Source organism: Impatiens glandulifera, chromosome 1 (genome assembly GCF_907164915.1).
Source record: "Impatiens glandulifera chromosome 1, dImpGla2.1, whole genome shotgun sequence".
NCBI lineage: Eukaryota > Viridiplantae > Streptophyta > Magnoliopsida > Ericales > Balsaminaceae > Impatiens > Impatiens glandulifera.
This window is the reverse complement of record NC_061862.1, coordinates 148,590,352-148,715,125: the sequence shown is the minus strand read 5'-3', so window position 1 is coordinate 148,715,125 and position 124,774 is coordinate 148,590,352. Positions and strand designations below refer to the sequence as shown.

General features: G+C 31.3%; 10 protein-coding genes, 1 long non-coding RNA gene and 1 other non-coding gene across 13 annotated transcripts; 8 read left to right on the top strand and 4 right to left on the bottom strand.

Moving 5' to 3' along the window:
* The first annotated feature begins 12,096 nt into the window (after positions 1 to 12,096).
* LOC124914574 lies at positions 12,097 to 14,081 on the top strand. Of its 2 annotated transcripts, none has more exons than XM_047455166.1 (5): positions 12,097 to 12,462; positions 12,540 to 12,824; positions 12,912 to 13,242; positions 13,318 to 13,437; positions 13,512 to 14,081. In XM_047455166.1, the coding sequence occupies exons 1-5, from the start codon at positions 12,181 to 12,183 to the stop codon at positions 13,628 to 13,630; spliced, it is 1,137 nt and encodes a 378-aa protein (XP_047311122.1). In that variant the 5' UTR covers positions 12,097 to 12,180; the 3' UTR covers positions 13,631 to 14,081. The 2 variants fall into 2 exon arrangements, with proteins under 2 accessions (XP_047311122.1, XP_047311113.1); XM_047455157.1 differs by having other exon boundaries at positions 12,903 to 13,242.
* Positions 14,082 to 17,601: 3,520 nt separating this feature from the next.
* LOC124920093 lies at positions 17,602 to 20,693 on the top strand. Its single transcript, XM_047460496.1, has 3 exons — positions 17,602 to 17,858; positions 17,993 to 20,263; positions 20,339 to 20,693. Exons 2-3 carry the CDS (start codon positions 18,014 to 18,016, stop codon positions 20,603 to 20,605), a joined length of 2,517 nt encoding a protein of 838 aa, XP_047316452.1. The 5' UTR covers positions 17,602 to 17,858; positions 17,993 to 18,013; the 3' UTR covers positions 20,606 to 20,693.
* A 36,662-nt stretch (positions 20,694 to 57,355) lies between these two features.
* Positions 57,356 to 60,290, top strand: LOC124914567. The gene is made up of 3 exons (XR_007096819.1): positions 57,356 to 57,794; positions 57,895 to 58,168; positions 59,809 to 60,290. It is a non-coding gene; the product is annotated as an uncharacterized LOC124914567 (long non-coding RNA).
* Positions 60,291 to 66,435: 6,145 nt separating this feature from the next.
* On the top strand, positions 66,436 to 68,788 carry LOC124920091 (serine/threonine-protein kinase BSK5-like). Its single transcript, XM_047460495.1, has 8 exons — positions 66,436 to 66,714; positions 66,785 to 67,005; positions 67,068 to 67,203; positions 67,282 to 67,415; positions 67,483 to 67,674; positions 67,745 to 68,107; positions 68,184 to 68,297; positions 68,379 to 68,788. Exons 1-8 carry the CDS (start codon positions 66,633 to 66,635, stop codon positions 68,619 to 68,621), a joined length of 1,485 nt encoding a protein of 494 aa, XP_047316451.1. The 5' UTR covers positions 66,436 to 66,632; the 3' UTR covers positions 68,622 to 68,788.
* A 153-nt stretch (positions 68,789 to 68,941) lies between these two features.
* LOC124920090 lies at positions 68,942 to 70,411 on the bottom strand. The gene is made up of 2 exons (XM_047460494.1): positions 69,434 to 70,411; positions 68,942 to 69,311 (listed from the first exon to the last, which is right to left on the bottom strand). Exons 1-2 carry the CDS (start codon positions 69,862 to 69,864, stop codon positions 69,044 to 69,046), a joined length of 699 nt encoding a protein of 232 aa, XP_047316450.1. The 5' UTR covers positions 69,865 to 70,411; the 3' UTR covers positions 68,942 to 69,043.
* A 1,105-nt stretch (positions 70,412 to 71,516) lies between these two features.
* Positions 71,517 to 73,028, bottom strand: LOC124920089 (transcription factor MYB1). Its single transcript, XM_047460493.1, has 2 exons — positions 72,630 to 73,028; positions 71,517 to 72,492 (listed from the first exon to the last, which is right to left on the bottom strand). Exons 1-2 carry the CDS (start codon positions 72,970 to 72,972, stop codon positions 71,720 to 71,722), a joined length of 1,116 nt encoding a protein of 371 aa, XP_047316449.1. The 5' UTR covers positions 72,973 to 73,028; the 3' UTR covers positions 71,517 to 71,719.
* Positions 73,029 to 85,476: 12,448 nt separating this feature from the next.
* Positions 85,477 to 88,108, top strand: LOC124914558 (laccase-7-like). Its single transcript, XM_047455139.1, has 4 exons — positions 85,477 to 85,578; positions 86,046 to 86,197; positions 86,281 to 86,654; positions 86,938 to 88,108. Exons 1-4 carry the CDS (start codon positions 85,477 to 85,479, stop codon positions 88,032 to 88,034), a joined length of 1,725 nt encoding a protein of 574 aa, XP_047311095.1. The 3' UTR covers positions 88,035 to 88,108.
* A 1,056-nt stretch (positions 88,109 to 89,164) lies between these two features.
* On the top strand, positions 89,165 to 91,440 carry LOC124920088. The gene is made up of 4 exons (XM_047460492.1): positions 89,165 to 89,584; positions 89,979 to 90,157; positions 90,227 to 90,599; positions 90,677 to 91,440. The coding sequence occupies exons 1-4, from the start codon at positions 89,198 to 89,200 to the stop codon at positions 90,770 to 90,772; spliced, it is 1,035 nt and encodes a 344-aa protein (XP_047316448.1). The 5' UTR covers positions 89,165 to 89,197; the 3' UTR covers positions 90,773 to 91,440.
* A 2,296-nt stretch (positions 91,441 to 93,736) lies between these two features.
* Positions 93,737 to 93,808, bottom strand: TRNAD-GUC. Its single transcript has one exon. It is a non-coding gene; the product is annotated as a tRNA-Asp (tRNA).
* Positions 93,809 to 95,903: 2,095 nt separating this feature from the next.
* Positions 95,904 to 97,422, top strand: LOC124920087 (L-type lectin-domain containing receptor kinase IV.3-like). The gene has a single exon (XM_047460491.1). It carries the CDS (start codon positions 96,194 to 96,196, stop codon positions 97,223 to 97,225), a length of 1,032 nt encoding a protein of 343 aa, XP_047316447.1. The 5' UTR covers positions 95,904 to 96,193; the 3' UTR covers positions 97,226 to 97,422.
* A 1,413-nt stretch (positions 97,423 to 98,835) lies between these two features.
* Positions 98,836 to 100,931, bottom strand: LOC124914548 (probable anion transporter 3, chloroplastic). The gene is made up of 7 exons (XM_047455127.1): positions 100,490 to 100,931; positions 99,814 to 100,395; positions 99,697 to 99,741; positions 99,475 to 99,621; positions 99,252 to 99,389; positions 99,135 to 99,168; positions 98,836 to 99,059 (listed from the first exon to the last, which is right to left on the bottom strand). The coding sequence occupies exons 1-7, from the start codon at positions 100,916 to 100,918 to the stop codon at positions 98,890 to 98,892; spliced, it is 1,545 nt and encodes a 514-aa protein (XP_047311083.1). The 5' UTR covers positions 100,919 to 100,931; the 3' UTR covers positions 98,836 to 98,889.
* Positions 100,932 to 113,953: 13,022 nt separating this feature from the next.
* Positions 113,954 to 115,049, top strand: LOC124914537 (protein OCTOPUS-like). Its single transcript, XM_047455116.1, has one exon. The coding sequence runs from the start codon at positions 114,051 to 114,053 to the stop codon at positions 114,939 to 114,941; it is 891 nt and encodes a 296-aa protein (XP_047311072.1). The 5' UTR covers positions 113,954 to 114,050; the 3' UTR covers positions 114,942 to 115,049.
* Positions 115,050 to 124,774: the final 9,725 nt, after the last annotated feature.

Below are 124,774 nucleotides of genomic sequence, written 5' to 3'. Positions count from 1 at the left end.
CTAGAATGGAGATTTTTTAATCGAATAACGACCGTAACGGATGTCGGCTCAATCCGAAGGAAATTATGCGGAAGCTTTACAGAATTATTATGAAGCTATGCGACTAGAAATTGATCCCTACGATCGAAGTTATATACTCTATAACATAGGCCTTATCCACACAAGAAACGGAAAACAAACAAAAACTTTAGAATGTTACTTTTGTGCATTAGAGCGAATTTTTTTATCGACTCCTTAATTTACCCTACTATAAACCCACCAACAACCATGGTAAAGGGGGAATATTTTGAACTAAAAAATTAAACTTTAATCAATCTGTACGGAAAATTAATCAGAAAGAAAGAACACAAGGATTTTATACTAGGTTCGGCTTCAGATTGATGCCTACGTCCTAGTCTGAGAGAATGACTCTCGAGTTTTAATACACTATAATGAGATAAATCAGATTACAGACTTCTTCAGTTTTAAAGATCTCTTCAAGAAACCTTTTAACTCTCTCACTTTTTACCACACTTTATAACAAACACTCTCAAACTATTTATATAACTTGATTAACAAAAGTAATGACATATCTGTAATAATACTAACCATTATAGAACCTGACCAAAAAAAAATAGATTTAAGACACTTCATTACACAATCAATCAAACAAGATTGTGAAACACAAGTGGATTCTCATCCAGTCCCTTTGTCTTTGTCCAAAATTTTAATCTTTTGTTTTACAAAATTGTCATATATTATAAATAAAAAGTTATGATTTAAGGTGTCATTCTAGTCTTCTAAATTCAAAACAAAAATTGTACTATGCTACTACATTCATTTATTTTTCTTGATTATCATAATTATAAAATTTATTTATTTTCATTTAAAATAGTGATTTATTTAAAATATTATTGATGCATACCAATACTTTTGCACTTTCCATTTGTATATTCTATTGGGTGCACTCCATTTAAATGAAAGAAATGTAGAAAGTGTAATAAAAATGTGATATCATACCATTCATTCTTAAAAAAACAGTTGGGTTGTGGTTGAGATATCAGTTAGCTATGCACAATAACAACCTTTGTAACTTCAATTGTAAGGATTTGAGACCATTAATTCATTAGACCCTTTTTTGTGAGTGTGTTTAATCACTTGTGGTGGTTGTTCCAATAGAAACAAACAAAATAAAATGTTAGGTCCATCCTAACAACTATATATGGAGTTTGTTTTGATTCTTATAATGTAAGTTTGAAGAAAGAGACTCTTTATATATAATATTGTTTTGCTCTTAACACTCAAATTATATTCTAACTAATTAACCACCTAAATTTCATAAGTGAAAGGCAAGCAAATGTAGATGAAAACCCTTTTTAAATAACTAAAATAATTCATTATTCATTATAAATCAAGTTATGACACCAACTATCATAAGTTAATAAAAAAAACAAATAAATAAACAAAAAGTGAAAAATTAAAACATTTTCAAGATAGCTAGTTATTTTGTATGAGAGAGACAAAATCAAGGTAAATTACAATTCCCTTTCAATTTTTTATTTTCAAAATTAACACTCTAGTGTCCATCCTATTTAACCTGATTAATAATATCATAGTTAATCTTCTTTAAATTTTGTTCACTTATTTGAATAATTTTTTTCATCATTTTTTAAGCCACAAAACTCAACCTAATATTTGTAATTTAAGAAGAATTGGTAGAAGAATAATTTTGTTGCCATAAAAAAGGAGTAACTAGATTTTATGATGTTTTGGATAATGTTTTCTCTTTTCAAATGAGACCAAGCATAGGAAAAATAAAGTCACCACTAATGAGTCCAAATCATAAGATATAGGTGCATTATTTGATTTCAAAAGCTAGCCCAATACTTAGAATTCTGAAAATCTAGCCCACTAGAATTATATACATTTTTAAAAGAAAAACTGACATTCCAATTTTCAAGTTAATGGTAGAAGAAATAGGAGCAGAGTCTTAGGTTTTGAGCCCATTCAATCTGAATTCTGGTATGAGCCCACTAAGATATTGATGCTTATAACTATGATGATTAATTTTTTCCTACACTGGATTCAAATAACTTTATTATCACTTCTAATTCTAAGATCAACTTTTGGCTCTGTTTTCAAATAACATCATTATTTTTATCATAGACATAATCTATAAAAAACGAAATGGAATCTTACTCTCAACTGAAAATAAGCAAATAATTGCATACTTAGTTGTTAAGACTACAACCTTCAATTTCATGACACAAACTCTATCTATATATATAATTCTGCTACATATTTCATTTCATGAGCTGGTTCATATATACACGCCAAACCTCTATATATAATTCTTTACTCATTTCATTTCATGAGACCAAATTAATCATTTTCAAATCGTTCATAAAACCATTCATCATCTGCCAAAGGATCGTTCTCTCAACACGTTTTTCATTCAACCACCCACCGATTCGGCTGAAAAAAAAATACAAAAAAAAATTCAATGGAAAAGATGTTCAAGGTACACGTGGATGTCACAATATATATATAATGATTGCATTAATTTGTTACTATAAATTTCAAGGCAATCAAACAGTTAATTAGAAACTCATAATGGAAGTTTAGAACAAACAGAAATATATTATACAATAAATTGCCAATGTGACTGTGAAATTAAGGATGAACAAACAACATATAATGAATTAATTAAAATTTCATGAACAAAGTCAATTATATTCTTTTTTAATATTATTAATATTTGTCTGAAAAATATGGATGCATGTATGTAGACTAAATATGATCTATATAGTACTAGTATATAATTTATTAAAGTTGGCAAAACTCAACAAACCAAATTAATAAAATTTCTTATATATTTTGTTTGAAGTGCAGCAGTCTACTTTAAGCCTTTACTTTTTTTTTTACATCATATCCTTCTACTACAAAAAACTTCATTATATTTCTATGATCAACTTTTAGTTTTTGGGAGAACAGTTTTCTTAGAGTTGTCTAAAGGATTTAGTTTATTTAAATAATTCGGTTTTCAAATGATTAGTGATGATTTTAAGATTGTTATATTTTGATAAAAAGACTTAAAAATATTAATATAGAGGAATGATAGAGAGCGCGACTTGAGACAACGACTGAGAGCGCGATGGTCTACGTGGCCAGACATGTGGAATTAATAAATAAATAAAAATATAATAATAATTAAAACACGATTGTAGAATATTCTCTCTCCTCTTATTAATTAATTTCTCTCTCCTCTTGTTAAATAATTTTTTTCTCTATCTCTACAAATTAAATTATCTCATTTATCCATATTTTCACGATTATTATTTTACTCATTTATTTGATATTTATTATCTCTCATTTAATTTAACGGTTAAAATAACTCAATAATTTAAAACAAACCCTCATATTAAATATTTTAATAATATGTTTAAATAAATTCTAAACCTTAAATCTTAAACCCTAAATTCTAAACTCTAAATTCTAAACCCCAAACTCTAAATTCTAAACCCTAAATCCTAAATACCAAACTCTAAATACTAAACCTTAAATCCTAATTAATATTAGTGATAATTAATATTAGTGATTAGTTGAATTATGAATTTATCTCTTTTATTTTTATGACTTTTCAATTCATTTATTTATCAAATATTTTTTATTTATTTTTTATTGCCTCTTTTTTCTTTTTTTTATTATTTTATAAGATAAAAATTATTTAATAAGAAGAGAGAAAAAATAATTAATAATAGAAGAGAGAAAATAATTAATAATAGGAGAGAGAATATTCTACCTGTCAACCCACGTAGGCATCGCTCTCCCAGTCGCTGTCTCAAGTCGCGCTCTCTATCATTTTTCATTAATATATAATAATAAAATAAAAAATAATTATTTAAAATAAAGAGTATTTTAATATTATGAATAATAAATTGAATATAATGTCACGGAAGAGACGAAAAGTTTAAAGGATATTTTTGGGTTTAAATTTTAAATTAACTAAAATAAAAATGGTTCAAATTTTGACTCTAATTTTGTGGAAATGTTTGCTTTCTCTCCATTCAGATTTTTAGTAAATTACTTTTAAAATAATTTAGGTTGAAAATTTAAGAATTAATGTTGAGATGAAAGAGGAAGAGAGGTTTGGGTTTTGAGCCCAATCAATCTGGATTTTAATATGGCTAATAATAACATCTCATATCCATCTAATTCAGTAATTGGATGATGAAGGGTTATTTGAATTTTTTATTGAGCTGAAAAGCATATTTTGCAATGAAAGATATATAAATAAATAAATAAAGTTGTTTAGGTTTTTATTTGTTCAATTATTATATTATTCTTTTGGTATTTAATATTTATAAAATAAAATAAGAATATTTTGAATGATGTGATTGAATGGTTAAAAATTAATAAATGTGATTAAAACTTTTTTTATAAAAAAAAACAATATACTTTTCCTTTGATAAAAAAAAACACAATATTATCTTTCCATGATCAATTATTCACTATTGGGACCAAAATTTGTTTTTAGAGTTGTGTTGGTTTTAATTTTTAAATTAACTATAAAAAATGGTCAAAGTTTGACTATAACTTTGGAAAAATGTTTGGTTTCTGTCAGTTCAGATTTTTTAATAAGAATTATGGCGGTCATTGCTTTAAAAATAATTTGAGCAAACAATATTTTGAATTAATGTTGAATAGTTATTTAACCTAACATGAGTTTGATTTTCAATAAACAAAAAAATCATCAATATGTAAACTAACTATAATAATAAAGTTATTTTACACACTTGGCATAAAAGTTGGCTACTTATATGATAGTTTCTATAATCAAGAAACAATTATAGGATTGTAAAATCTTTTATTGTATATTTATTTTTTATAAGTAATGGATAAAAATGGAGTCTAATAAGAAAATCAAGTGCATAATTGAAGAAAGCAAAACAAAAGATGTAGGGTGAAATTGAATATAACATACAATTTAGGGATAAAATTAAAATTAAATAAAAGTTTAGTGACCTAATGGAAAAAGGTGAACATTTCCTCTCTTTAGTTCCAACGGTTATGTTCTAACTTTTAAGTTTTTTTTTTATTTGAAAATCTTATTCTACAAGTTGAAAATTCATAAAATAAAGATTTTTTTAGTTTTAGCTCAAAAATAAGGAAAGGAAATTAAAATAAAATAAATGTTTTTTTTAAATAACTCACTTTACTTGAAAAAATAATAATAAAATAAAATAAAATAAGTTGAGTGAGAAAATAGAAAATAAATAAAAGTATTGTTAAATATTAAGAGTGTTTCGATGCAATCATCTGAAAGTCGAACAATACTAATTTTAACTCGAATTTACCACAACAACAACTTTCTACAATCTGACTGGTCTATATCAATATTTTGAATTTCTCTTATATACTTATTAAGTATTTATCTGTTTTTATTCTTATTCTTATAATTAACGTTCCAGTAAATATTCTATGACAGTGAACTCTAAATTGTTAGAGAAAATTTTAGTATAAATCAATACAAGTAGATGTGTTTGTAAGTATAACCTAAATGTCATGTGGTTTTTAATCCTTATTTGATTTTTCTAACTAAAATGAATGTGTTTTTGTGTATTTAAATTTATTACTTATTATTTGGTTGATTTTATTAATTATATCATTGTTACACACAAACACACACAAATTGTAATTGTTATTAGATATTTTTGTAATGAAATTTTTCATAATCAAATTTTGTTGAGAAAAATATAAATGAAACGAATAAATCAATATTCACCTATTTTTTAGAATTAAAGAAATAAATAATTAATTAAATTAATAAATAAATAAATAAATAAGGGTTATATCACAATTTTTTATTATTTTCAGGGTCTTTCTAATTCCATCCCAATTCTTTTAAATTTTCTTATATATACATAATACACTCTTCCTAATAATAAGGATTTTGGTCGAGCACAAGCTTTTATAATCCTTTACCAAGCTAAAAACTACAATTTTATGATTCCAATATTGGTTCAAAATAAATACATCGTCACCCAATTTAACTTAAATTATTCTTAATAAAAATAAATAAATAAAATATATCATTTTTAAATATTTATTAAAGCTGCAATAATTCAATTATTTATACAAAAGAATTATACTGCACTTTAAAATAACATCTCAACATATATAATTTTATTTAATTATATAGAAATTTTAAAGCTCATTTAATTTGGGTTAGAGATTTGTTTGGGATTTTATATATCTTTTTTAAAATTATTTTTTTGGGTCACATTATTATAATTCTAATAATCAAATTACTCATGAATCAACTAAAATATTAAAATACCCCTGTTTTATATATTTTTATTAAATTTATTTTTAAATATAAATAAATATTTTAGTAATTAGATTTATCGATTCTTATTTAAAACTTCTTAACTTAAAATAAAAATCATGTTTCTAGAATATATTTTTAGCTTTCTACGTTAAAAATAATAATAAAATTTAATAACTTAATTTTTTTTATAAGTTTATAGTTTATGATATAAAATAAAAATCCCAAAATTCCATTGAATAACCAAGTTCAAACAAATTCTTAGGCCTTCGTTTGATTTGATGAAAGAATTTTTGGATAAAACTCAGTTTTTATCCCAAAACTCAAACATCTTATCAACCATCAAATTAAATAATTTTATTATTTAAATTCCAAAACTACCTTCAAATTTATCCTCTCTCTGAACTATCATTTTCTCACCTATATCATATCCTCTAAAATTAAAGAACAAATTAATCTTCAAATTTTAAAAACCAATTTTTTTCTACTTTTTATCGAACAAGATTTTTTTTTTTATAAAACCCAAATAAAATCTAAAAAAAAACCTTCCTCAGACTAGATATCTATAATGAAGGACTCTGAATTCCGTCTAATCATATCAACTAGAATTAACATTGACATTTTTAAATAATTCCAAAAATAAATTACAGGGAGGTACTTTAAGTAGTAACATTGTCGTTGAAGCGCCAGAGCTCGTTTGATTGGAAATTTTAGGTAAAAAACGGCTTTTATATAATATATATATATATATAAAAACTGGTTTGAATATGTTTTTCTAGATAACTTTTTTTTTTTCATTTATTTCTTCTTATTATTATCCAAATACTCTTTTTAATCAAATTTAAAGAGTTAAAATATGAATATTTTGATATTTTAATTTATGAACAATGAGATTTGATAATTTAAAGCATACGAAATGTAATATAATTTTATTTATTTTGTTGTAAATCCAAAAAATCCCAAGATGAACAAGGTATTGTGTTTTATTAATTTAGAATTTTTATTGGTTTTTTTTAAAATAATATTGATTGATATAAGAAAGTAAGTTATTTGAATTTTTAATTAATTAAATTATTATATATTTTTTGTATTTAAAATTTATAATATAATATATATACATATGGTAAAAATAAATAAGAAGTGATATATTAATATTTTTGTTTAAAAAAACCCAATATCAAACAATATCAATTTCTTTTTAAATATTGATTGATACAAAAAGTTATTTACATTATATTAAGATAAATTACTAAAAAAAAATTTAAATTCATTTTTTTTTCTCTTCTTAAAGCTAGCTTAATCACGGCAGTCATCACTCATTCTTAACTAATTATTCATTTTTAGTGAAGGTGCACCTTATCTTAACAAATTAAGCATGATAATAGAGAAAAAAAAAATCTCAAATAGATAAAATGATTAATGATGTTATGAGACAATTGAAGTAACAAAATAAACTCATTCCTCAAGTTATTTAGTCTACAAGATAAGACGTCTGAGTTTAAAATTTTATTTAATCAAAATAAATAAGAATATTTTAATTCATAAATTAAATAATTTGATAGTATTGTATTTTTAAAATCAATATCAAACTAAACTCTAAGTCATTTAACCTAATGGAATCATCCGCGGTTAATATGCATAATAATAACTAAAGTTAAAGTGATTAATGATGTTTTGTAACCATTGAAGTTACAAAAACAACACACATATCTCAACTTATACGATTATATAATATGTTATGAGCTAGAGTTATTTCGTGTACGAGGTGAGACGTTATTTAAGTTATTTTTGTGAGTTTAAAATTTTAATTTAATTAATATAAATAAAAGTATTTTAGTTATAGATAAATAATTTAATACTTATAATTATAGTAACATTATTTTAAAAATAATATCAAACTAAACTCAGTCATTTCACCTAATGAAATCATGGGCATGTCATATTCACTTTATGATCAAATGACCATGATATATATAGACCAAAAAATGTTTTTGGGAAAATATAGACAAAATTTATCTAAATAGATAAAGTGATTAATGATGTTGTTGACAATTAATTGAAGTTAAAAAACAACCCACATATCTCATCTTATACTATTATATAATCTTTAATGATCTAGAGTTAGTTGGTCTACAAGGTAAAACATCATTAAAGTTATTTTGTGAGCTTAAAATTTTGATTTAATCAAAATAAATAAGAGTATTCTAGTTAAAAAAAATTAAATAATTTATACTTATAATTTTACACAAGTTGAATAAAGGTTATTAGCAACATATATCCGCCACAGCGTTTCTGAACCGTCGCTGATAAAAAAAATATCAGCCCCGTCGTTGATAATCGTTCTAAAAATGTGGCGAGAAAACTAGAAGCCTCTCTTTTGTAGAGACGACGTTTATAAAAAAAATCGTCGCTGATAATAATTATCAGAGACGGCGCTACTTTGCAGTCGATCTTCCACATATAATGAAATCAACCTCTGCTCCATTATTTTTCTTGTTTTGTTGCTTACTTCAATCCACCAGTTACCTGGAAATTGGCTTTGGTGAGTTTAATCTTGGAGAAGTAATGTTAGCAGTTATAAACAAAAAAAAAAAAAAAAAAAAAAAGAATTCCCCAAATGGAGTGATTAATGATGTCATTGTCTGTGCAACAATTGAAGTGACAAAATTAATATACATATCTCATCGTTTATAATTATATAATTTATTATGAGCTGGAAAAATCCATAGCTGAAATGATGGAATATCAAAGATCCATTTAGAAGATCATTATTTGACATAAACATAAGAAAATGAGTAAAGTGAAGTCAAATTATATAAAGATGTTAAGGGAACAAACAATCAAACATACACATCACTTTGCCAAGGCAACCAAGCAATTATTTTGTATCAAAATAAAATTGTAGTTTCTAAATAAGTACTAAAAGATAATTAAAACATCCTCAATGAATTAATGTGTATATTAATTAATTAATTTGTTGTGACATCTAATTATTATTTCCATCTGGATTTCCACTCTTGTTTTAACATGTTTGGAAAAAGTGTAACATATAAATTATAAATGGAATTATTTGTAATTAATGATGAATTTTGATCATGCATGGGTCTAATCCCTTTTCCCTAGTCATATATACAATATGTCATTCATTAACTCAACAAGATTCCTTTTTTAAAAAGATTAGTTATTCAAAATATATATTTTTTTAAATTACAAAATGATTATAAATAAATAGAATATATTGGATCTTGAGTTGTAGAGTAGAGTAAGAGATGTTTCAATGGTGTTGTAAAAGGAAGCATACCACGTGTACTAGAGTGTTGCGGTTGAGGATCTTAATCCTTGTAATTAGGCTTTTAATTAACTAATTAAGATTAATTAATTATATTTAAGTACTTTTAACCCGACCAAATTCAATCCATATCCTATTTTCTCTCTGTTTGTTTTGTTTGTGTCATACATAGGTGGAAAATAACACCCATCACTGCCTTTTCGGTGGAAAGGATATTCATATTTCAAAAAATAATATTAATATATTCATCAAAACATAATATTATAATTTACTTTACGGAAATACCAAGTAAAGTCACTCACAAGGATTTCTAGCAAATGTAAGTGATCATAAAAAAGGATGACATGGGCCCATTTCGATTTACTTTTAGAAATCATATATATATATATATATATTTTTTATTCAAGTTTATTATCATCGTTATCTTTTAAAATAAAATAAGATTGTATAAGTGATTTTACTTAAATTAAATGTGGGAAGATCAATTTTTGACCAAGTACACCTTGATGTGAAATGTTTTGAGATTTTAAATTTCATTAATCCCATTATATATATTTTTAATCATTAAATTATTTAGTTTATTAATTAAATTATTAAAATACTATTATTTTATTTTTATAAAATTTAAATAATAAATATAAAAATGATGTATTAAATTTGCAATAGAGTCGAAAAGTCTTTAGGTATCGATAATCAAATATAAATATGATAATGATTGGTCTAGTTGGTTCAACAAAATGTTTAATTATCCATCGGAGTGTAACATTTGAAAGAGAATTTATTCTATGTGAAAAAGTTTTTGTGAGCAGTCTAGATTTATTGTAAGGATGATATTTCAATTAGATTTTAGGATGACATTTTGTGTAGTATCAAAAATCTAGCTACGACGTAACATGAGTTTGTTTCATTGTTATAGGTAGAAATGTCACAATTAAGGACATGTTTGATCATCGATCTAGTGGTTTCGCTAACCGAATTATATATAGAAAGAGATTAAACCCAATTATTTTTTGGTGGATTGTCTAGTTGAAAAAAAATCGTCGAATTATGATTATGATGCTTTATTAGATTGGTTCAAAGTGTAAATGAGTTAATTATTCTTCTAGGGAATTTACGAGTTCTCGAGAATTTACAAGTTCGATAATTTATTAAATATCATTTTTTTTCTTATTTAATCTATTTAAAAAATAAATAAATATAAAACTAATCTTATTTAAAAAGAATCATAATTATTTTTTTATAAAATATACCATAAAAATTATAAAATAATAATATTATTAAATTTTAACTAATTTATATATATACATTTGATCACTTCTCAATATCCTACTCTAAAATGTTTAGAATAATAATGAATACAACAAAAATACACAAATAATGTTCTTTTTGTATTTGATATGCAAAAAAAACTTTTGAATCTTAATATAAAATTGCTGTTTTTATTATTATTTTATCTAATTATTTTATAATCAAAATTTAAATTATTTTTGAAACCCTTTATAAATGGTGGAAAAGAGACATTGTTTAATTTTCCATTTTTGAATATTCATTTACAATGAAAAGTAACATTAATAATATATATATTTTTTATCATAAATAATGGAAACCAACTTTATAGAGTGATTGTGGCGTGCTTGGTTATAATTTTTTCTCTCTTTCTCACATGTTAGCAACTCAAGCACTCACAACCCACGTCCCTCCCATTTTCCAATCATGCCTCCCTCTATCATCCATATTTATTTATTTATTTATTTTAACTTTATCAATCACAATTACTAAATTTATTAATTAATTAAACATCGTACCAACTTCTTAGTTATATTTCCTTAATTAGATTAATCTAAACCCTTAAATAAAAACTAGTCAAACATTTAAAATTTTATTCCCAACCCTAGGCATCATATCAATATTTCTTATTTTGTTTATATGGGTTATTCCATATTACTAGTAAATAATTTATTTCAATTATAATAACTTGAAATAGAATGAAACCCATAAATGATAGAATGTTTATTTGATTATTTTAAGAATAAAATGAATAGTCATTGTCTTGTAAGTGCCACGTAGAGACAAATGTCCGGCGCCGGCGAACACTACCAACGGCGGCGCCACCACTTTTCTCGGCCAATCACCACCCACTCTCTTCTCTTGTAACCCTACTACATCATAAGTGCCTAAAGATAGACTGACCCCACACGAGATATACACGGTTCACTTTTACCAATCCCCACTCTCACCCTTTTCAAATTTTTTTCACCACTTTCATTTTTCATTTTTTAAATATAAAATATAAAACCCATTTGTTTTTGTTAGTTTATAGTATATAATTTTGTATTTTTTTTAAGGAAATATAGATACTAAATAGAATCTGGTTGGAGCGTTGGTTCCACGTTCTTGGAATGGAGAGTAGAGAAACAAATAAGCATTACTTTATTTTTCTCTCTCTACTGATAAATAAACTTCCCTCTTCCCTAAACAGCACATTCATCCATAACACAGAATCATCTTTCCTTCTTCTTCTTCTTCTTCTTCTTTTCTTCATCTGATAACCTAATTCTTCTTCTTCTTCTTGTTCTTCATAATCATGTCGAAAGTGACAGATAACGGTGAGTTTTGGCTTCCAAATGATTTCCTCAACGATGAAGACATACGCATGACTGGTTCCAAGCTTAAAAGAGACATCTATGGTTCAACTCAGCATTTTCCGACTGCTTTTGACTCTTTTAGGAACTCCCCTTTTGAATCTCTTTTCAGTTCAACAGAAACAGAGAGTGATGAGGAAGAGTCACTTGAATGGTTGAATCGAAAAATCTCTTCATCTTCTCTACAAGATGATTTGTGGGCTTTTCGCCATGAGAATATTAAGGTTTGGTTCTCTTCAGTTTACTACTTCTTTATCTTGTTCTTTATCTTTATCTTAGTTTTACTTTTTCTATTCTGCAGAAGAGGGATTGCATGGAGAAACTATCTCGAAGTGGGTTTTCCGGTATACCCAAGTGTGCTGCTCCGGTGGCGCCGCCGCCGTTAGTTGACCGGAGTGATGCGGCATGGGATATTCTTTATGAAGCGGCTAAGGATCTTGCTAGAATGCGTTTACTTGAAGAAGCTCATGGGTTATATGAAAACAGGGGATTAAGGAATCACGGCCATGGATTTAATACTTTAAAGAGGCAGAACTCTGATTTCGGGGCGGGATTTAATGAGTACAAGCAACTTCAACTTGCTCAGGTACAAATATAAACATAAACCCTAATCTTCTATTAACATAAATCATCAATTTCTCCTTACCCTTTTATTATACACTAGTTTATGCAGATGCAACAACATCAACAAATGATGAAGCAACAGCAACAACAACAGCATCAGCAACAGGAAAATGGTATTTGGGGAAGAAATGATAAAACCGGTGGTGTATACCCAAATAATCATCAAACCCGACAAGTTATTCAGAACAGAATGCCTATTCCCGACAGAAACAACCCTGTTTTGCATCAGATTAAACCAAACCAACCTCTGCCACAATCTGGTTCAGGAATGAGGGCAGTCTTCCTTGGCGGCAACACCGGTCCAAAACGTGAATGCGCCGGCACAGGAGTTTTCCTCCCACGTCAGGCAGGTAGTCCAGCTGATACCCGAAAGAAACCTGGTAAGAAATCATCCATTGTTTTCCAGATCCCTTTTCTTTGTTTAAGAAGTATTAGTAATCTTTGGTAATTTGTAGGTTGTTCCACTGTTTTACTTCCTGATAGAGTTGTTCAGGCTTTGAATCTGAATCTTGAAGCCATGGAAATGAAAACCCATAACCAATCTCGCCCAAACATGTCCATTCCTGCTCATTATGGTATGTGTATGAAATTTTCTTTAGTTAATTGTGGATGGATAGAGATAGAATTGATATTGGTGCTTAATTGTTAGGGGGTTATCGTGGAGATGTTCTTGTTAATCAGAAAGGAAGCAGCAGCAGCAGCAACAGTGTTACAGGGAAGACAACTGTTAATCAGGAAATCAGTCTTCCACAAGAGTGGATCTACTGAAGAAGATGAAGAAGAATAGTTAACCCCCCTTTTTTGCATGGGTTTGGTTGATATAATAAATACTAGTACTAATGGGGTGGATTTTGATTTTTGTAAGCATGGGGAGGAACTTTGTTAATGATTTAGTGATAATACTGAAAAACCCTAGAATAGTTAGTGGCGGATAAGTGAAAGAAAGAAATACTCTATCTACAGTCTATAAACAGGTTGAAGATGATGATGATGATGATTGATGAAAAATGAAGAACAGTTTTTGGTGGGTTTTTAGATATTTTAGATATATGATCCCTGAATCTCTATAATTGTTATAATAAGGGCTTTTGTTGTTTGTTTTAAATTGATTTGTTTTTATGCTAATGTTATTATGATTGTATTTCTTTATAATGTATTTTTTTGTGAATGTAATAAATCACTGCCAAAGATAATAATAACTAATTTAAAATTTCTACTTTATCCAAGAAATTGTGGTTGTGTGATATTAACAAAAGATCATTACTTGAGCCGCACCAAACCTACCCTTTTATTTATTTTTCAAAAAATTCAACTTTAGACCACAAAATTCAAAATGGGTTAAAGTTAAAAAGAAGAATTTGGGGTTTTAAATTCTCAAAGATAATTGGATTTCATTCTTTTTCTTCTATTTTATAAGATGGTTTGTTATTATATGAGTAAAGGGACGTGGTTTCCATTTTCTTGGAGATTGTTGAGTTGACCTGATTTTGTGGGGGAGCTTTTTAATGTAGGTAATTATTTAATATTTAATGGAATACTATATGATTATTGAATGATTTTTATTATTATGTTAATATAATGTGAAATGAGAAGAGAGGAAATGGAACAAACAAAGCAGTTGTTATTGTTGTGATGGTCAAAGTTGATGTTCAAATTTCCAATTGGCATATTATATTATAGTTTCGACCAAACAAACAAACCTTTGTGGTTTGGTCTCTGATCATTTATCTACTCTGGTCTGTCTGGTATGAAATGGTGGATAATGCCAGAGCCAGATTTTGTCTTGACATGATGAAAACAAGAAAAATTGTTCTAAAGCTTAAAGCTGTTATTTTTATTCTCTTTTTTGTCTTTGCTTTTTCTTTTCACTACTTAATATAGACCAACCCGCAATTAGACAAAGATTATGTACATCTCTTTGTCTATCTATGTATGTTAATGTCTGTCTACAATTTTGAAAACCTTTGACATTTTTTTAAAATGAGAAGAGAAGAGAAGAGAATGAACTAAACAAGACAATCCAAACTTTCCGTTGACACTCAGAATGTTTGTGTACAAAACTCCTTATATTCATGGGCACTAGCTCTTGCCCTGTTAATGATTTCTTAGTTTCTTTTATGGATTTTAAGGTAGGTGGGAGGTAACATGTTATTTTTTTTATCAATTAAAATTAGGCCCATTTGTTTCCCCATGGCTCACTGCACTATTATTTTTTTTTTTACATTGAAACATGAAGTAAACATAGGGGTTGACAACTATGTTAGGTTCGAATTGACATGTAACGAGTTTAGTTCAACTATACTAACTTGAACTTGACTTATAATATTTATTTGTAATTGACCCAAATCGGATCCGATTCATACACTCAACTCGAACACAACCAACCCGATTTAACCCAAGGTTCAAATTCACATTTGTTTACAGAAAATATCATAAACATAATAATAAAGCTAAATCACAAATTCGTTTAAAAAATTTTATAAAAGAAAATGAATGAATATGAAAAGATGAACACAAAATTCTACAAAGGAAAATTATAAACAGATTGACGGGTTTATTTTGTATTATTTCAGGTTAACCCGATATTGACATGTTTATTGTTAAAATTAAATCGATCGACTTAATTTTAACCAAAACAAAAAAGTAAATTACCCTGACTTAAATTTTTGTGTTCTGTTCCGATCATGTCTCCTATCAGGTTGCGTGAACTAAGTAAATACACAATCAAAGGAAAAAAAAAGAAGATAATAATTCAAATAAAATTAAAATATAACTCAAACTTGAAATAGAATTTTGATGACTGAATTATATAGTTTCTTATTTTTTATTTTATTTTGAATGTTAACACGGCCTAGCAATAGTCAAAGCTACATTATCGACTTATGCTACATTGAACCATATTTGTGATAATACTATAATGCACTTTTTATTATTATTTGTATGCAATTGTTTAAAGTCCATTTCTTAAGAAACAGTTATTGTTTTTTTTTTATATATATATAACATGGTACTAATTAAAAATGAACGCAAATTTGTCCCCCTAGCTTTATAGGGGAAATATTAATATAGACAGTTCATAATCCACTTACATATAATAAAAAATAATTCACTTGTAAATTTGTAATGGAAAATTGAACCCAATGACTTGGGATATGAATTCTTCACTATTACCATTACATTCAAATTATTCTCGGACATATATAACAAACAAACCTGCAATATTTTAAACTCTTAACTCCCTTAATTAACAAATAAACTTGCACCATTAAAGATATAAACACATTTTAGTCATTCCTTTGATAAAAATATCTTAAACACCCTAAATCTTGACTTGTTTGATGTTGACCTAATTGTTTGTTCTTGGTCTCTTTTTTCTATAAAAAAAAACATTTTGAAAGGGATATATAACATTACTTATTAGTTAAATTAGTAAATAAATGTTTTTTTGAATCTAAGTCATTTAAAAACTCAACTAATAATTTAAATGATAATAATCATTTTTAAGAGATCAAAAGTTATGTTAAAATTTTTCTATAAACGTTTTATTTAAAATGTGAATTTTTTAAATTATATTTTTGTTTAAGGCCTTATTCAAATTTTAAACTAAAATAATTTTATTTTTGTGTTCGATTTGAATTATTTAAATAATTTTTAAATAACTCCCAATTTTTTAATATATCTTTTAATTAATCAAATTAATCAAATTATTAATTAAAACTTTATTTATTTGTTTTAAAAAAATCATTAAATTTTAAATAATTTTCACTCAATAATTATAATAATCCAATTTAAACAAAATTATTTAAATAATCTAGTTTCAAATAGAACAACCCATGTTTTATTTTCAAATTATTAAATATTAAAAATAATTTACCTTCACATCAGATTATTTCAAATAATTTGAAAAAAAAAAGTACAGTTTTGACTTTGAATTATTAAAAAAATATAATAAAGTAACATTGAGAAATGAGAAATAAGACAAATGAATAAAAGTTGAAAACCCTTTGACTTTTGAGCCGTTGATACTATACAAATCAAGTAAGCCCAAATAGAGTAAGTCCAAATTGAAAAAAAGCCTAAAATAAAATTAATATTAATAATAGAAAATCCAATCATTTGACAACAGTAATTGCCATTTATATTTGGCCGGATGGGGCCCCACTTCTAAGCCCATTAACTCACCTAGACCGCCCAACCGTTTCCCTCCTTCACTTTTTAACCGCCCAATAAAAAACCCGTCTTTTTCGGTTTTTTTAGTTCGATTTTTTTATTACCATCCCGTCTCATTCCGTTTCGGAGAATACCCGGGATATCATTTATATCTATTCTCAAAAATAAATAAATTTTTTATATAATTTATTATATAAATGATTTTTTTAATATAATATATATTATAAAAAATATAATGAATAAATAAATATGTCGGTAATTATATACAGGTCATGATCGAAGTGAAATCGGGATAGTTAGGGGGCGGAGACACAAATACCATCCCCTCACTCAATTATCTGTCAAATCATAAAAATCCGTCCAGAGGGACAATTCGGTTTGTTTATTGTGGGACGGTTTCAAATTGTCAACTTTAACGAGGACGACAACAACGGTAACTGCATTTATATGGGCCGTATGGGTCACTTGTAAGCCCATTAAGTCACGTAGACCGGCCAACCGTTTCCCTCCTTCACATTTTAACCGCCCGATCAAAACCGAACCGCCCTTTCTCTCTCCTCTCTCTTGCTGGTGAAAACAGTAGATATGGCGATTTCATACTCTTTCTCTCTCTGTAATATACTTTGTATGTATATGTTTATCTGCATTTATTAGTTTATTCAGGTTGTGAATTTCGAGAATAAAGCGTTTCTCTTTCAATCGGATTCTCTCTGTCTTTCTCTGCAATTCTTTTCTTTGCTTTCCGTATAAGTTTAGTTAAAAGCTGCGCTGCAATGTATACAATCATTCTCATTCATCGTCATCCACCAAATTCGCCTCAAATCTGGTACGTGTAATGTTCATATCTAATTTTGATTAATTAACGTTAGATCTGATGTTTCTGTCTGTCTTATGTTTTAGTTTGTAATTATTAGAGCTTGAAATTTTAGTTCAATTTATGACATTGTAATCTTTTTACAGAGAGATTGCTGAGTATAGATTATGTCGAGTTTGAAATCCAAAAGGAGTTCAAGGCCACCAAGGCCTCAATTGAAGGAGAAGATTGTTATGTCTCAAACTAGTACAAGAGGAGATATTGATGATAAAAAGCCGCAAGTTCAGCTTCGTGGATTGATGAATAATCAAGAGCATCTCATCTTCCTACGTAAGAACTGCAATAGTTATGAGAAGTCATTAATTGAGACAAATGGAAATAAAGATGATGATGTTCTTGTAAAACATATGATGAATTTGCCTGACTACTTACAGCGTGTGGATGAAGGAGAATATGTTCAGGGAAAGGCTTTGAATTATGGGGTTCTTGATTGGCATCGTTTAGAGAAATGGAAGGGGAATAATAGGGTTAATCCAGCAAGAAGTAATGTCAATTCTTCTGCATCTGGAAGTGGGTCTGCTCGTTTGGGTACAGTTCAGAGAAAGCAAGTTCATTTGGTTAAGGAGAAAAGCCTCTATCAAGATGTCAAAGATTGTTCAGTATCAGTGAAGAGACCTCATTTCAAGGATAAGTCTAGGAGCAGAAGTTATTCTTCAGTAAAGGTTGGGATGGGCAGGGAAAATTTATCAGGTCAGAAATCTTCTGTAAACAAAACTTTAGCTTTTGAATTCAGTGGAAATGTGTTATCTAATACTACCACAGAAGAAGTTATTGGTGATCAGAGTGTTGTTTTAGAAGATAGAGTTGAATGTTCATCTCAAAATAACTGCCCACACACTTTGCAGCATTCACGAGCAAAGTCACTATGTGAAGGTGAATTGGAGGCTAGGAAATCAGTCGATTTCCCTGATTTAGTTCCATTTGAAGAAGACATTTATATGAAAAAGCATCCTAAACTACAAAATTCTTCACTTCCTCATACAACTCTTGCTTTACAAAGGCTGTCTCTAGATTGCGAGGTTTCTTCTGATGCTAATGTAATCAGCAATCAAGGAATCACAAATATTGAATCCAGAAGATCCAATTATGTCTCACACAGCGATCGTTTTATCAATGGTCTAAGCCAGTTGAAGAGAAGTCTCAGCTTTAATCAAGAATCCTATTCTTCTAAACAGAAGTCTGGTAAACTGACATATGAAGCTGATCCTGATGTATCTTCTTTGGGACCTCATTCTCAGATTCCACACTCTTGCCCACTTCTTGCAGGAGCAGAGGCCATGATGGATTCCAATTTGAGGTCATATAATTCAACAGATATTTGGAATATGAAACTTTCAAAACTGTCAAGTCAATCTGATCGATTTGATCTGGTAAGTACAGAACTTTCATTTTCGAAAGGTGGGAACCACCTGCCACCTGATCGTAGCTTTAGCTTTCGCCTTAGAAAGCGTCTTAGTAGAAGTTTTAGTTCAAGAGAGAGTTTCGATATTACACAGTATACTCCAATGAAGTGTGGCCCTGTTAACTCTGAAAAGTCTGATTCCTTGAATAAAAATGGCACTGCACCTGCCTCTAGAGTAAAGGTGAGCCCTCTAAGAAGGTTGTTAGACCCAATATGCAAGCGCAAAGTTGCAAAGCCAGACGAAGAAACAACTACGAACCAGGCAGCAGCAGCAGCATCATCATCAGCAGCCACATCTTTCCAAGCTGTTCTGGAAGTAGTTACATCAAGAAATGGATTCCCCTTGTTTAAACTTTTAGTTAACAATGACAATAATATTATCATTGCTATGAAAGCATCAAATCTACCTCAGAATGAAGATGCTCCCAGTTCCAGTTGTATTTATACACTCTATGCTGGCCAAGAACTAAAGAAGAACGGAAAATGGATGAATCAATGCGATAAAGGAAAGGGATGTGGTTTTGGTTATAACGCTGTAGGCCACTTGAAGCTCTACCTCCCTTATTCTCCTAGACGAATACAGTTAGGGGTGGGCCAATTTACAGTAAGAGAATCGGTTTTATATAGTATTGAAAATGGTGATGCAGGGAAAGAAACTCCAAAGCTAATAGCGGGTAGGGAGCTTGCAGCCATCATTGTGAAGGAAGAATTGAAAGGATTCATGGATTGTAATAATAGTAAGACAACAGTACTTCTGCCAGAAAAGGTTCATAGTTTGCCTAATAAAGGAGGAGAGCTTTCTCCTCTGATTGATAGATGGAGACATGGAGGATCCTGCGACTGTGGTGGCTGGGATGTCGGCTGCCAACTACAAATTCTCACAAATGAGGATCATCAGAATTCTGGATCATCAACTGATTGTTTCATAACCGATCATCTTCATCTCTTCCATCAGGTACGTGTGTAGTATACTACTTTTACTCATTCAACACTTAAATTCACTATTCAACATTTATTGGTTGTGATTCAGGGAGAAGAAGTTAAGGAGTTGGAGGAAAAGAAACCGATGTTCAGCCTGGCAAAATACAAGGAAGGGACATACATGGTTGAATTCAGCGGTTCAATGTCTTCATTGCAGGCATGCTCCATTTGTATTGCAGCAGTTGCTAATCAAATACCCTTTTGTGACGACGATTCAATATCGTCGCTCAATAATAGTGGACATATCTTCAAAGGCGACGAGGAGCCCATAAAGTATGTTTCATTTCCACCTGCATCCCCTGTTGAAAGAGTATAATAGCTAATAAATTGTGCATAATAAATATGGAAAGCCATTTTTCTGCTGCATTTTGTCATCTATCTGTCAGTGAAGCAGGTAAGTTAGTTATATAAACAATATAATAATTTTTATAAATAATATCCTTATAAAGTTATGATTATCACAAATACAAAGACATCCTTACATTAATATATATATTTTTATTAATTTAAAAAATCTCCAACTTAGAGAAATAAAAACAAATTCGATAGGAACCTGTTGAATAAACAGTGCAGATACATCGTACTTAATAATTGATGAATTTTGTAGGATATGGACTGGTGATAACTGATAAGGAACCATAGTTTTCTGAAGGTCATGAATCAATAGTTGATTTCTGTTGACTCTTCGTCTCTTTTCATGCATCACATGGCTTCTATTCCCACTGTCTCCTCCTTACTCGAAAACCATCTTTGGCAGATGGAACAATCTGGGGACTTATTTGCTTACTCGAAAACCACATGTTAGCTCTTCCGCCATTATTTACTAGTAAGTAGTCTGGCTATCATATATTCTGAAGTTGATCCAAATGATATCCGAACTGCAAAACCATACAATAACCAACAATTTATCAGCAAAACACCACCCACATATTCAATTTTCACTAACCATATCTTTCCAACATAGGTATTATTTCCTTGAGATTTTTCATCAGCAGCACTAAGCGATATAATATACTCAGTGTGAGCACATTGCCTACATCTTCGAGCAGCAGCCAAGAGAAATTTCCCCTTTTCTGTACAAAATGCACAAGCATCTTAGCTAACCGTCTTTAAAATCTACCAGTCCACTGATGACAAAATCTCTTGCAGGATGAAACCGTTTTACATGTGAAGTCCCACCCTTCCATTTCAAGCATAGTATTAGGCCTCTCTCTAATGCCGAAAATGATTTATTTGAAATTATGGATGACTGATTGCGGAGGAGGGACCATTTTGTTTTTGTAGATCTCAATTTCAGCAGCAACAGTTTCATTAGATATCTTACAAATAGAATCCTTTCAAGCAAATTTAATCAGATTTCACAGCAGCCAACATATATATATATATATAACTTCATTGGCCTAGCTATTTCTACCTTCATTCTAAGCTATGGGAATACTTATTAACAAATGATGTGTGAAGTTACTGAATCTAGAAGGTAAAACTACCACTACATCAACACACCTCAAACATAGGTAAGAAATTGTCCCAGTCAATCAACGAAGGCAAAGTTTTTAATGACATTGGAAGTAACAACTTTCCATTGAGCGTCCCAAAACAGACAATTTGGTATTGTATCCCATTTACCAATACAAATCCAAATCCTTGTAATAATAAGAAAATGAATTAACAATCTACAGACTGTGTGTACTCATAAGTGATTCCCATAAATTTTCCTTTCCAGTCAACATATATCTAGCCATTTTTTAAAGTTTTTATCAAATAATGAAAAGAAGAGTTTGTTCGTATCTTTGGACTTTGATATATTCATGAGAATTTTTCTAGCTCATGACAATATTAATGAACCTCGTGCAATAGTGAAGGACACTCATAAAGACTATGAGAAGATGTTTTTAACTCTCATTGGCCATGATGATGCTTAATGATATAATATAATGCCCCATCTTATTATTACAATAAAGTTGTGGAATTATTTTGTATTTTTTTTAATATTAAATTTTGTATTATCATAGGAATTTTAATAATATAAAGTTAAGTGGTTCATTAAACAACTAAATTATCTGTAAAAGAAGCAATTTTTTTTAATTGTTCAGAAGTTTTTGACATTAATATTTTATAATACAAAATCTGTTTTCACTAGTTTTTCTATCTATTCATTGTCTTTATTTTATTTGAAATAATCTTTTATATGAAAGGAGCAAAACCTGCACATTTAAACAACTATATCAAATAACATACAATACAGTTTTTTTTCTAAAATAAATAAATTCATTTTAAGCAAATATAATTAGATGTAATCAATTCAGACCGATCTGGCTCAATTATTGTACCAATACAATCCGAACCGAAAACATCAGATACATCGGTTATATGGTTGAATACATGACTTTAATATAAAAAACCGATTAATTAGAATTGAATATCGAGTCTATTCAAATAACCGAAACACGAGTACTTGAAATATATTAATTAATATTACAATTAATTAATAAATATAAAATATATTTACATTTTTGTTTATTGAGAAAAATTGTTTAAAATTATTGTTTTTGTTTAATAATTTTTTTTGTTTAAAATTTGTTTTTTACTTGATTTAAAATTAGTTTAAAACATATTCAATATAAGTTATTATTTGATATTGAGAGTTTATATATAAACAATAATTAAAGAGACATAATATCTTATAAATCCAATTAATCCGATATATAATCTTAATGAAGTATAATCGACGTAATAAAACTGAATTTAAATTTATCCAAAAATCAATCTAATTCGATTCGTGATTACTCCTAAAATAATAACAATTTATACTAACTTTGTAACTACACACCTAAGTGTACAATTCATGTCAATAACAATAAAAGATAAGATTTCTAGTTAATGGAGTATTTATGTAAAATCAAACTTATAGCTTTTATAAGCCAAACAAATAAGATTTGAAATTTGGTTAAAGCCTTAAAGGGTCTGCAACTTAATACGGTTTCTATTTTGAGAGTAGAAGGAGTTGATACTCTTTTAAACATCCTTAATTTGTATCATACATGATCAATTATGGAACCATTAGACCTTTAACGGCTAATTATTGATCAGAAAGTGTCATCATTTTGTCCATATTACTATATTCATATGAAAATGGTGGGTAAACAAATTATTTTCTCATAGTCCTATATATCATTTATTTGATCTTCTATTATTTAGGTATTAATGGGGGTTATTTTAAAAGCATTTTAATGTATATGTATATTGAATCCAACTCTGCATAGTTTAGTGTGAATACTTTAATTTATTAGGTTAGTTTAAATGAAAAAATCTTACTTAAAATGATTAAGAGGGAGTCGTGACTGTGGAGGGTTACGATAGTTATCTCGAAAATAAAGTCGAGTTATAATTTTTTTTGTCAATAAGTTTTACTTTGTAGATCAAAATTTCATTAAAATTTCTTTAACTAAAGGAATTATAATTACAGGGATTGTGTTAACTACTCCTTAAATTAAACATGAGTTACATTTTATTAACTCACTCAAATAATAAAAGGTCTTATCTAAAAAATCAATCAAATTAAAAAATAATACTTTTATCCTTTTTTTCACAATAAAATATTAATGAACTGATACATTTTTTTTTGATCGAATTTAATTAGAAAGGTTAACCATTCACATTATCCTTATAAATCAAATTCAATTTACATTAAGTGAGTTAAGCGAGTTGGTTCTAATTTGAACAGTAAATTATTGAGTTAGGTTAATGATTTAACCTTTCTTAAATAAATATGATAAAATAATATATATATATATATATATATATATATATATATATATATATATATATATATATATATATATATAAAAAATTGATTGATATTTTATTGTGAAAAAAGAATAAAAATATATTTTTTCTAGATTAATTTGATTTATCTTTTTTTTTCTATACAATTTATTTCTTATTTCATCATTATTTTGATGTGTTTTATAATGGATATCTTATTTGCATATTAAATTATCAATATGCTTAATTATCATTATTGATGAAAAAGTATCCATGTGGACACACCATCATAGATTTTATTGTTACCTAATGTTAAAATTATTTATTAAAAAATTATTTATTATATCTTATTTGTTTTTAAATATTAAAATATTTTTATTTATTTTTTAAAATTTAAATAAAATATATAATAACAATTTAACCCGTTACAAATTTATTATTTTATTAATATAATTGTTTTTACAAAAATCTCAAAAACCCATATCATTAGAAAATTTTCAGTTTGCACACAGATAAAAATATAAACAAAATAAATTTAATAAAAAAATTATAATAATTTTAAAATATATATTAAATGTTTAAAATTTTAAGAAAATTTTGAATTATTAATTTTATTTATGTAGATTTATTATTAAAATAAAATTTTAAAAATGTGTCAATATCTTTTATAATTAACTAAACTCTTTTTTCACTGTCAAAGTAAATAATGTTAGAAGTAACGAAGTGGGAAATAACGAAGGAACTCGTGATCCTTTAGCAGATATAGCAAAAACTTCTTACTTTGCCTTAAGCAAAGGTTTCTCTAGCTTCACCAAAAAACCTTGGACATGTCAAAAAAATTCAATACAACAAGGTTTTTGTTTTGTAAATAAGTTGTTACATGCAGACAATTTATACACACTAATATACAAACACTCATTTATATTACTCTCAAAATTAAATTAACAAAGTTGATGAGGGTCAAGTTGACCAGATATACATGCTTCACTTTTACCCTTATGTAAATTTAATTAATTTTCTCTGATGACCTAATTATTCTTCTTAGTTTTGAATTCTTGTTGATCGATCTTTATCTTAATTTTGTTTCTCATTATTCTATTTTCTGCAGCCCGATGGGATTTCCTTATTCATTTAAAAAAAAACCTTAAATGTAGTGAAAATATTTAAGAGTATTTAAGAATATTGTTGGGTATATGAACCCAGAGCAAGTCACATATTGTTGGGTTTATGTACATTTGTAGTGAAAATAAATTAAATAATTAAAAAAAGAAAAAATTACAATTTTTTTGACACAAGTAAATGTTTTATCATAATTTTTTCTTTCATTAGATTTTTTGTTATTATTTAAATAATTTATAAAAATACTCATTATTTTTTCATCAATTTTATGCTTAATCAAATTATACAATTTATTAATTAAAATATTAAAGTATTTTTTAAAAGTAAATTAATATAACATAGTTTTTAAAAATATATAATGATCTAATTGTGTTCCACTTATTAAAATAATTCTACACCACTCTAACTTATTAATTTTAAATGTAAACCATATTAATAAGACTAAATTCAAATCAAATAATCACATTTATCTTTAAATTATTATATTTGAGGTGAAGGACATGCAATGATTAATGTTAATTTTTTTTATTGTAAATATATGTTGTCAAATAATCAGACTCACCATTTTAATCCAATTTATTTTATGTGATATAAATTATGAAGAGATGACATTTTAAAATTTATATAACCCATTTAAATGATTAGTTATTATAATATAAAATAATTTATAATCTGAGTTAAAATTAAGTTTAGTGAAAAAATTAGTATATTTTGACTAATTACTTATTAAATATAATTATATAAGAAACTACGTATCAATATAATTAGATAAAGCTACTTGTAAAAGTTTTTTTATAAGATAATAAATTAAGATTAAAAAAAGTTAAATTCACTTTATTAAAAAAAAAATGGTTTGATGATAGATTTAGAATTTCTTTTATATGGAATTTTATTCTCAACCTTAGTTTTTTTATTAATCAAATTATTATATTTATTAAATAAAATATTAAATTATTCTTTATTAAATATTTTTATAATTTTATTATTAAATCATATTTAAGAGTATTTAGATAATATATATTTAAAAAATCTATTTTTTTTTTTAAATTAGTTCTTCATCCTAGAAAACCCCAAATCAAAACGTGCTCTTAAAGTTTTTTTTGTCAAAGCAATTTGACTTGATATGTTTTTTTTATCAAAGCAATTAAATGTCGATTTTTTTTTTTAAATTAACTTACATGGATTTAGGATTTTAAAGAATGTTTCTATCTCAACATTATTTCATCACTTTGCCCATTCTCTTTTTGAGTCTCTAGCTCTTTCAACCCAGTGATCGATCGATATGAGATCAATATGGAAAAAAGGTTGATACATTTTTTCAATTAACTTGTCTTGTGTTTATTTCATTTATTTTTCATTTACAAATACTCATATCTAAACTGGAGATTTGCTTAAACTTTAAGCGATACATCAAGAAAGTTACTAAAGAAAAAGAAGTGAAAGTTGCTGCAATGGATCCACATCCACCACTTCCAACTCATCCTGAAGTTTCTAAAAAAAAAGATGTGAAAGTTGTTGTAATTGATCCACACCCACCACTTCCAACTCCTCTTGGAGTTCTTAAAGAAAAAGAAGTGAAATAAGCTACAATGGAACCACATCCACCACTTCCTCCTAGAGTTCTTAAAAAAAGTGAAAGCTACTGCAATGGATCCACATCCAACTCCTCCTACAGTTCCTAAGAAATAAGAAAAAGCAGCATGGGATCCACAACGTCCAATTCCTAAGCTGACTGAAGAAGAGATTCAAAAGCCAGTGGAAAATTTTCATCACTCTACCTATTCTCTATCTAAGTCTTTAGCTCCTTCAATCTATTGATCGTTCGATATGAGATCAGTATGGAGAAAGGTAGGTTAATACATTCTTTTCATTAACCTTTCTTGTGTTTATTTCATTTATTTTTCATTTACAGATACTTACATCTAAATTGGAGTTTCGCTTAAACTTTAAGCGATACATCAAGAGAGTTCCTGAAGAAGAAGTAAAAGTTGCTGCAATGGATCCACTTTCAACTTCTTCCGGAGTTTCTAAAAAAGAAGAAGTTAAAGCTGATGTAATGGATCCAATCCACCACATCCAAGTCCTCCAGGAGTTTCTAAAAAAGAAGAAGTGAAAGTTGCTGCAATGGATCCACATCCACCACTTCTAACTCCTCCTAGAGTTCATACAGAAGAAGAAGTGAAACCAGCTACAACGGATCCACATCCACCACTTCCTCCTAGAGTTCTTAAAAAAAGAGTGAAATCTGTTGCAATGGATCCACATCCAACTTCTTCTATAGTTATTAAAAAAGAAGAAAAAGCATCAATTGGTTCCACGACGTCCAATTCCTAAGATGACTGAAGAAGATATTCAAAAGGCAGTGGAAAATTTTCAACACTCTACCCATTCTCTCTCTAAGTCTCTAGCTCCTTTAATCCAGTGGTTGTTCGATATGAGATCAATATGGAGAAAGGTAGGTTAATACATTCTTTCCATTAACCTTTCTTGGGTTAATTTCATTTATTTTTCATTTATAGATACTTACATCTAAACTGGAGTTTTGCTTAAACTTTAAACGATACATCAAAAGAGTTCCTAAAAAAGAAGAAGTGAAATATGCTGCAATGGATCCACATCCAACACTTCCAACTCCTCCCGGAGTTTCTAAAAAAGAAGAAGTGAAAGTTGCTCCAATGGATTCACATCCACCACTTTAAACTCCTCCTAGAGTTTCTAAAAAAGAAGAAATGAAAGTTGCTGTAATGGATCCACATCCACCACTTTCAACTCCTCCTAAAATTCCTACAGAAGAAGAATTGAAATCAGCTACAATGGATCCACATCCACCATTTCCTCCTAGAGTTCTTAAAAGAAGAAGAAGTGAAAGCTGCTGCAATAGATCCACATCCAACTCCTCCTACAGTTCCTAAAAAAAAGAAAAAGCAGTATTGGATCCATGACGTCCAATTCCTAAACTGACTAAACAAAAGATTCAAAAGGCAGCGGAAAAATTTCATCATTGTGCCCATTCTCTCTCTCAGTCTCTAGCTCCTTCAACCCAGTGATCGTTCGATATGAGATCAGTATGGAGAAATGTAAGTTAATACATTCTTTCCATTAACCTTTCTTGCGTTTATTTCATTTACAGATTATTACATCTAAACTGGAGTTTCACTTAAACTTTAAGCGATATATCAAGAGAATTTCTGAAGAAGAAAAAGTGAAAGTTGCTGAAATGGATTCACATTCACATCCACCACTTCCAACTCCTCTCAGAATTTCTAAAAAAAAGAAGTGAAAGCTGCTGCAATGGATTCACATCCACCACTTCTAACTCCTCTCACAATTTCTAAAAAGAAGAAGTGAAAGTTGCTGCAATGTATCCACATACACCATTTACAACTCCTCCTAGAGTTTCTGAAAAAGAAGAAGTAAAAGTTGCTACAATGGATCCACATCCACCACTTCCAACTCCTCATGGAATTCCTAAATAAGAAGAAGTGAAATCAGTTGCAATGGATCCACATCCACTACTTCCTCCTAGAGTTCTTAAAAAAAAGTGAAAGTTGCTACAATGGATTCACATCCAACTCCTCCTACAGTTCCTAAAAAAGAAGAAAAAGTAGGATTGGATCCACGACGTCAAATTTCTAAGATGAATGAAGAAGAGATTCAAAAGGCAGTGGAAAAATTTCATCACTCTGCCCATTCTCTCTCCGAGTCTCTAGCTTCTTCAACCCAGTGATCGTTCGATATGAGATTAGTATGGAGAAAGGTATGTTAATACATTCTTTCCATTAACCTTTCCTGTATTTATTTTTCATTTACAAATACTTACATTTAAACTGGAGTTTCGCTTAAACTTTAAGTGATACATCAGGAGAGTTCCTAAAGAAAAAGAGGTGAAAGCTGCTACAATGGATCCACATCCACCACTTTTAATTCCTTCCGGAGTTTCTAAAAAATAAGAAGTGAAAGTTGCTACAATGGATCCACATCCACCCTTCCAACTCCTCTTGGAGTTCCTACAGAATAAGAAGTGAAAGTTTCCGCAATAGATCCACATCTACCATTTCCTCCTAGAGTTCTTAAAAAAAAGTGTGAAAGCTGTTGCAATGGATCCACATCCAACTCCTCCTACAGTTCCTAAAAAAGAAGAAAAGGCGGCCTTGGATACACGACGTTCAATTCCTAAGCTGAATGAAGAAGAGATTCAAAATAAATGGAAAATTTTCATCACTCTGCCCATTCTCTCACTGAGTCTCTAGCTCTTTCAACATAGTGATCGTTCGATATGAGATCAGTATGGAGAAAGATAGGTTAATAAATTCTTCCATTAATCTTTCTTTTATTTATTTCAATTATTTTTCATTTACAGATACTTACATCTAAAATGGAGTTTCGCTTAAATTTTAAGCGATACATCAAAAGAGTTTTTAAAGAAGAAGAAGTGAAAGTTGCTGCAATGGATCCACATCCAACACTTTCAACTTCTTCTGAAGTTTCTAAAAAAGAGGAAGTGAAATCTTCTGCAATGGATCCACATCCACCACTTCCATTCCTCCTAGAGTTCCTACAGAAGAAGAAGTGAAATCAGCTGCAATGGATCCACATCCACCACTTCCTCCTAGAGTTCTTAAAAAAAAGAGTGAAAGTTGCTGCAATGGATCCACATCCAACTCCTCCTAAAGTTCCTAAAAAGAAGAAAATCAGCATTAGATCCACGACGTCCAATTCCTAAGTTGACTGAAGAAGAGATTTAAAAGGCAGTGGAAAATTTTCAACACTATGCCCATTCTCTCTTTAAGTCTGTAGCTCCTTCAACCCAATTATCGTTCGATATGAGATCAGTATTGAGAAATGTAGGTTAATACATTCTTTCCATTAACCTTTCTTGTGTTTATTTCATTTATTTTTCTTTTACAGATACTTACATCTAAACTTGAGTTTCGCTTAAACTTTAAGCGATACATCAAGAGAGTTCCTAAAAATGAAGTGAAAGTTGCTGCAATGGATCCACATTCACCACTTCCAACTTCTCCCAAAGTTTCTAAAAAAAGAAGTGAAAGTTGTTGCAAATTGATACACATACACCACTTTCAACTCCTCCCGGAGTTTCTAAAAAAGAAGAAGTGAAAGTTGCTGCAATGTATCCACATCCACCAGTTCCAACTCCTCCTAGAGTTGTTACAGAAGAAGAAGTGAAATCAGCTGCAATTGATCCACATCCACCACAAGTGAAAGTTGTTGCAATGGATCCACATTCAACTTCTCCTACAATTCCTATAAAAGAAGAAAAAGCAGCATTGGATCCACGACGTCCAATTTCTAAACTAACTAAAGAAGAGATTCAAAAGGCAGAGGAAAAATTTCATCACTCTGCCCATTCTCTCACTAAGTCTCTCGCTCCTTCAACCCAATGATCGTTCGATATGAGATCGGTATGGAGAAAAGTAGGTTAATACATTTTTTCCATTAATTTTTCTTGTGTTTATTTCATTTATTTTACATTTACAAATACATCCATCTAAACTAGAGTTTTTCTTAAACATTAAGCGATACATCAAGAGAGTTAATAAAGAAGAAGAAGTGAAAGTTGTTGCAATGGATCCACATCCACCACTTCCAACTCCTTCCGGAGTTTCTAAGAAAGAAGAAGTGAGAGCTGCTGTTATGGTTTCACATCCACCACTTCCAACTCCTCCTGGAGTTTCTAATAAAGAAGAAGTGAAAGGTGTTGCAATGGATCCATATACACCACTTCTAATTCCTCCCAGAGTTTCTAAAGAAGAAGAAGTGAAAGTTGTTGTAATGGATCCACATCCACCACTTCCAACTCCTCTTGGAGTTCCCACAGAAGAAGAAGTGAATTAGATGCAATGGTTCCACATCCACCACTTCTTCCTAGAGTTTTTAAAAAAAGAAAGAAAGTGAAAGCTGGTGCAATGGATCCATATCCAACTCCTCCCATAGTTCCTAAAAAAGAAGAAAAAATAGCATTGGATCCACGACGTCCAATTCCTAAAAGGAAGAGGAAAAGTTTCATCACTCTGTCCATTCTCTATTTGAGTCTCTAGCTCCTTCAACTCAATGATCGTTCGATATGAGATCAGTATAGAGAAAGGTAGGTTAATACATTTTTTCCACTAACCTTTCTTGTATTTATTTCATTTATTTTATTTTATAGATACTTACATCTAAACTGGTGTTTCACTTAAACTTTAAGCGATACATGAAGAGAGTTCATGAAGAAGAAGAAGTGAAAGCTGCTGTAATGGATCCACATCCACCACTTCCAACTCCTCCCAGAGTTTCTAAAAAAGAAGAAGTGAAAGCTGCTACAATGGTTCCACATCCACCACTTCCAACTCCTCCCAGAGTTTCTAAAAAAGAAGAAGTGAAAGTTGATGCAATGGATCCACATCCACCACTTCTAACTCCTCTTAGAGTTTCTAAAAAAGAAGAAGTGAAAGTTACTACAATGGATCCACATCCACCACTTCCAACTCCTCCTGGAGTTCCTATAGAAGAAGAAGTGAAATCAGCTTCAATGGATCCACATCCACTACTTCCTCCTAGAGTTCTTAAAAAAAGTGAAAGTTGTTGTAATGTTTTTTTTTAGAACGTTAAAATGGGACAAAGGATTAAGTATGTAGCCCGCAAACACACTTAATCATTTAACCAGGCGCAGAACTTGCCGCCTGACGGGCTCGAACCCAGGAACTTAGGGTTGGTATCCACCTCTTTTTGCCACTAGGCTAGAAGAGGGGATAAGTTGTTGTAATGTTAAACGTGCCTAAAACGTGAAAACTATGTTAAACTTGTCAAAAACGTGTTAAAAATGTCAAAAACGTGTTAAACGTGACAAAAACGTGAAAAACGTGTTAAACTTGTCAAAAACATGTTAAATATATTAAACTTGTCAAAATGTGTTAAACGTGATAAAAACGTGTTAAACGTGTGAAAAACGTGTTAAAATGTCAAAAACGTGTTAAACATGTCAAAAATTTGTTAAACGTGTCAAAAACGTGTTAAACGTGCCAAAAACGTGAAAATGAGTTAAACGTGTGAAAAATGTGTTGTTAGTGTGAAAACGTGTTAAACATGTCAAAAACGTGTTAAACGTGTTAAAAACGTGTTAAAAATGTCAAAAACATGTTCGACTTTAAGTTATAAGATGATTAGTTTATATTGGATTAATAATAGAGATTTAAATTAAATTTATATAATTTGGTTAATTTGGGTAACCCTGACCCAACCCATATTCAACACAACCCATACTAACCCAATCCAAATTAATATTTTGGGTTTAGGTTAGGGTTAAGTTTGGTAAACCTAAATTATGCTCACCCCTAATTACAATAACTATATTAATGACACTTCCCAACTACCATATTAATTATATAATGATGGATAAGTTGAGTGTGGTTATAGTGATAGGTTGAGTGTGGTTATGGTAATAGATGAAGTGTGGACAAGACATTTTGCTTTAGTGTGGTTTTGGTTAAGTCTTGTTTGGTTGTTCCTCCATTCTTCTCTTTTTTGAAATGTGTAATGACTTTGATGAGCCTCTACTTCTCTTGATCGAGCTCTCACACAAATTGGCCACGACATGTTGATTTAGTTTTGATGTTTTTCTCTTCTTTTTTTGAAAAATTTAGTTTTAGTGTTATTGTTAATTTGTTACTACTATGGAGTTAAATAAAACTGAGATTTCATTCAAACTGAGGATTTAAATTTTGGACACTATTGAGATTCTCATTTCCTACTAATAATATTGGATTTAAATTATTAAAATTCGAATTTATAATTTTGGAGAATAGTTTTAACTCTTATTCATTAATATTTATTTTAGTGGAGCCAATCCCAAAAGAAAACAGTTCAAAATAGTTTTGAATTTTCTTATTATTTATTAGTTATTGTTATTTATTTATTCTTTCACTTTTGAACCTTTTTATATTAAGTCATATAGTTATTTATTAATAATTTTTATTATAAATTGTCACATTGTTTTAACAAGAAAAATGTTGCAAAAATTTCATAATGATGTTAACATTGATAATTGCAAAAGATAAAAGAATAATTAGACCATTAAGAAAATGATGATCATTTAATATTTAATTGTTTAATTTGACTCAATCTCTTATAGTTGCCTTATATATATATATTTTTTCAAAATTGACCAACAATTCAGTAAGAATTTTATTAGACCTTTGTTTTCTTAATATTTTGTCTATATTTAAAAAAAAAATTTATTCAAAATTAATTTTTCAATTAATCACTTCTTAACAATCACATTACTCATTTCATTAACCAAAATACTAAAATATCCTATATTTTAAATTATTATTTTTTATTTTATTCATATATCAATATCCTGTAAATATTTTTACCAAAAATAATTATAATCTCCTCAAAATCATCACCCATCATTATTTTTTTCCCTTTATAGATTTTTTTAAAAACTCAATCCAAACAAGACCTGAGTTACTTGAATTGATTTTAACTTAACTATTTTAATTAACTAAATAAATATATTTAAAACTTATATAAAATTTCATAAGATAATATTACAACCCTTTATTTCTGATTTATTCCCACAACTAAATTTCGCTGCTGATAAAAAAAATAAAAATAAATCTAGATGGGTCCTACTAGGAATTAAATAAACAAGACATAATAATGAAAACAACCGCAAGCATAAACCAGCTTTAAAATAGAATCAATTTCTCTTTAAATTTTATTAATTACATGACAATTTAAGAAGATATAACATATTTTATTTACACATTACAAATTTAACATTACCTAGGAAGATATTATCACTAAGAATGTAGTAAATGCAATTTTTTAAAAATAAAATTTGCACAAAAGAAACGGTTATATTCCATCACAATTTAAGGTGTTTAGTTATTTTTTTATACCATAAATAAGACTATTATGATATAAAAAGCAAAAGATAAAGTACAGTTATATTGGAAATCCGATTAAATCAAATGACTAATGATTTTTTAAACTATCAAATTGAATCAACTATTCATATTATTGATTTAATAGGTTTAGTCAAACCCTAAGTTGTTTGACTAACTAAAATTAAAAAAATATACATAATTTGACTATTAGTCTATAACTAACTATTGGGGAGAAAATTTGAGAGAGAAAATTTTAGAAAGTATAACATATTATAATCTGATTGGTCGAAAAAATTAAAAAAATTATTTCTCTTTCGTCCTGTATTATTTTTCGAACCAGTGATATATTAAAACATCGTTCTTTCCATTATTTCTTCCAAATTTACTGACATATCACTCCTCATAAGTTTTATCCTAATATTATAATTTTTTTGTTTTTTTTGTCTTTTATATGATAAATTCCAACTCACACACGTATCACAAGACCAAGTCATTGTCAATTAATCAGTGTGCTGTCTTTCAACATTGTCCTGTTATCTATTATTTTATTAATAATAAATTCTAGTTTAGTTACTTCAATTATTTTTATTTTAATTTAGTTACACATTTTAGTTATAGTTATAATTTCTTTAACTAAATAGTTATCTTAAAAAGTTAGTTATAAACTTATAATTTCTTTTATTATTTGAAAATGTCAACCGAAACAACAATAAAATAAGATATGATTGTTTACATTATATACTTTCTATATAATTTATTAATTAATACCTGATGATAAATATATTTGACATTATTTAATTTATTAAAATATTATTATTTTATATTTTGCAGAGTTAGTCTAACCGTGAAAAAGAAGGAGTAAAAAAGATGATGACGAAGTTAATAATGCTATGAATTATTTAATAATATTATTTAATCCAAATTAATATTTTATATTTTTTTAAACTTATATTCAACAATATTTTATAAAAGGGCCAATATAAAGTCTTTTTATTTAAAAAATAATAAATTGTATTCATATGCTAAATAAATTTATATTATTATTTAATAATTATTTGTTATGAACAAATAAAATCTATAAACCATCATTTTAATCTATTAAAAAACTGAAATTAACTATTTGATTTTTTTCATATAAAAATAAAATAAAAATGGATGAAAAAGGTGAAATGTGAAAAAAACAATAAAGTTTGAAAGGAGAAAGGGGAATAGTGAAAAGTTATTTTGCAACACAACACGCCATGTAGTCAGAGAAAAGAGAGACATAATTGTTTGATTGATGATGGTAAAGAATATAAATAATAATAATAATAATTAGGATGATTAATTTATCCTAAATTCGTATATAAATATATATATATATATATATATATATATATATAATTTGTTAAGAATATTAAATTTTAATTAATTAATTTTGAGTAATTTAGGCTTAGGGTGACTTTGTAATTGGAAGCGGTTAAGTGGGGGAAGTCTAATAGCTCGTTTGATAAAAAAAAAATCATGATTTTAATTTTGAGATCTTATCTATTTTTTAAAATTTATGTATATATTAATTTTTTAACTATAAAATCACTATTTTTCAATTAAAATACTCATATTTTATTTATATTTCAAATACACAGTTATTTTATAATTAAATTAATTAAAAATCAAAATAACTTATTTTTTTATACCAAAATATCTCAAATAATCAAAATTAAACCATCTCTAAGTCTGAATCAATTATTTATTTTGTATATATAGAACCAAATAACAATAATTTATTTATCTTTCATTTATAGCAATGAATAAGATTATAATATTTGGTTGAGTGTGAACTGTACATTTCATTTATGAATAATGATTGGTGATAATTTTGAAGAAATGATTAATTATTTTTTGATAAAAAAACTTAAAGTGTATTGATATATATGAATAAAATAAAAATAAAATAATTTAAAATAAATGATATTTTAGTATTTTAGTTAATGAAATTAATGATATGATTGTTAAGAAATAATTAATTAAAAAATTAATTTTATTTGAATTTTTTTTAAAACCTAAGGAAAACAAGGCCTAAGAAAGATAATAATAAAACAAAAACTAACCATAAAAAAAATGAGTATAGCAAATATCACGTATGGTCTAAATTCATTATTTATTTAATTATAATGTGAAATTTATAATATAAATTACCATATAACTTATAGGTCTTGTTTCGATTAGGGTTTTAAAAAATTAATTGATAATGACTTGGAAAAAGAGAAAAATGATTATTGATAATGATTGGTGATAATTTTGAGGAAATAATAATGTTTTTTTTGGTAAAAAAAGACTTAAAGGGTATTGATATATATAAATAAAATAAATAATTATAATTTAAAATAGACTGTATTTTAGTATTTTGGTTAATGACTTAATTGATTTGAAAGATGAGAGAGGGAGTGAAGTGATAATTGATTTGATTAGATTATTTTGAAAACCAAATACGAACAAGGCCATATTTTTGATATACTTTTATCCATATGATATTAATACTAAAAATTATATATATTATGATTACCAAAACCATGTCCAGCATCCCTAGGCAGGCGTCTTAAAAATTTCAAAGCGACGTCGTCCTGGTTTGACCTGAAGAATCTACAGCTATATATTATTGTATATCTTGTAGCACTGAAATCGCATCCTCACCACACACTCACTAACCGTTCTCGATCTCCTCTCTTGATCTCCGGCGATGGCGAAGGAATCAGATTTTTTCTCTACCTCAAAGAAGCGAATAATCTTGCAGCCAAAATTGTTTTGGAAAATCAGAAAAATGTTAATTCTATATCATACAGTTTGTAACATTCTTGTCTTCAAAATAACTTGAAAAAAAGACAAAAATGTTACAAACGTTATGATATTCATCGGATTGAAACTTGTTCCCAAAGCAATTTTGGTTGCAGCATTTTTAACTTCTTTTAAGGTGGAGAAAAAATTTGTATGTGAAGTATCCTGACGCTCAAATGACTTTTATACAAATGTTGTCCATCTGTAATCAAAATATTTAAATAAATCACATTATTGTTAAAAGAATGAGAGCAAATAGCTGAATCTGAAATAAGAATTGCTGACAAAACTGCATTGGTAAGAAAAACAATGATGAATGAAGAAATATATTGAAGAATGACATGTTTACTACTAGATTAAGAAATACATGTTTTTACATTCAACAGTCAACACAATGCTCCCAAGCAACAAATATTTTTCATAAACTTTTACACCCAACAGTGAGCATTAAACAGTTTGAATAAATTATGCATATCCCAATCACAAGTAGACTACAGAAATTGAATGGCGGTTCATGGATTCGGAAGCTGAGGGTTCTTCTTCCCTTGGACCGTCCGATCGATTCCGAGTGAACCGAAAACAAGGTTGCTGCTGCAGCTGCTGGGTACTTACAGAAATTAGATTTCGATTTATATTATTGTTTCTAGAGATTTTCAACATTAGATTAGATGTTACAGAAATTGGATAGGATTCTTCTATTGGTTGTACCAACCTTGATGTGTTGAGAACTCTAAAGCTTTATGGTTTTTCAAACATTTTGCCTCATCACAGATCTGATCACTTTTCTTTGGGGATTGTTGAATGATTGAATCCCTTGTGTTATTTCTACTTAAATCTAGCAACTGAAATGAATTTCATGACTTTGTTGTTTGATACTTGATGTCTTTTTCTTATACTATTTCTCTTGCTGTTTGTTTACTCATGATTTTCCTTTTCCTTCATAAGCATATAACATTCTCAGTTTTTTTGAAAGGGATGATCTTATCATGTTACTGCTGAAAAGAAAAACCGAATCCTCATCCTTTCTTGAAAGTAATCAGACAGTTTTTAGACCATGTTTGTTGCAGGTTTTAGTATATTATTAGCCATGGTTCACTATTTTATAAAATAGTTTTATACACCATTTAATAAGTATTTATATGTGTAAGGTAATTACTAATTAGTTGTAAAAACAGAAAATAAAAGATGAAGATTAAAATGATAATTTATCTCATCTTTAATAAAAGTTAACAAGGTAAGGTAAAAATTATTTTATCCCATTAAATAATAGTTCATAAAAATATTATCTTTGGTTGGTGTTCAATTTTAAATAAAATGGGAAGAATTTCAATTTTATTGTGACGAACAGTTTTTGTAGCGGTAAAACATATCACAATGGTAGTAATAGAAGAAGAACAATTATGGTGTATTTGATGAGGGAGAATTGGAATTGAAATTGCATTGGAATTTTAATTTCAATTCCATGAGAATTAGAATTGAATTATAATTTAATTTCTATGTTTTGAAAAATTATAGAATTATAATTCAATTCTAATTCATATGTTTGGGAAAATGATAAAATTGTAGTTCAATTCAAATTTGTATGTTTGTAAAATAAAATATCGGTTCAAAATGTTAACTTCTTAAATATGTTTTCACATTTTTGACATGTTTAACATATGAAACACATTTTTTACACGTTTAACACATTTAAACACGTTTTTGACATGTTTAATACATTTTTACACTTAAAACACATTTTCACATGTTTAACATGTTTTTCACGTTTTTTTTGTATGTTTAACACGTTTTTGACATTTTTAATACATTTAACATGTTTTTCACATGTTTTGACAAGTTTAACAAGTTTTTCACGTTTTTGGCACGTTTTTGACATGTTTAACACATTTAACATGTTTTCCATGTTTTTGGCATGTTAAACACGTTTTGGCATGTTTAACACATTTTTCACACGTTTTACACATTTTGACATGTTTTTCACACGTTTTCACGCTGTGGCACGTTAATACGTTTTTCACACGTTTTTTTACGTTTAACACGTTTTAGCACATTTAGCACATTTTTCACGTTTTTCACGTTTTGGCGCGTTTAACACGTTTAACACGTTTTTCTCGTTTTGGCACATTTAACATGTTTTTATGTTTTGGCACGTTTCACACGTTTTGGCACGTTTCACACGTTTTGGCACGTTCAACACGTTTTTGACACATTTAACACGTTTTTGCCATTTTTAATACGATTAACATGTTTTTCACACGTTTTTCACGGTTTTGGCACGTTTAATACGTTTTTGACATGTTTAACACGTTTGACACGTTTAACACGTTTTTGGCACATTTTACACATTTTTGGCACGTTTAACACATTTTTAACATGTTTAACACGTTTTCGTACGTTTAACATATTTTGACAACTTTAACACATTTTTAGCACGTTTAACACGTTCTACACGTTTTTGACATGTTTAACACATTTTGGCATATTTAACATGTTTTAAACATGTCACAAGTGTGTTAAATGGGCCAAAACGTATTAAACATATCAAAATGTGGTAAATGTGCCAAAATTTATCAATTGTGTTAAACGTGCTAAAAATGTGTTAAACATACCAAAACGTATTAAACGTGCCAAAACGTGTTAAACGTGTCAAAAATATGTTTAACGTGCCAAAAACATGATAAACATGTTTAATGTGTTAAAAACGTGTTAAAACGTGTTAAATGTGTCAAAAATGTGAAAACGTGTTAAATATATCAAAAATGTGTCAAACGTGTCAAATAAGTGAAAAACTTGTTGAACATGCCAAATATGTGAAAACTTGTTAAACGTGTCAAAACGTGAAAACGTGTCAAAAATGTGGTAAACGTGTCAAAAACGTAAAAAAAACGTATTAAACGTGTCAAAAATATGTTAAACGTGCCATAAACATGATAAACGTGTTTAATGTGTTAAGAACGTGTTTAATGTGTCAAAAACGTGAAAACGTGTCAAAAACGTGTCAAATATGTAAAAAACTTGTTAAATGTGCCAAAATGTGCCAAAATGTGAAAAACGTGTTAAACGTGTCAAAAACGTGAAAATCGTGTTAAACGTGTCAAAATCGAGTTTAAAACGTGTTTTTTTTAAAAGTGTTAAAAACGTGTTAAACGTGTTAAGGACGTGAAAAACGTGTTAAATGTGTCAAAAACATGTTAAACGTGCCAAAAACGTGTTAAACGTGCCAAAAACGTGTTAAACATGCCAAAAACGTGTTAAACGTGTCAAAAACATGAAAACGTGTTAAACGTGTGAAAAAACGTGTTAAACGTGTTTAATGTGTGAAAAACGTGTTAAACATGTCATAAACGTGAAAAACGTGTTAATTTAGAATTACAATTCCGACCTAAAAAGATTATAATTGAGAACTATCAAATTACACTATATTGAATTCCATTGAAATTCTAATTTCAATTTCAATTCCAATTCTTAATATTAAAGTGTTTAACAAATATAAAAATTAGAATTGGACCTTCCAAATACAATTCCAATTTCAATGTCAATTCTAAGGTTACCAAACACATCTTTAAATTGAAAGGGCGATGATATAACAACCCATGCTGAATTCTTCGGAGGACTAAACAAAGATGAGGGTATTGAGGAAGGGGTGGCAGCTGTGATATGCTCAAAGAAAAAAAAGACTTACTTATCCAATTGAAAATAATAATTAGGTGTCACAATTAATTAATTAATTAATTATTGAGGATTCGTGTTTTAATTATCTTATACTTATTTAGAAACTACAATTTTATTTTGTTGTTCTTAATTTACATCTTTATATAATTTAATTTCACTTTACTCATTTAAGGAAGGGTTTGTTCCTATCTTTGACTTTGATATATTCATAAGGATTTTTCTAGCTCATGACCTCGTGCATTACTGAAGGACACTCATGAAGACTATGAGAAGAGATGCTTTTAACTCTCATTGGCCATGATATAAAGTTGTGGAATTATTTTGTATTTTTTTAATATTAAATTTTGTATTATAATAGGAATTTTAATAATATAAAGTTAAGTTATTCATTAAACTACTAAATTATCTGTAAAAGAAGCAATTTTTTTAATTGTTCATAAGTTTTTGACATTAATATTTTATAATACAAAATATGTTTTCACTTGTTTTTCTATCTATTCATTATCTTTATTTTATTTAAAATAATATTTTATATGAAATAAGCCAAACATGCACATTTAAACAACTATATCAAAAAACATACAATACATTTTTTTAAATAAATAAATTGATTTTAAACAAATATAATTAGGTGTAATCAATTCAGACCGATTTGGCTCAATCATCGTACTAATACAATTCGAACAGAAAATATCAGATACATCGGGTTATATAGTTGAATACTTGACTTTAATATAAAAATTCGATTAATTAGAATTGGACATCGAGTCTATTCAAATAACCGAAACACTAGTACTCGAAATATATTAATTAATATTACAATTAACTAATAAATATGATATATATATACCAAATTAATTTTACATTTTTGTTTAATGAGAAAAATTGTTTAAAATTATTGTTTTTTTTTTAATAATTTTTTTGTTTAAAATTTGTTTTTTTTACTTGATTCAAAATTAGTTTAAAATATGTTCAATATAAATTATTATTAGATATTGAAAGTTTATATATAAACGATAATTAAAGTGACATAATATCTTATAAATCCAATTAATTAGATATATAATCTTAATGAAGTATAATCGACTGAATTTAAATTTATCCAAAAAATCAATCTAACCCGATTCGTGATGAATGGGGTTATTTTAAAAGCATTTTAATGTATATTGAACCCAACTCTGCATAGTTTAAGTGTGAATACCTTAATTTATTGTTGGTGTTCCTTGCCATTGCGGGCGGGTTTTAAATTCCGGGTAAACGGGTCAGGGTTTTCTTTTATGAAAACGGGTTAGAGTATAAATACTTTTTTTTGGGTATTTTTCTCATAACAAAGCAAATAGAGAGAGAGTGAATTACAGACCTAGGGTTTTCTGGTTTCCTTCTTCTTTTTCTTGTTCTTTGGCTGATTCAGAGTGAGAGATTGGGGGAACTTTTGATTGTGGAGTAGTCCAATCATTTCTAGTGTAATCACTTCTTTCATTTGAGAGCAGGGCATGTAAGTTTCTACTATTGATATTTGTTTGATTTAGTGAAACTTATCCCTCCCGTGGACGTATGTCGATTTTGACCGAACCACGTATATTGTGTTGTCGTTTATTGCTTTGTGCTATTTCAGTTCTTGGTAATTTGTTTATCGTCATAGACGATTTGGAATCTAATTTGCTACAGGTTTTGATTTCTAAGAAGATCCATAGTTTTGCTGTTGCAAAACCCAACAGTGGTATTAGAGTAGTATTAATTGGTTATCTGTTTTAACATTAGAGTAGGGCATAGTACTCTGCTGGTTATTTGGAGAAATTCATAGAAGAGATCAACTGGTTTCTTTGCTGGTGTTTTTGTCAGTTGTTAAGGCAGTAATAATGGGGAAATCTAGACCTGATATGGTGAGTCTGAATGGTACAAACTACAGGCAATGGAAACTGATGATTAGTGATCTGTTAGTTTCAGATGATTTGAATGAAGCAATTGAAAATGAGGGTGTTAGACCTGAGACTACAAAAGAGGCTGATTGGAAAAAGATAGATAGAAAGGCCTACAACTTTATTCGTTCCTGGGTTGGTGTAAATGTTGTGCACCATGTTGAGAATGAGACTACAGCGTATGGTGTGTGGAGCAAACTTGAAGTTCTCTATGATGGGAGGTCAGCAAGGAATAAAGCAGCACTGGTACGAAGGCTGGTGAATCTGAAGTACATTGATAATAAATCAATTGCTGAGCACTTGAATGAATTTCAAAATATTTTTAATCAGTTGAGTAGTATGAAGATAAACTTTGATGATGAGGTGCAAGCACTTTTAGTCCTTGGATCTTTGCCTGCAAGTTGGGAGACACGTATTATCACTCTCAGCAACTCAGCACCAAATGGTAAAGTCAACATGGCATTTGTCACCAGTTCCTTACTTGATGAGGAGAATCGAAAGGGGGATAAACCCTCTAAGTCTGATATGTTGGTGGCTGATAGAGGAAGATCAAAAGATAATAGAAGTGGTTCGAGTAGGGGAAAGTCTAGAAGGAAGTCTAGAGCTCCAAAGAAGGATGGTGCTTGCCATTACTGTGGCAAAATGGGTCACTGGAAAAATGAGTGCTGAAAATTTAAAAATGATAAAGCGAAGGGTACAGTGAAGCCCAGAGAAAAGAAAGAACAAAGTGCAGATACATCTGCTTATGCTTCAGATGGTGAACTGACATATGCTTCTAACTGTCAAGACTCATGTCTTAGCACATCTTCAAATGAAACAGCATGGATTGTTGACACAGGTGCCTCATTCCATATAACTCCACACAAAGGTTACTTCCAGTCCTACAAAGCTGGTGATTATGGTGAGGTTCGCATGTGTAACAGTGGTGTGTCCAAGATAGTTGGTCTGGGTGATGTTAGAATTGAGACAAACATGGGCTGCTTCCTGACATTGAGAGATGTAAGACATGTTCCTGATTTGAGAATGAATTTGATTTCAGTAGGTAAGCTCGATGATGGAGGCTACCATAATGTTTTCAGTGGTGGAGTATGGAAGCTAAGCAAGGGTTCATTGGTTATTGCACGAGGTAAGAAATGTTGTTCCTTATACAAGACAAATTTTAAAATTGTCTATGATGCGGCATATTCTGTTTTAATGGAGTCATCCTCTGAGTTGTGGCACAAGAGATTAGGTCACATTAGTGAAAAGGGGCTGAATGTTTTGATCAAGAGGAATGAGTTGCTGAATCTCAAGGATGCTCATCTTGAAAATTGTGAGCATTGCTTGAAGGGTAAGCAGAACAGAGTCTCCTTCAGTAAGTCAAAAGTTGAACTGAAAAAGAATGTCCTTGAATTGGTCCATACAGATGTTTGTGGTCCTATGAAGATTAAATCCATAGGCGGTGCTTCCTATTTTGTAACCTTCATAGACGATGCATCTAGGAATGTTTGGGATTATGCTATAAAGTCCAAGGATGAGGTTGCAGCAAGGTTTGAGGTCTTTCACAAGCTGGTTGAAAGAGAGATAGGAAGAAAACTAATGAGGGTGCGGTCAGATAATGGGGGAGAGTACATAGGCTCATTTGATGATTATTGCAAAGAGTAGGGTATTCGACATGAACAGACTGTGCCCAAGACTCCACAACAAAATGGTGTGGCAGAGAGGATGAACAGAACAATGTTGGAACGGATGAGGAGTATGCTCTCTCATGCCAGGTTGGATAAGCATTTCTGGGCTGAAGCCATGAGCACTGCAGTGTATGTGATCAACCGTTCTCACTCCAAGCCATTGAATAATAAGTGTGCAGAAAACGTCTGGTCAGGTAAAGATGTTAATTATGACTATTTACGTGTTTTTGGTTGCAGAGCTTTTGTGCATGTTCCAAAAGATGAAAGGTCTAAGCTAGATGCAAAAACCAGACAATGCATATTTTTGGGGTATGGTGATGAAAAGTGGGGATACAGGTGTTATGACCCAGTTGATAAGAAGGTTTTGAGAAGCCGGGATGTGGTATTCCTTGAAGATCAGACTATTGAGAATTTTGAAGATGGTGAAAAGCTTGATGCATACATACGTGACCTTTCTGGTCTTGAGTTGTCTCATGATGTTGAGGAGACAAGGCCACATGTAGCTTCAGACTCAGATAGTGATGATGATGTTCCTTAGGGTCAAGCTGTAGGCCATGGAAATGATACTAATACTGAAACTGATCTTGGTGATAATGTTGAGGTTGATTTTGAAGTTCAACAAGAAGATGGAAATCAACAGAATCAACAAACAGAGGTACTTCGGAGGTCTACTAGGGAGAAAAGAACAAGTTCTAAGTATCCTGCTACAGAGTATGTTCTTCTAACTGATTGTGGGGAGCCTATATGCTATAAGGAGGCTATTGAGGATGCTCATAAGAAAGAATGGTTAGCTGCCATGGATGAAGAGATGAAGTCATTGCTGAAAAATGACACATATGATCTAGTTGAAAGACCAGAGAACATAAAAGTATTACAAAATAAATGGGTGTACAAGATCAAGCAAGAAGGTGATGATAGCAAGACAAGATACAAGGTTAGGCTAGTTGTCAAAGGTTTTGGCCAGAAGCATGGAATTGATTATGATGAGATTTTCTCACCGGTAGTGAAGATGACTTCTATCCGGGTGGTGTTAAGTCTAGCTGCTTGTATGGATCTTGAGGTTGAACAACTTGATATCAAGACTGCATTTCTCCATGGTGATTTGGATGAAGATGTTTATATGGAGCAACCTGAAGGTTATAATAAGAAAGGTGAGGAAAGCAAGGTGTGCAAACTTGTCAAAAGTCTGTACGGTTTGAAGCAAGCACCAAGGCAGTGGTATCTTAAGTTTGAGTTGTTCATGACCATCCATGGGTACATGAAGACGTCTACAGATCACTGTGTCTTTGTGCAAAAGTTTGCTTCTAATGATTTTATTATACTTCTCCTATATGTTGATCACATGCTGATTGTTGGGAGAGACAATCTCAAGATTGCCAAGTTGAAAAAGGATTTGGCTAAGTCTTTTGAGATGAAAGACTTGGGTCAAGCAAGACAAATTCTTGGAATGCAGGTCATTCGTGATCGGGTGAAGAAAAGGCTATGGTTATCTCAAGAGAGATATATTGAGAAGATTCTAAAATGATTCTGTATGGACAAGGCAAAGCCAGTTGCTTGTCCATTGGCTACACACTTGAAAATAAACAAGACAATGTCTCCCAAGGATGAAGAGGAAAGACAAGAAATATGCAGTGTTCCATATGCTTCAGCAATAGGCAGTCTGATGTATGCAATGGTCTGTACAAGACCGGATATAGCTCATGTGGTTGGAGTACTTAGTCGTTTTCTTTTAAATCCTGGTAAGACACACTGGGAAGCGGTTAAGTGGCTAATGAGATATCTTCGAGGGACCTCCAAATACGTTTTGTGTTATGGTACTATGTTAGAAAAATTAAGTAAGTTAATTTTAAACCGACCAACGATTACAAGTTTTGAATATTTATTCTAAATAATCAAAAAGGGAGAAATTGTTAGAAAAATTAAGTAAGTTAATTTTAAACCGGCCAACAATTACAAGTTTTGAATATTTATTCTAAATAATCAAAAAGGGAGAAATTGTTAGAAAATAAACCGTTAAGTCATATCAAGTATATTAATTGGTTTATATATAACAAGAATGTGCTGTAGCATAGTGGTAAACACTCATGCCTGTTACACAGGTGACCATGGATCAAATCTCACCGACTTCAAATATTATTTAAAGTTTTGCTATTTCAGGGAAGCTGAGCAAAATCCGAAATTTACTTATAGGCAAGATTCGACAATGTATACCGACTCAGTCAACCGGATCGGTCAAGAAGCTCGGTCAACCAGTTCGGTCAAGAAGTTCAAAATCCGGACAGGTTCAACCTGTGTGCAGAAATCCGGACAGGTTCAACCTATGTGCAGAAAACCGGACAGGTTCAACCTATGTGCAGAAATCCGGACAGGTTCAACCTATGTGCAGAAATCCGGACAGGTTCAACCTATGTGCAGAAATCCGGACAGGTTCAACCTATGTGCAGAAAACCGGACAGGTTCAACCTATGTGCAGAAAACCGGACAGGTTCAACCTATGTGCAGAAATCCGGACAGGTTCAAGTTCAGGACCGGTTGAGTTGTAAACCGAAAGAACGGTCAAGAAATCTAACCGGTCATAATATCAAACCGGCCAGAAGAAGCAAATGAACAAACCTGAAGTTATCAGGTTGAATATCAAACCGGCCAGAAGAAGCAAATGAACAAACCTGAATTTATTAGGTTGAATATCAAACCGTCTAGAAGAAGCAAATGAACAAACCTGAAGTTATCAGGAACGGTCAAGAATCTGACCGGTCAAGAATCCAACCGGTCAAGTAATCAAACCGATTAGAAGAAGAAGCAAAGGATGTATCCAAAACCAGAAGTTATTCGTTTAACCTGAAGCCATGAACAACCGGTAGACATCCTAAACCGAAATACAATATCCAACCGGAAAACCGATGAGAAGATTACTAAGAGAAAAAAGTCAAGAATATCAAACTAAGTACAACTTACAAATCGGTGCAAACAGATACTTTGGGTATCTGCAGAAGATAACATCAAAGGATCATACTGTGACATTAGCATATCCATACAAGTCTGATGATACTCTACAGGCTGCAGAAGATTGCCTGAAGAGATCTTTCCACTCTGGGATAAGTCAGAGGCGAAACCTTCCAGGTGCAGGCAACTGTCCAACCGACAGTTGCTATATTAAGTAAAAGATAGATAAGTCAGAGGCGCAACCTTCCAGGTGCAGGCAACTGTCCAACCGACAGTTGCTATATTAAGTAAAAGATAGATAAGTCAGAGGCGCAACCTTCCAGGAACCGGTCAAGAGATAAACCGGTCAAATCACTCAACCGGTCAAGCAATCCAACCGAACAAAAACCTGACCGAACAAGAAGAAAAGATCGGTCAAATCAGAAGGCCAAAATCATAAGACATTCGGTCAATCAGAAGCTATGGAAAAACCGAAAGTCATCCGGTTAACATAAACAAATGACCAATACAAATAAATATTTCGGGTATCTGTTGAGAATGATACCAAAGGAACAGGCTGAACATTGCCATATTCATACAAGTCTGAGGACAGTCTGCAGGCTGCAAAAAACCGTCCTACAAGATCCTTCCACTTCAGGATAAATCAGAAATGCAATCTTCCAAGTACAGACAACTGCCCAACCGATAGTTGCCATATTGAGTAAAAGACAAACCTAGCCGGTTTGACCTACATACTGAAGACTAGACCGCCAGGTCTGAGTCACTGAACCTCTGCTCAACCAATCAGATTCAAGGAAATGAAATGTGACCGTTGGCATATTTCACCTATAAAAGAAGGAGCTGAAGAGGAGTAAATGCGGGACACATTGAACAATTCATTTACAAGTGATAAGATTGTGTTCTATCTCTAGAAAGCTAAAAGCGCTAAGTTGAGGTGTAATTCTACAATTTCGGTTAAAATTGTAAGAGTATTATCGAGCAGGAAATAAGTCTCGATCGGATTGTTTGTATTCCTTAGTGAATATCCTTCTCGCGGTTTCGAGAGGAAAGGGTGACGTAGGAGTTTTATCTCCGAATATCCATAAAATCCTGTCTTGTCATTTACTTTCCACCTGCTTTACTTTATAACCGATTTGCACTAACCTACTAATACCGCTCCAACCGACTCAATATTACCTAAACCGAATCACTAAGCTACAAAACCGACCCAGCAATTTCCAAACCTGTCATGTTCAAAACCGGTTCTGCCTATCTTGTGAGTGTGCTGCTTCAACCTGAAACAAACCACTTTCGCGCTTGAACCTGGTTCAAGGGTTTGTGACAGTTTGTGTAGTATTGAAACCCCGGTGTTAATCTCTAACCGGATTAATCACCACCCTTTGAGTGAGACGCGTTAACCGGCCAACCCCGGTCCTCCAGCCGCGACCTAGATCCTAACAATTAGTGAGACGCGCTAACCGGTCCAACCCCGGTCCTCCAGCCGCGACCTAGATCCTAACATACTGGAAAGTCACATGTTGAAGGGTTTTCTGATTCAGATATGAGTGGTGATATTGACACAATGAGATCAACTTCAGGGTATTTGTTTACTTTTGGAGGAGGAGTTGTATCATGGTAGTCTCGTCTACAGAAATGTGTTGCTTTGTCTACTATAGAAGTTGAATATATTGTCATTACTGAATGTTGTAAAGAAATGAGATGGATGAAAGAATTGTTGAAAGAAATTGGTATTGCACAAGACAGGTTTGTGGTGTTTAGTGACTCACAGAGTGCTATACATGTGAGCAAGAATCCAAGTTTCCATTCACGTTCAAAACACATCCAAAGAAGGTACCATTGTATCCGTGAAGTGCTCGAGAAGAAGGAGTTATACTTGGAGAAAGTGCACACAGATGAGAACGGGTCAGATATGATGACAAAGGGCTTGCCAAGAGGAAAGCATGAGATATGTTGTGCCGAAGCCGGAATGGTTCTGGCAGAAGCGTCGCGATGATGAATGTTTATAGCAACATTCTCCCATGGCTCGGAAGGGGGAGAATTGTTGGTGTTCCTTGCCATTGCGGGCGGGTTTTAAATTCCGGGTAAACGGGTGGGTTTTCTTTTATGAAAACGGGTTAGAGTATAAATACTTTTTTGGGGGTATTTTTCTCATAACAGAGCAAATAGAGAGAGAGTGAATTACAGATCTAGGGTTTTCTGGTTTCCTTCTTCTTCTTGTTCTTTGGCTGATCCAGAGTGAGAGATTGGGGGAGCTTTTGATTGTGGAGTAGTCCAATCATTTCTAGTGTAATCACTTCTTTCATTTGAGAGCAGGGCATGTAAGTTTCTACTATTGACATTTGTTTGATTTAGTGAAACTTATCCCTCCCGTGGACGTAGGTCGATTTTGACCGAACCACGTATATTGTGTTGTCGTTTATTGCTTTGTGCTATTTCAGTTCTTGGTAACCTGTTTATCGTCATAGACGATTTGGAATCTGATTTACTACAGGTTTTGATTTCTAAGAAGATCCATAGTTTTGCTGTTGCAAAACCCAACATTTATTAGGTTAGTTTAAATGATAAAATCTTACTTAAAAAATTATAAATGATTAGGAGGGAATTGTGATGGAGGGTTACGATAGTTATCTCGAAAATAAACCTGAGTTATAATTTTTTTTTTTCCAATAAGTTTTACTTTGTAGATTAAAATTTCATTAAAATTTCTTTAAATAAGGGAATTATAATTATAGGGATTGTTCTAGCTACTCCTTAAATTAAACATGAGTTACATATTTTATTATCTCACTCAAATAATAAAAGGTCTTATTAAAAAATTAATCAAATTAAAAAATAATACTTATATCATTCTTTTCACAATAAAATATTAATTAACCGATACATATTTTTTTTGATCGAATTTATTTAGAAAGGTTAACCATTAACATAATTCTTATAAATCAAATTCAATTTACATTAATTGAGTTAAGCGAGTTGGTTTTAATTTGAATATGAGATTATTGAGTTAGGTTAATGGTTAACTTTTCTTAAATAAATGTGATAAAATAATATATATAAAAGATTGATTGATATTTTATTGTGAAAAAAATAAAAATATATTTTTTAGATTAATTTGATTTATCTTTTTTCTTCTATGTAATTTATTTCTTAGTTGTTAAATTATTTTTTAATTATTAAGATTAATTGTATTAAGAACAATGGTTAGGTTTTTTGTATTAAAAATTCGTTTGGTACTAATTTGTAAAAACAAAAAATCTGTGTTATTTTCACACAGACAAACAAGATCCAAGGAAAGAAAAAAACTGCCTATTTTTATACTCAGTTTTTACAGAGGACATTGCTTGCATGTTGTGAGTTTTCTTTATATATATATATATATATATATATATATATATATATATATATATATTTTTAGGCACTTGATGACAGTGTATACGTATCAAATACAAGTACAAAGAATTTGGTTTTTCCTATTAATTGTTATTTTTATGAATATGTGTGAATTGGTAAATATTATAAAACATTTAAATAAGACCTCACTAATGTAGCAGTGTTAAGAAAGAAAAATGAACGAAGTAATAAGACATGCAAAACACTAAGTTTGTTTCTCATTATTCTTTTTTTTTTTCAGTCAAGTGGGATTTGACTATTCATTTAAAAAAAGCTTAAATATACTTAAATAATATTTAAGAGTATTTAGATAATATAAGAAATATATGACGAGTGAGTAAGGGATTGAGAAAGTATCAGAGGAATATTGTCACATATTGTTTGGTTTATGTACATTTTATTTTGTAGTGAAAATAATTTAAAAAAAAGGAAAAAATTACAATTTTTTTTACAAGAGTAAATGTTTTATCATAATTTTTTCTTTCATTAGAATTTTTGTTATTATTTAAATAATTTATAAAAACAAACTCATTATTTTTTTCATTAATTTTATACCTAATCAAATTATATAATTTATTAATTAAAATATTTTTAAAAGTAAATTAGTATAATATAGTTTTTAAAAATATATAATGATCTAATTTTGTTCTACTTATTAATATAACCCTACAGTATTATAACTTATTAAACCATATTAATAAAACTAAATTCAAATCAAATAATTACATTTATCTTTAAATTAGGTAAAATAATTATATTTGAGGAGAAGGACATGCAATGATTAAATTTTTTTTTGGATTGTCAATATATATCGTCAGATAATTAGACTCACCATTTTAATTAGACTCACCATTTTAATCCAATTTGTTTTATGTGATATAAATTATAAAGAGATAACATTTCAAATTTTATATAATTTGTTAATATTATAATAAAAAATAATTTATAATCTCACTTAAAATTAAGTTTATTGAGAAAATTAGTATATTTTGACTAATTAAATATAATTATATAAGAAACTATATATCAATAGGAGGAGGAGGAGGAGGAGGAGGAGGAGGAGGAGGAGGAGGAGGAGGAGGAGGAGGAGGAGGAGGAGGAGGAGGAGGAGGAGGAGGAGGAGGAGGAGGAGGAGGAGGAGGATCTTCTTAGTTGTTAAATTATTTTTTAATTATTAAGATTAATTGTATTAAGAACAATGCTTAAATTTTTAGTATTAAGATCCAGGAAAAGAAAAGAGCTACCTATTTTTATATTCATACTCAGTTTTTATATAGGGCATTGTTTGCTTGTTGTGGGTTTTCTTTATATATATCCCTTATTCTCTATGTAGAATATCTTTTTTATAGTCACTTGATGATCGTGTATTTTGTTTTTCCTATTTTGAATTATTTGAACTTATGTTTAAATTTTTATTTTGTCTCATATAATTTTTAGCTTGTAAGACATTTTTGGTGCTTTAAAATTCGTCTAATAGAGGAAATTCGTCTATTTGATTTAATGAGCTAACTTACCTCGCTTCTCTTTAAAATCCGTCTCATTGTCCAAATCCATCTTATAGTTAATGAGTTGGCTTACCACGTCTTTCTTTAAAATCCTTCTCATTGTCCAAATCCGTCTTATAGTTAATGAGGGCTTACGGCGCCTTTCTTTAAAATTCGTCTCATTGTCCATGTCCGTCTTATAGTTAAAGAGCTGACTTACGGCGCATTTCTTTAAAATTCGTCTCTATTAGTATATTGTATATATCTTGTTACCTTGTTTAGATTCCTAGATTAGTGGGTTACCTTGTTTAGATTCCTAGATTAGTGGTTTACCTTATTAAGAGTCTTTTGACTAGTATATATTGTAACATTGTTTATCAATAATAACGATGGGATTAATCTCTATCATGGTATCAGAGTAAAGATCCTCTCAAGATCATCAATCGAATTTTTTTTTTCTCTTCCTCCCACCTTGCTGCCTCACGCACAAACTTCTAATGTCTGTCCCACCTACTAATTCAGACTCCTCCTCCAATCAAAGTCAGACGCCCACCACCATGTCTGTTTCTCAATACCACTCTGCTTTCTCTGTTAACAATCTCCGCTCCATAATTCCTATCACCCTAGAGATGGGTAGCGAGGAATATCTCTCTTGGGCAGACCTTCTCGAAAACCACTGCTTGATTCACAATGTTTACGAACATCTCAAACCAAAAACTCCCAACGCCTCCGAAACACCTTCAACATCTTCCGAGACCGACTCTCTTCTGTGGAAACGCCTTGACGCCCTTGTCAAGCAATGGATATTTGGAACAATATCCAAGGATCTACTAAACACGATCCAAAAACCTGGTATGACGGCTGCTCAGGCTTGGGAACGTTTAGCGAATATATTTCAAGATAACACAGGTTCTCGCGCTATGTATCTTGAAAATAGGTTTTCTCAAATTCGTCTCAATGATTTCCCAAACATGAGTGCTTATTGCACTGAATTGAAGATGATTGCGGATCAACTTGCTAATGTTGATTGCCCCGTTTCTGAAAATCGACTGGTGTTGCGTCTACTTGGGGGTTTGAATGAAAACTACGAAACAATCGCCACCATAATAGGTCAAAAGAAGCCTCTCCCATCTTTCTACGATGCTAGATCTGATTTGCTCCTTGTTGAAACAAGGAAGGATGAATTCGTCCACACAAACACCTCTTTTATTGCCTCGGACGATCGTAGCCAAGGCCGCGGAAACAACTCTAGCCAATCAGCCCGTGCTACCGGCCAGCAGCAGCAGCAGGGCACCTCTAGCGCGCAGGAACAGGCCGGCCAGGGCCGAGGACGCAGCCAGCGCGGCAGAGGACGCGGTCGCAACACCAGCCGCACATACCACCAGCAGCAGCAATTCTGGGCACCTCCTGGCCAACAGCAATGGGCACAGTGGGCGCCTGCGGGCTGGACAGCACCCCCTTGTCCCTACCCGACACAACAGATCTGGCCGCAGCAGCAAAGCGCCCCCTGGCACGCATCTGGTCAACAGCAACAAGGCGCCTCCTGGCGCGGTTCTGGCTATCAGCAGCAACACACTCGGACAGCAGGAGCAGGCGTACTCGGTTCTCGGCCACAGCAGGCCTACATGGCTGAGACGAGCCAGCAGCAGCCCCAAAGTTACGTTGCAACCGATATCAATCAGGCGATGCACACTTTATCCCTTACTCCGCCTGACGATACTTGGTACATGGATTCGGGAGCAACTTCACACATGACACCCAACTCAGGTAGTCTCTCGCCTTATTCTAATTTAAATTGTGTTAAAAATATCATTGTTGGGAGTGGACAGGAAATCCCGATTCGCGGTATTGGTAAAACTAACTTAAAACCACCCTTACCACCCTTACTTCTGAACAATGTTCTACATGCTCCCAAACTCATTAAAAATCTTATATCTATTCGTCGGTTTACTCGTGATAACAACGTCTCTGTAGAATTTGACTCACTTGGTTTTTCTGTAAAGGATTTCCAGACGGGGAAGGTTATCATGAGGAACAATAGCTCGGGGGATCTCTACCCACTCTCTCTGTCGAGCCAAAGCCAAAAACCCCCAACTAATTCTTCGTTTACTGCAATTTCGTCAAATTTATGGCATAATAGATTAGGACACCCCGGTGTCGATATTTTGCATTCTCTCAATAAATCAAATTCTATTTCTTGTAAGCCCGTTTTAGGGTCTAAACTCTGTGAGTCTTGCATCTTTGGTAAACAAGTTAAGTTACCATTTACCAATTCTGTCTCTTATACTACTTCCCCATTCGATATTATTCATAGTGATTTGTGGACGTCGCCTGTGCTAAGTACAAATGGACATAAATACTATATTCTGTTTCTTGATGATTACACAAATTTCCTTTGGACTTTTCCAATTGGAAACAAATCCCAAGTATTCTCCGTCTTCTCTACACTTCAAAATCAAATTCAAACACAATTTCAAAAGCCCATTAAAACAATCCAATGTGACAACGGAACTGAATATAACAACAGTCAATTTCGTACATTTTGTGACAAAAATGGTCTACAATTTCGCCTCTCTTGCCCCTATACTTCTCCTCAAAATGGTAAAGCAGAAAGAAAAATACGCACCATAAATAACATGATTCGAACATTGCTTACTCATGCTTCTCTCCCGTTAAATTTTTGGCATCACGCCCTCGAAATGACCACTTATCTCCTAAATATTCTTCCAAATAAACAAATTCGAAATTTCTCACCCACTCAACTTCTATATAACCGAACTCCTTCTTACTCTCACCTAAAAATTTTCGGTTGTCTTTGCTATCCTCTTCTTCCTCCAACCACTATTCACAAACTTCATAAACGCTCTACCCCTTGTGTCTTTTTAGGATACCCCTCTAATCATCGCGGCTACAAATGCTACGACCCAGCCTCAAAAAGATTTATCATCTCTCGTCACGTCATTTTTGACGAAACAAAATTTCCCTTTTCTCTTGTCCAAAACCCAAACTCAACTCACCCATCTCAATCCGAACCAATAACCATCCCAATACACATCCAAACCCCGCCCATCACCGAGTCCATTTCCCCACCAAACAACACTCCATTACCGAGCCCATTATCAACTCAACACACTCCACCAAACCCACCATCACCCATCACCACTTCACCAGGCCCAAACCCAAACACGACCAGCCCGTCCACAAGACCAAACCGTCCAAATCATTCACCAACCATCATCAATCCAACACGGACAATACGAACCCGCGCAATGGATGGGATTGTCTGTCCAAAACGCATTTTCAATCTAAACACACTCACATCTCCATCGCCTATTCCCAAAAACCCAAAGTTAGCTTTATCAGACCCGAATTGGAAAGCCGCCATGGACGATGAGTTTAACGCTTTAATTAGTAATAAGACTTGGGACTTGGTTCCGCGTCCTCAGGGTGTTGATATTATACGATGCATGTGGATTTTTAAGCATAAAACTAACTCTGACGGCTCTTTTGAGAGGCATAAAGCCCGTCTTGTTGGTGATGGCAGGTCTCAGCAGATTGGAATCAATTGTGAAGAAACCTTTAGTCCTGTTGTCAAACCAGCCACCATACGAACTGTTCTGAGCATTGCTTTATCGAAGTCTTGGTCCATTCACCAAATGGACGTCAAGAATGCATTTTTACATGGTAATCTCAACGAAACAGTTTACATGCATCAGCCTTTCGGTTTTAGAGACAAAATCTTTCCCGACCATGTTTGTTTATTGCGCAAATCTTTATACGGCTTAAAACAAGCTCCTCGTGCTTGGTATCAAAGGTTTGCAGATTTTGTCTCTACAATCGGTTTTACACACAGCACGACTGATCATTCGCTTTTTATCTATCAACATGGGTCCGAAATTGCCTATCTACTCTTGTATGTTGATGACATTATCATTACGGCTTCGTCTGATCAGTTACGTCAGACTCTCATGAAAAGCTTAGGCGCAGAATTTGCTATGAAGGATTTAGGTAAATTAAGCTATTTCTTGGGAGTTGCTGTATCGTATACTAAGGATGGACTTTGTCTTAGTCAGAAGAAATATGCTGAAGAAATTATTGATCGTGCTGGAATGTCTACTTGCAAATCAACACAAACGCCGGTCGATACAAATGGCAAACTTGGAAAATCAACTAGTCCACCAGTCTCTGACCCCACTCATTACAGAAGTTTAGCCGGAGCACTACAGTATCTTACTTTCACACGTCCTGATATTTCATATGCAGTCCAGCAAATTTGCCTCCACATGCATGATCCGAAAGAGGCTCACTTGGCTGCCTTACACAGAATCATTCGATACTTACAGGGTACAAAGCACTATGGCCTTCATCTTTACAAATCCTCACTGTCTACACTCGTTTCATATACTGATGCAGACTGGGGAGGATGTCCAGATACCCGTCGCTCTACATCTGGCTATTGCGTCTTCCTAGGCGATAATCTTCTGTCTTGGTCGTCAAAACGGCAATCCACACTTTCTCGTTCTAGTGCTGAAGCTGAATATAGAGGAGTTGCCAATGTTGTCTCCGAATCCTGTTGGCTTCGCAATTTATTGTTAGAACTTCGTATCTCATTGGACAAAGCCACACTGGTCTACTGCGACAACATAAGTGCGATTTATCTCTCCCAAAATCCGGTCCAACATCAACGTACCAAACACATCGAAATGGACATACACTTTGTAAGGGAAAAAGTAGATAGAGGTAAAGTTCGCATTCTTCATATGCCTTCTCGTTTTCAAATCGCTGACATATTCACCAAAGGACTTCCGCGCATACTATTTGAAGATTTCAGAGACAGTCTCAGCGTCCGAGAATCTCCCGTTTCGACTGCGGGGGTGTATTAGTATATTGTATATATCTTGTTACCTTGTTTAGATTCCTAGATTAGTGGGTTACCTTGTTTAGATTCCTAGATTAGTGGTTTACCTTATTAAGAGTCTTTTGACTAGTATATATTGTAACATTGTTTATCAATAATAACGATGGGATTAATCTCTATCAGTCTCATTGTCCAAATTCGTCTTATAGTTAATGAGTAGGCTTACAACTTCTTTCTTTAAAATCCGTCTCATTGTCCAAATCCGACTTCTAAGTTAATGAGTCGACTTCTTACGCGTGTATAACAAATAACTTAGTTTTATCTCTATATTGTTAAATCATTAAAAACAAGTGTTTTAACAATTTCTTCCTTATTAATGATTTAAGCTTAATTCTACAGTATTATCTAAAAAATTTAAACCAAGAGTTTCACTAATCATTAACATTGAGTAAGCAAGGTGATTCAACATTTTCCTCCTTTTATGTTGATAAAAGGAATAAAGCTGCAAGAGTTGTGTTAGAACGACAACATAATCAAAAACATAGAGAGTTTTCTTATCTAAGTTAACAGTTAGTTACTTTCTTGCCTGAGTGCCTGTTCTTGGAGGTCTACCATTTACTTACTTCTTTTGGAGTAATTCGTCATCAGAGTCGGTGATATCTGCCGGTTGAGGTGCAGTCACAACCACTCGTTCAGTGTTAACTGTGTTGAGATGCGTTGTGATTTCCGTAAGCTGAAGGCCGTGACCTTGAATAGAAGAGAGTACTTCCTTCATTTCGAAAGAATCCGGAAGCAGGATGGATTTCATTGTATTCATTGCTCCTCTTATCATGCCCACTTCTCTGGAGGTAGTTCTTATTTCCCTAAGAAACATCACCTAAGCAAAGCCGCAATACAGGGAAATTTTGAAGAGAAAGACCCAACTATTCTTTTGCCCAATCAATCTGATGATATCTCTCATTTGGCTTTAGATATTGGAGGTAAATCAGATCCCCAATCATGGGTTTTGCTTCTTTTTGTTCTTGATCGATCGATCGATCGATTATGCTTCAATTATGGGTTTTTTTTTTCCTTTCTTAGGTTGGTTTACTTTTCAAGACACGAAGAAGATCAGTCGTCTATCAACGACAGTAAGAAGGAGAAATCAGGTGTTCTTAATTCGATTCGTAGAAGCTATCGTATTCTTGGAGGAAGGCTTCATTTTGTCAAGTTTGAGACACACAAGATCAATGAATGCATTGATTTTATATCTTCTAAACAGCTTCACTATGGTGCATTCATTCATTCATTCATAGTGCATTCATTGGAGCTCTAAGCCTCTAACCCGTCTAACAGGGATGAAGCTGTAATCAAGGTAATATGTGTAAATGAGAATGCTATATATTAACATTGTATTAAAAAATGTTTCTCATTCTCTCTCCCAAATTTCCTACCCAATCATTTCTTTTTTTAATTTTTTTCAAAAAAAAATCAACTTTTGATCACCAAATTCAAAATGGGTTAAAGCTAAAAAGAAGAATTTGGGGGGTTTTAAATTCTTAAAGATAATTGGATTTCATTCATTTCTTCCTGTTTTTTTCTCATATTTTATAAGATGGGTTGTTATTATATGAGTGTAGGGATGTGGATTCCATTTTATTGTGGAATATTGAGTTGAGAGTTGACCTGATTTTGTGGGGGAGCTTTTTAATGTTGGTAATTGTTTACTATTTAATGCAATACTATATAATTATTGAATGATTTCTATTATATAGTATTATGTTAATAATGTGAAATGAAACAAAGCAGTTGTTGTTGTGATGGTCAAGGTTGATGTTCAAATTTGCAAATGGCATATTATGGTTTCAACCAAACAAACAAACCTTTTTGTGGTTTGGTCTCTGATCATTTATCTATTCTGGCCTGTCTGGTATGAAAAGAAACGGCCGATAATGGCAGAGCCAAATTTTGTCTTGACATGATGAAAAGAAGGGAAAATGTACTAAATTAAGCTAAATACTCCTTTTTGTCTTTGCTTTTACTTTTCACTACTTAATATAGACCAACCTCCAATCAGACAAAGATTATGGTCTATCTATGTATGTTAATATCTGTCTACAATTTTGAAAACCTTTGACATTTTTTTAAGATGAGAAGGGAAGAGAATGAACTAAACAAGACAACCCATCTTAGAATGTTTGTGTATTAAAGTCCTTATATTCATGGGAATAGCTCTTGGCTTGTTATTGATTTCTTAGTTTTTTTTATGGAGTTTAGGTTAGGTGGGGGTAACATGTTCATTTTTATTTTATTTTTATCAATTTGTTGCCCTACAGACCCCCTACCCAATCCCCCAATCCCCCACTCCCATAACATATGTTACTAGATCTATTATTGTTAATAATTTCCATTGATTCAAACATGAAGTAAACACAACCAATCAAAGGAGATAATAATTCAAATTATAACTCAAACTTGGAAAAGAATTTTGATGACTGAACTATACATAAATGAAATAAACTTTAAACCTAACAATAATAACACATTTTAAACTTAACATGCTAAGGATGTTCAAGTGACAAGACTGATTTTTAAGAGAACAAATGTCATAAGTTCGATTCTTACTTAGAGTGCCTTAAAATCATTAGTTGTGAGGGGGTCATGTTAATCTCCTCTCCTCTGTTAAAATAATAATAATAAAAACATATCTTATGTATATGCATATCTGCATTTATTAGTTTATTGTGAATTTCGAGAATAAAGTGCTTCTCTTTCAGTCGGATTCTCTGCAATTCTTTTCTTTGCTTTCCGTATAAGTTTAGTTAAAAGCTGCGCGGCAATGTATAGAATCAGCATTACTTGTTGTGGTACGTGTATTGTTCATATCTAATTTGGATTAATTACGATTAGATCTGATGTATATGGTTGTCTTATGATTTAGTTTGTAATCTTGCATTCATAACTTCGTTAACTTGAAATTTTAGTTGAATTTATGATAATGCAATCTTTTTACAGAGAATCTGAGCTGAGTAGATTATGTCAAGTTTTAAATCCAAAAAACAATTTGAAGGACAAGATTGTTATCCAAGAGGAGATTTGGATGATGAAAAGCCGCAAGTTCAGCTTCGTGGATTGATGAATAATCAAGAGCATCTTATCTTCCTACGTAAGAACTGCAATAGTTATGAGAAGTCTGGTAAACTGACATATGAAGCTGATCCTGATGTATCATCTTTGGGACCTCATTCTCAGATTCCACACTCTTGCCCACTTCTTGCAGAAGCAGAGGCCATGATGTATTCCAATTTGAGGTCATATAATTCAACAGATATTTGGAATATGAAACTTTCAAAACTGTCAAGTCAATCTGATCGATTTGAACTTGTAAGTACAGAACTTTCATTTTCGAAAGGTGGGAACCACCTGTCATCTGATCGTAGCTTTAGCTTTCGCCTTAGAAAGCGTCTCAGTAGAAGTTTTAGTTCAAGAGAGAGTTTCGATATGTTAACTCTGAAAAGTCTGATTCCTTAAATAAAAATGGCACTGCACCTGCCTCTAGAGTAAGCCCTCTAAGAAGGTTGTTAGGCCCCATATGCAAGCGCAAAGTTGCAAAACCAGAAGAAGAAACAACTACGAACGCTGTATCATCAGCAGCAGCAGCAGCATCAACAAATGGATTCTCTTTGTTTAAACTTCTTTCTAGTTAACAATAGCAACAATATTATCATTGCTATGAAAGCATCAAAAATCCACCTCAGAAGGAAGATGCTCCCAGCTCCAGTTGTATTCATACACTCTATGCTGGCCAAGAACTAAACAAGAATGGAAAATGGATGAATCAATGCGATAAAAAAAGTTATGTGGTTTTGGTTATAACGCTGTAGGCCACTTGAAGCTCTACCTCCCTTATTCTCCTAGACGGTTAGGGGAGGGCCAATTTACAGTAAGAGAATCGGTCTTATATAGTATTGAAAATGGTGATGCAGGGAAAGAAACTCCAAAGCTAATAGCGGGTAGGGAGCTTGCAGCCATCATTGTGAAGGAAGAATTGAAAGGATTCATGGATTGTAATAATAGTAAGACAACAGTACTTCTGCCAGAAAAGGTTCATAGTTTGCCTAATAAAGGAGGAGAGCCTCCTTCTCCTCTGATTGACAGATGGAGACATGGAGGATCCTGCGACTGTGGTGGTTGGGATGTCGGTTGCCAACTGCAAATTCTCACAAATGAGGATCATCAGAATTCTGGATCATCAACTGATTGTTTCATAACCGATCATCTTCATCTCTTCCATCAGGTTATTGTGTAGTATACTACTTTTACTCATTCAACACTTTAATTCGGTATTCAACATTTATTGGTTGTGATTTAGGGAGAAGAAGTTAAGGAGTTGGAGGAAAAGAAACCGATGTTCAGCCTGGAAAAATACAAGGAAGGGACATACATGGTTGAATTCAGTGGTTCAATGTCTTCATTGCAGGCATGCTCCATTTGTATTGCAGCAGTTGCTAATCAAATACCCTTTTGTGACGACGATTCAATATCGTCGCTCAATAATAGTGGACATATCTTCAAAGGCGACGAGGAGCCCATAAAGTATGTGTCATTTCCACCTGCATCTCCTGTTGAAAGAGTATAATAGCTAATAAATTGTGCATAATAAATATGGAAAGCCATTTTTCGGCTGCATTTTGTCATCTATCTGTCAGTGAAGCAGGTAAGTTAGTTATATAAACAATAGAATAATTTTTATAAATAATATCATTATAAAGTTATGATTATCACAAGATACAAAGACATCCTTACATTAATATATATATATTTTTATTAATTATAAAAATCTCCAACTTGAGAAATAAAAACAAATTCTACGATAGGAACCTGTTGAATAAACAGTGCAGATACATCGTACTTAATAATTGATGAATTTTTTAGGATATGGACTGGTGATAAGGAACCATAGTTTTCAGAAGGTCATGAATCAATAGTTGATTTCTGTTGACTCTTTGTCTCTTTTCATGCATCACATGGCTTCTATTCCAACTGTCTCCTCCTTTCCCTTGTCAACGCTATATTTCTGACCTTCAAAAACAGAAAAATGTCGTTGTCGAATGTCTAGTATGGCAGCAGCCCATGTGCCATTTTGAATAAATCATCGGGGGAATCATCAATGAACAAATTATGTTGTCTGGTTTGGGTCTAGTCTTCTAGATCACATTATTGTTGGTTCCTTAACATGAAAAAATGAAGAGGATTTATAAATGGTCAAGATTTTACGACTTTAATTTGGTGATTTCTATGAGAATTGAAGTTAAGATTGTCTGTCTGTCTGTGGTGTATTCAAATTGAATTTTGAAAGTTTAGAAATGGGTACAGCTAATTAATTTGGTATACCCATGTGGATTGTGGAAGGGTCTTTTTGTGTAAATGTTGACAGCAAAATTGGCCCCATCCTCTCTGGATCGACCATCTATCTATCTGCCTGTATAAAAAGTATCTTGCAATGTCCTACCCCACAATTGCCTGCCCTTGAATTTCATGAAGCTGTAAAGTCCCATGTCTCATCCATTTTGAATGAATTATGGACATTTCTATTTATAATCATCTCAAACAAAATACATTCTTATCTTAATAATGTATGCTTTCTAAGTAGTAGATACATATATAGTATGATTAAATAGTATGTTTTCTCTTTGCAAATCTTGGCATGTCCGAATTATCTTGACCTCGTAGAGCTTCAATTGGCCGGCATTCTCGGTTTCTTCCTTCACGACCCTTGATCACATTAGCCATGTTATACATCTTGTTCTAGGGCAATTTCTGTAATTTTATTTGTTTCATTTCCATTTCATTGTTTAAGGTTTGAACTTTGTATCGTTTTCAAAAATAAAAATAAAAAAGAAGAAGTAGGTGGTGCTATTAGAACTCACAACTTTTACATTTTAAATTGGTTGAGACTATTCCAAAACTTCTATCGAAGAGGAGAAGCAAATGAAAGACTTTCGAAAGAAAAAAATAGTATAAAGTTTGTCTTTATAATTGTTATCCTACTTCAAATGAATGACTTTCTTTTCAAGTGAAAATCAAATTTGTGAATCATATTATTGGTTAAGGCAATTAGTATTATAATTGATCCAATTATATAACAATTGAAGTATTCATATAGTAATATAGTGTTGGTTGTTCCATCTCTTATTAAGAAATAACAAGTGTTTATAAGCTTGAAAGTATTAGAATTTAGTTACAATTTTATTTTAGTAAGTGGAGGAGGAAGCAATATTAATATTAGAAAATAGTTCTAAAGTTGAAAGATATTATTCATAGAATAGATATCCATTCAATAATGATCTTTTGTGTGGGTGGGTGGGACAAATTGAGAGTACTAATTAGCTATCATGTAAATCTTTAATGAAATGGGACCAACAATTGATCTATCATATTAAAAAAAAAAAATCATCCTAACGGTAACATTCTCATTAAAAACATTATATATTGAAATAAAACAAAGATACTGTCTAATAATAGTGTTAGTTTTTTAAATTAAAAAAAAAAATAATATCCTTATCTACAAGTAATAATCTTGGTATTCTTTCTTTTTCCATAAAAAGGTTAGAATATGGTCAATGGAGACATAAATGCTTTTGTTATGATGGGTTCAAAACCAAAGACATGAAAGCATGGAGGTTTAATGATCCATGACTGTTGCTTTAGTTTTGATTTTTTTTTTTTAAATTAGTTTTTCTTTTCCTTTTTAGATGCTGGCTTCGTTTCTTATTTGGAGTGCGATTAATCCCCACGGGTTAAACATATATCCTGCAAACACACTTAACCATTTAACTAGACAGTAAAATTGTCGCCTGACGAGCTCAAACCAAGGATCTTATGGAGGCGAAGTATATTCACATTTGTCGTTAAATAAAATAGAGATTTCATTAAATATGATTTAAATTTTTAACACTGTTGGGTTATCATTTCATACTACTAATATTGGATTTAACTTATTAAAATTGAATTTATAATTTTGAAGAATAATTCTTTAACTCTTATTAATTCCCCTCTTGTCAAGTAATATTTATTTTAGTGGGCCAATCCCTAAAGAAAACATTTCAAAATGGTTTTGAATTTCTTCTTATTTATTAGTTACTTTTATTTATTTTTTCTTTCCTATTTTTGAACTTTTTCTTATAATTAAGTCATAGTTATTTATTAATAATTTTATTATAAATTGTCACATTGTTATAAAACTTATATTCAAGAAAAAATGTCATTAAACATATATAAAAAAGACATCCCGAATATCCAAACAGAAGAAGAGAGAATAAAACATAAATTTCATAATAATTGCAAAAGAGAAAAGAATAATTAGACCATTAAGAAAATGATGATCGATTTAATATCTAATTGTTTAATTTGCATGATATTGTTTTTTATTTTCAAAATTGACCACCAATTCAGCAATGATTTTATTAGACCTTGATTTTTTTTAATCTCTTGTCTATTAAGTTACATTGAATTGACTTTTGACTTAACCATTTTAATTAACTAAATAAATATGTATAAAATTTCAACATAAGATCCTGATATTAGAACCCTTTATTTCTGATTTATTCCCACAATTAAAATATATGTCTGTCATTGCTGATAAAAGAAATTAAAACAAATCTAGATGGACCCTACTAGGGATTAAATAAACAAGACATAATAATGAAAACAACCCTAAGCACAAACCAGCTTTAAAATAGAATCAAATTCTCTCCAATCTTTATTAATTACATGACAATTTAATGTAAGAAGATATGACACCAATATTCATTTATTCTTCTTTTTAGCCCCTTTTCATATCTTTTTATTTACAAAGTACAAATTTAATATTACCCTTAAAAATACAATCACTAAGAATGTAGTAAATGCAATTTTCTAATTTTAAATTTTATCAGAATGATTTTTTTGCAAAAGAAACGGTTATATTTCATTACAATTTAAGTTCTTTAGTTCATTTTTTGTATACCATAAATAAAACTATTATGATATAAAGCAAAAGATAAAGTAAGGGTATAAAGGAGATCGAAAAAAGATTGAATTATTTTAAATTGTATGATTAAATCAATGACTAATAATTTTTTAAACTGATAAATCGAATCCAATTATTCGTATTTACCCTAAATTGTTTGACTAATCATGATTAAAATTTAAAAAATATAAAAAATATTCATAATTTGACTATAAGTCAATAACTAATAGTTTTATCTAAATATTTGTATAATAACTATATATTATATATTTGATTTTTATTTAAAATGTTAAGTTGAACGAAATTCATGATTTAATAAGTCACTTTACTTTATATATTTATTAAAAAATAACAATAACATTTAAATATTTATCTTAATAGTTAATTTATTTTTTATCTATTTAATATTTACAAACTAAAAATATGCCATGTTTAATTTTGTTAATATACATAATTTTATTTCATCCAAATTAATATCTTATATTTAATTTTTTTTTCCAAACCTTGATTCAAGACCTTTTTCAAAAATGGCAAATATAGTCTTTTTACTTTTTTTTTTCAAAATAAAGTAGGTTTATATGCTAAATAAATGGAAAGAATGTCAACTTTATCGTCGAACTATAACGAAATATTCACGTATATCACTGAACTAATTTTTGTTCGTTTATACACTGTAGTTGAACTTAATGTTCATCTATATCAGTGGTTAACAAAAACATCCAAGTCCGTTAAATTTTCGTTAAATAATGACACATGTGATTGACATGTCATTTTTTTAAAATTAATATATATTATATTTTTTTTATTCATAATTTCTAAATAATAAAACTTTTATATTTTCATAGACATTAACCAAACAATATAGACATTTTGAGAGACAATAATAATAATTCAATTTTTTTATTAATATATTTTTAACATTTATTTTTATTAACGAATTTTATTATTTAAAAATATTAATAAAAATAAATGTTAAAAATATATTAATTAAAAAAAATAATTATTGTTAATGCTTCTCAAAATGTATAATTTATTTGATTAATATTTTTGAAAATGTAAATTAAGTTTTATTATTTAAAATAGTAATTAAAAATAAATATATAATATATATTAATTTTAAAAAAGATGACATGTGAATCACACATATTATCATTTAACGAAAAACTTAACAGATTTGGATATTTTTGTCTAGCAGTAATATAGATGAACATTAAACAAGTACAATGGTATAAACGAACCAAAATTAGTTCAGTGATATACGTGAATATTGCGTTATAGTTCGATGGTAAAATTGACATTATTCCCCTAAATAAATTTATATTATTATTATTTAATAATTATTATTATAAACAAATAAAATCAATTAAACCATCATTTTAATCTATTAAAAAACTAAAACCAACTATTTAAAAAAATTTCAAACTGAATTTTACAAACTTAATTTGTGTATTTGAATATGCAATTTGACCTAATCGAATTGCCCATCTTCTAGATAAAAAAATAAAATAAAAAAATGATGAAAAAGTTGAAATGTGAAAAAAGCAGAAAAGTTTGAAAGTAGAAAGGGGAAGAGTGAAAAGTCCTTTTGCAACACAACACGCATGTAGTCAGAAAAAAGAGAGACATTTTTTTTGATGTTAAAGAATATAAATTTGTATATATTTGCACAAGGAAGAACAAGAAGAAGAAAGAAGAGAGAAAGAATTGTATATCATCATTTGGATTTGGATCCATTCTTTGCTTTTTAGCCAAAACCCACCAAAGTTCATCATCAAAATCAACTCATGTTCCTCATCTGACCTCACATTTCTCTCCTCAACCATCTGAAATGGGTGCTGGTTGTTCCAAGTTTTCACCTTGCTGGTGGAATTCAAGACTCAAATCATCTGTTCTTGAATCATCAGATCTAGGTGAGAAAGCACCTATCTTTTTCCCATCTCAACCTTTGTCTTTTTACCTTAATTTTCAACATGGATGCAGAAAATGGAGATAAGAATGACAAAAACTCATTGCCAAGCTTCAGTGAGTTTACCTTAGAAGATCTCAGAATTGCTACAAATGGGTTTTCTTCAGAGAACATTGTGTCTGAACATGGTGAGAAAGCTCCAAATGTTGTTTACAAAGGTAAACTTGAAAATGAACGTTGGATTGCTGTCAAGAGATTCAACAAATCAGCTTGGCCTGATTCTCGACAATTCACGGTTAGTTTAAACTTGAAAATTGTAATGAATTTCAGTTGGATTGATATGTTTTTGATTCTCAGGAGGAGGCTAAAACAGTGGGAAATTTGAGGAGTGATAGATTAGCTAATCTGATTGGATGTTGTCATGAAGATGATGAAAGATTACTTGTTGCTGAGTTTATGCCTAATGAAACCCTTGCTAAGCATCTCTTTCACTGTAGGTTTCAGTTATTTTGAAATTGAACGACATGAATGAAATGAAATGAAATTTTGGGTGTTTTTTAAACTGAAACAGGGGATTCACAGCCTATGAAATGGGCAATGAGATTGAGGGTTGCATTCTATTTGGCACAAGCTTTGGAATATTGTAGCAGTAAAGGAAGGGCGTTGTATCATGATCTTAACGCTTACAGAATCTTGTTTGATCAGGTTAAATTTCAGTTTTGATTTTGATTACAGTATAATATTAGTGTTTGATTTCATTTTGAACTTACAGGATGGAAATCCAAGGCTTTCCTGCTTTGGATTGATGAAGAACAGCAGAGATGGAAAGAGTTACAGCACGAATTTGGCTTTCACCCCACCCGAGTATTTAAGAACAGGAAGAGTAACAGCTGAAAGCGTCGTATACAGTTTCGGAACTCTTCTTCTAGATCTCTTGAGTGGCAAACATATTCCTCCAAGTCATGTAATTCTCATAACCCTCTTCACAGATTGATTGGATAATCATCTCTCATGTGTTATTATCATTTTCTCAGGCTCTTGATCTAATTCGCGGAAAGAACTTCTCAATGCTGATGGATTCTTGTCTGGAGGGTCAATTTACAAACGATGAAGGAACAGAGTTAGTTCGGTTAGCTTCCCGTTGTTTGCAATATGAAGCTCGGGAGAGACCTAATCCTAAGTTACTTGTAACTGCTCTTATGTCTCTTCAGAAAGAGACTGAAATTCCATCTTATGCTTTAATGGGTATTGTTCCTAATGGAGATGATACATCTTCTTCAAAGCAACCTTTGTTATTGACTTCGTTTGGTGAAGCTTGTTTAAGAAAGGATCTCACTGCAATTCATGAAATATTGGATAAAATTGGATATAAAGACGACGAAGGAATCGCTAATGAGGTATATATACATATGTATATAAGGAAACTTTATTAATCTCGATTCTAACTGGTATTAACTCTCTCAATTTGGACAGCTTTCATTCCAGATGTGGACGAATCAAATGCAGGAGACATTGAATTCAAAGAAACAAGGAGATGCTGCTTTTAGATCCAAGGATTTCTTAACCGCCATTGATTGTTACACCCAGGTATTGTTTTTCTCTCGAGATTGTTTCTTTTAGCAGCGACATTTCAATGTTGTTTCATTCATCATTCATCTCGGTGTGCAGTTCATCGAGGGAGGAACAATGGTGTCGCCAACAGTGTTTGCACGGAGGAGTTTGTCGTATTTGATGAGTGAAATGGGACAAGAGGGTCTTGGAGACGCAATGCAAGCTCAGGTGATATCACCGGAATGGCCAACCGCGTTCTACCTTCAAGCGGCGGCTCTTTTCACACTTGGGATGGAGACGGATGCTCAGGAATCGTTGAAAGATGCGACAAACTTAGACGCTAAAAGAAACAAGAATTGAAATGTTTGTATAGTCTGGTTTATATTATCCTTAATCTATTCTTCTGTTATGCTTTGTCTGTTTGTACCTAGTATTATTTTCCCAATTTGGGGTATTTTCCTGTTAATTTGCTTCTTTATGTGTGGATACAATTCAAATTTTCTGCCCAAATTTATGATTTTTTTCTTTCTTAAGATGATAGCTTTTGAATATATATAGGTAATTCTAAGCCCATCCATCTTGCGGCGAATCATCTAAAAATCTCGGTTTTGTAGAGAAAAAATCGTTTAAACTAAAATCCAATGAAAAAAGGAAAATTGTTAAAAGATTCATTCCTAATTAAAAGATGATGAAACTAATAACATTTCATTCAAACCAATTAAACTTGATACATTATATAATTACGCAAACCAAATCAAATCAAATTCAGCGTTCATCTTGAATCACGAAGGGATGTTGAAATGGAAGAGCCAAGATACGACGAACGCAAAAACCATGCAAGCAAGGAGGATATTCACCAGCTTTTGACCATCCAAACGCCTCCTTTCTTCTACAGAGGACGAAGAAGTAACCGCCATTGCTGCAACTGATGCACCAATTGTCGACGCATTTGCCGGCTGCTGCTGCTGTTGTTGGGTTGCGGCCATGGATGTCTCATTTTGATTTTCTCCAAAAACATTGACTGCTATCGAATTGCAAATCTCACATGTTCTGAAACCATTAAAGAGACAAACTTTTACTTTTTTTTTTCTTCTTTAATAATAGAAGTAGGATTGTACTAAAAGCAAACTTCTTTAAATAAATCAAAAACAGATTCCAATTGTTAAGCTTACGTATTTCCCTTAATCTTGAACCAAGCCTCAGCGCATTGTTTATGTGCAGCACCCAAATCATCCTTACAAGAACAACCCAAATGAATAGCAATTCCAGATTGAATTCCAGATTGATGTTGATCATGATCCAACGTCAAATGACATATTCTACAATCTCTTTCCACTTTCACCACCTTATTACCTTCTATCATTGTTTCACCATCAATAACAATTGAGCAATCATCCGATACTGCAGCCGATGACAGTCTCCGGGAATCCGAAATTCCATAATCAGACCCACAAACAAAGCTATGATCATCGTACGACCCACCATATGTGGAGAAGAACTGCGTAATGCAAGACCCTTCTTCAGCATCAGAAAAACAAACACTATCCCAGTCACTCCTCTCTCCAAATTCTAAATCCAAGTGGGATATCTCCAAACTGTCCATTTTATCTCAGAGCTTCATCAAAGATTGAAGCTTTAATAGGAATGGAATTGGTAACAGGAGAGAATAAATAAATGTGAGAGAGACTGATGAAATGGGTGGGGATGGTGGATTAGGTTACCTTTTCAACTTTGATTTCTGACAGGTTACCTAGAACTCTCTCTCATTACTAAGATGAAAGGTTAAACCTTTGCAATGGTGAAAACGTGGGAAGAAGGAGCAAGACAGAAAAAAACAGAGAGAGAGGGAGAGAGACAGTACTGAGTACAGAGAGGAGTGTTATTTATCTGAAAATGTTGTTCTCTGTCAAACTCAAAGTTCTCGTGAATGTTACATGTTAGTAAAGAGAAAGGTAACTAAATGCCATATTTCTTTCTAAAAGTATAATAAATGAGATCATCTCACATGTGAAATGGTGTCAGAAAGAGAAAGTAAGTGAGCTGAAGAATAAATTGTGTTGGAAATTAGAAGTTTCTTGTAATTATTCATATGGTAATGTCATTGTTTTGACCATAAGAACCACTTCTTTTAGTAATTAGTAAAAGATCACTTAACTAATAATGATGATTTGTTTGTGACATGCACTTTATTCCTCATTTGTATTTTTTATTAATTAAATATCATTGTGTTTTCTATCTTATGATCATCTTCTACATGTATTGTATTTATGGGTTGATCTCTTCTGGACCACTATAGGGTCGGCCATTGAGGCTTGTCATCATGTTCAATGTTCATCTGTCTGCATCACCAATCATCTTCATTTCTACCTTTTGGGAACTCCATTCAAGTATTCTGATTGAAACCACATACATGACCCATAAATTTACTTCGATAATTATTTGGCGGGTCATGACTATGGGATCGTGGTATTCGAATCAACCTAGGGCCTTATTCGAATTGATGTTATTTAAATAACCCGAATGAAAAAACTTAAAAAAGGGCATTAGTATATATTAGTATATAGTAGAAAAATATATAATTTGAAAAGATGGTGGATAGACCACATAGAACAAGGGGTAAGAAAAATGTATGTGGTGGGTCCCTCTGAGATATGATCTAATATTCTTAAGCGTGAAGACATGAGATGATTAGAGAAGCAGAACGAAGAAGAGGAAGAGCAGAAGATATTAAAAAACACCAGACAAATGTGGTCCCTAAGTAGTGAAGGGTTTGTGTGTGTTATTTCTCTAATTGTGTCTCCCATTGGTGGGAAGAACATTAGCATTAGCAAGTAAATGTAATTACATTCATCAATGGCTCATTTTCTTTTTGTGGGTAAAAGGGAGGAGGAGTCAGTACTGAAGAATCTTCTGTTTTGGAATCAAACAAGGGCAGCTGAGCATCCCTCTTCTTTTTCTTTTTCTTTTCCTTTTTAACTAGTGTAGGGACTCACACTTTTGATTACAAAACATTTACAAACTAAATAAATTATACTGTCATCTTGTAGTGGTATCCAATGGAGTTTTTATGGATTAGGCCCAAGAACCTCGTGGTTCTGATAAATGTAATTTGATCGAGTATACGACGTTTAAAATTGGCGCGAAAACATTGGAATAATTATGTTTAGCTAAAAAAGGAAAAGAAAACTGATTCAAAACACCTTTAAGAAGATTGAAGGATTCTTTAATGTAGAAGAGACATGCCTAAAATGAAAATCAATCATAAGTTTCCTAAGGTGACCAGATTATCAGAAACCTCCAACAAAGTTTTGCAAAACATCCCAAGACAAGTCACAAGAGTATACAATAAACCCAATAGAAGATCTTAGTCAATAAATAAAGCAAATCTTTAATAATTAATATACCTGAAGAAGAGCTTGTATGCTCTTGATTGAAACACAAATCTGTAGAAGAATTCATCATATGGGTTGTCTACGGTTGAACAAGGTAATGCCAAATTGGTGACCCATTTGAACACTTGGTCCTCCAGAAACTGCTCTAGCAATGTTATTCTCAAGTCCACTCTTTTGCCAAGCAATGGTACTTATATCTGTTGCAATTGCAGCCAATTCATGACCTGGAATGAATGGAGGCTCTGCAAAATCAGAGAACTCAGGACCAAGTATAGACCTTCTCTGTTTTCTGCCAACATCATCACCATTCACACAACAGCCATGCCCACAATGGTGAGGAATCATCATCTTCTCTTCATCAAATTTGGAAATCTCACCATCAGATCTGGAGTTCGTCTGCACAAGCCCTAACCCTTGTTGTGGATGGTGAATAGGTCTCGGATGACGCTGGAAAGCTCTTTCTGAACCATCAGTTGGATTGTAGACATTAAAAGCACTAAAACGCGCAACTGGACGAACAACAGTAGGTCTTTTCTTTGTTTCGATTTCAGATTGTTCTTCTCTCAGTGGAGCTCTTTCTTCGGGTTGATCATCTGTAGTGACGATTTCCTTTCCTCCACATGATAGGGTTTCTTCAGATGATGCCTTCGATTTGTCATCTTCAGTGAAGTTACTAGATTCCAACCTCAAACAATCACGATCAACACATTTGCGTCTCAGAGTAGAATTCCAATGATTCTTAATTGCATTATCTGTTCTTCCTGGAAGCAACCTTGCAATTGATGCCCATTTATTCCCATGTACAGCATGAGCTTGAAGTATGAGATTATCCTCTTCCTCTGAACATGATAAAATTCACATCTAAAGTCTACCCAAGTAAAAAAAAACCCTCGAAATTGACTAGACTATGTTCTTAGATAGCAGAATTAATCAAAAAGAAGAAAACCCTAATAAGAATTAGCAAAAGGGTATTTACCAGTGAAAGGTTTGCGCTTGACTGCAGGATCAAGTTGATTACACCACCGAAGGCGGCAGGACTTGCCCGATCTGCCGTCAATCCCACGAGCAATCAAGCTCCAATTCCTCGCACCGAAATTACTAACAAGACTGCTAAGAATCGTATCTTCCTCTGGTGACCATGGTCCCTTAACTCTGCCGCCGGACCTCCTGCCGCCTCGGCTACAGACGATGGCCCCTTTGTCATCTTCATCAGCCGCCACTGCAGCGTCATCGCTTCCTTCATCAGCGTCGGCGGCGATAAGATCGCCGTCGTATACGGTAATCGCGGTTACTTCCTCCATTTCAACATCATTCGCCATCGAAGAGAGAGAGAGAGAGAGAGGCGGAGTCTGAACTGTAGCTACCCGCCTAAAGTATATGAGATGAAAAAGGAGCTGTCTTTTAACCCTTCAGCTGGTATCGGCAGATTTTGGGCGCAATTATTTTTCGACATATTTAGGGTCATATCATATCTAATATCAAATCCTTAAAAAACATCTACATCTACTGTTTTTGCAAAATATTTTAAATTAAATTATTTATAAAAAATAAATTGATAAAATAGTAATGATTATAATTATGATGATTCTAATTAAGTTTATGAGAGAAACATTGTTTTTATAATTTGAATTTTGAATAAGAAAAAATTTTAAAAAATTTTAAGAAAAGAGTTAGATACGCCACAAAATATCGACGTTTATCCGTTAATTGAATATATCGTCATAAAAATACATTCATGTTAAAGATTTTAATTCACATGGTCGGATATTTTAAATTGAGGTCCGGAAGAAACTGGATTAGAAGTGAAGAAGGTTATTCGATCAAGTTTGAGTCAAGAGGGGAGTATGCAAAATCTCAAACCCGTTATGACGGTTTCCAACAATATTAATATTAAAATTGTATATGTTTTTTTAACTATTAATGTTTAAGGTGATTTTTGACATGGTATGTTATTACAATCATTAAAATAAATATATACCATTTATTTATTATTACTTTTACCTACCACATTTCTGGTCAACATAATTTTTTTTAATATTTCTCTCATTATTCTTTATATTTATATATTTTAATAATAATATATTATTTTCTCTTATTACTTCTCATTTTCAATATTATTCTTAATTTACTTTTTTTTAATATTTTTATTTAGTTTATTCTTCAAATTTAATTAGGTAATAGAGTACCTGACGAATTGAGAATGAGAATACAGATAGAGATATCCGTCGGATTCAAAGTCGGGATCGAATAATAAAATGAAAACCAAGTTTCAAAATTGGTACTTCACTGCCTATTGGATAGGGTGCATCCGTTGATATCCTTAATCTACATTATAAATGTAAAATAAAAAACAAAAGCATCAATATAATCAAATGATCAATATAATCAAATGGCTAAAACTAGGAATACATATTTCTCAATCTTTTTTGTTATATATAAATTCTTTGAAGAATATCGGTGAAGGAGACTTCGGTAGGGGTGTTATTCAATAGGAGTATTATTCATATTGAGAATGTATTTACAATATTACAATAATGGTAGGTTTATGATACACAATCATGGTACAAAAAAGATTATATTAAAAAAAAAAAAAACTATATCTTTCATAGACATGACAAAATATTGGGTTTCGGGAGACCCGAACTGAACTGGACCCGATTTTGTCCTAAAAACCCGGGTCATGATGAACCTGAATTTGACCGATTTCGAACCGATGGGTACCGACCCAGACCCAATTTTTAGATTTAGAAGTTCAGAATTATTTTTAGATTTTTTTAATCTATCTAATTTTCTTTTATCTAATTAATAATTTAATATTTATTTTCACCTTTTAAAATAATTTTTTTACCCTTATTAAAATAAAAAATAAAAATTAATTTTAATCAATCCTATACACAAATTTAGAGAAAGCTAATCCATGTCAACTAAAAAGAACTCATCATCTCAATCTGCATAAATTAATTGAATATCATCTTAACAATTATAGAATCAAAATTTTTCAATCTATTTAGAAAAGTCCAATAGCTAGTCATTAATAGCAAGAACATGAAAGATAATTAGTTTCCTCTATTAAGACACAAAATTAAATATTTATCTAATATAACATACAAGTGCTAGGATATAGAGGGGATTGATTTCACCTTCTTGTTACACATAATGCAATATTTTTACACATATAATGTAAGTCAATAAGTTCAAGGTCTTTAATGTTTTCTTAGAACTCACGCATTAGGATATCTAGGCCTATTGATCCATTTTCTTTCAGACATAGATCTAACTTCGTTCATGTCGCCTGCAAAAACAATTGGTAAGTCTCAAAGACTAGCCAAATTCTTAATCTCATTATAGAAATCTGTTTTAAATAGTAAAATAACTGGCCCATAGACCATTGAAATTATCCAACGGAAATTGCCCTCCCAATTTCTTAACTAAACGTTAACCGAGTATTATCCAAGCTAACATTCATTCTCTCGTACATTTATTTGGTACATGCCACAACCCACCAAAGTAGCCTAATGGTAATAGTCGACTTAAGAAATCAAAATATCACGAGTTCGATTTTATCTGAAAGCGCTTTGAGTTGAAACGGAGGGCATGGTTGTGGGGTGTCATGCTAGTTCTCTTTAATTAAAAAAAGTTTCAACCACAAAACTATCAATTACATAGATCCTTTATAATATATTGATCTATCTTTCAAATTTTAGTCTCACTAAAAATAATATATACCACAACCAAAGTTCCCAATAGTAACTTAATGATGCCTCTCTTCACACCAACATTGATTCTATAAACATTTCAAACAATAATTTTTCCAATCATTGATGAAATTTAATCAGAATAACCATTTCTCGACTTCTATACACGTTTTCCCTCTTGCATATAAGCCCGCGCTAGATCATTTAGCCTCTTCAGCCGATAACGTTGATAGTTGTTCGACAAAGAAGAGCTTGAGTAAAAGTATATATAAGGGGTGAGATCTCGCGCACATTGAGCCACACTTTCATCTCTAATACAAGGACCTCCCTCAAGGGGGGTTTATTTTCATTCAACGTCATATTATGTGTCGAGAATTTTATTAAGATATTCTCATTAATATCATAATTTAGCTCTGATTTCACTGATTATGCATTCCATAGGTGACCAGAATCCTTTTTTTACTTGATCATCGTTTCTTGATCGGACAATAAATCTAAAATAGGATGGGAGGTTTTTGACCTTAACTCTTGATACGCCACCACTTGCCTGCACTCCTATTTTTCGATATCTTAAGTGCATCGCATTCTAAGGGTTGTGAAGACGTAAACTCGATCTCAGCCTCACGAAAACTTACTATCTCATGTAATCCCTCCCCAGCTTACACAACATCCCTCCTGCCCATATCAAATCTCCCCGAATTTTTCATCTCAACATCTAACCTTTCAACATCTGCAATACTAGATATATAAATCTAATCAACATAAAATGTGGTTATCACCGACTCTCTCATTTTCCTACAATGTCGATAAATCTAACATAAACAAATTCGATGTGTTTGTTTCCGATTAAGTAGACTTGACAATAGGACATTTAGGCCATACCATCACCTTATACATGTTAGGATTTGTATTTCCCAAATCTGACCTGCTAAATAAGAACACAAGAAGACACGGATTTATAGTGGTTCACTCAAATTGATCTACATCTACTTCATCCGCCACCAGACTAAAGAAGAAGAAGAAGGAATACAACGTTTTTGTCTCACACTTTATCTCTCTAGAATTCTGATTAACTTATGTAAACCCTTAATAATCACATATTTATAGAGTAAAATTCAGGTAATAAAACTTAAATAACTATTGGTCAGGCCCAAGCCCAAAACCAAATACAAACTCAATAAACTCTAATTGACAATTGTAGAGTTTATTATAAGTCTAGGCTCCATAACTCAACAATCGCCCACATGAAGACTAACTTTATCATCTCTAGATCGGTAGCGGCTTTCCATCTAATGTCTTAACGAAGAAGACCGACTGAAGTTGCACACAACTTTAGTTTCTCATTTGTCACAACTTTCGTCAGCATATCAGCTGGATTCTCATCTCGGGAATCTTCTCAAGAGATAATACTCCATCTTCTAAAACTAGCCGGATGAAATGATAACGAACATTTATATGCTTTGTCCTTCCATGATAAACTGGATTCTTTGTCAGATGAATGACACTTTGACTGTCGCATCGCAACACACTTCCCTTGTAGTCTTGACCCAATTCTCGCAAAAAGGGTTGTAACAACATCATCTCCTTAGCAACCTTTGTCACAACAACATACTCTGCCTCACAACTGGAAAGAGCAACAATCTTTTGCAATTTTGAAACCTAACTGATTGTACTACCTCCCAGAGTATAAATGTACCATGTTGTGCTTTTCCTACTATTAACATCACCACTATTGTCAGCATCAACATATCATTCCAAACATATATTTGACTTTTGAAAACACAAAGCGAGACCCGTACTTCCTCTTAAGTGTCGTAGTATCTACTTTACTACTTTCTAATGTTGTCTACTCGGGTTGCTCATTAACTTGCTAATAACTCCCACTACATGGTTATGTCTAGTCTTGTACAAACCATCACATACATAATAAAACCAATGGAAGAGGCATACAGAATAATGGTCATGTAATTTTTCTCCTCCTCTGTTGAAAGCGACTTAAGATATTTAGATAGTTTGAAGTGACTAGGTAAGTGGGTAGTAACTGATTTTGCAACATACAAGTTGAACCTGCTAAGAACTTTCTTCACATATTCTTCTTATGAAAGCTTGAGAAATTCTCCATCCCTGAAAATTCTCATCCCAAGGATTTGTTTTGCAGCACCCAAATCCTTCATTGTAAACTTTTCAGATAACTTTTTCTTGAGATTGTTAATCTCATACAAGATTGCTCCAGCAATCAACATGTCATCAACGTAGAAGAGTAGAATAATGTACGATTTATCAAACCTCTTGATATAGAAACAATGATCAGCTTCACACCTTAGAAAATTGTTACTTTTCATGAAGCTATCAAACTTCTTGTACCATCACCTTGGAGCCTATTTCAAACCATACAGACTTTTCTGAAGCTTACCCACAAACTCATATTTTCCTTTGATTTCAAATCCTTTTGGTTGTCGCATGTAAATCTCTTCATCTAAATCATCATGAAGAAAAACATTTTTGACATCCATTTGTTGAAGATGAAGGTCTTCTTTCACAACCAAACTCAAAATAGTTCTGATTGTCATCAATTTTACTACTAGAGAGAAGATCTCATTGTAGTCAATACATTTTTTCTGTTGAAATTCTTTCAAACCAATCTTGTCTTGTACCTCATGGTTTTATCATGTTCTTCTTTAATCTTGAAGATCCATTTGTTGTGAAATGTTTTTTTCCCCCTTGGTAGCTTAGTGAGCTCCCAAGTCTGATTGAATCTCAAAGAGTCCATCTCATCTTTTATCACAGACTCCCACTTAACCGATTCATCAAATTATATTGCTTCCTCGTAGCATTCATTTCACCTCTATCTGTCAACAATATATAGTTCAGAGATGGAGATCACCTCTCGACAGATTTTCGAATCCTTAATGATCTTCTCAACTGTATAATCGGTGTTTGCTGATTTACCTCTAGGGCCACGTTTTCAACAATTTTATCTTCAACAACACACTGATTTTCTTCGACAGTTGGTATATATTCAGCTAAAAATTATCTCAAATCAGCCATACCAGTCTCTTTTAACTTGGAATCACCATTTGATGTCTTCCCAACACAATCTTTGTAGAGAACCTGTTCATTGAAGATAACATTTCTATTACGAAATATCTTCCAATTTTGATTATCCCAGAAACGATAATCAAACTCGATATCACCATAACCAATGAAAAAACATTTATTAGACTTTGGATCAAGCTTACTCCTATCACATTCATTAATATGAACATATGATAAACAATCAAACACTTTTAAATATGAAAGGTTTACCTTTTTATTGCTCCAGACTTGTTCAGGTATTCTAAATTCAAGAGGAACAGAGGGTCCCCTGTTTATCAAGTTGGCAGCAGTATTGATAGCTTCTACCCAGAAAGTTTTAGGCAACCTTGCATGTAATCTCATGCTCCTAGCACGTTCGTTCAATGTTCGATTCATCCGTTCAGCTACTCCATTCTCTTGAGGTGTTCGGGGAATAGTCTTCACCATACTAATCCCATTTATATCACAATATTCTTTGAAATCTAAACTGATGTACTCTCCTCCATCGTCGGATCTCAAACATTTAACCTTCTAATTTGTTTCATTTTCAACCAAAGCCTTCTTGAAAATAACAAATAGTTCATACTTGTGCTTTCATAAAGTAAACTCATACTTTTTTTGTTGAATCATCTATAAAAGTCACATAGTAGTATGAAAAACAGGTACAGGTCCCAACACATTAGTGTGTACCAACTCTAGCATTTCTTTCTTGAGCTCCTTCCCAATCTTTAAGAAACTCACCCGTTTCTGTTTTCGAAGAATGCAGATTTCACATAACTGATGTTCAATAGACTTTAGTTCTGGAATATGTCCATTCTTCAAAAGAATTTTCATCCCTTTTTCGCTCATATGGCCCAACCTGCAATGTCATAGCTCACTGTTTTTCGAGTCATCAACTACAACAATAACTATTTCTCTACAAGTTGAAGTCGTGTATAACGTTCAAATTTTGTGACCTCGAGCAACAACTATTGCTCCTTTAGTCACCTTCCACGCATCATTTCCACAACTAAAATTGTGACCTTCTTCATCAAGTTGTGTAACAGAAATCAGATTGCGCATTAAACTTGGAATGTGTATCACCTTATTAATCTTCTAAACAGAACCATTTTCCATCTTCAATTTGATATCCCCTATGCCAACAATATCCAGTGGCTCACCATCTATGAGATAAACTTTCCCACAGTTTCCATCCATATAATTCTCCATTAATTCTTTGTGGGCAGTGGTGTGGAAAGACGCTCCTGAGTTCAAAACTCATGAATCTATTGAGCTATCAACAGACAGAAGTAACGCATTAGTGACAGTTTCTATAACAACGTTGACTGCATCATTTTTATCATCACCGTGTCTCTTGGTGCTTTATAGTTCCTCTTCAAATGACCCTGTTTACCATAATTCCAACACTTAACTTTCCGCCCAGACTTGGACTGACTCCTCCTGATCCTCGACATAGATCTGCTCTTACCTCGGTTGAAATTTCTATCATTACATTTGCCCTTGTTTTCCACATTCAGAGCAGAACTTTTAAACGTTTCACCAGAATCAATTTTACGAACCTCTTCAGCAAGAATAAGATCTCTAACTTCAACAAATTTCACTTTAGCATTTCTAACTGAATTATAAATTGTTGCCCTCATAGGTTCCCAACTATTTGGTAGAGATGCTAACAAAATCAAGGCACTAACTTCATCCCCAAAATCAATCTCAACAGATAATATTTGATTCACAATTGTATTGAATTCATTCAAATGAGTAGTGATAGAAGTACCATCAACCATTCTTAAGTAAAATAGTTTTTTCATTAAGTGTACCTTTTTGTTAGTAGATGGTTTCTCATACATATTAAAAAGAGCTTTCATCAGACCCATGGTGGTCTTTTCCTTTGCTACATTGTGAGCAACCGTCTTGGATAGCATCAATCGGACAACTCCCAAAACCTGTCTATCAAGGAGTTTCCATTCATCTTCTCTGGTTTCTCACTCAAAGGAACATGAAGCTTCTTTTCATAGAGATAATCTTCAATTTGCATTCTCTAGAAGGCATAATTCGTCCCGTTGAATCTTCCAATCCCATGTTCTATACTACTCTCGCTTACCATCGTTTCCAATGCTCAAATCTAGCATAACTACTCTGATACCACTTGTTAGAATTTGTATCTCCCAAATCCGACCTACTTGAAAGAATCTGTAAAAACGCAAGAAAGAAGAACACAATAAGACACAAATTTATAGTGGTTCACTCAAATTGAGCTACGTCCACTTTATCCGCCATCAAATTTCACTATGAAGAAGAAGAAGGAATATAGAGTTTTTGTCTCACACTTTATCTCTATAGAATTGTGTCTCACTTCTGTAAACCCTTAATAATCACATATTTATAGGATAAATATTCAGGTAATAAAACCTAAATAACTCTTGATCATGCCCAAGCCCAAAACCAAATACAAGCCCAATAAACTATAATTGACAATTGTAGAGTTTATTATAAGTGTAGACTCCATAACTCAACAATACACATGTGTTCTGTTGTCAATATAGATGAATTACATGTAACGAATATGTGGATCAAAGTGATGCACCCTCATTTTAACTCAATCGGTCTTGTATAATAACTATGTGTCCTCATTGAGCTCAATAAATCCCCTAACATCATTTTCGGCCCGACTAAAAACATCATGATTCCACATATTCGTTGGTATTTTAAATAACTGAATCCATGTACCCTCTCTATCTATAAGGGGTCTTATGATGTGTTCAGGCGCAACAACATGTGAATTCTCAATATTAACTGATTGACCATCAACGAGTCGTCAAATTTGCTCCTCGACTACGGGTTTAATACACTAATTAATTGGCATGATAAATGTTGTTTTAAATTCATTTATAGAGCAACATATCTTCCTCGAGAGTTAAAGTTATACCAAAAAACACATTTATAGGTTCGATCCCAAGACACCCTTAGTTCCAAGCCGACGTATGAAGAGCCCTACAAAACAACTTTAATTGGATCAAGTCTACCTCATTCGCTCTTCTTTTCTCGTTCTTTATTTCTGAGTTGGCCACAACTTTAGGCACGCCCCCAATGTTTGAAATTCAAAAGATTTAGGTCTGACATAAACCACGTTCGTCTAGTCTACCTAAACAACCCACCTCCCGACGCCCACTACTTTTGGTTGCACCACTTTGGGCTGAGTTTGTTACCTAAGTTGTGTGCCAACCGGAGACCTCTCTCCTTTAATTGTGGAAATAGAGTCTAGTCGATGATCGATCCCCTTTTAGAGCTCTCCCTCTACCACCAATGACATTCATAGTATAATATATAACCTCCATGGACTCGGTCATGTGAGGAGCCTTTAGGGGTACTGAGAAAGTGGATTAAAGACTGATGTCCGGTGTGACCCTTCGACTCTCCCCAACCCTCTCACGATGTTCTGCGTCGCTTTATCTCAACTCATCTGAGATTGTCTGTCCACTAATTAGACAACACGACCACGCCTAATATGTTTAGTTTAAAACTAATTTCACTCTAAAACGAAAGAACGGAAGATGGTCAAGGTGGATGAAGGCTTATTAGCTTAAATAGGGGAAGCTCCTAATGAGCATTTTGTAAAGAGGAAATAGACTAAGGTCTGTCCACTAATTAGACTTAGTCGCAAGTCTTGCTTTCCTTTCAGTAAGTAGGCGACGCTTTTCTATCTTGAAATCGAATACCTATTGCATGTGAAAACTGCAAAAAATAGCCTTCTTTAAGAACATCATGTTCATTGGAGATAGGCCTCCAATAACTATTTTGAGGGTATGAATTTATACCTCCGACTCTCTTTCATTTTTTTTTACAAATGTTCTAATTGTAAAATCAGTTTTTTTTAAAGTTTATTTCGAAAAACATATATCAATAATGACTCTTTATAGAGAATTTTTAAAAGAGATGTGTTGAAAAATGTGAGTTGAGGTGGTTAAACTTGCAAATTTTTCTTCCTATTATAGTGGATGGTTTGATAGAGAGGAATCACATAACCTTCAATAAATTAATGTGTTCGTTAATCCATGATAATGCATAATGTATCATCATTAAATTTCTGAGGCTCGATCTGATAAACCAACACTTCTACCGAAAACCTCATTCCCCTTTTGAAAAAGGATCTTGTACAAACTAGTTTTCTATATTTTTCTTTGTTTGATGTAACATAAACTCGTATAATTAATCAATAAAAAGACATCAAGTGGGTACTCTTATAGCATCGAAAAAGTTAAAAACCATCATTTAGTAGACATACTTAATACTTAGACAATCACCATGCTAATTAAAGAAATTTTAAAAAGGAGATTCATACTAATTAAAGAATTAATCCTAATCATTAGTCATGCATCATATATGATAAATTCACACGACTCCTAATATGAAGACAATTGTGAGACTTTACTATATGTTAACAATAGTCCCATCAATATTAAATTTACCATTTGGGTTTTGCTTGTCTTAATTTAGCAATTTTTTTTTATGAATTATCTGTTTTACCCTTCTATAATTTGATTTATTGCATGATTAATTCGAGTGATTTAGACAACCATGTTATCTTTTAGTTAAAAAACAAGACAGCTACATAATCACATTCAACCTAATTTTGGTCTTATGCCAATCTATTATACATTGAATGAAACACAATATTATACATTGAATGAAACACAATGTATGTAGGGGCTTAGATCTGCTGTTGCAGATTTGGTACTCCATCCTACACCACCTTCATAAAAAAATAATTATTTTATAAAATAAGTCAAAATTAATGAAGAGAGAGAATGGAAAATGAACATATATTATGAATATATTATGAATGTGAGTAGAGTGGAGCACCAAATCTGTAACGGCAGATCTAGGGTGGTATGTAGGAGTTTCGATCCTACAGAAAAATTAACAGCCAAACTAAAATCATCAAAATGCTCCATTATTTGTCTTGTTTTTTTTACTAATAATTCTATATATAATATATTCACAAAAATATTTCAATATTTTCTAGAACTTAGGAGATGCTTGGTTAGAGGTTTTCTCCTCAGAAATAAAATAAATTGAGGTATTTGATACCTAGTTTTGATACCTAGTTTTGATTCCACTAATTTGAAACAAATATTTTTTTCATGTCTATCCTCTAATAAAACCATGTGCATTTATCTCAACAATCCTTTTTACATAATTTTCCATGGAACAAGCCGTCCATTTTTACTTTTATTTTTTATAGTAATTGATAGAAAATAATTAACTTTTTCTTATTCATCTTATTAGGTTGAATGTATAAATCTTGGTGCTATGTGCCAAACTTAACAAATGGCACGATAATGATATATTGACTTCAGCGTCAACAACTTATAAAATAATATTAATTTAGTAAAATTGACTAGGTTTAATAATTAATTAATTAGTCTATGAAAAAAGTTTTTCTTTTCTTGGTTAAGTCTTAATTAGTTACCTTGGAGGCCATATTTATTATAATGCTTCCATAATAATTTAAAGCCACATTCTTTATTTATTTTTTAATTTCCTTCTTTTGGTTAATTAATTTATGGTAATTAAATATGACATTACGACTATGATTTTTTTTCCATGGGTCATTACCGTGATTATTAAAAAAATATATGAGAGAAGAAATAAAATATTAATTTGCATTAGAGTCGTGGTAAAAAATATTGGATTTCTTAGTTATAATTTTAATTATTATAAAATTTATTATATTATTTAAAATTAAAATTCTTATTTAATTATTTTGATTTTGTTGATGTTATTTTTGTAAGTTAATTTTCTATATATAACTTCTTATTTTAATTAATTAATAATAATTAATTCATTTAAAAAAAATATAATTTGTACAATTATTTCATAGAGATTTATGTTTTTTGCAAGGACCCTTTATTTTGGTTTTGTGGTTAAACTATCTTTTATTTTATGTGACTTAAATTAAATAACAATTGAATTTCAACTTTTGACTTAATTGGTTACGTGAACTCCTTCTATCCTCATTCTTAGTTATATCTGTATTTATTTATCAATAGGGCACATGTCACATTTAGGTTAGAAAAGTATTAAGTTAATCAGGATGATGAAAACTAATATTTATGAGAACTCGTGAGAAATTAAAAAGTTTGACACTTAACTTGAATTCTATAGATGTCAATATTACGCTACATAATTAAATAATTATTGATTCATTTCAAAAGTGATAAAAAATTCATTTCGAAAAACTAACTATTACCTCATAATGTAGTTTAAATGGCAAAAACGGTCCTAAGCGACCAATTGTCACGTATTTGATTTATCAAATAATGACAAAAAAAATCCTTAATGAGTTGTTGATATTGAACCATTATGATCGCTAACAATCAAGAAAATACAAATTAAATAGCGACCTGAATTATGTCCGATAAGCCCAAACTGGGATGCATTTGCTAAAGAGATTTGTAAACTTTAGTCCACGAGGCATTTTCATTTCCGAGGTTTTTGATGAATAGAGTATGTTGTGAATAACTCTTTACTAACAAATAACACGACTTTTACTTTTATGATTTGATTTCTCGGCTAAAAAAATAAAATTAAAAGATAAAAAAAACTTAATTTTATAACAACAAACATGTCTACCAATATTGGTATATGACTTTTTGCTTAGGGCTATATAAATATAATAATAATAATCAATGTCAAAAGGAGATTATTTACAAAGACTATTGATCAAGTTAAGTAGTTAGATAAGGATGCTGCTACAGCAGCCAATTCAAACATATATACGTTGTAATTTTTTATTTTTTTTAAAAAAATTCAATGAAATGAACAAAGTCATAATATAGGTACATTACATTCTTTGTTTTAAACATTTAATTTGGAAAAATTAATGTCTGCACGTAATCAAGAAATAATAGAAGCTAACGGGCAACTACGTATACATGAGGCGGCTGACTACCATGATCAATTTGTTCTATCTATAAATACTTGATGAATTATGCTTAATTGAATTCATTATTAATTAAATACCTAAATATCTCTCTCATTAAGATTGTATTATTAATGGCGAGTTCTATGGTACCGCTCTTTGTAACGTGCAATATTGTAGCACTACTTCTCATGAGTTGTTGTTCTTATGCTGCAATCGTCGAGCATAGCTTCCATGTATGTCATTCTCGTTCTATCTAATTATGTTGTTCTTAGTATTTTGTACGTTCGTACTTAGTTGCAAAACTAGCATACAACTTAACAAATTTGGTGTTCTTTGGTTATTATAGGTTATAGCATTACCGACATGATTTGTGACATTTTTTGTGTTTTCACGTTTAATGATAACTATGGTACTTCGGTTGATTATAGTTTTAGACTCAACTTCATGATGAATTGACATTATTTGTTGTGGATTTAGTTCTTTGAATAAACTCTTAATAATTTATTATTTATAAAAATAAAAATATTTTTTTATCAAATAATTCAATTTTTATAATCATTATTCAAAGGTTAACTTATTAGTTCTTTTTTTTTTTTATGCTTTCCTTTTAGTGTTTCAAATTTAATTGTGTTAATAATTACACTAATTTTTTTATTTAAATCTCAAGATCATGATGAAAAATATATAATTACATTTACAGGTACAAAACTTAACAGTTCAACGATTATGTGAAAATCGAGTTATTACAGCGGTAAATGACAGCTTACCAGGACCCATAATAAATGTTCGTGAAGGCGATACACTTATTGTTCATGCCTTTAATAAATCTCCCTACAATCTCACAATTCATTGGTATTATGCTAGTCATTTTCTCATTAAACATATTATTTCATAAATATATCATTTTTTCTAACTAATCATGTATAAATTGATAGGCATGGAATTTTTCAGCTATTGACAGCTTGGGCAGATGGACCCGAGTTCGTGACTCAATGTTCCATACAACCTGGAAACAACTATACATATCGATTCAATGTTACCGGACAAGAAGGAACCTTGTGGTGGCACTCGCACGTTCAATGGCTTCGTGCAACCGTCTATGGGGCGCTAGTCATTCGCCCTAGAGCCGGTAACTCGTATCCTTTCCCAAAGCCCCATAAAGAATACCCTATTCTTTTAGGAGAATGGTGGAATGCAAATGTTATCGATGTTGAGAACGAGGCTTTCGCTGTCGGTCGTGCACCTCAAATTTCCGATGCTTATACCATCAACGGCCAGCCTGGTGACCTTTATCCGTGTTCTTCAAATAGTATGTAACATGCACTTAACCTAATAGCTATTTTTAACGGAAAAAATTACTTCTTTTACTAAATTATATAGGTAGGAAATCCATTCTAATTTATAACTTTTAGGTAACATAATTTTCCTTATAGTAGGATGTCACATTTGCTATTATATTTCAATAATTGATTAGTTTGCTTCAATCTTAACTAGAAACATATCCCAATTGAAAAACAACCCAAAATGTTTATCCAAATTGATCAATTTGCTATTATTTATGATATTCTTATATAATCTTTTCTTCTATATAGAAACGCATCGAATAACCGTTCAAAAGGGAAAAACATACATGTTGAGGATCATCAATGCGGCACTTAACAACCAACTATTCTACAAAATAGCCAACCACACCATGACCGTCGTCGCAATAGACGCCGCCTACACCGTGCCATATGTAACCGACGTCGTCGTAATTGGCCCCGGTCAGACAACCGACGTGCTCCTATTCGCCAATCAACCCGCAAAAACATATTACATGGCGGCGCATCCTTACGTCACTGTCCCCGGAATAAATTTCACACAAACGGCCACCACGGGAATCCTAGTCTACGAGAAATCCGACTCGACTCTAACACCAATCATGCCCGATCTCCCGGCTTTCAACGATACACCCACGGCCCACAAATTCTTCACTAACTTAACCGGCCTTGCAAATGGCCCGCATTGGGTCCCTGTCCCACTTAACGTGGACGAACACATGTTCGTCACGATAAACCTAGGGTTGATCCGATGCGAAGCCAACCGCACTTGTGAAGGACCGGCGAACCAACGGTTCGGCGCGAGCATGAACAACGAGTCGTTCGTGTTACCTTCCGCATCGAGATCAACCATGCTCCAAGGGTTTTTCAACAACAACAGAACCGGAATCTATACTACCGATTTCCCCGATAATCCACCAATAGAATTCGACTACACGAACCCGATCAATGGCTTCAATCTATCACTCTTGTTCACATCAACTTCCACGAAAGTGAAGAAGTTGAAATTCAATTCGACCGTGGAGATAGTGTTGCAAAACACTGCCCTGCTTGGAGTAGAGAATCACCCTATACACATTCACGGATTCAACTTCTACGTATTGGCACAAGGATTTGGAAACTATGAAGAATCGGTTGAGGGTCGAAAGAAGTTTAACCTAGTCAATCCTCAAATACGTAACACAGTGTCTGTGCCAGTTGGCGGGTGGTCAGTGGTTCGTTTCACTGCGAATAATCCAGGTGTATGGCTGATGCATTGCCATCTGGACGTGCACTTTCCTTGGGGCCTATCAATGGCTTTTGAAGTTGAGAATGGACCTACTCCATCTACTACTCTGCCTCCTCCTCCTTTAGATCTACCTCATTGTTAATCACATGATTGCTTTGTTTATCATCATTTCATATGTTCATTTATTATTATTTGTTTCATATAAAATAAGGGTTTTCTATAAAGAGTTGACAACTCTTTAGGATTAAATGTAAAGAAATAAACATTGTCATTTCATATGTTGTTTGTTTTGATATTGTAATTTGTACATGACAAGTTCATCATTTTCAATAGAATGTTTGTTAATTCTGATGAAATTCTGACACTAGGATAGAAGAGACGCTATAGTAATTAAAGTTTGTTATTAAAAAGGTAGAAAATGATAAGAATAGAAGATTATACATGAATTGGAGAAAACCCACCTGATAATAATGGAGATTCTTGAAAAGCTAATGAATTGGAGAAAACCCAACTGATAATTATGGAGATTCTTGAAAAGCTAATGAATTGGAGAACACCCACTTGTAGGTGATCATCAAATTCTAAATTCTGCTTAAAAGAGGCTCAAAGAAGGTAAACTTGATAACCCTTTTGGTGTCTATAAATCCCAATTCAAGTCCATGCGAAAGGAATCCAAGTCCTATAGAATAAGGCTAATCTTAATTTTTGCAATTTGGGTTAACAAGTTAAACATAAACTTGGTTTAGTAATTTGGACAGTTTATTTATGATTATCCGAACCTAAACCCAATTTATCTAACTCAACTCGAATTAAATGTGATGCATTTAATGTACATGTTTATATTCAAATTAAATTAAAGTCACACCAAAATAAAAAATAAAAAGAAAGAATAACATAAAACTAAAAAAAAAATTTATAAACGAATTATCTAATCTATTTTGAGTTATTTCAATCGAATCAGGTTAAACATGTCAACTTTGAGTTATTTCAATCGAATCAGGTTAAACATGTCAACGTGTTTTTGTGTCGGTTCCAAAATTACTTGTCCTATATCTTAACCTTTTCTGTCTCTGGTTTCATGAAATTGAACGGGAAGCTTGGTGAAATAGGCAAGGTTATGAAATGGGCAGCAAGAATTGGTAACTGGGTAGATAAAGAACTTTCCTTTTTTACCATCTATAGCCCCAAATCAAGCACTGATCCAAACGCAATATGTGGGTAATTTAGTAATTTAACTATTAGGATATGGCAGGCAAATAATGAGTAATCAAGCAAACAGATTTCTTTTCACCAGTAAAGAAGAAGATGAAGCAGGGACTTCTAACATGGAACCCTTCTTGTCGGATTCTCTCTTTACCTTATTTAACGGCAACGTTCGGTCGGCGCTGTATGATCTCAGCGACCGTAGATTCTGTCCAGGAAAGAGAACTGACTGCCAAGGAGAGAAGACAGCTTAGAAATGAGAGGCGAGAGAGTAAACCTAGTTATAATTGGAAAGAAGAAGTGGAGGAGAAGCTTATAAAGAAGCCTAAGAAGAGATATGCAACATGGAATGAAGAACTCAATCTCGATAATCTGGCTATCACCGGTCCTGAATGGTGGGCTGTCAAAGTTATGCGGTCAACTGCTCAGGAAACTACTGAACGGTTAGCTCGCGCCCTTGTCCGAAATTTTCCAGATATTGAATTTCAGGTAAAAGGGTTTGTTTTGAAATCTTGAATTTCTTCCTGCAATGATATGCATTGAAGACCTATTTTCTAGCTTCATTCAATAATACCAAGTCCTTACCTTTCAATCTGTTTCATCTTCGATAATACAAAATCAGTCTCTGTCTGTGGTTTTCTCAAAACCCTTAACTCAACCCTGTAATTTGATCAACCATTTTCAGGTATATTTGAGGAATCTTGTCTGTTTAAGCATAACAACTTCAATTCATTCAATAATATCAACCCTAAACCTAATCTGCTTCATCTTTGATACTACAAAATCTGTCTATGTCTTTAGTTTTCCCAAAACATTTGGGTGTTCCTGCAATCCCTTAACTCAACCCTGTAATTGAGGTCAAAATTTGATAAACCATTTTCAGGTATATTTCCCAGCTGCCCAGGTGAAAAAGAAGTTAAAAAACGGAACAATTTCAATCAAACCAAAAGCTCTATTTCCTGGTTGTGTGTTTCTGAGATGCACACTGAACAGGGAAATTCATGAATTCATAAGGGAGTGTGATGGTGTTGGTGGTTTTGTTGGATCTAAAGTTGGCAACACGTAAGAAAATGGAAGAAATTATCAAATAAATCTATGAAATTTCATATCTCATTTGAATTTGTCATACAGGAAAAAAATGATTAATCTACCTAGAGCTGTATCTGTTCAAGACATGGAAGAAATTTTCAAACAAGCCAAGGAGGAACAAGAAAAAGCTGATCAAGCTTTTGAAGAAGAAGAAAAAAAGGAACAAGCAGTAGCCAGCCTCAAACCTGATGAACTAATTACAACATTCGTTGAATCAGGTTCTGAAAATGTCACAATATCAGTCACTAAGTCCAAGCCAAAAAGACGATCACGAAAATCATCAGATCCTACAAGTGATCAATCGACAACCACCCAAAATAATAAGTTGAGATTGGGTTCAAATGTTCGAGTCCTAACTGGTACATTTGCTGAGTTTGGAGGTATTCTTAAGAAGCTGGATAAGAAGACAGGGAAGGTAATTCTGTTAACATGAAATATCTAAACGAAATATTCTCTACTGTTTACTCATTTTTTACATTGTGTTCTTTGCAGGCAACAGTTGGGTTTACTTTGTTTGGGAAAGAAACATTGGTAGACTTAGATATTCATGAAATTGTGGCCGATTCATTAACATCAAAGGTAAGTTAACTTACTATTGAGGTAAAACTTCCATTTTGTGTTCAGATAGTGAATTACAGTAAGCAGAAGATTGGTTAATACAATGACTGTTATTTATTGTGCTTTCATGGATATATGAAGAAGAAGAAGAATGGAGAGTAGCTAGAACAACATAGATATATAATAGTTGCATTTTTTTCTTCTAATTTCCAAAACAAATAAGCTTAAATTATACTCTGCATAAGTCTAAATCAAGCACTGCCTTGCAATTCTTAGTATATCCAAATTCGAGATCGCATAATGACCTTGAACAGATCGCTTTCCTTCCAAAATCAGCAACAAACACCAACAATCAAAATAAGAAGATAAAATTTAAGTCCTATGCTTAAGCTAGATTTAATTATCTTCTTATCTCTTGATTTCTACCAATTCCAAAGAATGTAACAATATTATTATTCACCCAGGATTGAGTTGGCTAATATCTGTAATGTTTATATTTAGTCAATGTTGGGTATGTTTCACTTATTTCAAGGAGTTTGATATTTGTGCAAGGTGGAAGATTGATTATTGAGTTTTGGGCTTAGAGTTTATATTTTAATGGATAAGGATAAGGGCTTATGACTTTTCATTATATTTCTAGATATTGTAACCTAGGGCTATTTGAACATTCAAAGTGATTGAAAATCAACATTACCAATAACTCTATGAGGACCTTAGGTATTGTTGTTCAAAATCGATAATTCTTCTTTTATTCATTACCTATATACGGTAAAGTAATGCCATAATACCTGTCCTTGGAGAGTAATCTATTATATTAATTTTCAGGGATCAATCCAAAGAGAATGAGATCTTTTTGTTTTTCAATTGCTCTACATTCTTCCAATCCTATGGAATAGAGTAGCATATGTTTGGGGGAGAGCATATACACAAATATAATGAATTTCTTGAACAACCCAAAATAAAATAATTTCCACTTTCTCATGGAATACTTTTTCAGATTAAATTATCTCAATCTTAATCTGATTTTTTATAACCTGAATTAAATTAGGAAGCTTCAATAGAAATATTTTTTTATTTCGGACACCTAGGAAAAAAAGGCCATGTGTAGATAATGAAGAATCATAGGTTACGTGCACCAAGTGGCGGAATTAGGATTAGGGATGGCAATGTGTACCCTTATGATCGGGTTTGGGTATTTTAAATCGGGGTCGGGTATGGGGAAGAGAGAAGCTATCCGATCGGGGTTGGGGTTGGAGATGGGGAGTGTGCGAAACCCAAACTTGATACCCGGTACCGACTATATATATATATATATATTGCTAAATATTAATGTGATCTTTCATATTTCATCATTATTTTTATCATAATAACATAATTTAATTTGATCTTATTTACACTTCATCCTTGCTTACGCTTCACTATTTTTCGTACATTTTTTTTATTATAAAAAAATTTATTTCTCCTTAATCATTCTTTATCTTTCTCTCTTCATCTTTAACTATAAAAAAATATCTCTCTCATCCCTTCTTTATCTTCATCTCTTAATATTTTTCAACATTTCCTCTATATTTTCTTCTTGATTATAGTAACAATAAAGTTGTTATGTTCTTCGATATCTATAACATACTATATAAGTAAATAATGCTTTTATTTTTGTATATTTCGATATTCTTACTTTAAAGTTATTTATTGTTCAGTTATTCATCAATGTTTTTTTTTATCTTCATTTTAATAAAATATATAAATTTACACTTTATTCGGGTAATGAGGTACCCGACGAATTGGGGATGAGAAAGATATAAAGATACCCGTCGAGTTCGGGATCGGGTAGTAAAATGAAAATCGGGTATGGGGATGAGTACTCCACTACCCAGCGGGTAGGGTACCCGTTGTCATCCCTAATCATGATCAAATTTTAACATGGGCTCAAAATATTTAAATTTTATAATATTTTTTTTTAATTATATAAAAAATTGTTGAATATACTTGAATAGTTGGGCTTTGTTAATGGACTGACATAATTCTCTATTGGTTAGATTTTTTGTATTAGAGTTTCAGAGACCGAGTGTTATATAAACTTGTGTTATAACTCTTGTTTGATATATCATTATCTTCGTAACAATCTTCTCAATAATAGTCTCTCTTCTGTGTTGACGTAGCTAAGTTTATTTTGGTGAACCATGTTAAATTTTTGTCTGTTTATTGTTTACGTCATTCTCACGCATTCCGTTACAACAAAAATAACACAAGAAGTAACGATAACAAAAATATAAAATTAGGTACATACTAATAGAATAATTATTTTTTACACTTAAACTACAAGTGTAAGAAAATAATTGTGTCCTACGAGTGTTCATTTACTCGTCATGTCCACGAAAAGGTAAACCTTGCATCAAATAACATCTAAAGTTGTCGTTAATCGAGTATGATACGCAACCTCCATTACGTGCCTCTGTGCTTGTAGCAAATGTGAAATATTTTGTTGTTGATTTTGAAAACCTCAAATTGTGTTCTTGCGTCATTATCAACACTAGCGACACCACCAACATGTGTATTAAATATTTCAATCATTTTTCACCAATTTCTTATTCCTGAATTAGTAAATGTCTCATCTCTAACACGACATCCTCTATAAGAGTTTGTAAAAAAATAACACCAAAAACAAAAAGCAGCATCTTTTGATATGCTATACTCTAACTATGAAAACTCCTATATACTTTAGCAAATTGTTTTTGAGGATAACTATGATCAAATGGTTGACAGCTGATAATGAATGAATCAACTAAGTTACAATTTATGTGTTTATTATATTATGCAGTTTCTAATCTAGCTAATGATTTGATATCTTTAACACAATTTGTGAAAGTCTTACATTTAAAAAATGTTAAGTTTTAAGAGCCTTATTGGAACAACATTTAATAGTGGCATCTATATGAAAGTCATACCAACTAAGTTTATTGAAGAAAATTGTAGCCAGAACTGTTGTAAAAAAATCGCCGTTGTCGGGGATCGAACCCAGGTCACCCGCGTGACAGGCGGGAATACTTACCACTATACTACAACGACTTGATGTTGCATAATTCAACCTATTATATTTTTCTATCTTACTACTATCTATTTAAACCTATCATCTTCTTTCTATCTTACTACAAATCAATTCAAAAATAAGCCCATGTTGGCCCGATTTGGTTCCGCCACTGCCTACCTTCATAGTTCAAGTAACTTTAGGTTATAGTCTCTATTTCAGACCTACTTAAAAAAACTTTCTTGAGATGGATTGGGATTTCTATGGAAATGTTTTTTCTTTGTTAAATATCTCGTATGAGTGATTATTTAGATTAGATAATGTTCTAGAACATAACTTAGTTATACATATATATGGATAAATTTATTGACATTTTCTCGTTTAAACTTAAATTCTTGTTCAGCACTAGAAAGTGTTTTTAAATGCCTTTGTTAATGTGTATACAATTCCTATTGACCAAGGTTGCAACTTTCTTATGCAAAAAAACAAAGAAGCTTTTTTGTCACTAAAATTGAGCTCTCAATCAATAATGGACTTATTTTAATCTCTTTTATTTCCATTGTGTTCTGTTTTTTCCTTTTCTAAATATATAGTATCAGTGGGTTATCATGAGAGCCTTTCCACAGTCATCATCATCATCATAATATCATCAATGGAAATTGTTGAGTGCCATTAACAATAGGAAATATGCTAGTTCCTCCTCATCAGTAAATTAAGGGTAGGTGAATTAATAAATGTAAAAAAGAAAGAAAAAGAAAGTGAGAGTTATGGAGGAAGCAAGAAAATGACCTCACTTCATTGAATTGTCATTATCCTTTTTTTTGGTTTGTTGGGGGGGTCACCTTAAAAGAACAACTAGCCATGCTGTATCTTTATTTTTTGAATTCTGAATTTATTAGGTCAAGAAAAGTAAATTTACTGAACAGAAGAAGTAAATGGGTAAAGCACGCCTAACAAATTGATAAAATTTTATATTTTTTACTGGAAACTGGAAAGTATATATATTGCTAAAGTGGGCACAATACTCAGTGTGCTGCTGCCTGCTGTCTTATAAAAAGGTGAAAATAAAGGAAACCCTAAATCACTTCCAAGGAATCCTTTCTTGTCTTTTTCTGTTTTTACTAATAAATGACAATTCTCTTTTTTTTTTAAAAAAAAATGACAATTTTAATTCTACCAATGCTCTAGAGCTTGTTTGATCACCCAATATTATATAGTCAAATAGTCAGATCTCTTGTTGACCAAATATTTTAATGAAAGTTTATTTATTTAATAAAAATACTTAAAATATATTATTATTTATTACACAAATCATATTTATTATATATATATATATATATATATTTAAGTAGTTCATGTATATTAAAAAATTATAACATAATTTATTATATTTTTTTTGATTTACAATTTAAAGAAACATTCAAAGTTTAACAACAAATAAAATGACTAACAAATCATAAAATGCTTTATAAAATTATGATTCAAGGGTATTAACCTATAATATAAAATATTTGTGTTTAATGAATAAAAAAATTAATTAAAAACTATTCAAATCAAACAAATATTAAGCTAGTTTGTGTAAGTGGTTTTAATTTTAATTTAAAAAACTACAGATATTACATTTTAATCATGAAATTATTAAATTTAAATATAAACCCATTTTAAAATTTAAATAAATTTAAATAATTCATTTTTTATCAAACAATATTTTTCTAATATAAAATTAGAAATACCCTATAATTTTTTATTAACTAATTGATTTTAGGATTAAGGATTGAAGAAATAGTGTTTAATTTGATGAGTTTGGAATGTAACAATTATAATTTAATGGGTTCAACTTTTTATTTATTTTAATAAAGAAAAGACTACATTTTTACTATAAAAAAAAATTGTCATTGAATTAGATGGTGATATTAAAACATATAATAACTCCCCTTCCTTCTTTCCTTCCACATTAATTAATCTGAATTAACCATTCTTGGGTTGCAGTTAAAGATTGGTTCTTGGCTCTTGCTTTACAGCCATGAAAAGAGTTAATAAATAATCTCTCTTGCTTTAATTGAATGCAGTATAGTTGATGAGGCCCACATGAAGTTATTAATAAAGAATCTCTTATTTATATTCCCTTGCTCAGCTGCTACCACCAGTGGACAGGAAAAGGAAAAGGAGAAGGAAAGCGAAAGAAAGAAGAGAAAAGAAGTAAACACTCGTATTTAATCTTCACAACCTCCAAGCTTAGCTCACTGACCCACCCACCACCACCACCCATTTTCACTCATAGCTTCTCTGTCTGGCTCCTTTCTCAAGAACAACAACAATTAATAATGGGTTTGTGGATTGGATAGTTTTTTCCTTTCAAACCCTAAAGAGAAATCCCCAGCAAAAAGACAATCCAGCCAAGTTCAAAGTTCAAACCAAGTTCAGAAATGGCCAGGCCTTTCAATTCAAGGTACTTCCCATTCCTCCTTTGCTGTTTACTAGCTCTTATTTGTCTCCCATTCATATACCCACATCGCATTACCAATTCCACCTTCAATTTCAATCATTTCGGTCAAGATTCTCCTCACTTTGAATCACATCTCGCCCTTTACGGCCATGCCAAGGTAGTCTCCACTTCGATTGAGATCTCCACTGGCCGTGTTGTTTACAAAAAACCCATTAATCTGTTTGATGGATATCCAACCAGATTGTCATCCTTTTCTACTAACTTCTCCTTTTCGATCTCATCTGGAAAAGGGGTTGTTTTAGCTTTCTTTATGGTTCCTATTGGGTTTCCTCTAGATTCATTTGGGGACATGAAAAACAAAAACAAGACTGTTCTAGTTGAGTTCTACACTTTCATGAACAACAGCAACAAACATGTAAGGGTTAACATCAACGGTTCTGCATCGAATAAGTCTGCAAATTTGTCATCTCTCAATCCCAGCTTGAATGAAGATAACAAAAAACTGCAAACATGGATTGATTACCAAGCGGGTTCGAAGAGGATTGAGATTAGGGTAGGCAGAACAGGTGAGATTAAACCAATTGAGCCATTACTTTCATATCGAATCGATCTTTCTCAAGTATGGAAAGAAGGGGAAATGCTTGTTGGCATAAGTTCATCAACTACAAACACATCTAAGACATCTAATGTCTATTCATGGAGCTTTCAGATGAGATATGTCCCTAATTGGATGCATTCATTTCCGGTGGATCCAAATTCTTTACCTGAGAAGACAAAAACACCCATTTCTCCTCCTCCTAAGCAAAAAGAGTGTCTATTTAGGATCCTGTCTGCCCTATTATTCGGAACTGCTTGTGGAGCTGCAGGAGCATCGTTTGCACTGTTTCTTTCGACGATTCTGAGGAATAGGCCACAGCCTGTTGCTCCAGAGGAGATGGCTGAAGAACTTGAGTACAAGAAGCTTAACATAGTAGCTGTAGACCAACAATCCATCAAAGATGGTAAGATGTAAGCTTATTATTATTATTATTTGTGTAAATCCATATTTTGGTCTGTTTGTTGTGTGTTGTCTGTCTGTGTTTAGATGCTGTAATTTGATGATCAACCATCCAAATATGTTTGGTTAAGCTCTGTCTTGTCTAATATTTGCTGTGATCATTTAGGTACAGCAGCTTCAGTTTAGATTCAATTGAAAACCACTTTTAATTATATCTCATCCTTATTGTAATGCTGATTATTTTGTTGTTGCTTCAAACTTAAAAGGTATTAGGTACAAATAGAAGGAATACCTCACAAAATAGGTTCCCATTTAGAATCTGTGTTGGTTAGACTAAATGCCTTAGACTATTGGATTAAAGATGCATTTTGTTTTGTTTTCGTAGAGTTTCTAATTTCTGAATGAAACCCTAATTGCTTGTTGAATCATATGGACTTTAATTTATGCTTTTACACATGTCATGACTTGTATTTCTCTGATAGGTTTTACCAAAATATATGACCAATGTTATTGTCGGGTTTGTCATATTTAATGGAATCATTGGTATTTATATTTTGTTGTCGACATAACATTTTATTAGTAGTGATACTAAAACTAGGTGCGTAACTAAAAATTGAATCTAAACAAGGCCAAACCGACTACAATCGAATTCGCCATTTATTGAAACGGGTTGGGTGTTGAAACCGGTCGGGCGGCTTTAAGGTGAGACAAACTAGGCAGCAGCTGCACAAATAATTTTAAAAACTATCTTACTATGGTTTGAGTTTAAGACTAAACAAAAATTATTATAACATTTAGTCAAAACTTAAGTTTAAATATAATAAAATATCATATTAGCTGCACAGTGGTTCTAGATGTGAATTTTAAGGTCAAACCATAAGTCAAGGTATTGAAATAGAAGTCAAGGACTCTTTTTGTTCATGAATTAATTATACATTCAAATGGTTAGGGAACAACCCACCAAAAACGCCTAAAATTGGAATTAAACGAAACAATGTTACTAAGTTTGTTAATATATACTTAATTAAAAAAATCATAAAACATTATTTCATCTAAATCAACACTCTAAGATAGTATAAAAAAAATAATCTCAAATCCAACTTCGAAATTGGTCATAAACAAATAGAGAAACTCCGAATTAGTGAAACATTTACAATTTCAGATATTTCAATTTAGTTTTTAAGATTTTAACCATTGAATCTACTCTCTAACCGAACTGACCAAACCAATAAATGGTAATCGACTATGTGAGATTTAAGATTTAAAACCGATGTCAATTATTTGTAACATACCATTTGATGAAAAAATAGGTCTAATCAAACTTTTTAGACCATTAACTAAAAACAACCCATCTTAATAAATAAAAAAACTTGTAATATCAATAACAATTAGAAAATTTGGAAAATTAACTATCCACCACCACTAAAAAAAAAAAAATCTAACTAAACATAAAAAAAATTAATTCCCACTAACTTAAGTGGGAGACTCATTAGAGGAATGGACAATAATACAAACATAATAAGTTCATTTAAAAACACTTTTATTGCTTAAACTATTATCATTTTTTATAATATATGAACTACTTAAAAAATAGTGTTTCATTTATCATAATGAAAAAATCTTACCCATTTTCCATTACAAAAAAAAATGTTAATATTTTTGGTGTGAAAATAAAAATGCTAAAAGATTCTTTCTCCAGTAGAAAACAAATTCCAGAAAAGTGCAGTAAGAAAATAAAGAACAGCTGTGAGTGACAAAAATGCTTGAAAAGATCCAAGCCACTGAACAAAGTATCCGGTCCCTATCGTGCTAACTATTGCTGCCATTGTTCCAGCCGAATTCGATATTCCTGCAAATTTCACCATTTTCACAATTTCACTCACAAATTCACAATCTTACCAACAAAAATAACTCAAAATCATACCATGAAGTAAGCCTGCATATTGAGGAGCAATATCCTGATCATCAACAAGTTTCAGTTTCAGATTCAAATTCAAACTAAGATAAAGACGCACAATTCGATTCAATTATGTTTAATTACCTGCATGTTAAGTAGAAAACCGGCTTGGCTAAAAGCGCTCAAACTCAGAGCAACCGTGATCATAACAGAAGCCATTGTAGGTGTCTTTGCATAGTTCAAACAGAGTAAAGCTACTCCTGGTCCAATGAACCCAACAGACTAATAACAATTCACAAACAAAAGATTGTCATCATATGATCAATCAAACTCATCATTATATATAGAATCTTTATATAACATATACCTGCATCACTTTTCTCACCAACGTTAATGAATACCCTTCTCCAATCATGAAATCCGACGCCACTCCTGCCACATATCCTGAAACCGCCATCGTTGCCCAAGGTACAGCACTAAACCAAGCTGCTTGCTTTAGATTCACATCAAATACCTATCAAACAAACCATTTCATTCTTCATCAGCCAACAAGATATGAGACAATATGATTATGTTTGTTTTTACTTACAGTTTTGAAGTAAACAGGCATCCATGATAGAAGAACAAAGTATCCCTGCATCAATATTAACATGATTCATCAGATAATGCGAATGAGAATGACAAAGTTAGTATAAGGCAGGCTTACCCAATTGTTGGTAATATTGGCAAATATGATAGCCCAAGTGGGTAATTTCGAGAAAAGGAGTCGCAAAGGTGGAAGCTCTCCGCGATTAACCATAGCATCATCTGATTTTCCTTGTCGAATTAAGCGAAGTTCTGACTTTGTAATAGAAAGACTATGATTTGGATCATTTGAAACAGAGTAAGCCCATGTTGATAGCCATAACAAACCAAGAGATGCAAATAAAATGAAAGGGCCTGAAATTCCAATAGAAGATGACATTGCAATTGGGGTTAACCCTAATCCAAAAACATTACCCATATGAAATCCACCCATTGATATTCCAACCGCGGTTGCTCTTTCGTGAGTAGGAAACCATCGAGATAGAAGAGTGTTCATGGAAGGAAGAGCCACACCTTCAGCTAGACCGAAGAAAGCTCGAACCACTAAAAGGGATGCGGTTGAATGGGCTGCAGCTAAAGGAGTTAGCAATGTGGCTAATGACCATAAACCTACTCCCCATCCTATTACTCGTTTTCCTCCATATTTATCAACTAAAGCTCCTCCAATCATCGATGAGAATATGTATCCCCATAGAAACGAAGACTACACAATAAATACAATAAACAGTTCAAAGGGTTACTAAATTCTAGATTGATTCAAATCGGAAAATGGGAAATGAAAATGAACGAATACTAACTTGAACAATGCCAAGAAAAGAGCTACTCCAGCCATGTTTAACGGATAAAGGAACGACGGCGACTGACATGACGACTCTATCTGCATTACATAGACACATGACACAAGCAATTAGTGCCACCACCTTGTACCTCTCCGGCACGGAGGTCCGACGTCCGAATCTTCTTTCCGGCGACATAAGAGAACCCTCCATCCCGTCGGCGGTACACTTTACTATTACCGCCTTCCATCGTCTCTGTTTTCCGTCCACGTGGTCTGTTTTTCTGATAAACTTCTCTCCTATGATCGACACGCCATTGACCAATCTGGTTCGTCTTCTCGAATCGAAACTCAATTGGGTTATTCTAGAATCGGTGAAAATTGAATCTTTTTTAGATTTCTGATTGGATAATGAATGTAATAGAGATCTAGTTGGTGTAACGCCTGCCATAAAAAACAGAAGAATACCGTAGTATGTTTGAGAGAGAGGAAGAAGATCTATTAATAAATCTATAAATGAATAATTCAATGAGAAAACTACCATAAAATATTTTATTTTAAATTATAATTGATATTTTTATTAGTAATAAACTAGGTTGGTGTAGAAAAAAAAAATGGTTTGGTGGGGGGAGAAGAAGATTAGTTTAAAATACACTACTAAGACAGGGTTGGTGGAAGTAGAGATATGATAGAGATTTTTTTTTTTTTTTTTATATTTTTTTATTTTTAATAATCAATGTTTTAATTTAATGCATTTCCCTATTTAATTTGATTTAATCCCATTAACACAAGACTTGGTATTTTCAAATTTTAAGATAACATTTAGGAATCATTCCATGTCTATCCACATTCAATTCATTTACTTTTTTTTTTATATACCACATCTTCTCCCTAAATCCAATAACTAATTACACATTTCTATATCTAAACTTAATAATTCCATCATTTTATAAATATAAAATATATACAAATAAAATTAATAACAGTTAATTAAAATAAATTTTAAATATTAAAATAAAATACATTATATAAATATTAAAATAAAATATATTATATAAATCTTAACATTTTTTATTTTTATTTAATTTTATAAATATAATATATATAATTAAAATTAAACATACTAAATTAAATAATTCAAACAAATATTATAAACTAAAATAAAAGTTAAAAATAAAATTCATTAAATAAAACTTTATTTTATCTTTATACATTATTTTATTAATACAACTTTATATTATCTTTATACAATTTATACCATCTATATTTATTTGAATTATTTATTTTTATCTTTACTTAATTAATTGTATAAATATAATATATTCAATGTTATTATAAAACAAAAATTCCAATTTTAGATGGGTAGAATAGAATTGAATTTTATTCATACAATTTAATTTATCTTTATATATTTTATTTTAATATTTATATAATGTATATTTATTTAAATTATTTATTTTTATCTTTACTTAATTTTACAAATATAATATATATAATAGAAATTAAACTTACAATTTCTAAAATTAAGAATTTATTCAAATAAATATTATAAAATAAAATACATTATATAAACATTAAAATAAAATACATATTTTATTTTTATAATTCAATTTTATTAATATAACTTTATTTTAATGTTTATGTGATGTATATTTATTTAAATTAGTAGGTTTAATTTTAATTATATGTATTATATTTATAAATTAAATAAAGATAAAGTATGTGTTATTTTAATATATTTTATTTAATATTTATGTAATGTATTTTATTTTAATATATAATATTTAAATTTATTTAAATTATTTAATTAAGTATTATTAATTTTAATTATATATATTTTATATTTATAAAATAATTAATTAATAAGTTTATAAAATAAAATGTGTAATTAATAGGTTTAGAGAAACTTGATATTTTTTAAAAGTGAATAGAAATGTAAGTATATTAAAAAAAAATAAGTAGATAGTGAAGAGACTCATCTAGAGTAAAGTTGGCTTTAAACTAAAAAATTATTAATGAAATTAATATTAAATAAAATAAAATAAAAATTCACCCTATTAATAACTTAGAATGTCTTAAATAGAAATGAATGGATGAATATTCAAATTTCTTACAATAAAAAAATAAATAAATTTATAATTATTCTTTTTAAAACTTATATAAAATTTCAAATATAAAATTTTTAATGTAAATAACTAGAATTACTCTCATGTTTTTCACATTTATTTGAAATATTTTAAGTGAAAATAAAATGTAGATGTATTCAAACAAAAATATATATATATATATAAATTATAGTAGTAGAAGATACAAAATATTAGATTTGGAGTTGTTTTTTTTTTATTTATAATTTTAATAATGTTATTTGATTTATCTTTAATATTCATGCTTTCCTCTTAAATGTATTTTCCCATAATATATACCAGTTTCTTACTGACTATACAGTTAAAAATTATCATTTGGCAGGATATTAGAATTTTAACTGCCGCTCAAAATATTTGGTAGAGATTATCTCGATACCATTTTATTGGTTATTCAATTAATCTATCTCAACACTCTTCGTTTAAGACTCAAATGAGTTAAGATCTTTGAGTGACCCTTAACCAATTGCATGATTATTTAAATCTTTGTTTATTAGAATTTTTAATTTTGTAAAAGTTTATTAAAATTTAATACTCATATAATCAATTGTTTGTATTATTTATTAATTAATTGATTATATGTAACTCCAATTTAATAAGAATTGTTCTTTTTATAAAAGAAAATTGAGGCTTATATCAAAATTAATTTATTTTAATGAATTGATTATTTAATGTTGAATTATATCAAAATAATGTTTTTTTCTTTTTAATGTTCGATTTAAAATGTGGATAAAAGGTCAACTATTCTTAATATTAGATGGAGAAGAAATTGATTTATTTAAATTACATTCAGACACGCAATATATTGTTATTTGTTATTTAATTAAACTTATTGTTGATCGTTAGTTGATTTAATCAAATATATTGTTTAACTTATAAATTAATATTTTAATTTTGATTTGGTATAGGCATTTCAAATGGAAATGGTAATCTGGTCAATATCAAACCAAACTGGTAGATCTTGTTGGGGTTGGTGAGCTATTTTTTTTTGCTTGAAGTTTGTTGCAGAATATATATATATATAAAATAATAATAATAATAATAATAATAATAATATATATTTATTGCTACACGCGCCGGATATGCTTGATCGAATATTTATTAACTTAATTACATCAATAAAATATTTTATAAATATATATATTAGACGTTTATGTGTCTGGAGCTGTTTTGGTCTGACTCTTAGAAATCGAGAATTATTTTTATAGGTTTCTGGTTAAGTTTTTGATATGAAAAATGAAAAGTGTAATTGGAAATATAGTTCTATAAGATATAAATATTATTAAAAATATATTTTTAGTTTATATACAATACCAGTCCTAGGGTAAGTCCCTAGGGTAAGCCGCCAGGGTAAGCCCAGTGTAAGTCTGGCAAAACCCCCCATTTATTTCACTTATTGAGATATTTAATAAAATTTATTGTATTTTTAAATAAAGAATGCTTGTAACTTAGTGGTGGAAGATAAGAACTAAAATTTTAAACTGGCTATGGTTTCAAACTTCACCAAAAAAATTTTTTTTATCAAAAATTTTAAACTAGATTTAGTGCAACAAAAAATATCGACATTTTTTTTCTAATAGGGGTTGGGCAGCCCAAATCTCGGGGTCGGTCCTGTTTATATATAAACATAAAATTTTATATTGCTCTTTTAAAATTATGAATTATTTTTATTATTTAATAAATTACACCACACTCATCTAAACCACGTCTAAAGTAGTTAGACCGCATCTAACTATGTTTTCCTTTAGATCACGTCTAAAGGAGTTATACCGCGTCTAACTAGGCTTTTCTTTAGACCACGTCTAAGGAGTTAAACCGCGTCTAACTGCGCTTTCCTTTAAACCATGTTTAAAGGAGTTAGATCGCGTCTAACTACACTTTCCTTTAGACCACGTCTAAAGGAGTCAGACTGTGTCTAACTGAGCTTTCCTTTAGACCACGTCTAAAGCAGTCAGATCGCGTCTAACTGTGCTTTCTTTTAGACCACGTCTAAAGGAGTCAGACCGCGTCTAACCGCACTTTCCTTTAGACGTGGTCTAAAGGAGTCAGACCGCGTCTAACTGCGTTTTCCTTTAGACCACGTTTAAGGAGTTAGATCGCGTCTAACTGTGCTTTCCTTTAGACCACGTCTAAAGGAGTTAGACCGCGTCTAACTGCGCTTTCCTTTAGACCACGTCTAAAGAAGTTAGACCGCGTCTAACTACGTTTTCTTTTAGACTAGGTCTAAAGGAGTTAAACCGTGTCTAACTGCGCTTTCCTTTAGACCACGTCTAAAGGAGTTAGATGACGTCTATTCGCGTACTCTAGACCACGTCTGAAGAGGTTAGACGTTGTCTACCGACCAAACTGTTTGCTTATGTTTCCTTTAGATGTACCTGGACAAAGACGGTTCACAGTTTAGTCTTATTCATTTGCAACATTAAATTAAGCTCTTTAGCTTTCCTTGTGCATAACTAAGTTCTATTTTAATTAATCCACCCATCATAAAAATATTGTCAGCTCATAAACTTATTTCCTAAGTTTATTTTGATTGACTCAACAAACATTAACCGAGTATTTGTCCAAATTAACATCTATTTTCCCATACATGTCTTCATTCCATGCACCAAATATTCCACTTGATGCCCTTATAGAATCAAGAGTCTCACAACCACACAACTGCCAATTACAAAGATCCCCTAATAATCCGCTAATTCATCTTCCAAATTTTAGTCTCACTAAAACATTATATGCCACAACCATGAGTTCCTATTATTGTATTAATGACAATCTCTTCACACCATAATTTAACATATAAACGTTCAAAGTAATAATATTTTCAATCATTGATAAAATCTAGCCGGAATAACCTTTTTTCGGCTTCGATACACACTTTTCTACTTGCATATAACCTTGCGATAGATCAATTAACTTCTTCAACTGACAATGTAGTTTTTCGATAAAGAAGGGCTTGGGTGGAAAACATACGAGAGGAGTGAAATCTCGTGCACATTAAGCCACACTTCAATCTCTAATTCAAGGATATCCTTCATAAAATTAATCAAAATTACTCGTTATTAAGCCTAAAAAAGAAGAGAAAGAATAAATAAAATATTGGGGTGTTTTTTTATTTGATCAAACAAATGTTTTTTTTTTCAATTACTTATATCATTTTGTTAAAAAACTCAAAAAGGGAAAAAAGAAACACGAGTTCTAGAAATTAAGGTAAAATAACCATTTCTTCTAATTTGTACGGAATCAAACACAACCAAATAAAAAAGACAACAATTTAAAACAAATTAAAATGCTTTAATAATCAATCAATCGACAAGAGGATTTATCACGCCTTAAACAAAGAAATTTTAATGACTTTCCAATATGAGATATTCCACATTTGGAATAACGACATATTCTGTTCATTCATGAGAATTCGCCTCCATGTGTGCTTGAGTGTGTTGCCATTAAAGATGATATTTCTCTAAACTTGCTCCTCATTACTTCGAATTCTTGTAACAACTTTTAATTTTCGCTTCATCCAAATGTGATAAATAACTGTAACAAAGAAACATTTGAAGAGAAGCGATTACCTTTTATTTTAGTGAGACTATTTCCTTGATTTCCTTCCATTCCATAGAGAAATTAAAGAACCCCATGGATTTGAAAAAATGCTCCCAAATCACATATGCAAATGGATATTTTCTAAATAGATGATCCTTGGATTCTTTTTCTCCAACACACAAAATTCATTTTGAATATGGAATATCTATATAATGCTTGATTTGATCCCATGATGTAATGCTTGATTCGATCCATTGTTGTTAATCTTTCACAGAAGACTAACTACATAATGAGTTGATATCTTAGGGTGACCTTAGGGGACCACACTAGATGAAACCACGTAATTGTTTCCCTTTAGTTTGAATAATGTCCCAAGTAAGCTTCAAAATAAATTTGCCTTCACTTTCAATCTACAATTCGCAAATAAAGTCAAAGATCCTTATACCTTTTGGAATTCTCCTTAGAAGGATGTTCCATTCCCCGTCTCTAACCTCGTGTAGTGTAGCCGTATGGCAATCTGTTATGATTCGTGATAGTTAAAACTATTTTTAGGATAATTAGCTGATTTTCAAACCATTGATCATGCCAAAATAAGGTTCCTCTTCCATCACCAATTTGTAAGTCAATTAGTTTCCAATCACTCTCTTTTAGTTTCAGAATTTTCTTTAATGACCAAGCCATATTCTTTTTATCATGCACGTCTAATTGCTCATTTTCCTCTTCATGCTCGAATGCACTCATTTCACCTACAACGAGTCTTGTTTCTTTGCAACTAATCAAAAGTGCCTATATTAAAGCCTTATTATATTCCACACAATTTTGTATGTCAACGCCTCCTTCCTCCTTCGGTTTACACACATCTTGCCATCTCACTTTCTTTTAACCTCACCGTTGGCTCCCCAAATAAAATTTCTCAAAAATTGATCAAGTTCTTTCATCACTTTTTTCGGTAGAACCATCTGTTGTGCCCATGATGCATTTTTATCCCAACCCATGATTGAGTTTTCTACCTTCTCAATAAGTGGCCTATAGTGTGTGACTTGGTGCTATTTAGACGTTAGTGGAATTCCAAGATATCGAAGAGGTAATGTGCCCTCTTTATTCCAAGAATGTTGAAAATTGTTGCATTTGTCTCCTCCTTAACACCGCCATAAAATGCAAGACTTTTTTCTCTCATTAATAAACAAACATGTAACACTAGAAAAGAAGGTTAATGCATCCTTATTAGTAGTGATGGAGTCAACGTTAGCATGTGCCACAATTAAAAGACCATCTACAAAATATAGGTGGGTAATGTTCTCCTCCCTATAGTATGGATGGTGGATGTATGGTCGATTCCTTGAGAAGAATTTTGAAAATGCAATCAAAGATCTCCATGATGAGAATAAATATGTATGAAGAGAGAGGATCTCCTTACCTCACATCATTTTCCCCTCTTAAATATCCACCATGGGTGTCATTCACATAAACGATAAAGTAGGGAGTAGAGATGCACTGCAAAATTCAATTATTTAAAATGTAAGGAAATCCATAAACCACTAAGAACTCATGAATAGTATTAGTAAAAAACTTTCTAAGTTAATCTTAATAGCTATTTGAGGTGAAATAATATTTTTATCATAATAGAAGAATATTATGTGATAAAGATCGAACATGTATGAATGTTGATCGTATGAATGTTGATCGTATGAATGTTGATTGTTCAAGACTAATAAGTTTAGAAATAACAGGATTAAGACGTTTTGAAATGTTTTTGAGATAATTTTATAAATGACACTGGAACAAGAAATGAGTTAGAAATCCTAAATCTTTTCAGGTATTAAACACTTCAATATAAGATTCAGCACCGTGGCATTCCACTACTTGAGCATTCTCCTAATGTTACAGAATTCATTAACCCCTTCACAGATATCATTACCGACAACATCCCAATTTTCCTGGAAGAACGTTGCATTGAAACCATCAAGCCTAAGCTTTTGTCCTCATTAATGCTGAAAAGTGATTGTTCAATATCCTTGTTAGTAACAACCTCAAACAATTCTCTCCTCTCCTCTTATGTGACCCTTTTATGAACAATCTGACGAAGAATAGTGCTGCAATCAATAACCTCTTTCATTGTTACAATGAATTCCCGGTAATAATTAATGTCTTCTTCATTAATTTGTTTTTACCCTTGAGCGACCTCACCATTGCTCCTCTTAAGTTTGTACACAATATTTCTGAGATTTCTAATTGAACACTTCATGTAGAAGAAGGAAATGTTTTTATCCCCAAAGGCATCCAACTTTGCCTCGATCTGTTTAATAAAACTCTTTTCATTCATACTAAGTGACCAAAAAGAAGCTATTGCCGATCTTTCCTTAATTTCAACATGTTCTGGATCTTCACTTCTCATAAATTGACTTTAAATTTTCTAAGTTCGGCCCTTGCTTTAGCAGCTCTATTCGAAATATTACTGTAATTTTTGTTGTCCAGTCTTTGAAACCGGTTTTAAGCATTCTCAATTTTTCCTTAACAAAAAAAATTCTTGTTCCTTGTACCTGCTTCCACCAACATCATCCAAGATTACTCTAAACTCACCACTTTCCATGCAGAAATTGAAGAAACTTGAATAGTCTTTTCATTCTTCTTTCCTTTTTTCAGAAGAGTTTGATTGGACAATAATCAAATATCTTCAAAGTAATAACTTCAACTTGACTACTTAGAAATTGAATAACCCATTCTTCTTTCTTCTTTGATTAATCCCAGATCAATTTGACTCTTTCTAGTTTTCTCATTTCTTCGTGTTATTGACCATGTGAACATGCTGTCCAAATTGGTTGGCTCGATACATCCAATATTAATCATGCACTAATTGAACTCAATCATTCCTTGCATATAATCTCAGTTGTCGGCATTCTTTCATGTGCATATCTCATGAAATTGAATTGAAGTCCCCATAATGGCCCATGTCATACTATTGTCAATCTAGTTCCAAAGACTCTTCTAGAGTTAATTCTGTTCATATTCAGAGTTGAGTTGTTGTCATAGACCACTACAATTTGAAATTTTATGAGCGTCTTCTTACATATGACTTTAACCATAATAACCATATCATCTGAATAATTTTTTTTACATCCACAATATTTAAATCTCATCCCACCCATATTATGCATGTTCTTGAGTTAGAATTATGAATCAAATTACAACCTCCACTAAAGAAAAGAGAACTGATCCGATCAATATTTTCGAGTTTAACTTTGGTTTCTAGAATACCAATAATTGCAATTTTGTGCTTTTCAATAGTACACCTGATTTCTTTGCTCTTAGGTGGGTCATTGAGCCCCCATCATATTCTATGTTACAATATTCATGAATGTGCATATAAGAGTTTAACTTCTGTCTTCGTGCTCATTTTTGTCTTTTTCTTCTTTGATCTCTTCCTTGCTCTTGCTGATTTTGGCCGAGTTGTTTCAACACTTTCACTTAGTGTTTAATTGTTATTATTGAATTTTTGAGCTACATGTCTTTGGATCTTAACCACAACGGATTTAATTCTTTCACTGATGAAGTATAGGTGTTTGGAACTCGACCTTCATTTGTTGTGGAATCAAAATCACCCACCTCCGATCCCTTTTCAGCCTATGCACATAAATAGCATTTATAGTCATACCACTTGGGAACCTCAAATCATATAGTTGATTGTCCCTTGTGATTGGCTTAGTTGCCTTAAGATCCAAATCACCATCTACCATTCTGGTATACTGTCATTGTCAATGACATTCTTTTATTTATGTTTTGCATCCTTCTAATACCCTGTATTCAAACTCTATTCTTCTTTACCATTCTGAATTTCCACTTCAACCAGTCCAACCATCTCAATTGTTCTCTTAATTGCTGCTTACCATCATTATCAATAACCATAACAGCTGCAACAGCTTGCCTTTGTTCCTAATTCCTTTGGCAAACAAATGTTTGTAGGAAAACCTGATAATATTTATAAAATAACGTTTATATTTTGTACATTTATATTTGTTTTCTAAAATATTGTATTATTATTATTATTATAATTTTAGATGCACACATTACAACATTATTATATAAACATATATACTATTTTTAATAACTAATAAGGTGAGATGAAAATTAATTTTAAAATGGTTCAATCCTTACTTACATGATTTTTTAAACTTGATTCTATTAAAAATTATGAAACTCAACAAACAAATTAAAATCAACCCAGTGAAACTTAAAATCTAAATTAAAAAAAATGTAATTTGAAGATTAATTATCAAAATATATAAAATATGTCAATATTTTTGTGAAATTTCTTGTATAAAATATTAATTAATAAATATTATATTAAAAATAAAAAATATCTCTTGTAGTTTTCTCTCGATTACCTGTAGAAGTTGATCCCCTCTAGATATGCTCAATTTAATAAAAAAACTTGTTTCCAAACATGATTCTTGAATTATATTTATATGTAATGAAAGATGCAAGATAATTTAGAAGATGACCAATTTTAAAATAGGTTGTGGTTATGTTGTCAATGCATGCCAAATTTTTCATTAATTAAATAAATCATTTATGATAAATTTATGATCATACATCTCGTTTAGCATGTCAATTTGTAGTATTTAAATGAGAGTGGTAAAATTTAGTATCATAAGCAGTTACATGAATATTAAAGTTGTGTAACATGCATATTATAACTACGATACAAGTATGACTTGAGTTAGAAAATAAAGTTTCTATAACAAATTTATGAGTTCTAGAATAAAATTTCACCTAAAACTATTATTATATAATCATATATTTATAAAAAAATTATTTATAGACTAATAACATAAAAATCATAAATGATTAAAGACCAAACAAAGTATATATTAAGTGCAGCAGAAAATTTGTTAAGATAAAATATAAACCAACTCAATCAACCGTGAAAAGAAGTGTTGCCCTTTCGATCAGGGATGAGTCGGATAACAAAATATTCATTCTCAAAAACAAATGAAATTTAATTATTTGACTTTGACTTTATATTAATCGTAATAATATATATGGTTATCATTTTAATTATTATTTTTTTTTATAAACTTTAAAGAAATTGTTGGAACCTTTAAATCTGATACATATCACTTATAATATTTTTAATGTTCTATTATATTTATTCCGCAAAATAGGTGAAGTCATCTGATTCGTATTACTAATTGAAAAAATAAGTTTTGTATATTATTGATTATTAATTGAAAAACAAAATTATAACAAGGGGAGTGAATACTGTATTCAAAATGAGCATACAAATATCAAAGTCTCTAGATGATTGATTCATGTTTATAATATTTATGTAAATATTTATTAGAATGTTGTATAAATTAAAAATGTCATATATTAAAATATATAATTGAGTTCAAATAATAAAAATAATCGAATAATTTTTAAATAAAACAACAAAAATAATTAAATATAAATATATAATTATAATAGCAATTCAAACTAAGAATTAATATTGACATATTCTTAATATAAAAAACATAAAATTTGTTATAAATTAGTGATATTCAATTTAAATCATTTTTCACACCATTATAAGATTGAGTTACCAATAATTAAGTATTATAACTTTTATTTTCATTGATTAACAAATTGAAGAAAGCCAATGGTTATAATGTATATAATTGATAACTGAAATTCCAACAAAGCACAAAAGGGAGGCATAGAAATTAAATTTACAAATTGATCTCTCAATGTTCATGATCTTGATGGTTGTAATATTGAAAGTATTTTAATATATATATATATATATATATATATATATATATATATATATATATATATATATATATATATATATATATATAGAGGTTATATGTATATATATAGAGGTTATATGTATATATATAGAGGTTATATGTATATATATATAGGTTATGTATATATATAGGTTATGTGAAGAAGTTGAAGTTAACATGATAATATGAACATTTAAAAAAAAAAAATACATATTATAACTTTTTATTTTTTAAAATTTTAAGAATTAGTTTGTATTAAAATCTTACTTCAATCTAAAACATTTTATTAAGTGAGAATCGAATTTAATTTTTTTAAACTCAATTAGGTTTAAATATTTATACAAATGTATATTGACCGTAATCGGCTTGCCTAGTTCCGGAGCAAGAGTTGGGTTTGAGCGATTTTTTTATTTTTATTCTACTTTAAAATATTTTTTTTATAATATCTTATTAGATTATGATTTTATGAAATAATATTATGAAATATAATTTAATTATATATACATTAACAAATTTAATAATATTTATACTTTTAACTTTAATTTCATTCTAACTTCATTTTAAAAAAATTATATAGTTTCTTCTGAGATTTGATAGAATAAGAAAAGTAAAAAAAAGCCTGGGACGATTCAGTTCGGTTAGGAACAGTTTCAAATTGTCATCCTTAATCATATCAATAATTTAACTATCAAATTTCAGTAAATTTTGGTATCCAAAACTTTTCAATTTAATGAAATTGATAGTTAAATTAATGATAAATTTTTATTTATTTATAAATACAGCGTAAATAATAAATTGACGACTTTTGAACCCGTTAAGACAAATCTCATTTTATAAAATTTTAAGACTCCGTTAAAACAAATCTCCTTTTATCAAATTTTAACAATAAAGAATTTTAAATTTGTGAGTTTTGAAAAAACTTAATTTGACCATTGTCATGTAGCATTCAACTTTTAAGCACGATAAATTTAATTTTGTAGAATTGATTTTTTCTTTTTAAGTTGTGATTCTGTAAAAAAAAAAAATAAGTAATTTTTGCAATAAAAAATACAGTGTATAAATAAAAGTAAATATACATTAGAGTTTAAGAAATAAATTCGATAATTTAAAATAAATAAGAATAATAAGCTAACTATTAAGTTTATTAAACACAATATATATTTTTGAATTAAAGTAGAGCTAACATGACACACCGTTTAAACTCAAAATATTTTCAGATTTAATCGAACCCGTAATATTTTGGTCTCTTAAACCAACTATTATCACTAGACTAACTTGATGGAGTTGTAAAAACGTTGAGTTTCACTTCTTCATTGGAGTGCTACTAATTACAACGGGTTAAACATATAACCCATAAATACACTTAATCATTTAATCAAATTCATAACTTGTCGCATAACTGATTCGGTTTAACTATAAACATAATAACTGCTATTCAAGCTGAATCAAACTAATACTCCAATTCATTACTTATTAAGAGTTGACTCAATCGAGTCTATTCATACCTAACTATCCAATTTCTCAATCAATCCAAAATACATTAACCACATAATAAACAAATTTTAAAATGAAGAAACTGTTTATAAAGTTGTATATGGAGAAGATTGAAGAAGAATATGAAAACACATATAAAAAAGGGTTTGATTGGGTCCACAGTTTGTCTCTAGATCTTGAATTAGTTCAACTTTTTCTTCCACCAAATGATTCAAAATACTTCTAATTATTAACTCTTAGAGCTCGTTTGGTTGATAACTTCAAAATCATCCATATTATCTCAAAACACTTCAAATAAAATAGTTGTTAACAAAGAAGCTCTAAAAAGAAAATCGACCAAGGATTTCTTGTCGTTGACAAAAAAGAATACAATTTAATTCGTCCAATAAAAACAATAAAACAAACAGGCCCTAGACAAGAATGGTACACTGTAACACTGTTAACTGTTGTAATTCACGAAAACAATAATCACTAATGTAAGGCGCTTTTGACGGAGAGTGTTCTTTTTAAATATTTGTCTGTTGGTGGTCGATGATTCATAAAAAAGAAAGGATAAAGCATATATCATTGAAGAAGACGCCCATTAATTAAAGACTGAAACTTTTTTCATGCTTCGATTTCTTCTCACCGATCTTCTCTGATGAATGTTTTCAATTTGGGTAAGGAGAACGGCACAATTTGGTCCGCCGCATCTGTTTTCAGCAAGAAATTGAAAAAATGGAGGGGAAAAGATCAGAAGAACTCAAAGAAACAAGATAAAGAACACAACTTTATCGTTTCCAATCAAGATCGGTTCCAAATGGGTCGTCGTTCTTGCGACATTGCTCCTAGGTTTTCACTAGACGGCTGTCGGTTGTCTCTTGATCAAGACCCACGTTTTTCATTCGACGACCCACCTCGAGCTTCGTGTGATGGTTATTTTAAAGCTGGTGGGTTGATTCCAGGAGGAACGAATCTGACTCGTGAATATTACGCCGACTCATCTTCACGGCGGAAACCGAGCTTCGACCACTCTGTTTCAATTCGGAAGATGACGTCAGCATTTGTCGATGAAACAACGACGAAGGGTAAAGTATCTCCGGCCACCGTTTTGATTGAGAATAGTGAGGTTTTAAAGGGTCCTAAGAAAACAAGGAAATGGATGAATGGATTTAACATTTTGGGTTTTATTCTTCACCGGCGATCAAAGAGAAGTGAGAATAGCGGATCAAGTGGTGGGGTTGAAGCTGGATCGGTTATGAGTGTGTCTTGGCCGGAGGTGAGGAAGGTGGAGGAGAGAGCTTTTAATCCGATGATGTTAAGAAGTAAGAGCAGTATAAGTTTTAGGAATTCGTATGAATTTGGTAATGGAATTAATGGAAATGGGAATGGGAATGGGAATGGGAATGGGAATGGGAAGAAGATTGTTTTGGAGAGGAACCAGAGTGCTAGATCATGTTCTTCGAAAGAAGTGGAGAATCTTCAATGGAGGAACAACAACAGCAGCAGCAGCAGGTGGAGGATGGGTGGATCAGTGATGAGAATGTATTGATCAAAGATTCAAAATTAATAAAAATATTTCTTGATCGATGATCTTCAAACTGTATTATTAATATTTCATCTGTTTACAATTAATTAATTAATCAAATTCAACCCTTCTTGATAATTTATTCATAGTAGTTTAGATAGTGTTTTTCTTGCTTGTTGTTTACTACTTTTCATAATAAGCATGCTTCTAATAATAATAATAACAAAATTAACAATAATGAAAACCCAAAAGAGGAATGGTTTAACAACGACAAACAAAAAAAGTTACACCTGGTCTGTCTACTATAATCTCTTTTTGTTTATTGCTGTAATAATTAGGTGGCACTTGTTAGAAGTATAATAATATTTGGTTGAATTATATATATATATATATATATATATATATATATATATATATATATATATATATATATATATATATAACGGACTCAACCCATAATGATGAAAATTTGAAACCGCTCCACAAAAACCGAACTGAATTATTCCATTTAGGACGGTTTCCCCCAAAACTGAACGGGGATGGAGTGGGGATGGTATTTGTGTCCCCGCCCCGATCTCAACCCGATTCTGCCCCGAACACTATAAACACAATGAAATATATATTAAATCATCAAAATATTTATTTATTTCGATATTTTATAAGATTCATAAGTTTATTTTTTTTTAAAATAATATAAAATTTCAATATATTACAATATATATTATATTAAAAAATTCGTTTATATAATTTTATTTTATAAATTTTTTATTTTTAAAATTTTTTTTATTAACGCTGCCCCGCGGGGATTCCCCGAAATTGAACGTGGCGGGGATGGTAAATGCATTCCCCACCCGAACCGCCCCATTGTCATCCCTACCCAGGACTTTAGACCGTCTCCAACCCACAAATTCATTCTCAAATCCAAAATGCAGTAAATATCACATCAAACAGTAATTTTACTCTAACCCAAAAACTAATTTTCAAACTCAAAATAATATTCTTAGAATATTCTTTTCTTATACTAACTTTTTCAATACTACATATATATTTATCAACCTTACAAAATGAACCCAATACTTTTTCAAACCTATGCCCATTAAAAAAAATTATGATAAAATTAATTATAAATAAATAATTTTATATACATAAAAAAAACAAATTAAGCATCATTAATTTAGAAATCTCAATTTTTTTCTTTCAATTTTGTAGCTTTTAACCAATTATTATATTTTATTTTTGTATTTTGTATTTTATTTTAATAAAATTAAATTTTGTTAATTTTTAACTTTATGATATTTAAATCATAATAATAAAATATATAAGATAAAAAAAATTAAACATATAAAAAAAATTATATAGGAAACTAAATATATAAAATTGACATAAATTAAAATTTGAAGAACCAAATTAAAGTTTTATAAAATATTTGAGTTTGTGAACCGTTTAATGTTTATGTATGGTGATGGGTCGAAGAGTAAGCATTATCCATGTGCATGTATTTTTTCTATCCTCAATTTTTTTTAATGTATATATAATTCGCGTGGAAGACGAAGAGGATGACTGGAAAATGTTGGAGTTTGCTTAAGGGAAGCCATTAGAGAGAGGCCGACTAATACTGAACTTGGTTTTTGGAAGACGAAAATGTGAGATTTTGATCGAAATCGACCGCTGAGATGAGATTTTCATATTATATATATATGATATTTAATTATTTTTATATATAATTTTGTTTGATTATTTTCTATACATTTTTTTTAGTTTGAATTTATAAAATAAATATCTAAAATTATTTAAAATATTGTGCAATCGTTAGTTTATTGTTAGTTTATGTTGATACAATGATATATATATATATATATTTATATGAGTATAAATAATTTTTTTATTATTATAAAAATTAATTAATTGATAATAAATATTAAATACTAAATATATATACTTACACTAGATAATAAAATTATTTCAACAATATCAAGTGGTGTAGCGGTTAAATATTCACATTTTTATTTTGACGAGCATTTAAAAGTGTGAGGTCACGAGATAGAGGTCGAGTGTGAAGTCCGAATTAGTGGTGGTTTGACGAGTATTTGAAAGTGTGAGGTCACGAAATGAAAGTCGGGTGGTGGGTTGTTTGTCGACAAAGGGGATAAAGAAGCATATGAAAAAGTGTCACAAGATGATGGTCAATTGGGGGTTAGTGGTTTGTTTGACGTTGATTAAGAGGTGTGTGATCAATTGGGATTGATTGTTGATTTGTTGAAGTGGGGAGTAAAAGAGAGGTCGACTAAGATTGGTCAATCTTCAACGCGACGCCGGAGCTGATATGATCAAAGACCAATCTTTGATCTTATCTTTTTGGAACTATCTCGATAGTCCACCAAATGGGCCGATTCAAAACCCAGAATGATCACCCTACGATGGTGATCATTCTCCCTACAAGAAGAGACCTTGACATGGCCTAATTTGGCGACTACCAGCCAAGAATTGTCAAAAGTCATTAATGTCTTTTAACTTATTCAAGCCACTAGGCTTCTCCAACCGACCTAGGATGAGTATAAATACCCTCCTCAACACATTCCGATGGCAACCTACGTACGCACAACCATTAAAGCTTCAAAGCTTCAGATATTTTGAATTTTCTATTTAAGGCCTTAAAGCTTGGATCTGTTCATCAAAAAGTTTCCATAAGAATCAATGAGTGTTCTCCAATCATTGGTAATGTACCAATCACCCTCTAATTCATATTTGCAATTTGAATATTCAATTTTCAAATTATAGAAGCTTGTATGCTTGTTGTTTATGTGATTTTATGGTTGAATATTGATCCTAGGATTCTTTAGAAACTATCTGAATATGATAGAATCAATCAGTCGAGCTAATAAACAAAAATCTAGATTTGAATTTCAAAAATAAAAAAAATCGGGTTTATTGTTCTTGGGTTAATTTTGTTGAATCACATCCCAGAAAGCTTCCCAATATGATTGTAAACATGTTGGGCAATTAATTGGATAGTTTTTGATCCATCCCGATCATGTTTGATCAAAATCAAATTTTCAAATAAGATGAAAATTTTGATGTTTTTGAAATTGGTCAAAACGAACAAACATTGTTTTTGTTTTGGTACCAATCAAGTATATGTGATATAGAGAATGTTGGGTCAAATTATTTTGACTAAGTGTTGAAATAATTTAACCATTGATATTTTGATGATAAAATAACTTATGAGTTTTGATACAGGTGTATTGAGACAATATGTTATAAGACGTGGATCTAATGAGGGTCATTAGACCGATTTTGACTTTCATTGCATAGAATTAGACGTACAGTCTAACTCATCGGAGTTAGACGTGTAGTCTAATAGACGTGTAATTAGACGGAAAGTCTAATGAATACACGGAATTAGACGTGAGTCTAATGGAATTAGACGTACAGTCTAACTCATCGGAATTAGACGTGTAGTCTAATAGATGTAAAGAAGTAGACGCAAGTTAAATGAATACACGGAATTAGACGTGAGTCTAATGGAATTAGACGTACAGTCTAACTCATCGGAGTTAGACGTGTAGTCTAATAGATGTAAAGAATTAGACGCAAGTCTAATGAATACATGGAATTAGACGTGAGTCTAATGGAATTAGACGTATAGTCTAACTCATTGGAGTTAGACGTGTAGTCTAATAGATGTAAAGAATTAGACGGATGGTCTAATGAATACACGAAATTAGACGTGAGTCTAATAGAATTAGACGTATAGTCTAACTCATCGGAGTTAGACGTGTAGTCTAATAGATGTAAAGAATTAGACGGATGGTCTAATGAATACACGAAATTAGACGTATGTCTAATATATTTTTAATTAGACGGGTAGTCTAATTGATATTCGGAATTAGACGTAAGTCTAATATATTTGTAATTAGACGTGTGGTCTAATTAATGAAAGTTAGACGTGAGTCTAACTCCTTCAGACAAGTCTGGGGTAGAACCGGAATTAGACGTGTAGTCTAATGGTTATTGAATAATTAGACGTGTGGTCTAATTAATGAAAGTTAGACGTGAGTCTAACTCCTCCAGACAAGTCTGGGGTAGAACCGGAATTAGACGTGTAGTCTAACTCAGTGGAGTTAGACGTATTGTCTAATGGTTATTGAATAATTAGATGGGTAGTCTAATTAGTGAAAGTTAGACGTGTGTCTAACTCCTTCAGACAAGTCTGAGGTAGAACCGGAATTAGACGTGTAGTCTAACTCAGTGGAGTTAGACGTACCGTCTAATGGTTATTGAAATTAGACGCGAGTCTAATTCTATTAGACCAGGCGGTCTAATAAACATTTTTCTATTAGAAAGAGATGACCTATTTCATTAGACTGATTTTCACAATCCGTCTAACTGAAATACGTCTAATGCTTAGTTTGAGCAGTACGATTAAATCTAGCATTTCTCCTACCCACGTGCTATAGCTGCACCCTACTTCTGCTCCACTTTCTAGTGAAGATTAGTACAACAGCTATACGCATCCAATCAAGGAATGCCACGTAATAGAATTTTCCTCAAATTACTTGTTTTGCAGGTACATCTCTGATGGAATATTCGGCGCACTACCAGTTCTGTACGACCACGATCCTTGTGCTCAGACCCTACTGTGTACAATGGAGGCTTTCCAATGGAAGAGTGCCACATATCATTCTTGAAGTTTCGACCGTTAGCTCCTGCTCAGTATTTAACCAATCCTAAGGACAACGGACGAAGTAACTTACTGCCTAACGAACAAGCGAATACAAGGAACAAGCAATCTAATTTTGCAGAGAGAAACTACTCAATCATCTTGCTTACTGAATTCAAACTGTGAAGCTTCTTTCTGATTGTACTGTGTGTGAATCGAGAGAGAGCGCTAGAATCAAAGCACCTTTAGCTGAGTGATACTCTTCATCTTGTAATTGAACAGAAAGTGTTCTATTCAATAGTGAGCTAAGTGTGTGTAAACTGTATTTGATTCTAATCATCTTATAGTGAATCTTTCCCGTGGTTGGAAGAAGGAGAGAGTTTCTCCGAACATCCATAAACAAACTGCTATGTTCTTCTTTTCTGTCATCTTTTCATATTTCATCTTGTGCTTCAAACCCAAGTAAACAATTCCGCCTTGAATCCGTTTCAAGTGTTACACAAGTTTGCGTAGAATAGAAATCGAATTAAATCCATAACAAAATTTCTTTCAAACTGTTTTTCATAAGCCTTCATCCTTAGCCAGACCCCGTCTCTATCGATAAAGCCGATCCAATCAGAGAATATGTTGGATATCTCAATTCATTTCATTAAAATCAAAAACCCAAATTTGAATAAATTGATCACAAACTATTTTGAACAAATTGATCACCATCTAGGTCGATTAATACCTTGTGATAATGATCAACATGTTCTTGGGAGCTTTATGAAGCCACCTAAGCTCTTAGATCAATGAATCATAGCTAAAAAAAATCAAATTTTAAAAAATGATATTTGTGTTCTTGTGGATCGAGGCCCGTGAGCCTATGACCGAGAATCTTCGGTCTGGACCGAGACCAAGGACTAAAAAAATTGACCTAGCACCGAGACCTATGACCAATATTCTTTAGTTAGGACCGAGACCTAGGACTGAGAGGTCTAACCTTAAGATCAAGCATCCTAAACCCTTGGACTGAGTTTCCTAGACCTAGGACCGAGCATCCTAGATTCTAGGACCGAGCTTCATAGACCTAGGATCGAGAGTCCTAACCTTAGGACAGAGCATCCTAAACCCTATGACTAAGTTTCATAGACCTAAGACTAATCATCCCAAACCCTAGGACCGAGCTTCCTAGACTTAGGATTAAGAGTTCCAACCTTATGACCGAGTTTCCTAGACCTAACACCGAGCATCCTAAACCTTAGAGCTTCCTAGACCTAAGACTGAGAGTCCTAACCTTAGGACTGAGCATCCTAAATCCTATGATCGAGTTTCCTAGACCTAGGACCGAGCATCCTAATCCCTAGGACTGAGTTTCCTAGACCTAGGATCGAGAGTCTCGACCTTAAGACCGAGCATCCTAAACCCTAGGACCAAGCTTCCTAAACCTAGGATCGAGCATCATAAGCCTAGGATCGATACTCCTAGACCCTAGGACTGAGTATCCATATAACTTGACCGAGAAACCTAACCATATGACCGAGCCTCCTAGACCTAGGACTGAGAGGTTTATACTCCTCGATCGAGAAACCTAACCCTAGGACTAAGCCTCCTAGACCTAGAACCAATATGTTTTTACACCTAAACTAGTAAATCCCAGCAAAGGACCGAGTCCTTAACACAATGACCCATTTTCTTGGGATCACAAATCTATCTAAAACCATCAAACCCCTTGTATCGATACTAGGGGAATTTGTGGAAGATAAAAACAAGATAGACCCTTGAATTTTTCTAGTGCCAAGCTAATTGATGATCGAGTGCAAGAAATAAGTAGGGATGTAGGAAAATACGTTTCTCCCAAATGGATGTCTCTTGACGAACTAATGTAACTGGTGGGATTCGAGTAAAGCGCTTCGCAAACAGATCTACCTCAAGCCTAGACGAAAGCTTAAACTACTAATGTTTAAGAGGGAGCTCATAAAAAGATGAATGCCCAAAGTCGGAACCATTTCATCAACAAAGGCGATGTCTCGTCTCAATTGGAGGTCCATTGACAAAGATCTAAGACCTCAAGAAAAGTAAAATCAATTAAACAAAGACTGTGTTGATTGAGATATGAAATACAATATTGTTGTTCATTTAGATTCTATTTAATTTCCAAGCAAGAACAAAGTGTTTGAATCTATCAGATACACCCCAATCACAAAGAAAAGAGGCCGAAGAAAATAGAATAATACTTGTAGAGGTTGAGATATTGAATTCACCATTTGTTGTTCATCTAGACTCTTGTCTAAATTGCCAATGAAAGAACAAGAATGTATCGATTATATTAAATATACCCTGAGTATAAAAAGATCCCAAGGCCTTAGAATCTTCAGCACACTGACCTCCAAATTTGAGAAGCGAGAATCAACCTCATGATGAATGGTTGAAAGATTAAGCATTCGAGCGAACTAATCCCTCGAAAAACTCAGGGCAAAACGTATCGGCGAAAAACAAGTCCCTAAAAGTGACAGCATGAATCTCGAAGAACATCGATTACATGTGGTTTCCTCTCGACACACTCTAAGGAAGAAGGTATGGAACCGATTTTTGAAAGTATTTCAAGACCGTTGAAAAGACGCTAGTGCCTTGAAAATTAAGGAAGTATAACTTCGAACTTAAATCACTAATCAGAATTGTGATTAAATAGTATTTTGCTAAACTGACCAGCGATACTTAGATTTATAATAATCATTAAGCAGAATTGTGATTAAATAGTATTTCGCTAAACTGACCAGCGATACTTAAATTTATATAATCACTAAGCAGAATTGTGATTAAATAGTATTTCGCTAAACTGACTAGCGATACTTAGATTTATATAATCACTAAGCAGAATTGTGATTAAATAGTATTTCGCTAAACTGACCAGCGATACTTAAATCTATATAATCACTAATAAAAATTGTGATTAAATAGTATTTCGCTAAACTAACGAGCGATACATAAATCAATAATAATCACTAATCAGAATTGTGATTAAATAGTATTTCGCTAAACTGACCATCAATACTTAAATCTATAATAATCACTAAGCAAAATTGTGATTAAATAGTATTTCGTTGAACTGACCAGCGACACTTAAATCCATAATAATCACTAATCAGAATTGTGATTAAATAGTATTTCGCTAAACTGACCAACGATACATAAATCCATATAATCACTAATAAAAATTGTGATTAAATAGTATTTCGCTAAACTGACCAACGAAACTTAAATCCATAAAAATCACTAATCAGAGTTGTGATTAAATAGTATTTCGCTAAACTGAACAACGACACTTAAATCTATAAAAATCACTAATCAGAGTTGTGATTAAATAGTTATTTGCTAAACTGACCAGCGATACTTAAATCTATATAATCACTAAGCAAAATTGTGATTAAATAGTATTTCGCTAAACTAACCAGTGACACTTACATTTATAATAATCACGAAGAAGAATTGTGATTAAATAGTATTTCGCTAAACTGACCAGCGATACTTAAATCTATATAATCACTAAGCAGAATTGTGATTAAATAATATTTCGCTAAACTGACCAACGACACTTAAATCTATAATAATCACTAATCAGAATTGTGATTAAATAGTATTTCGCTAAACTGAAATGCGATACTCTAAATCTATAATAATCAGTAAGTAGAATTGTGATTAAATAAGTATTTCGCTAAATTGACCAGCGATACTTAGATCTATAATAATCACTAAGTAGAGTTGTGATTAAATAGTATTTCGCTAAACTGACAAGTGATACTTAAATCTATAATAATCACTAAACAGAGTTGTGATTAGAATAATCATTAAGATTTTTTCGCTCAATGTGAAAAGCGAGACAAACATAATCACTAAACAGAGTTGTGATGAAAATGATTATTAAATTGCTCAATGAAAAGAGTAATAAACAATAAACACAATCAACAAACTGAGTCAAGATGTGTACTCATGTACAATCCAAAGACTAGGCGAGGTGTGTAGAAATATGATTGAAACCACAAGGCTCGATCTACACGATCGATAAATAAGGAGCGATGCATATTCTAAACATAGGTGAACCTTCAACAAGTAGACGGTAAATCGACTTTGAAGAATGAAGAGTAAATTACACGGGTCTCTCTCGAGACTCGTCAGGTTTGTTCTCTTTTCATTCAAGGAAGCTAAAAATAAACTATAAATTGAGTGTTTTCAAAACGCAGTGCCTATTTTCAAGCTTAGACATGCATTTTTCTAAACCGAGTATTTTCTACAAATTTTGTCCAAGAGGGACATTCTGTAGACACTCATTTTTTACCCCCCAATTTTATAGTTTATACTTTTAATAAATCCGAGCTTATACAAGTTTTCTCGAATTCATTCACGGGCTCATTGCACGATTTATTTTAAAACGATTATGTTTAGAACAATTGAGTTTTTGAAAATAATTGATTTTAGATTCTTAATAAAGTTAAGGTAGTAATTTGTCTATGTTACAACACTTAGGGAAGTTATTATACTTAGAATATTTAAGGTTTAATTTAATTAATTAACTTGGATATTTATAAAAAATAAAAAATAAAAATATTTTACAAAATATATATTAACGTTTTTATAAAATTTCGTTAGGTATATTTTGTTTTCTTTTAATTAGATTAGTTTGTTAGATTAGTTATTAGATTAGGTTTTGCAATTTTATTTTGATTAGTTAGTTAACATTTTATTTATTAATTAGAATTGTTCCTTAAAAATATGAATAATTAAAAATAAAAATTACTTATTTGTTTTTTTAACAATTTTTTTTTTGTAGGATGAAGTGGTGTGTAGAGGGGATAACGGTACAAAAATAAAAAAGATAAAGGTGTCTACATAATCGTGAGAAGCATCCTAGGTCAAAGAAGAAAAAAAAATGAAGGAATAAGGAAAAAAAGATGAAGGAAGAAGTTGTCAAGAAAAAATGGAAGAAGTTACAAAAAAAGAAGGGCGGTGAGAAGGCTTTGTAATTTTTTAATTAAAAATTGAAATGACCAAGTATTACATCATTTATTTATTAAAACTTAAATCCCATTTGGTGTCAGTTAACATTTAGTGACATGTAAAGTGGAGATTTCTCCATTTAAAATATTTTGACATATTTTAAAATGGAAAAATCTTTTAAATGTCAAGGAAGGTGAATGGGTGTTAAGTGGGCATTTGGGCC

Coding starts and splice junctions, on each gene's coding strand:
- LOC124920090 (XM_047460494.1), bottom strand. CDS start 69,864: ATGGACAGTTTGGAGATATCCCACTTGGATTTAGAATTTGGAGAGAGG. Junction 69,312..69,433: donor TTCAAGATTAAGGGAAATAC/GTAAGCTTAACA, acceptor TAATGGTTTCAG/AACATGTGAGATTTGCAATT.
- LOC124914537 (XM_047455116.1), top strand. CDS start 114,051: ATGAATGTTTTCAATTTGGGTAAGGAGAACGGCACAATTTGGTCCGCC.
- LOC124920091 (XM_047460495.1), top strand. CDS start 66,633: ATGGGTGCTGGTTGTTCCAAGTTTTCACCTTGCTGGTGGAATTCAAGA. Junction 67,204..67,281: donor TGCTAAGCATCTCTTTCACT/GTAGGTTTCAGT, acceptor AAACTGAAACAG/GGGATTCACAGCCTATGAAA. Junction 68,298..68,378: donor CCATTGATTGTTACACCCAG/GTATTGTTTTTC, acceptor CTCGGTGTGCAG/TTCATCGAGGGAGGAACAAT.
- LOC124920089 (XM_047460493.1), bottom strand. CDS start 72,972: ATGGCGAATGATGTTGAAATGGAGGAAGTAACCGCGATTACCGTATAC. Junction 72,493..72,629: donor CAAGCGCAAACCTTTCACTG/GTAAATACCCTT, acceptor TATCATGTTCAG/AGGAAGAGGATAATCTCATA.
- LOC124920087 (XM_047460491.1), top strand. CDS start 96,194: ATGGCCAGGCCTTTCAATTCAAGGTACTTCCCATTCCTCCTTTGCTGT.
- LOC124914558 (XM_047455139.1), top strand. CDS start 85,477: ATGGCGAGTTCTATGGTACCGCTCTTTGTAACGTGCAATATTGTAGCA. Junction 85,579..86,045: donor TCGTCGAGCATAGCTTCCAT/GTATGTCATTCT, acceptor TTACATTTACAG/GTACAAAACTTAACAGTTCA. Junction 86,198..86,280: donor TACAATCTCACAATTCATTG/GTATTATGCTAG, acceptor ATAAATTGATAG/GCATGGAATTTTTCAGCTAT.
- LOC124920088 (XM_047460492.1), top strand. CDS start 89,198: ATGAAGCAGGGACTTCTAACATGGAACCCTTCTTGTCGGATTCTCTCT. Junction 89,585..89,978: donor TTCCAGATATTGAATTTCAG/GTAAAAGGGTTT, acceptor AACCATTTTCAG/GTATATTTCCCAGCTGCCCA. Junction 90,158..90,226: donor GGATCTAAAGTTGGCAACAC/GTAAGAAAATGG, acceptor TTTGTCATACAG/GAAAAAAATGATTAATCTAC.
- LOC124914574 (XM_047455157.1), top strand. CDS start 12,181: ATGTCGAAAGTGACAGATAACGGTGAGTTTTGGCTTCCAAATGATTTC. Junction 13,243..13,317: donor TGATACCCGAAAGAAACCTG/GTAAGAAATCAT, acceptor GGTAATTTGTAG/GTTGTTCCACTGTTTTACTT. Junction 13,438..13,511: donor GTCCATTCCTGCTCATTATG/GTATGTGTATGA, acceptor CTTAATTGTTAG/GGGGTTATCGTGGAGATGTT.
- LOC124920093 (XM_047460496.1), top strand. CDS start 18,014: ATGTCGAGTTTGAAATCCAAAAGGAGTTCAAGGCCACCAAGGCCTCAA. Junction 20,264..20,338: donor ATCTTCATCTCTTCCATCAG/GTACGTGTGTAG, acceptor GTTGTGATTCAG/GGAGAAGAAGTTAAGGAGTT.
- LOC124914548 (XM_047455127.1), bottom strand. CDS start 100,918: ATGGCAGGCGTTACACCAACTAGATCTCTATTACATTCATTATCCAAT. Junction 100,396..100,489: donor CTTTTCTTGGCATTGTTCAA/GTTAGTATTCGT, acceptor TTTATTGTGTAG/TCTTCGTTTCTATGGGGATA. Junction 99,060..99,134: donor ATATGCAGGCTTACTTCATG/GTATGATTTTGA, acceptor TGAAATTTGCAG/GAATATCGAATTCGGCTGGA.